At 47.4% G+C, this 114,584-nt stretch overlaps 1 protein-coding gene and 1 long non-coding RNA gene across 10 annotated transcripts; both read left to right on the top strand.

The window, feature by feature from the left end:
- The first annotated feature begins 26,432 nt into the window (after positions 1-26,432).
- ACTN1 (actinin alpha 1) lies at positions 26,433-113,828 on the top strand. Of its 9 annotated transcripts, XM_050711365.1 has the most exons (22): positions 26,433-26,720; positions 65,992-66,106; positions 70,668-70,787; positions 78,530-78,616; positions 79,205-79,292; positions 80,449-80,527; positions 86,644-86,725; positions 88,353-88,438; positions 95,350-95,442; positions 96,600-96,830; positions 97,354-97,501; positions 98,039-98,189; positions 100,608-100,716; positions 101,172-101,312; positions 103,421-103,603; positions 104,541-104,675; positions 105,513-105,692; positions 106,647-106,793; positions 108,796-108,876; positions 109,408-109,473; positions 110,951-111,109; positions 112,934-113,828. In XM_050711365.1, exons 1-22 carry the CDS (start codon positions 26,616-26,618, stop codon positions 113,090-113,092), a joined length of 2,745 nt encoding a protein of 914 aa, XP_050567322.1. In that variant the 5' UTR covers positions 26,433-26,615; the 3' UTR covers positions 113,093-113,828. The 9 variants fall into 9 exon arrangements, 8 of the variants coding, with proteins under 8 accessions (XP_050567322.1, XP_035395307.1, XP_035395306.1 ...); XM_035539414.2 differs by lacking the exon at positions 108,796-108,876; XM_035539413.2 differs by lacking the exon at positions 109,408-109,473 and having other exon boundaries at positions 26,486-26,720.
- LOC126913337 (uncharacterized) lies at positions 30,696-44,321 on the top strand. Its single transcript, XR_007708437.1, has 3 exons — positions 30,696-31,007; positions 31,935-34,468; positions 34,765-44,321. It is a non-coding gene; the product is annotated as an uncharacterized LOC126913337 (long non-coding RNA).
- Positions 113,829-114,584: the final 756 nt, after the last annotated feature.

The following is a 114,584-nucleotide window of genomic DNA, read 5'->3' as shown; positions in this document are numbered from 1 at the left end:
GTGAGAACGAGCTGATGTATTGCTCCCTTATTGAAAAAATCGTTCTGTACTGGTTATGTTTTAGACCACTCCGATCAGGATCACTGTAGGAGTGTTCTACTTGGTTATATAAACACCTTGTTGTAAATGCTGGTTTTTAGCTAAAATCTTAATTTTGCTGTGTCAAATCTTTCAAAAAAAAAAAAAATCTTTATACTGGAAACATTTTCTCAGCTGTTACACTCACTTCTTCTGCCCGACTCTGAAGAAAGCCCAGATTGCTGGTGAAAGCATCTCCACTCTCCTATGATACGGTCATCTTTTCTCACCATTTCTCAAATGTTGCATGGTCTCACTCTCTGGTTCTTCTGTGTGTTTTCATAAGCAGAACAAAAGCTCCCCAGTTTGGTGTTAATGCTCCTCCCCAAGCTTGGGACATAAAGATTTGCTGTGTTTTCCCAAAGGTAGCCTCCCATGTTGTCTGCGTGCTTGTTATTTCAAGTTTCTGTGGAGCAGGAGCAGGAAGGTAGGTTGCAATCTTAACCTTTTGTTCACAGGAAGCTTCACTGCACACAAGACCTGTAGTTTCCAACTCAGTGGGTTCACCTCACACAAATAAATAATGTCATCAGCACTGGGCAGCTACCTTACTTGTAAAAAACAAAGGGGAAAGAAAAAAAAAAAGTCATGTCTGCTACAGGTAGACAACAGTGAAAAGAGCTGCTCTTCCAGAGGGTGGTTTGCTCCGTCGTTGATCCATATGCAAACCTCCGCTCCCTCCCTCCCTACACCAGGCTGTGAGCTGCTACGTGCTGGTAGTTTCCTGGCTTGCTAGGTCGGAGTGTTGCTCTGTGTGTGGCATCGTCACTCCCCATTTGTGGGGAAAGAGTGGGCTTTTTGATGGAAAACCTTACATGTTGGTATCTGAAGAGACTTTAACTTTTCTAATAATGTGTGCCGTGTACTTAGAAAGGTTGTGTAAATATTGGTTTACCTTGCTAGTTAGCTACTGTTGACTTTTCATGCAGCTTGTTATGACAGGAAAATTGCTAGGTCGGACTGTACAGTTCATCTCCGAAAAAACTTATCAGTGGGAAAGAATAACTCTCCTTTATGTCTCTTCATAGCATGTTGGAGGGAGAAAGATTGATCTTTAAATGCCTTTTGATATTCCTATAAGCTCACAAGCTACACGTTTGCCTTTTTCTGTTTTCTCTGTTTAAAGCATTAATGTCAAACCAACCTGTTTGGCATCTGAACTAAAGCGACCAAGACAAAGTTGGCTTTTCCTCTGAAGCAGGCAAGAATGAGGCTTTTTTGGAGACATGAGAGGATATGAGATTAATCATCCCAAAGTCCTAGCATGTTGGTTTTTTTTCCAGCTCTCTTGTGATTGTCTTACCAGCGCTGGTGAATCTTCTGCAAGGTGAGTGGCTCGATGGAGGCCACGCTTAGCTGCCAGGGGATGGCTGTGTCTCATGAGCAAGGTTCATGCAAAAAGGTGCAGGTGCTTTGAGAAAGGAAGAGCACAGGGTTTTAACCGTGGGTGTACCAGGTGATTGCATTGAAGTCCAGCCTGTCTCAGCTGGCATAGTAACTGGGGAGGAAAACTTATTTCAGAATCTAATTTTCTCTAAAGATTGAAGTGGATTTTTTTTTCTAGGTTTCATAATAGAACCAATCTCAAGTAATTGAAACCTGATCCTAATCCCTCCTTAAATGTTCTGTCACTTGGAAGCTGGAAAATCACTTTTCATGTAGTATGTCAAGGAAGTTAGGTCTGCTTCTGTGGCGTTGTGCTTCTCTGCGTTGTCACATCCTAATGAACAGATAGATGTCTCTTGTGGCCATCAGAAGCTGATGTGGCTTGATATTGCTATGGTCTAGGGATGCTTTCATTTGTACTTCTAATTTATTTTGCTGTTTGTGAACAAGAGCAAGACAGAATTGTTGTTGCTTCTTCATTGAGTTAGAATGTTCCATGTTAGTGAGTTGTGATCTCTTACAGGCAGTGTACTTCTGATGCTTTCTCTGTTTTACCCGCTGATCTCAGAATGTTTCTGCCCTTGGGAGCTGTGTGCGCTGCTGCAGAGTCTGCAGAGTCCCAGAGTGATGCAGATAGCTGTAACAGCCAAATTACTGTATAACAACCTCATTATTATATGGGGTTCTTGAGGAATTCTTTAATAAGCCAATTCTAGCGCATACATAATTTATAAAACACATCAGTGTACTCGTGCTTCAGGGGGTGCTAATAATCCCAGTTAACGCTACATTAATACAAACAAGAACAGTTTCAAACACCTGTTAAGAAATTGGCAGTTCGTTAGAGAACAAAACAAAATGAAACTCCCACTGGTTCTGGCAGGTGCTAGGTGTTGCAAGGTTTTCTTCAGTGGTTGTGCAGGTCAAAAGCAGTGAAAGTCTCAGAAGAGCTCCCGGTGTCCATGTAGTCAGTGCTCTCACACCTACACGTTGCAGCAAATAAGCAGTCAAACTGGTGTTGGTATTCTGCATCGTTCATGTCAGGGACTTGAACTTGGGTCTCCTGTCTTGCAGTTGAGCATCCTAACCATCAGCCTACTGCATCGTGCAGAAGTGGGCTTTTTCCTTCTTTTGTCTGAAACGCACACGGAGAAGTGCCACAGGTTTCCCCAGGCTTTGACCAGCTGATGGGGTCTTCTTCCTACAGCCATCTGGTTCAGCTTCGTATCACCTGGGACTTGCTGCAGAAAGATCTGTAGAGAAAAACACTTCATTTTTAGTTCGTGATTCCCTTGGAGCTTAAAAGGAAGTTTATGGGCTTCATTTCAGAGTGATCTTTATGCAGCCTGTTAAAACGAAGAAAGAAAAATAAAGCAACCTTGCAGGAGGAACAGAGAACTTGAAAGCAAGAGCCACATCTCACTCGCTCTTCCCCTTCCTGAGGGTTTCCACACCTCATTGAGGAACCTGGTGCCTTCTTCCCCCTTCTAGGTGAGAATCTAGAGGGACTTACAGTGCTGGGGTGACTAGAAAGCAAAAACGAAACTGTCCCCGGTTGCAATACTCTCTGCTTCAGTGACGTTTCCTGTATATTATGGCCAGATGTGGAATTTCTCGCTTGGATCATATCCTTGAATATAATTTTCTCCAAAGCTTGAGGAACATCTGTTTCCCACCTATCTAACCTTTGGGGAGGGAGAAATGAAAGGTGATCCAGCCTGAAATGAAAGGACGTGTGTGCTCCAAGTTGTACATGAGCCCTCTTGAAGCTCTCAACGTTATCAAGGTTTGCTTTTCATACAAGCCGACTCTGCTGTGCTATTTACTTCCATGCCCGCAGTGACAGAGAACAGTAGCAGTCCTGTATTTCCTTTTAATTCAGTGAGAGGACTGAGAATTGATTTAGTATGTCCTACGGGGCATATCCCTAGGCTTTCCATAAAGAAGCTTTTTAATTTTTTTTTAAAGCTTTTAAATGTTTCTGATGATGTGGAAGACTTATTTTTAAGCTGGGAAAGTCTGTAGCAATGTTTTGAATTCCTAAATCACAGTCTGGCTAGGATAATCTATCTGAGGAACAGTGGAAGCAGTTAAAGCCTTAGATGGAGATTTTTGTTTACTTACACATACTTTTAAAGTCAAAACCATTGCAGTTTGTCACCCAGCGCAAGGGCACTTCGGCTTTTGTCTACCATATGTTTTGCCAGGAAGGGCATGGTTTTTCCTTCATCTCCCTAATGATATGGATGCAAAAGATACAGACTTTCTGTGGCCCAACTTCCCAGCAGCTAATGAGCAGGTTAGGACGGTAGATCACCTTTCTGGAGACGCACAAATTGCAGTAGACAGCAGGAGTAATGGCTCATTAATCACTCAGCTGTAATCTTAAATTGAAAATCTGCACAAACATGGGAGGATTTCAGTCTGAGTGACACATCTTGAGGTCTCATGCTGCTGGTCCTGAAATACGGTCCTGAAATACCTTTGATGTTTCTACAGTTTTATGCTGTTGTTTCTGAAGTCAGTGGTTGTTTCCAGCCCAAGGGCAATTCTACTTTAGTCTTACTTTTGCCAGATGAAAAATTTACAGAACTCAAAGTTAGTGTATTGCTTAGATGATTACATTTGTCAAGTTTAAACCAAATGAAATCCTCAACTGTTCATACTAAATGACAATTATACTGCCAGGAAAGGGAGGATTTCATCTGTGTACAGCTGGGAAAATAAAAAAGCATTTTAAAGAGCAAACTGGATGAGAATGAGGCTGATGGCTTCAGGAGCAGCTGTTAGCATGAAACTGGTGCCCAGGGGAAACCCTCCTCTCCTGCACTGAGGCAGGCCAGCCCGTGCAGGACATCCCATGGGCACCAGTTCAGCTGGTGGGAAGCTGATAGGTTTCTCCTGGTGCTCCTTCACCCTCACATAAAACTCCCTAGGGAGTAGCAGGAGTGGTTGGTGTGAGCTGGGCTGGCCGGAGGTTGCTCTGCCCCTCATCAGCAGGAGGTGGGAGAAGGCTTTTCCTTGGAAGTGTTACCCTGTTCTGGAGTGACTTACCAGGCAGGGAGGAGACGGGAGTCCCTGGGACCGATGCCACTTTGTGTGACACCCTTTCTCTTGGTTTCAGGATGTGAAAACCCAATTTCGCTGCTGGTAGCAGGATATAACAGCTGCCAGGGTAGCTGTGGCTTCTTTCCCTCCAGCCATGACTTAAAATGGTTTTAGGACATTTTCCTAGAAAGTCTAAAAGCCATGCTGAGAGGGATGGGTGCCGTTAGTTTGCAAATGAGCTTGGGTTCGGGGCAGTAAATGCGGTAATAAAATACATATTTATGTTAGCACACAGTGGAAAGGGGAAGTTCACTGCAATAAATATAAACCAGAAATGAGGAAATGTGAGAAACTAATGAGGGGAAGAAAAATGGAATAAAGGGCAGGAAGGAGAGTGCAGTTAAATACAGGTCAGGAGGAACCTGTTGCTTGCCCAGCATTAGCTGAAAATGCCATTTTGCTGCAGTAACACGGGATGGGCAGTAGTACACAGCGGGTGTGCAGGATCCCTGTGTTAGAAGCCACCAGTGGGATGCCCGTTCTGCTGGTGGGACACGACCTCCACCCAGCCCCTCCTTGGTACCTTCATGCTGCCAGAGCATGTGCAGGAGGTTTCAGCACGCCACCAGGGAGGTCTCTGGCCCATCCCTATGGGGTAATTAATAAGGCTGGGAGCTCCGTGGGGCTGGAAGCCACCAGAGAAGTGGGATGACCTAGTTCCAGGCCCATCAGCTGGCTCGCAGCATGATGGAAGGCTTCATATGGGACGGAGCTAAAATAGAAGGAAGAAAATATCATCGTAGCTAATTAATAGTGCAAGCTGACGGCATAGAAAATAGGCTGTGTTGAGCTAAGCGTGTTTTATGGGACTTCAGCTTTGACTGGTAGATGCAGAAGCACTGGCGCAGTTACCCTAGCGCCTAACCTGAGGGAAATCAATGCAGCGCAGGCTTCAGCTGTCCGTAGGGAAGGCACAAGTGGAAAAAAATGGTTTGTGTGTACAACTGGCTCGAATTGTTTTCATTTTACTGTGCATCCTTGCACAAAATGGTGGCGTAAGCAGAGTCGTGCTGGCACCAGGCCCCGGCTCACAGAGGGGCTTTGCCACAGCATTTGCAGGCTGCCCTGCAGAGCCCCTGGCTCTTACATCCCCCAGAGGGTAAAGGGGTGTAGTGTCTGGAGGGCTTGGCCTGTACAAAGCGAAATGGCTGCTTTATAAAAACATGGCAGTGACCTGAGGTGGCTCCAGCCGGACAGACAGAGGGAAAAGCTCTGAGGCTGCCGAAATAAAGCATCGCTGATGTTCAAGAACCAGGATGTTGCTTGCCACCAGGGAACAAAGGCCAAGGCCTGGCCTATTTCTTGAGGAAAAAGAACGACTTTCAGATAAAAGGTAAATCACAAGGCTGCTTCTCTTGGTGCTCACCTACTGCTTGTACTGGATTCTCAGCAGGTACCTGCGAGAGGACATGTGAGGCCTGAGGCTGGGCCTGGCTTTGCTCCCTCAGAGGGTTTTGGGGGAAGGCTCTGCCCACTGGGCTGTGCTGACAGGCTGCAGGTGCCTCCTGCCCTCGGTGCTGGGCCAGGGGGAGCTCGCAGGGGAGGATATGTACAGCATAGATCTCATATCCCAGCTGGAATAACATGGGAGGGGGAAACACAGACGTTGGGGACTCGAGTGAAGGATGTGGTCAGAAAAACAGAATTGTATGGTTGAGGGGCAGAAAGGAGACAGCTCTGGCATTTACTGCCTTTCAGCACATTACTTGCTTTTCCCCAGAGTTTTGCACTTCTTTGCTCAAATTTTACCTGTTTCTCAGCAGCCTGCAGTGCAGGCTGTGCCTAGTCTGTGCAGGAGGAGCTGCTGGTGGCTCTGGCCAAACCCTTCAGGAGAAGCCCCTCAGCAGCAGACGACCTAGCTGGTATCAGTGCTGGGCTCAAATGAAGCTGATTTGAAGGCCACTTCTCTAGGGAATCTCACCTTTTCCTAACATCTTTTAGGAAAATGAAAATAGTCTCCAAGTGGTTTTAACGATTCATGCATTTAATTGCCGTGCTGTTGATTGCTTCATCTACTGCAGCACGACAGGCCTGGGAGGTCCCTCACAAACAGAAATGCGTGTGTGTGCCATGCTCTGGATGGGTGGCCATGTGGTGCTGACTTCTGCAGGATGCAGAAGATGCCAGCAGTGCAGACAACCCATCCCTCTAAATTGTGTACTAAACAGCCCAGTTTCCTACTGGGACGATAATGGTGCCATGAAAAACACTGCAAGGTGCGCCAGCCTGATATACTGGAGTGCAGGCAGAGGAAATCCTTTAAAAAAAATCCTTTAAAATATCATTTCAGGTAATGAGGCTCTGTGCATCTACTGGAAGCTACGTTAAGCCCCTGTGCGCTGGTCCTAAGGTATTGCAGCTGGCCAGCCCAGGTGCTTGCTCTTAGATGGATTGTTTGCCTTATGTACAAATGCAAAAGCTCCTCTCAGCCCATTTTCTAACCAAGACAGGCTCTGACTCTTCTATTCTTGCAGATTTTTCCACTTCCCCCTACCCAACATGGCTCAGCCCATGTTCTGCAGTGCTCTTCCCTGTGGAAGCACCCTGCCAGACCCTGCAGGATTCCTGCTGGTGCTAAACCACGAGTAGATGAGGAGATGGGAAAGACTGATAATAGCATAAATTTGGTTGTAATGTCATTGAATTCTGTCTCCAAGGGCCCCTCGGAGCACTGCACTGATACTGTTCCTTTTCATGTTATTCCAATTGTTAACTGGTGTCTTCAAATCTATTAATTTAGACATTTCACTGAAGAGTAACCCATGGGGTGTCTGATTCACTGCAGTGACAGACTAAGGAAGGGTGGAATGTACAAGTATTTTGTCTACATGATCTGTTCTACCTCCACGGTAATATCCCTAATCTTCGAGACATAGTAAACTAATTTATTAAACAGTCATGGTGATGTTTGCTAATTATATTACAGTGTTTGTTGTTTACCTCAGAACAGTAGCAGCTCAAAGATTTTTCTGCAGAAAGTTGGATGTTAAGGTGGTGCCTGACCACCTTCAGCAAACCAAGCTGGACAGAGTTCCCTTCTCATGATGGGGGAGTTGGTTTAATCTGTCAGGGAATTCATTGTTGCACAAACAGAGGAAGAGGCTGAATTAGCGTTAGTGAGAGATCCATAAATGTTCATGGAGAAATTTTATTACTTTAACACAAAGAGCTGACTGGGGCTTGGCTTTTTCTCCTTAGCTCAGTAATATTTCCCAGTGGAGTGCTCCATGATGAATAATGCCTCAGTTGTTCTTCTTCTCTTAAATAAATCTAATTATTTTTTTCATGCAGGAAATGAAATAAAATTATAGGTATCACTCATCCATCCTTTTATAACTTGCATCATGTTAACAATACCATATCCTGCTGGTGAAGGAAGCAGCGTGCTTGGCCCTGGGCATTAGGTGGAAGAAAATGGAAGTATCTGATCAAATTACTCGGGTTCCCAGAGAAATCATTTTTAGAAGAAGATGATCCTAATTACCTTGCTGCCTTCTGTCCAGGTTGTTCCTAGCCATGGAAGACCACAGCAATGGTAGAGCGATGCTGACCTGAGGGCTAGGGCTGGTACAAACTGTGAGGATGCCACAGGGGCAGCAGGCTGGGATACCCGTCAAAGTACTCAGTAACCTCATATGTACCTTGGATTCTTATACAGGACTTAAAGCATGTCACCACACACGTTCTGCATTATATATGAGCACCTGATGGGGCACAGTGTAGCTGTGTGCCCATGGTGTTATCCACCCGCCCAAGAGCTGTCGGCTGTGCCAGATGGGGAACGCCGGCTCCCGTGCAGGCCACCTGTGCTCTGAGAGCATCCTCCTCCCATGTCAGAGCCCGGTAGCCACCAGGCCGGGCGGCCTCTGCCCAGCGGAGCAGCTGGGCCTTCACAGGAGAGGACAAGCTCAAGTCATAGGAGACAAAGGGCTCCTGGTTCTGCCTTGGCCAGCCCCTCCTGCTGCTCAGCACCCATGTGAGCAGCAGGGAGCTGCGACACGATGGCCTTGCGGCCCTGTGGTCACAGGTAGCTGGGGCAGGTGGCTCCCCTGTCTGTGCAGGATGACCCCAGCACCACGCAGGCTCAGGCAGAGCGCGTTGCTGGTTCATCACCCCTCCCCGAGCAGGGGGCTCCTCTTTCATAGCCACCAGCACCAGGGAGCTGACCCAGCCTGACCCCGGCGCTCTGTTTATTTCAGGTTTTATAGCTTTATAAAGCTTCCTAGCCAGTGATCTAGATGTACTCACACCCCGCTGCGGTGTAGTTAAATTCCACCAGCATGAAGCAATGTTTCAAACAGAGACCGAACCCGCTGTTGTGGGCAGAAGCTCTTCACCCTTATGAGACCAGATCTTCTCAAAGCCTCTCTCAAATATGCATCATGTCCAAAAAATAAATCTGGTAATTAAAAATCCAGTTATCTGGACTTTTTTGACCTAGAGTAAAGTGAAAACTGGGGCCCTTGTCCCTGTTACAGGAGTCCTTGCCCACTGTGCAGCCAGAAACTCTGAAACTGCAGCTGTGGCGGGACGAGCAGCGCTGACCTCTCAGCTAGGCCAGTGACACATTTTTTTGCTAGGACACCAATGAAATTACCTCAATCCTCCAGTTGTGTGGCATGGTCTGTGCTGGGGTCTGCTCACTGTGCACCCATGTCAGCGTTGGCCCAGCGTTACAGCCCTGAGTGTGGCACAACCCTGCAGCACATGGGCGGTCACACTACTTTGGATATGACACATGGTGTCGTATCTAGTGCTTCCACTGTGCTTGGTTAAAGGGTGGCAAAAATCCTCTAGCCCAGGTGACCACATGGAAAGTAGCATTGTTATTACCTCACCCTGAGATACAATATTAAGGCTGCTCCTGGATGTCCCACCACAGCTTCTTGCCTGCTGGTTAGCTCGTGCTGCCTGCAGACAATGTGTCCCAGCGTGGGGCCCTCTGTGTGTGAGAGGCAGCTGATCAGTAAAACCAGAGCAATTGTCAAGTCAGTTATCTTCACAAAGTATTTTTATATGTCAGGGTAATGAGCTCCAGGTCTTCAGCTTCTTCACTGTCCCTGTGAAATGCTGCCCAGGCCAGGCTGCTGGGCTCCCCATTTCCCTGGCTGTCATCTCCTCACGGGCCCAGGCCCTGCACCCATGGCCTCTGGCGGCTCTGGAAAGGCTGAGCGATGGTGGTGATGGCAAAGCGTTGAGGGTTTGTGAGTGAGGACAGGTAGGGAAACCAGGTGAAGGTAGGTCCGTAGATCTGCTAACAAAAGGGAGGAAACGGGACCATGGAGCTTTTGGGAGCCAGCTCCTATGGTTGCTCCCATCTCTGACTAGTTATGTAGGTGTGTTGTGTCCTGTCTCAGTCTCTGCTGGACAAATGAGGGGGTTAAGAGGGATCTTCCTTTCTATATTGGGGGCAGAAGAGGAGGAAGAATGAAAGACTGGGGGCTGGAAACCTTGGCAAGAAGACTGAGCACAACTTCAGTCGTAGCAGCATGAGCTTCAGCCTTCCCCAGCTTCTGGTCCTCCCACAGCTCTGCCACCACGGCTCCTCAGTGAGCTGACATGAACGAAGCCTGAGCTCAGGCTGCTTCCGAGCAAAAGGGAAGATGTCATTCACCCCAGGCAGCTCTGACATCTCCTGTCAGCAGCGCTTCCAGGTTCACTAGATAACGACAATAAACCAACCCACGCCTGAACTGCAGCCCTGTTTAATACGGTCTGCAGGGTGCATGGTCAATTCCGCGGGATGAGCTGATGCTGGACAACAACAGCATCTGCCCCAGCATGGTGGGGGCCGGGCTGCTGCTCCTGCAGCCACCCGAGAAACGTCCCCCTGTGGTGCCCATGCCCTGCCGCAAGCGCACCACCCTCTTCCCGAGCCTCCCCCTGCGGAAGGAGAGTGAGGACACTGCAGCAGCTCTCTCTAACCTGCGCCTGAAATCTTTTTCCCTATCTGACGTTGCCTCCTAATAGGATTTGGCTGGTCAGTGCTGGCTGGTGTGCACGGGGTGGGAGCATTTTTAAATGGGTGTTGAAAACTCTTTTGTGGAGAGTTTCCAGCCTGCTTGTTGCTCCAGGTGGAAGAAGCCTGGAAGAAAGCCACATGCATGTAACAGTCTAGACATGTTTGATTTCTTTTTGGAATTAAAGAACAGAAGTCCCATAATACCCCTTTTTTTTCAGCATTTGTACAAGTAGCCAATATAAACAATTCTCTCACTGCCCTGAAATTTGGAGTTGCTCACAGGATGAAGCGGTGACCTACTGAACCTCTGGGAAGAGTAATATTAGCCTCCGTCTGGTCTGCTGCCTTCTTGGCTGGGGCCTGACGCCTGCAGCCCAGCTGCCCCCGAGGGCCGGTGCAGGCGCTGACGTGTCTCCAGGGTGCTGGTGGGGCTGTGCTCCCGTAAAAGGAGAGGAGACACGCGGTGAGATCCCTGAATTCGGGCATTCCCCCCTGCATGTATCCCAGCTGTTTCTCAGGTGCAAGTTTCCCAGCCCCACTTCAATCCACATGGTCACAGCAGCCCTTGTCATCCACCGGGGACTAATCCTGGCGTCTGCGGCCACCGTTATATCCCAGGAAAGTGCTGACCACAGAGTACATTTTCCATCGTGCCCAAGAACTGCTGCTCAGGATGGATGTCGAGGCGTCTGCAGACACACAGTAATGACAGCAGAGCCCCAGGCTGACCTGCAGGCAGTGACTGCTACTTAGCAGAGATCACCTCTGAGCTCCCCAGCACTGACTGGCTTTCATGCAGGAGTGATGGAGTTTCCTGTCCATCTTGTCTTGCTTCTTTCACACAATGAAATATTGGGATAAGTGTCCAGGAGGCCAGATAAGTAATGCATTTACTCTCAAGTGAGGACAGGGGCTGCTGGCTCCTCTCTCATGGGTGGTGCTGCTCCTTTAGTCTTCCCTAACATTTCTTGCCACCTTATCATTGCCTGGACTACTGCTGCTGCCACTCCTCCAGCTCGCTTTATGCAATAACATTTTTCTTTTCTGGGTTTTCTATCCCTTCAGCTTTGGTTCTGCCTGCACGGTCAGCCATGGTTGGAATTGCACCAAGGAGCACCCAACAAAGAACAACAGGAAGCAGCTGCCCATACATCCCACCTGGCTTCAAATGCAGTGGAGCTGACAGCTGCTCAGGTTGGACTCCTGAGTATGGAAATGACTCACAAAAGGCTGAAAACATATCAAGTGAACAGATCTGCTCAGGAGTCATCCTCCCTGACTGCTCAGGGAGGAAAGCTAGGTGCTGATAAGTTTGTGTTAGCTGTATAAGCCACCCTATGAAATTAGGAGACTTATTTTTGTTGAGTGATTGCAACAGTCAAGAATGGGGTGCCCATAATTTCCTACAGTGGTAGGATGAATGCAGGGAACACAGGGAATGCCTAAGTGGGGTGAAGAAGAGATTGTTGCCTTTCAGCTAAGCTTTTGTCCTTGCCTCTAGGACTTTGAGATAAAGAACAGGCCTTTGGACCTAATCAGGACGTAAAGAAGCAGGCTGATAACACATTTGAAGTCTTTCAAGCCCCCGGAGTTCATTTTGCTGTAACCCCTATGTAGTTAATTTTACTTCCCAAATCCCATTTGTAGCATCTATCGCAGACTCTGTTCTTCCTCTGGTCCCTCATCAGGCGTGTGCAGCACTGGTGAGTCACTGTGCAGACATGCTACACCTACCACAAGTGCAGACAACCAGCTCCCTCAGGCTCAGTGGGCTCAGGAATGCAGTTTGGGGGTCCCCTGGCCCGAAGGTGCAACCCTAATAGGAGCAGCTACTGCTACTAGCATGGCTGAAAATTCCTTGGGTATCTCTTGCTGAACTTCATTTCCTGCTGCTCTCTGGCAAAGCTCCCCGTTTCCATGGCGATGATTTATTCCCTTAAATAGTTCTCATTCAGGAACAATATCATGAGTCCTTCTCTGTTGTTGGTTTAATTAAAAATAACCTATGTGGCTTCTGGCGTCGGTCCTGGCTGATGCTGTGGAAGCCGGACACGCCATGAAACCCCGATCACATCAGCTTTGCTGGGCTGGAGGGGACGGTGTGACAGGTCCCCTGCCCGCAGGTGGCCACTCCTGCACCCCCAGGGCTGGGATGAGGGCACTGCACGGGGCATGGTTCTCTCTTTGTGGCCAAGACACGAAGCTTTCCTCATTGCTCTCCATCTTTCACTCCTCCATGCTCATGGGGACCTCTCTGCACCGGGAAGGTCTGATAGGAACAACACTGCAGAGCCAGTCCTTGTGGGATGTGGATTCCTTGGCTTGGTCTTCTCAGCTGTACAACCCAAAAAAGTGCCTCGGTCTTATTTCAGGGCATGAGAAGATGACCAAGGAAGCTGGGGATCATGGAGAAGCCCTGGCACCGTTACTCTGCCCCATCTTGAAAGCAGCAGCCCCATTGCAGGGGGTCTGGGAGGAGAACGCAGGGAGGAGGATTGAGCTCCTGCAGGACAGCCCAGCCCAGCCCAGCCCAGCCCAGCCCAGCCCAGCCTGATGCTGGTGCTGCAGTGGAAGAGGAGCCTGGCACCGCTGTGGCTCTGCCCTTGGGCTTTCCGTGCCATGAGCAGGGAGGCTTGTGAGAAATAGGAAGCTTTGTAAAACAGCATGGCCTGCGATGAAATGGTCCATGGAGCATCACTCATCATTGCAGTCTGGGTGTTCAACTAGGCTGCCAAAAAGGGAGCCTTTCCCATCCTCACCAGTTCTTTGTTTTCAAAACTTTTTTTTCAAAGTCAAATGACTGCACAGCTAAGCTACATATTCGATATATTTTAAAGTGTCCATTGTGTTGCAAAGAAGTCTGAACAGGCAGCCTGGGCTGGATACAACATGGGCCACTCAGTGTTTCCTGGGACACTTACTTCTTGCTTTGCATGAAGAGGAGGGTAGAGCATCTGGTTTCTTTGCTTCATTTCAAATGCCAGTGCTTATTTTGTTAATATGTTTACATTCTAGCTTTCCTCACATGCAGTAAAAAAAGGAACATTTGAGGGAATTTTCTAAATAGAAGCACATTAGCTTGGCTGGTTTTTAGGCAGCAGTAACAAACGTGCACCCAGAGCCTGGAGTTCAAAGATCGGAGAGGAGAACAGACCGGGGACAGTGAATTCCCATCTACGAATGCAAATTTCTGATTTGCTGCAGAAACTTTCTGATGCTGCCTTGACAGCAGGGCAGCACTGGCTTAGGCTGGGAGAGGGGCAACAAATTATCTGCAAAAATAAAAAGTTTCTAACATAGCCTCCCAAATGCTTTTTGCTCAAGCACACAGAATAGCATCCCAGGAATGCCAGCTAGTTCAGGATGGCAGGTACCAAGTACGTTTCTTTCTACAGTACTTAGGCTGAGAAAACTTTGAAAGGAATTGCGGCACCTTTTGAACGTCCTTATAAGGTGGAAAAGCTCCATGCTCTGCTGCTCGAAGGCTGGAATGCGAGGACAGCAAGGATTGCTTCACATGAGCCTCTTATCTGAGAGATTTGTGATAAAACTGAAGAAGTTCATGTGATACAAGAAGAATTTCCCTCTTATCTAAAGGAAGCCAGAGATGGGCAAGTAAGAGGTATAGCACGCAGGGTGAATTATGAGGAGGAAATGATGTAAATAGGCCAGACTGTTTGGAAATCTGCCTGCTTGCTCAAGTGTGTCCTATTTTGTGCTTTGGAGGATTTTATTGACATCACCACAACATCAATTTTAGAAACACTTGACTGGAGACTTGAATCTGCTGACTGTAGGGCAAAGTGACAAAATCCAAGGTCTTTAGAGACCCTCAGATTTTGTCATCCCTATTTTTGACCTTTCACTGGCATTGAGTTGGGTGAGAGCGAAGGAGGATTTTGACATAAGCCTTTCAATCTATCAGTTGTTTGCAATTTCCCTCGGGCAATTTTTCCTGAAAGTAGCAGCCTCTATGCCTCTTAAAATACAGTGGGGAGACATTTTGATATCAAAACAACTCGTTTGCCTCTTACCAGACACCCACAAAGTTTGCCCAGCAGTGATTTTTCAATCATTTAAATCTTTGCTCTGACAACTTGTTTCCTCTACAAGCAAGGAGGAAAATGCTACTTCTCCGTATAAAATACAGGCACACCAAGTGTTAAAACCCAGCTGTTCCCTCTGCACCCGTTTCAATGCCTGGCTGGGAACGCCTCGTAGGGTTGTGAGAAGCCTGTGTGGTCCCCAGCTTCTCCCGACACGTCACTTCAGACAGTGTCTCTGCAGGCTCCATGGTTAATCTTCCATCAGACCCCTCCTGCTTCCATCCCTCACACCACTCTCCCTGCATGTTCCTAGTGCTTTCCAGCACTGGAAACTGGTCCCATTTACCCCTTTCCTGTGTTACAGGACCACCAGCAGGATGGGTGGCCACCATGTCTGACGCCAGTGGGAGACATTCACCTCTTGGGCACAGAGGTCCTACTTAACACACTGAGGGCAAGGAACTTTCTTCTGAAGAGAGCAGAGGCTTTTCCCATAGTCATAAGTTTCCATAGAGGACTTGATCCATGAAAACAGGGTGCCAAACACTACTAAGTTTCCCATTGGGAATACATCACCTGATGGCGCTGATGTGTTCTTCTTTTCTCCAGTTCTTTACAACTTCTCCTTCCCACATTTCATTTTGCCTGGCCTCAGTACTCAGCCCAAAGGCTTCTCACCCTGCCCAGCACTGCCTGAGGGAAAGCCAGATACCTCAGCTTCCCTTGCTAGCCCATGGGCTCCAGTGAAAGCTGTTACAAGGCACAGGACCCTCGGCAAGACCAGAGGGCTGTGAAGGAAGGAGCACAAGCTCTCCTGGTCTCAGGGCAGTGCAGACCCAGGCACACTCTCGGTTTGGCCAGGAGATCTCCAAGGGAAAACCCAGGTACCACAAGAAGAGGTTATCAGTGCTATTCTAGTTGGGCTGTTATGAGGTTGTGCTATAGCAGATAGTGTTTTTCAGGATTTTTTTTTTTTTAATTGAAAGACCTTGTCCTTTGTGAGAAGCTCAGAACATGTTTGGTTTTTTTCCCTCCCCCCCCCCCTTTTTTTTTTTTAATAATAGCCCTGGATTATGTTATCAGAGACAATGGGGCCACTAGAAGTAGCATAATGGGGTTCAGAGTGACTTGCTTACTCCCAGAACAATACCCATTGTTTTGGTGTCGCTGAGGACAGTTTGGGCCCTTACCAATTCCCGTTTTTATATAAACCAGGAGGAGGAAAAACAGAACCTGACTCCTCAGCTGGGCAGAGCTGCAGTGGTTTTTGCATTGCTAGCGTGACTAAAACTTGGTAAAAACACAGTCCAGTCTCTCAAGCCAGCAGATAGGATGAATAAGAAGTTGTTAGTGGAATCATGCTTTTTTGGACTGAGAAACCTGATCAAATTGGCCCTGCCCTGAGCAGGCCGTTAGACCAGATGTCCTCCAGGGGTCCCTTCCAACCTAAATTGCCCTGCGATACTGAAGGACGGCAGGCTCCTGTTGGTCTGCAGAAAAACCAGTCCTGAAATTTCATAAACATTAAAGCAGAATAAGACTCGAGTTCCTAACGCCTTCTTACATTACAACCCCAGGAGGTGATGTGGCTGTTTTTCAGCAAACCAGGGGGCAGCCAGCACCCAGGGCTCCCAACCCTCCAGGCCAACCCTCCCAGCCAGCCCCCCCGACCCAGCAGCCTGCATGCGTGCTCATCCTCTGCGAGGGCAGCACCCTGCAGTGGTAGCTCTTCCCAAGCCTCCCTGCTGGTGCTGGAAGGAGCAAGATGTGTCTGTAAAAAGTGAGACCTGAATTTTTCTCACCAGGGCTGAGGGTGGAGTGACTGCTGCTTCTGTTCTCACAGGGGAAGTGAAAGGCAGAAACTGGCCCTGTTCCTTCTCTGGGGCATCCTTCCCAGGCCCATCTGAAAACAGAGACTCACGCTGGGACCAGGTTGGTGCAAACGTCATCTTCTGCCTAATAAAAGGGATGGTGCAAACCTAAGAGAGTGAAACAACTACACCAGTGGTAGCCATGGGGGGCTGGGGGTTTCTGGGCTGCTTGTGGAAGTGGTGCCCTTGATGGAAACAGCCCATCTGTCAGAGGGGACCAGTTTGCTGCCCAGAGATCCATACTTATGCTGAACCAGGCTGGAGAAAGGCAGCAGGAATTTTCCAGCCGCTTGCACCCATCTCTAATTTTCTCCCACCACCGCTCTGGCAGAGCTGAGGTCTGTTGATGTTTAAGAAGCTCTTGGAGCCATTTTTTTTTCCTCCCAGGGTGTTCTGGATGCACGCAATACGCTGTGCATATGCTCCCCGAAACCTGCTGGATGGGCTGTACTTTGTATATATAAATGCTAAATTGCAGATAAGCAGGTAGATTGAGAATGCTACTGTAAGCCCAGGTGTGCCTCGTCTGCTGCTTTATTTGGGAATGGGAAGAAGCCAACCTCAGGCCCGTTCAAGGGAATGGTAATTTTGCTGCTGGCTACACACAATTTGGACTGTGCCCAGGTCCTCTTTCTCCCTCTCTCTTTTCTTAATTGCTCTTTCCATAATTACCACTATTGTTGTGTGGTGGTTTGGTGTTTTTTTTTTCTTTTTGGTTTTGTTTTGTTTTGTTTTGTTTCCCTTGTGAAAGTTTTCATTACTGGAGTGTAAAAGCTATGACGCAAATGAGAGTCACTCCCAGAGAGTGCCCAAGGGCTGGGGTGCAACTGCGCCGAGATGGGATGTGCTGCAAAATAAGACGGGTCTGGGGGCTTGTTCCAGACCAGCTGGCATCAGAAGAGATGTTGTGCCATCGCTGTGATGCCAAAGAAGTGCAAGTACCGGCAGGGTGACGGCTGGCCTTGGCCGTGCCGCAGAAGAACCTGCATGGCTGGGCTGGGACGTGCCTCTCCTGGTGGTCACACAGCAGGGGCTGGGCTTTCTCTCCCCAGAGCTGCTTGAAAGACCTGGGCAAACAAGGAACCTGGCCCTGGGGAGGAAACGCAGCAATTGCACAGTGCTGACAAATGTCCAGAGAAAACAAACCACAAAAGCATGGAGAAAGCAGGGAGTCCTGTGCCCTCCGCTGCTTTTTCCCTTGAAGGGATCTCAGGTGTCACGCACAGAGACCAGACGTCTGCAGACAACCCCCTGTTATTTACATTTTATTTTTAGCTAAAGCAACGTACCTTGTGGCTAATTTGCTGCTTTAATAAAACAGCACTGGAGAGGGGTGAGGTTATTTATGTGTTCAGTGAGACCCACGCAGCCTGCTCCAGCAGCCCTATGGCCCCAGCCTCGGGCTGAGGGGACGTGCACGTGGATGGCACCACATCAGGGGCTGCGATAGGCTCTGCCAACTATTAGCAGATGCTCTTTGAGTATGTTACAGAGCAATATTCCCTAAACTTAAATTCATATATTCTCCCCTTTCTTCTCACTCAGGTCAAGCAGTGGCATTAAACTGAACTCAGTACAAGGAGTACCTTTCAAAATCCAAAATGGAGCCTTCATTCAAGGGATGGAGAAATACTTACATTTCTTTTCTACTACATTAACTGTGTATTCTTTGCATTGCTTGTCATTCAAAGAACAGCGGCTTAGAAATCCAGGGGAGTGAATGGGGGTACTTGGTTATTTCTTTGGTTTAGCAGAAAATCCTCCTTAAATAAAGACATGAGCCTGGAAAGCTGAATGGTTCAGAAGTTATGAGCATGTGGAACAGAGCATATGCACACAGCTATAATGAAAATCGTTTCACAGCTCTGACTGCTAAGAAAGCAAGAAGCATAGGGTGCCCCGAAGGGGTGCTGTTAGGTCAGAACTGAACCAGAACTCCCCAGCAAAAACCCTTCACCATCCAAGTTTGTATTCATGCAGTACTGGGGCTGAATTTGGCGCTGGCTTGGCAGCAGTTTGCAAATGAATAATTTGCATCAAAGTTCCCTTAGGTACTTAGTCAAATATTCACACTTTATTGCTTTCTATTTCCATTATTCTTTAGAGCACCAGTACCTAAGTACTTTAGGTGCTTTGGATCTGAAAGAAACAGAGAGAGGAATTAAAGTATGCTTCAGCAGCTGTAGGTGGACATCTATCAGTGGAGAACTGGAATTGTTTATCTGAGAGCAGCATTCTGGTTCTGCACCTGAGACTGTCATGAGCATTAGGACACATCATAGTTGTAATGATTTGCTTTCTCTGGTTCTGCAGAAGAAAGGAATATATTTCACAGTATTTTACAACCAATACTGTCAATTCACTTTACATGGATTTTTTAAAATTATTTTTCACAGACTTGTCCTTTCGGAACTGACTTACCTTTCAAAAACGATCTAACTGCCTTTATAAACAGACAGGCAGGCTATGCCACAAGGGTTTTCCTTTTATGTGGGTGTTGCTATAGAGAAAGAGAGGTTATAATCTGGGGCTGTCACCCATGGGGCATCTCGGGAACCATCTGTGTTCACCTATGACAGCGAAGCACCTGGAACAGGACCTCATAAGAAGTAATCAGGGTAATTCACAAAACCACAGTATCTTGGCGTTTCCAGTTCCTCTCTGCCAGCCTGCAGCACTGGTGCAAGGTGTGTGCCAGAGACGTCGGGTGTCAGAGGGACAGCCAGAACAATGGGATAGTGCCACAAGCCCACCTCAGCCCCAGATCTGCTCAGCCCTGCAATAAGATCAGGACACTTTATTTGTCTTCCCAGACTTTTAGTGTCCTCTCTGCTTTTCAAAATCCTGGCTGATACAGTATCTGCAAGATGCTTGTTGAGCTCAGCCTTATGAGTGAGGGCTGAGAGTGCCTGTGGCTCTTTACCACAATCATGCAACAAACCTTCCTGAGCCTCGTACTTTGTTAGCTCAAATCCTCGATGCCTTCAGCCCCAGGGCTTGTGCACTGCCATCAGCTGTGGGAAGCTTTCTGCTGGCCCCATCTGTAACTCTGCTTCCAAATACCTGCAAGCTCAGTTATCACAGGAATTACTGTAGTAAAAATACCTTATGAGATGAGGTCATTTAAAAAAAAAAAAAAAAAGCTAGAGATGAGTAATTAGGAGACAGAGGCCAGCACACTGACCTTGCGGCACGTTCTTGTCATCTCTCTTTAGCCCGGATGAGGATGCCCTCCCTCCTTGTCCAACAACTTTGCAGCAGTGATACCTGCATGGGGTCAGCTTCCTGGAGCTGTCGGTCAAAAGGAAGACATGCCAGGCTGCACATCGCCAAAATGCTGACACGGAGGAAGGGTCAGAGCCTTTCTGTCTGCGAGGGGGCTCCCACCGCACCCCTGGAGCTGCCCTGCTGTCACTAAGTGATCTGCTGCCCTGGACCTTGGGTGCAGGGACAGCAGAAACCTGAGGTGCAGCAGTTCCTATGCTTAAACCCCCCAGTTTCATAACTGTAACAGCATGACTGGCTCTAAGATGAGTTTGCTATCAGCCATGGCAGGTTATTGCCTCTCTAAAATGCCCGTGTGCACTGTGCTTCCCAGAGCTGGTCCCCCGTGTCCCCACCAGGCAGCCTGCAGCCAGGCTGCTCCCGGTCAGCTGAAAGCAGAAGCCACCAAGCCCTTTTTCACTGCTGCTCTGTGAAAGGACGGGGTTGGGATGTTGAGGTTTACAATAGGTTGGTTAGGTTCATGATAGGCGTGGAGGGAAGGCACAAAAAGGTAAGCACTGCTCCGTAAAAAAGAGCAGATGCAAAACACTGCAGGGAGCCCTGGGCTCCCACTGCTGGCCTGGAGCCTCCTGTCACAAGCAGGATCACAGGTGTGCATCATGTGAGAAGATGGCAAGGAGGGGGAAATCCTACTAGAGAAGAGATTAAAGGAAGCTGGGGAGATTGGCTTAGCTAGTTTGCTTGCTGTCCCTGCTGTGTGCTGTTGGTGCTGCCCGCCAGCACTTCCTCACTTGCTGTTTGTCTTCTCCAAACTCCATTTTACACCACTGGACATATTGCTCCACAAGTCTCCCCCTCCTGATGGTAGAGCTACTGCGAGTATGAGGATGTGAGGTTTGCTGCTGCTTCCTGAATAAGAAGCTCTCTGATGTAGGAGGTAACTTTGCACTGTGTGGTTTTATTTGGGGTAGCTCTGCACTGTTGTACCAAGGAAAAAATAACAGGGAGAGTGAGCCAGTTAGGAGAAAAGCATAACGAACGCAGGATGACTTTCTGTGTGAAAGCATGCATAACCCACAGCAGCTGCTACGCAGCAGCTTTTGCTTGTGGAGCACAGGAGCTTAATCTGCCCTATGGAAGCAGGCAGGCTGCTGGCTGCCCAGCTGCTCCCCGCACCGGCTGGAGGAGCTGGAGGAGGGGGATGAAACGGTTCCTTCAAGCAAAGCCCTTAGCTGTCCCTCCTCGTGTGATGGAGAGCTTTAGGCTCTACCAAGTGTCCTTTGGGAAGCCAAGTTAATGACACAGTGGCTTTCAGCACAGCTGGTGGGTCCTGCTCCACCTCTGATGCACATCTGAACGCGGAGCCCAGCCTCACTGATTCAGCATCGGGTTCCCCACTCACTGCTGGGCCACCCTGAGAAAAAGCTGGTGTGCCTGAAAGGCTTTTGGTGTGTTTTCCAGCTGCACCAACTATTTTTTGAAGAGGAATGAGCTCTTCCTCCACAACACACTGTGCTAAGCTATGCCACTCCTGCTGCTGGTGACTGTGGGTGGCTTGGCACAGTACAGAAGACACCAAAAATCTGCAGCTTAGCTGTTTTTCCCTGATCTCCCAGGGCAGCCTTCGAGCACTCGATGTTGCTACAGGAGCCCTGACTGGTATCCTGAAGACCACAGGTAACATTTAATACCCTCAGTTTTAAGAGCACTCATATCCTATGGGTGCATTGACGATGAGGGTAGGGTCCCTTCGATCATACAGATCTGTATTTTCTCAGTTCTTTGTGAATTATCTGTTGTCGTGGCTTCATACCCAAGCATTGATTATATGTGTGGATTGCTGCCAGGAGTCCAATGTCACTGTGACCTGTCTCACTACTGAAATAGACAATTTATGCTAAAAACATGATGAGGTGGAGAGGCCATGAGAGTCACGTTTGAAAGTCAAACTAGGAGTGAAGCACCTCGTCTCAGCGTTTGGAATACCGATGGTGATTTTTGCTGTTGGCCATAATGTGAGAGAACTGAATCTTTCTTTGTTAGGAAGTGGATTTGAAGCTGTTTATGTCAACATAAACATGTGGTTGTATTCCCCCCCCCCCCCCCCCCCCCCCAGCCCCTTTTACCTTAGTCACCTCTCTCAGCAGACTTGAGTTCCAGCTGCTGTTATGCTGCAATATGTTTTGCACATGGGTGTGTTGATGGGACCATCTAGGTCATGTTCCATGTGTCTGCTTTTACATTTCACATCCCTGCCTTTTCCCGGCAGCTGTATTTGCTTTTCTTCCGTCATTAGTCTCTTTACAACCTTGTCATGTTTCTTCATGGTGTTGTCTTACCCTCTGAAGCAGACTGTGCTGCAGGGCTATGAAACAGAGCTGAAGGTGATCCTGGAAGAAGGTGACATAACATTCATCCTCTGGGCCCACAGCAGGATCTGTGGGCCTATCCTAGAAGTTCAACCTCTTATAGGCTTACCTGTTCTTTTAAGCCTCCAGCAGTGGAGATTCAGCAGCTTTCTGTGGTGGTGTGCTTGAGTGCTTCACTACCCTGACCATTAGCAGGTTCTGTAGCAGCCACGGCAAATTGTTTACTGACTTCCACTTTTCTGTAAACTTTCACATATTTGAGGTCTGCTACTGTGTCTCACTTCATTTTTTTTTTTTTTTTTTCTGCCCTAGACTAAACAAGCTGAGTTCTCCCAGTCTCCTCACAAAGGTCAGGTTTCCTAGACCTCTGAGCCTTCTTGTTACTTCTCCTTTGGACTCTCTCCAACTGGTGTGCATCTTTTTTACAAGCTGGCACCCAAAGCCAGGCAGCACTCCAGCCACAGCGTTACAAATGCCAAGGGGAACAGAAGATGGAGTCCTCATGTCCTGCAAGTGACACTGCTGTATGTGTGCACTACTGTCCATTGTCCTCTGTGGTTTTCTCTACAGGTCTGCATCATGTAGGGACCAAACACAGTGAGTAAATGAGCCACGTGCACACAATCAGGTCTTACACCAGCTCCCAGGGGCCGCACCACTTGAGCGAGCTGTGAGCTTTCTGGCAGTCCCCTTGGCAGGCCCAGCATTCACTGGAGGTCTCCCCAAGCGATGCCCATCTTCTGCAAAGCTGGGGGCTCCAGCCCAGTGCAGACCAGTAAAACAGCACTGGGAACCTCAGGCAGGCATTCCCAAAGCACCTCTCTTGAAACACACCTGAGAGTGGTGGTGGTTTTGATCAGACAGGGATTGCTGACATGCTGTTGCAACAACCATAACCTACTGTTGCGTGCCCTAAATGCAGTAACTGTAACGGACCCAGTGTGTCCCAGACCAGCGGCAGATGGCATGATGGTGCTGTTTTGCTGCTCTGGCCAAGGCTAGGTTCACAGGCAGAGCCAGGAGGGACTGCCACTGGTGCAGCGCACTGCAGCTAAAGCATGGTGGGGGAGCTGCTCTCCTCAGAAGAAGTGAGAGGGTTGTTGACCATCTGCCTGGAAAGTCCTCTCTGGCTCTAAATGGAGAGGGGTTCTGCTGGAAAACAGCCTGAGGGTACCACTGCATCGGTGGTAGCCACAGATGAGGGAGCGCTACTTTTTTCAAGCTTTGTGCTAGAGAATTGCAGGCCTGCAATTACAGAGAACATCAAAGAGAAGGGAAAGGATTTTAAGTGAAGTTTTTAAGCTGGGGCTAAATAATGATAGGTCTGAGAGCTCAATGATTCTCTCATGAGAAAAGATTTTCTGTGAGGGCAAGGGAGGAGCTGGAAAGAGGCTAATCCTTGTGCTTGCCTGTCTGCTGCCATCTTGCTGCTGCTCCCTTTCAGAGGACTTCACTCCAAAGTCTGTCATGATTGCTCCGTGGCTGGTTTTGGCACAATGGAAACAAGAGCAGCAGCAAATTCCTGATCTCACATCTGCAGGCCATGGGCAAGTCCTCTGGCAAGCTCTGCAGAGACAGAGTGAGAACGGACTCAAAGCTGAGAGTTCTGCCAGGTGGCACCAGGGGTGAGCCAGCCTGGATTTCACCCTCAGTGTCCAGAAATAAGCAGGCTCTCATGTTTTCCCTCTGCCTTGGCCTTAGGGGAGGCACAGGCTTGATCTGCCTAAAGACAGATGCTCTTGTCTTTAGCATCTCTGGCCCCTGATTCCCCTTATCATTTGGGCCAGGCGGAAGAATTCTGCCAGGACCATGAAATGGGACATCCTTTCAGACTGACACAGAAAAACAAAAGGTCTGAGCAAACAAGTCCCCCACCCCTCAGTACAGGACAATGAACAGGTAAAACATGAAAACAAGAAGCCCTAACCACAAGCAACTGAAGGTCACTGTGCCCATGCCTTAAAACAAGGATGCTGACCCCACTGAGGTGGTCATTTTGCTGCACAGTGCAAAATGGGCACCTAACCTGACTGTAGGTTAGGTACCAGTTGTGTGATTTTTACCCTCTACATCCCTCTGCAGAACCAGCTTGGCAGCTGCCTGAGTCGAGCCTGCTTTGCTGGCATGTGATGCTGCCGTGCATGTCTGAGCAGCAAGCTCCTTCCTCTTCAGGGCTAAATGGGAGGAAGCAGAGGCAAGTAAGTATACAAGCAACGTTGGTAATGTATTCGATTCATCTTTCAGGATACAAGTAGATACAGTGGGTACATAATAACAAGGGCATGGGACCAGATGTATAATTCCTGATCCTATCGTTCAAGTGACACTATGAAAGCAAAGAGAGCAATCAAGGGACTCTTCTGTTGGAAAAGTAAAATCAGTGTCCTTACAGGAAGAGCTAACACATTGACACTTCAAACAATATTAGAAAATTACACCCACTTGCAGTATGAAGACAGCTCTGTAAATCGTTTTAACCTTAAATCTTGTGCTCTGAACAAGCAAGGCTGACCCCCAGTCAGCAGGAGGAGATGGCACAAGTACCTGAAGAAGTTGTCCCAGCAGCTACATTGGCTCTGGGGTGCGGGGCCAGGGAGTCAGTTTTGGAAGTTCAGCTAAATGGGAAGGGAAGTAAAGGGAAAGAAGACTTAGGAAGGTAAGGACAGGGCAGGATAGAAGAGGAACACAACCCAGGTGGAGAGGCCCTGATAGGGAGATAACAGGTTTTGTACCTTACCGGGCCCCTTTTTTCCTCTTCTCCAAAACACAGTATCCCTGCCAGTGTTGTGGGTTTTGTTGTTTGTTTTGTTTTATTTTGTCTCATTTACATCAAATGAGCCCTGGATAACCAGGGTTGGCACTGTTATTCTATGACACTTCTTAAAAGCATATATTTTACCCAATCTCTGGGCATGAGACATTCTCCTCCCTGATATCCACCACAGCATGCTATATCCCACTAAATTCCACCAAATAAATGTCTGCATTTCAGAGGTGCTGAGTTTTTACTGGTAACATGTCCTGGGCTGGGAGAGTAAAAACGATGCAAGTGTTAATTTGTTGAATTCTTAACTGTGAGAGTCCAACACGCAGTTCAAATTTAAGTGCTAAATCACAGAGCTACAATGGTTTTGAATACCTGCAGAATATAAAAGCTGGAACTTGGCTGTGAGTCTCCCCAGAAACGGAAGACCACTTCCACACGGCTTTGTGCGCTGCTGTACAGCTCACCTGCTGGGCCTCCTTACAGGAGCTTATGGATGTTCCTGGCAAGAGAACAGGTATCTCCCCAGGGAAGCTCGTGACCTGTAGCTGATGTGCTAAGCACAAAGCAAAAGAGCAGCAAGCAGAGCTACCCGAATGTCTTTGGGCTCCTTCCTCCCTTCGTCTGCTGCCGGCTGAAGGGGTAGGAGGTAGGTCTGACTGTTCCCACTGCTCTAGGGAACACCCGCTCTCCTTTTGTCGGATCAGAGGGACCTCAGCGGAGACCTGCTTGGTTCAGCGAGGTTTGAAGGATGCCCAAGGAAGTCGGCATTAACATCATCCAGAGAAGAGAGCTCTAGGAGGCTAAAGGAGGAAAAGCGGGGTGCTGCTGTGGTTACGGGCATCCCCCCAGGAGCATCGCGTTCCGCGGTGCTTCCCTCTCCCGTGGCGAGCTCCTCCGCTCCCCTGTGTCGCTGGTGTGATTCCTCACAAGGGCGTCGGGTCAAGTGGGTCCGGGAAGCAGCCCAAGTTTAGAAGCGGCATTTATTTTCTTTTCCGCCCCCCACACTACTGCCCGTAAGTTCACAAACTGCGGCCAAGAGTTTTGTTAAGGAGTCCTTGAGGATCTAAGAGCTGGGATGAGGGGCGAAAAACTGCGGTATTTCCCAGAAATGCAGGGAGGTATTTGGAGAAGCGAGGACCGGGAGGCTGGAAGCGTGAACATGAGGAGCAGTTAGGAGAGGCTCGAACAGACAGAAATATCGCAGTTCTTTATTTCTTTACGTTTTATTGCAGTGATGCGGTTGTGTATTATATATTGCACTTTGCAACTAGAGACCGATACAGGCATGGGGCTGCCGACACCGGCAGTTAAGGCACGTTTGTGCGGATGGCAACGAAACTCCCGCCGCCCGGCCGCCCCCGGCTGCCATCTTGGCCTCCCTGTCCCACCGCCCGTCCCTCAGGCTCGGGGGGCGTGGCGGGGCTGCGGGAGCCGCCGCGCCCCACCTATGGCGGCGGCCGCGGGCCGTGACGGACGGGCGGGGGGCGCAATGAGCGGCGCGCTGCCTGCGGGGGACGGCCAATGAGGAGCGGTCGGGGGCGGGGCGTCGCGGCTCGTCCCGCCCCCGCGGTGCGGCGCGCGGCCGGAGGCGGAGGGGAGGAGGGAGGCGGAGGGGGGGGGAGGGAGCGGGCGCCGCCGCCGCCTGCTCGGGCTGAGCGGCCGCGGGCCGGGCACAGCGGCAGCGCCGGGACGGGGCGGGGCGGGAGGGGGAGGACGCACGGGCCGGCGGACGGACAGACGGGTTAGACAGACGGAGGGACGGACGGACGGACGGAGGGACAGAGGGCCGGGCTGCCTGCCGCCATGGATCACTACGACCCGCAGCAGACCAACGACTACATGCAGCCGGAGGAGGACTGGGACCGCGACCTGCTCCTCGACCCGGCCTGGGAGAAGCAGCAGCGGAAGGTGGGCACCGGCACCCGGCCACCGGGGGTGCACCGGGCAGCCGGGATCCCCCCCCCCCCCCACACCACCACTCCGGTCCGCCCCGACCCCGCCGGGTGCCCCCGGGGGGTACCGGGGGGAGGCCGGCCCCGGCGGCGGGAGGGCAGCGGGGCGCCGGGGTGAGCGGTGGGGGCTAGGGCAGGGCTTGCGCGGAGCCATGTCCAAAAATGGTAACATTCGGCCCTTTTCTGTCCCTTTTTTTTTTTTTTAAAAAAAAACTCGCGGGGAGGGGAGTTGGGGAGTTGCAGCCTCGCCGCTTCGGTCCTTCTCCTGGTTATTCTCAGCCCCCTCTCCTCCTTCAGCCCGGAGCATCCCGTGTCGGACCGCTCCCAACCCCGATCCCCCCAAACGTTTCCGTCGCGGTCCGTGCGCGGGGCGGCAGCGGGGCAGGGCTGCACGCAGCACCCCGCTGACAGGGCAGGGGCACCCCGGGCGGCCGCCGCCTCGGCTCGTCCCGGGGAGTCATCACTCGTTCGCCCCAGGCTGGTGCTTCCAGCCGTGCCTCGCCCTGCCCGCAGGCAGGAGAGTCCCCAGACCTCCCCTCCTAGCGGGTACGGCGCCCGTAGGCACGTCTGAGATGCGAATATCGCTAATCGCGTTTGCTTGGGTAAGGAGACTCTTCTTCTCCAGCCCCTTCCCTTCCCACCTCCGCTGCTTTCGCATCGAGGGCTTTCGGGCTCCCCTGCCTGTCGCCATCTGAAGCAGCGCGGCTGGGAAGCCTTTCCCCTGGAGCCCGACGAGTTAATCGGGGGTGAGAGCTGTGGAGCTTCTGTCAGCGGTTTCCCCGCTCGGGGAGACTCGCGTGGTGTGGGGAGACAGCATGAGAATTAAAGCACGCAAACGAGGGCATGTAATTGAGAGCGAGCCGGCGGTGCGCGAGCTTACGTCTCAACAAAGGAGAAAGAGGAATGCAATCTCGGTCTGGGGTGTGAGCGCTGGATGGCTTATCTGCGACCAGGCTCCGCTCCCGTGCGGAGGGAGAGAAGTTTCCTCCTGCTCCAGAGGGCTGCCTGGCCGCGGTCGGTGCCTCCAGCCCTGCGCCTCGGCTGGCTGATGGGTCTGGGAGCAGCCCGTGGGGCCCAGGGCGACATGGGCAGCGTTGCTCATCGCCCGCGAGGGGAAATGGCTGTCACGCCGTGTGCGCGGCTTTTTGCCTTTCATGGGGCGGTGAGGGGAGCGAGAGCGGTTTACGTGCGGCGGGACGCTGACGTGGGCGTTGGAAGCAGGAGCTGAACCTTTGGATTAACGAGGAGTCCCAAAACAGGAGTTGTGGCACGTGCCCCAAAGGCCACGGCTTTTTTAATTACCTCCTTCCAGGAGGTTTTTAGTCCTCGTGGTCCTATCACAAGAGGGGGACAGAGAGCCGCTCTGTTAACTTGGGTTGCTTGTGCGCAGGAGGGGAGAAGCCAGGAGAGAGCTGGAAGGTATTCATGTGTCTGCTTTGAAATTATCCGAGCCGATTTCTTTACATGGCCAACTGCTGCCAGTGAATGTGGCAGCCCTGCTGGGGCCTTGGGGCTTGCTTCAGCGGGTGGGGAGGTAACAGCACCCAGCGGGCACAGACCCGGGGCGTACGGTGCACTGAGGCCGTAACCCCTTCTTACCTGCGAAATGAAGTCACTGCAGTAATTACAGCTAGACCTTTGTCTCTCTGCACAGGACTGATAGCTTACCAAGGTGAATCGGAGAGATTCACGCTTCCCAAATGAGATGTAGGCTCTCTTCCGGCTTGGTGTTGGGGCTTTCTAGTTGGCTCACGTGTTTTAGGTTTTTCTTCATGCAAGGAATAGCTAGAGAATTTCTAAAAAGCCTGTCTGTCTAGAAATAAAAGGGCACTGAGATTTGAGAAGCAGAAAATCGCTTTGGAAGAGCGCTGGGATGTTGCTATGTGCACTTAATTCTGCTGTTTATGAATCCTGACTGTACATGCGATTTTTCTGCCTACATAAATGGCTGTTTGGACGATCAGCTCTTAGAAATCGCTGTGCCTGTTGCAGCATTGCCATTCAGTCAGGGGCCTCTATCAGTGGGAGATCGCTGACGTCTCGCTGCCTGCAGGCAGAGGAGCCAGGCCTCTCCCATGGGTGAGACTCGCTTTCAGGTGCTGGCAGCAGTAGACCCCAAAGCTTCCGTGCCAGTGTGGGGAAAGAGAGATGAGGAAAGGTCTGTGCAGGGATTTAAGTACCACCGAATTATTGTAGCGTTACTGCTGCACTGATGCCGACCAGTGAGGCAGATCTGAAACTCTGGTGCTTAGGTTTCCCCTGGGAGCAGGGGCAGCATCTCTAAAGAGCTGGCACCTCTGGTCATCCAGGCAGCAAGTGTCTGTGTGGGAAGCAGCCGTGCTTTGCTGGCCATTTCCATCCACCCCATCACGTCCCTGCTCAGCCAGGCCCCGTGTGCTGGGGCAGCTCCCAGGCACTGTCCTGCCTGGCTTATGCAGCTGGGACCAACTGGGGCCTGGGACACAGTCAGGGGATGTTGCTCAGGGATGGATTGAACCCAGCTCCCCATCCCTTAGCCGCATGGGTTCAGCAGAGCTAATGGCAGGTGTCAGAAGCAGGGAGATCTGCTGATTTTTCTTTTATTTTTAGTAATGGGCTCAACAGGTGTGCTGTGCTCTAAGGAGGACAAGTTTCAGGGAGCTGGTGAGCAGGTTTCCTACTGCACAGAGAGGGGCACGGCTGGCTGGGGCGGTGCTCGAGGTATGGTCTCGTGAGCTGCTTTCACACAGGTAGACAGAGGGACAGCAGGGTGATTTTCATATTTCATAACGGGACAGTGAAGTTAGGCCTCTAACGTGATATAGCTGAGAGACGCTGGTCTCACACCTTCCTACCTGCCCCTTCCTGGGAAGCTGCTGATTTAAAATTTGGGGATAAAGCGGCAGCGCTTCGGAGGGAAACAGCTTTCCAGTCACACAGCTTTCCACAGGAGGCATTTTTGTGCCTATCAGAAGAGACTCTGAGAGGTTTTAAAGAGCTCGTTGCAGCGTTGCTATTCATAAGTGGCAAAAAATGTAATGTGCAGAACAAACTGCTACTTCTCGCTTGATTTGAGCCTCTGCACAGCCTTTTGTACGGGAGCAGGGTCTCTGCTGGGGATTAAAATACTTTCCTCTCTGCGCTATTGGACTCATCTCAGTAGTTTCTTCTAACAGCCTTGTCTTCCCTCTCCCTTTTTTCTTCTTTCCTGTCTGGAGTCAGGCCTCAGAGTAGCACTAGCCAAGGCATAATGAGATTGATCTCGCTGTTTTCCAGCATTACGAAGCAGAACTTGCTGAGAGCCACTGCCAAGGTCCCACCTGAAAAGCAGCTGTCGGTCGGGGCAGACCAGCTTGCCTTGTAAAAAACGCGTACCTGGGCGCTCGTTCCCTGGCCAACAGGCTGCCTCTTGTGCCTGCAGACACTTTTCCATCCCAATTGCAGCTGGCCAGCAGCGGTGTTCAGACTTCTTCTGGGCCCCGTGGGGCTCTTGGTGCAGGAGCTGCGTTCAGCCCCGAGTGCCTGGACGAGCTGCTGGGTGTTCAGCACCCGTGGTGCATCTCCTGCCTCCTCCCACCAGCCCCCAGCGTCCTGGAGGGGTCCGAGGTGGCACTGAGGTGATGCTGGTGCTGCTGGGACCTGGTGCTGGGGGCTTTGAGGGGCTGCGGGTGGTTCTGGCTCTCCCTCTGGTCGCCCGTTTTGTGGGCTGGTTGTTCAGAGTTTGTTTTAAAATCTGGCCTGAAGTGACTCGTCCAAGCCGGGGGCGAAACAAACCCTTTAAATGCTGAATTGCTTGCTGACTTGACAGCTGCTGACTTGACAACGTGAGTAGGAAGCAGTATTCGTTGCAACATACAGAAGACAGCCATATACAACTTCAGGGCTGTAAGGAGACGTGGTAATGCTTTTCCTTAAGGTATCAATGAAATAAATGTGCCTTGTCTTTGTCCAGCGCTGCTCTGCCTCTCCAGGTTGGCACCCCTGTGGCAGTAAATGATACCACCAGCTGAGAGAGCTGAAGTGTTCTGGTATACGGTGCTACTGACGCAGTGATAGCACGAACTTTGGGAACACGTTTTCTGCCCTGAAGAAATGCTACGTGCAGTTGTTATTCGTGGAACTGCTGAAATTCTTAGTCGGGAATGGCAATCTCCCAAACCCTCCGCCGTGAGCTGCATCTGAAGATACACGTATGAACACAAGGGTGGTCCCATACCCCCGAAAGCTATGGATCTGGTAGCACTGCTGTGTCTGCACCTGACAGGTCTTACTGCTCGCATTATGATTTGAATTTTGCTGTGCTAATCGCCTCTGTGTCTGAGGTGGGGTTGTTAAGGGCAGAAAATATTCATTAAATTAGCTCACGTCCCTCGTAGAAACACCCCACCTCCCAGGCTGCTGGTAACATGCTTGTACCAAGGGTGACTAATATCTCTGACAAGACGTAGAAGTGGCAGTCACCGCTTCCTTTCCCCTTGGTTCGAGTGCCCTCCCTTCCAGGCAGGGCCTGGTTTGAGAAGGGTGGCTACGTTTCCAGAAAGCTGCACTTCTGGTGGCAGCTGGGGACCCATCTGGAGGCGTGATGCCACACGCAGTCCCTGTAGCTTGCTAAAGTCGCTTTCAATACCTCCCGCTGTAGTTTCAGCAGCGGCATAAATGCTCGTCGTTGGTGAATACGCAGCGCTGGCCCCTTTGCTCCCTCTGTAAGTGACACCGATGACAATCAGCGGGTGATCACGAGGAACGGCCTTCGTGGTCTTGGCCTTCGTGGTCTTTGCAGCGTGGGCGTGCTGCAGGCAGGGTGGCCCCGGTGCACGTAGGATTCTCTGTGTTGCACTCACTGATACCAGTATAGAAGCAGGATGGGGAAATTGGTAAGGCTGCTCACTCAGCTGCTGTTTTACAGTCATGTAGGCAGGCGATACAGGTCACCGGGTATTTGTTATCTTTCAGATCAAGCTTTTGCTGGTTAACATAGGTAGCTTGTCGCCAGATACTTGTTCTTCAAAACGGTAAGGTGAGAAGTTGCTGTAGGGGGTCTCGAGAAGTATCTGGCTTTGTAGATCAGCTACTTGTCCTTGAGTGCGGGAGCTGCCTCCTGCTTTCTGTGATCAGGTTTCGTGTGTTTTGTGATCAGGAAGTGTGCTTGTGGGTTTTTGACAAGAACATTATTTTTCATTGTAACCTTCAGATACGTGATGAATGAGGCGTGCATGCTTTGCAGCGACTTACCGCCTATTCAGCAGCCAGTTCGAGAGAGGAACTTAGGAGAAAGCATGGGTTAAAAAGAAGACTGTGCCTCCTTTGGAAGGCTTTGCTACAGACCCCAAGGAGCCACTGTGAGGAGAGACACTCGCCAAACTGGATTGAATTGTTCATCCTTCCTTATCCCCTAGGGAAGGATGAAATACCTCAAAGGCATCCAGTTACCAGCCCACTGATGTAAAATGTGCCTGTCTGGGGAACGTCTCACGGGCTGCTTCAGGCAACCAGCTTACCAAAGCACACGCACAAGAATTTAATGATGCTTTTGGTGCGTGGCTGCAGAGGCCTGACGTGATGACGTTGCTTCTCCCCTGCCCGCTTGCAGTGCAGCATGGGGTAGCTGGGGGCATGTGGTCTGCTGCCCTGCCACGTAGTGTCTTTAAGCAGAAACTTCGGTTTTCTTGGCTGTCTGGTGAGAACTTGGGCCCTTAGATGGAAATGGGTGCTTTTGTGTGGGGTGGTGTTGCCTCGCCATGAAAATCAAGTGTAGCTGTGAGAATGTGGGCCGGTAAACCTGTTCAGTAAAAACCTTTGTGAACGCTAAGGCCACATTTTTAGAAGTCCTGTGTGTTACAGTGGATGCTGCCTGCACTTCACAATGCCCAAGTGGCCACCATGAATTGTAATAACGAGCCCCAGCTGCTCCTGCTGTAGGCACTTTGCTCTTCTCATGTGAGATGCACCTTCACAGCCCGCCCGTGTGTTTCCAGCTGGAGGAGGAGCAGCACTTGGTGAGCCCCCCTGGCCTGTGCGCTCTCCTCTGCAGCCTCGTTGGGACAAGCCTCTTTCTGGCCTGGAGTTCTTAGGGCTGGCACAAGCAGAGGTGACAGAGATGGTGAAAACTAGCACGGGGCTGCTGGAGAAGGGCTGAGGGCTCTTTCCAGCTGCCTGCGGATTATCGCTGTTGTGCCTGACACTTCGGCCCTTCTCTGGGGCATCATTAGGCTAGCGGGGATGGCCGCGCTCCTCCTGATGGTGAAGTGCAGAAAGCAGTCGCTGTAGAAAAGAGGCTGGAGCTCTGTCTCGGGGAAACACTGGGAAGCTGCTAATATACAGCAAATAAGGTGGATTGGTTTCACTTCAGTATGTAGTGTCTGCCCCAGGGGCTTGCTGGATGTATTGCTGTGATTTCTGGTGGTGTTTTGTACAACTTGAGTAGTGGTGTTTAAGAGGGAGGACGGGGAGCAGAGCGGAACAGAACTTATCACGTTTATATATATATAAAGAATTTCTTGCCCTGTGTGACTATTAGAAACATGATGATTACCATAAGGAACATGCTTAGCGTGACTTCTACGAGTCTTGTGCTGCAGTGTAAAACACTCCCGTCTCTCAGAGAGATGAACTTTGTGAAGGGGGAGCATGAAGCATGCACGTAGTGTGCCTGGCAGCTGCCAGGTGGGAAAAATGTCACTCGAGCAAGAAAGGCCCAGAGTCATTTTCTTCCTAGGGACATAGGATTTGCTCTACCTCTGGGATACCGGGGCTGAAGCATGTTACGCAGAGCTTGGATCCGCGAGGATGAGTTGGTGCGGAGTGGTGAGATAGGCTTGTCAGCAGCGGGACCTTCGGTCTGGCACTAGCCACACTGCAAAAGCCTGTCTTATCTAAGCCTGTGGAGCCACCCACTGCTGCATTTTGACCTCCTGTACATCAGCCTCGCTTGGTTCCGAATAATCACCCACATCCCTGAGACACGACTGGGGAATTCTTGGGCCAACCCCAAAAATGCTTAAGTGAGCAAACCCAGCAGCATTGATGTGATTAGCAAACAGGCGGGCTTCCTGTTCCCCTGCCGTATCTTCCCTGCTCTCATTCCCTCGCTGCCCTTGAGCAGAACTTGGCCATAGGATGTCTGTGGTGTGGCCTGGTGCCAGCTTAACCTCTGAGCACCCTATCGGGCAGTAAAGCAGAACTTTTTTGTTCCTATTTTGGCTTCCTGTCGTTGTGTCCTTCCTGCTCAGCTGGCAACGTGTGCATCCTACTGGTAAGGACTGGGTCAGGCCTTTGCAAGCCAGCCCTTGTACCAGTATTGCAGCCAGCTGTCCTCAGGCCTCCACCTGCACTTGTCCTCTCTTCTCCTTTTTCTAAATGTGTTGCTGCTTTGAAGCAGTAGGGCATGGTCTCTGCGGAGGCTTTCTCTGCCCTCGGTGCACTGAAACAGCTCCTATTGATGGGGCTGGGGTACACGTGATGAAACAGAGGCTTTTGGTCTCTCATCCAGGTGACTCTGATTTCTGTCTACATAGACTGAAAGCCTCTCGGAAATGTGTTCATCCCTGTGGTGTGGGATATGACAGCAGGACTGGCCTTTCCACTGGGTTGGGGCTAAAGTACAGCTCTGGATGGGACGTGCTGGCAGGTGAAAATGCCTTGTGTTGGCTCTTTACGCTCACTACACTGTGCACCACCGATGTGAGGCTCCCTTTATCACCTGTCACGTAATGGGAGTAGTTTGAGGTAAGCCTCTGAATGCCAGCGATTCATCGCTTCTGGACAGTCTTACAGAAACACACCGGGGTGGATGGTTCATGGGCAGGTGAGGCTGCAGGGGCGACCAACAGCTTGTTCTACGTCCTCCTAGATGGCTTACGTGGTCAGTGGGAAGGCAGGGGGGACTCGTACCAGCCAGCTGCTTCTTTGGTCATCGGTCTGACTTTGTGGTCACCGTGCATAACTGCAGTGATGGTTGCTTGAGCAAAACTTCTCATAGAAAGCTGGGGCAGAGTTTACACCTCTTCTGTATCGCTATACAGCCGTCCCCTAGCTGAGTGATGCTGCTGGATGAGGAGGGGCTGCTGTGCTGGATAAGTTTTGCCCAGAAAATTGATGCTTCCTTTTACAACGCCGAGGACAACTCTCCCGTCCTACAGAGGTGCTGAGCCAAGGCCAGCTGGCAGCCGAGGAAGAGCTCCTGCTTTCCATGGCCTTCAGAGCAGGCAGCCAGGGCACTTGCTGCTGCTCGCTGCAGCATATGATGCCCAGCAGTCGGACTTCACCGCTGCTGTAAATGGAAGTCGTGCTGTTACATCTTCGCTCCAGGAGCTAGCCTGTAAAGGCCTCCGAGAAACGAGGCACGGAGAGAGATCCATGTATGGTCTCCACACCCCGGCAGAGCGCTCTTTTCTTCATCATGGAAAGTGATGTGCACGTCCCGGGGCCGTGCTTCCTGGCCGGATTCCTTGGCTCTGCAGGGGCAGAGTTTCTTCTGCTGCCCCCTGTGCTTACCTGTGATCCCCTCCGTTTATTTAAATGTACCCTTCAGTAAATGGCGAGCTAGTTCAGCTACCCAAGTGTATTATCCACAAGAAAACTGTAAAAATTTGGGTCTACAGAAGAAAAAAAAGCAAGTAAATGAATTTCTTAATTGCTAAACAATGCCAAAGAAAAGACAGTTTGTTTAAAGCTGTTGAGGCCATGCCTATGCCAGGTTTTATCACAACGGAAAATACTTAATTTCCTGAGGAAAATTTTGATTGCAGCCAAGAGCAGTTGCAGCTCTTTAAATGTGTTTATGCTTCCAGGTGAGTTTCCTACATGTTTTATCTGGCCTGGGAGATGAAGAGAGGAGCGCAGTAACCTGGCTGCAGGAGCGCGCTGGGAAGGAGGGTGCGGGAGCACACTTGTTGGAGCCCTCCTCTTCCCTCCGGTGCTGCTCTGTAGGAAAAGGAGCAGTCGAAGGAGCAGTCGTGTTGGCCTCGGCCGTGCTGGGCTCCTCACATGACACAGGAGACTGCCCTCGCTTGCCAAGCACCCTTTGGCAGCGGCACGGAGGAGGCTGGGTGGGGGCAGCGGGGGAGCGCGTTCATTAACGCGCACCAGTCTGCCTCAAAATGGCCAACGCGTGGAAACTTGCCGTTTCCCAAGGGTTTTGTTGGGCCGTTGGGGAACTCTGGCTGCGGATGAGACTATTTCCAGCTGTGGGGAGCCAAGTGTGAACTCACCCTGGGCAAGATGCCCAGCTCCGCTGGTTTTCCTTGCCAGAAATCCTCGCCCTCCAGCCAGCGAGACCAAACTCCGTTTCTGCCAGCCCTGAGCCAAAGATTTCTGCAGGGAGGAGGAGGAGGAGAGGACCGAGCAGAGCTGGGACAGTGCTGAGGGGAGACCCTGAGCACATGCACAGGGGGAGGTAGCAGTGGGTGGGCACCTACGGGGTGGCTGTGGGTGGTGCAGGGCCCTGCCTGGGCTGGGTGGAGAGGGCAGGGTGGGTGGTGGGGATGCAAGGGCTTGGCTTTCCTCGTTTAGGGCCTGCGTGTGCCTTGTATGGGTTTTTAGCAACCAGAGGGACTAAGGGATTCATGCCTGATAACCGCGGTCCTTCCAGCGCTGGCAGAAATTGCTAGGGAAAGGAAATTTCTAGGTGCTGTTTCTGATGAGTGCCTTTGGCTCCTGATACCGTGGGTGTTCGTATCCGGCTGCTTGGTTGGAGCTAGCAGGCCCCTGCTAAAGAGTTTCTGAAACGCCTGTAGTCACAGCGCAGTGCATGCCGAAACAAAGCATCATAAGCACGGTGCTGTCTGTGTAGCTTTGCGTGCACGCACCTGTCTTCTGGGCCTGGTCACGTAGAGGCGTTGGAGCCGATGGGGCCAGCGTATGAACAGGAGACCTTCTGTTCCTGCGAGCACACCTCCTCCAACACTGATAATTTTCAGGTGCCAGCCTATCATTTAGTGACACGTTACACTGCTCCTCGCTGTTGCAGCCTGTTGCAAATGGCCTGACCCAGCCAGCTCCTAACAGCTTCCTGCGGGGTAGACTGCCGAAATCGGAAAGAGGTTTCCAGCCTAGACCCTGAGGAATATTTCCCTCCCCCTCCTATGATGGCTTGTTTCTTTAAAGCTGTTAACTGGCCATAATCCAATCATTACTACTGTAATTAGTGAACTGCTTACAGTAAGTAAAACTGCGAGTGTAATACCCTCTGCGCTTGCAGGCCTTGGAACAACTTCTGCCTGTGGCGCTGCGAGAGGCGATGCGAGCGCTGCCCGTGGTGCAGGGGGCTCGGGGCGAGCCTGGCGTGGACCCACGCTGGCGCCGCTAGGGCTTCCCGCATCGGGGGAGCTACGGGGCCCCGAGCTGGTGTGCCCAGGTCCCAGACCTCGAGGTTGCTTTGGGAGAAGCTGGGGATGCTTCGAGGCCATTGAGCACTAGCTGCTCTGCTCCTTGCTCTGCCCGAAGCAGCACAGTAATGTGGGGGCTTGCTTCCGTCACATCGGAGCCCAGGCTTTGCGCGGTGCTGCTGAAGGGTGTGGAGGGCACTGCGAGACAGCTGTAACATGGCAGTACTTAATGTTTGTTTTATTTTTATTATCTGGTAGGAAATGCCTACCTTGCAGCAGGCTCCTTCAGGGTAAAGTAAAATACCTAGTTGCCCGGGTGCCAGCCGGCTCTCTGGACTCAGCAGTTGAGCAGGGTATTCATTTGTGGGGTATTCGTTTGGCCTCTGGTGGGGGTCAGAAAGGTGAAAAGTCTGTTCGGCCTAAGGACAGGGTTTAAAAAACAACAACAACCACCAAAAACACTCTCATCACAGCTTTCATTTTGCTCTCGAGCAATCACCTTGCTGCTTTTCCAGGCCTGGTGCTGGGCAGTAGAGGTGCAATGAGACGCCTGGCTTGCACCATGGCTCCCAGCAGGTGAAAGGAACAGAGGGAAAAAAAACTCTGAGCATGAGTTCAACTTCACGTGCTCTGGATTTAGCTTGTGAGGGGAGAGACGTCACCCCTCAGGACCTTGTGCAGGCTGTCGACTTCTGGCACTGCTGTCTGCGTACCTGCCTCACCACACAGGTGTCCACTGTTGTTCGATCTTCCACACAACATGCCGTGTGCTCAGTGCCCTGTGGGTCGGGGCGAACAGCTAGGCACTGAGTCCAGAGACCTTCGGGATGGGCCCTGGATGACTCCTCGCCTCTGCCCACATCTTCCTGCCTCTCACCGTGCTCACAGCCAGGAGATGCCTGGGGAAAGGGTGTTGTTTCTTTTTTGCCCTGCAGCACCTTGTACCACAGATCTGATCACCAAGCATGGTTCCCAGACACTGGATGGCCAGCAGCACTGAAGAGATGCTAACAGATTTTAAATGGACCCTTAGCACATACTTATCGATGTTTTCTTAAGGCTACTTATGCCAATTACAGCAAATAAAAGTTGTTTCCCTGTTTGTGGTACTTGCTTTACAATCCACTTGACTCAAATGAAAAAAATATTGTCAATTCAGTATTCTCCTGTGCTAGTACCAAGCATTTGGTTTTCTGCTTTAGGTGCTGTCTTGGCCGCTATTGGCACACCCTGCTTGAGTGCTTCCCTGTCCCTCTTGACCATGAGGCCTAGTAACAGGCCACTTCAGAGTTATGCCTCTGTATTTCTGTTGTCTTTAGCTCCAAACGTCTGCTTTCGTCATGTCAATCTAAAATTGCAAGAGATGTCCTTTCCCTACGCTCTCCCAACTCAGCAGTATGCTGTAGCAAGTTTCTGATGTGGTTATAGCCAGAGAGAATATACCGAATATACAGAAGCATACTGCTTTTATTAAATTTTGCTTGGAGTTTGAAGCCTCAGGTGGTACTCCTTTATCTCTCTTTTTCTGCCTATATTTCCCAGTCCCAAATTCTTCCTCTTCCTGTTCTCCTTTCCTTGCCCCACCTTCATTAACAGGAGCTAAGGAGGGAGGTCCGTGTTCTTGGCATCTTACGCTGCCATTGTGCTGATACCTCTGCCTTGGGTTGCTGGTTGTTGTCCTGCTTAGGTGGGTTGCTGGCTTTCATCTCCGATACATTAACAAAATGGTATGGTACTCGAAGGAGCTTTTGCAGCTGTTTCTGCTGAAGATAATTATTAAAAACTTAGTCTATTCATGAAGGAGATAAAATTTCAGTGGTGTCGCTTCAGAGCTTAATTGGAAGTCTCTGGCTGGCAGCGAGCTCTGGCAGCCCTGCCCTGGGTAAGCCTTGCTCTGGTTCTCAGCAGGGCAGCAGCGGGCAGGCTTGAAACAGGGAAGTGTGTGCCCTGGGCACATCTAGGATGCGAGGTGTGGATTCAGTCTGCTCATCCCATCCAGGGAAACGCTCCAGGGATGAGCAGAGCTCTCGATCAGTCGCTGGGTACAGTGCACACAGAGCTGTCCTCTGGATAAGTGTGCTTCAGGAGGTTGCGAGGGCTGTCCTCACGCTAGGGCAAAGACCGAGGTGTTGACAAAACGCAGTTCTGCTCCCGTTCCCCTCTGACCTTCCTGTATGATGGATTGGGAAGTCATAAGTCACATTCTCCTATGACTACTTCTCATGTGAACTGTTGACAAGGTTTTGTAAGGGTGCTTATTTGTCATGAAATTGGAGTGCACCGAACAACTACTCCCCTTCCAATAGGAGTAGAAATACTAGCTCAACGTGCCTGTGTCTGTCAAACTGACAGGAGTTTAATTTATCCCCCCATTCGCACGTTTGCCTTCCCAAGAAGTTATGAGTGGGCAAAATGTTTTACATATATATATTAGGAATAGCATGCTCCAGAGCTCTTAATGTAATTTATGTAGTGCTTATCTGTTTTTTGGCTGGTGAAATTTGGTACTTCTGCAGCCCTAGTGTACAAATGTATTGTATAACTGTAGCCTGCAAAGTATATTCTAGATAGTTTGCCAGAAGGTGATGTAAGGTATCTTCAAATTGGCAGTCACTGATTCCAAAGACCTGCCAAATCTTAACATTGTGCACCTAATTTATTTAACTGCTGTGTATGCAAATGGTGAGTGCTTTCTTCATCCATTTAGTCGGTGCAGGACTCACTCCAGGTGCAGTTTCACAGTCTTCAGACCAGTCGGCGTGCGCTTACCTGTCACCCATTCTCAGCTGGATGCAGACTGTCAGTAAAGTGGCCAAAGCTGACCCTGAAACCAGTCTCTCAGCGATATGGTATTTGGGGCTGGAGCAAAAGCAGAGGCTTCTGAACACCTCATGCTGGTTGGAAAGCAAAGCAATGTGTTCTCACTCTCTCAAAACCCTGCCCAAATTCCTTGAATTTTTGCAGCTTGGACCAGGTGATAGCTCTAGTCTGCATGTGAAAAGAATAAGCTGTCCGCCAGCTCTCCCTAGGTAGGAATGCTGCTTAAAGCCACCTCGAGCCATGCGAAATAGCGGAGATGCATGGGGGAAGGGTTTTGGAGTGGGGGAATGGAAATGTGCCTGACACCAGTAAGTAATGTTGGAAGCAGTGGGGCTGTGCTGGAGGCTTGCTGCACTAAGGGGCTGTGCTAGCAAGAGCTGCCTGCAGAGTACCTGTCCCCGGCTGCTCCTTCCCACCCCTGCAAGGCACAGCGTCTGCGTTGCTCCAGCGTAACTGCTTGCGGACCTGAGCCGTGAGCCATGTGAACGGACTTCATCAGGGTTAAAATGAATTTACCGAACAGATAAAAGGGAGAAGTTAAACCTACATAGCTCCCCACGGTGAGAGAGCAGCAGGAGAATGGGAGAGAGCGTAAGAAAATGAGGCTTTTAACTGGTTTTCCTGTGGAAATAAGTAGCAGTGGATTTGTGTTCTGACCATCGCATTGCCTGGTTCCCCGAGCGCTGGCCCTGGACTGGGGTTTGGCATCTGTCTCACTGTCAAGTCCGATGCAGTCTCCTGCCTTCTGGAAAAGAGTGCTTAATAGCGGGTCAAAGAAATCCTGTGCAGCAGCTGCTGAGCTGGGAAAGAAGCTTCTTCTGTTGCCTGTGCAGGAACGTTAGCCTCCTCCTTTTAGGCCCTGCAGAGACTGAGCTCAGAGTAGTTCACACGGATCCAGTCGCTGAAGCTTTCAGGAAACAAAGGTGCTCAGCAAGTGCAGTCTTTAGTCCCGAGAGTCTGAGAGCCTAAAGCCTGGAGACTTTGCCATGCTGCTTTGCAGAATACCAGACTTCTTCCACGAGCAGGTACCAGTAGTCTGATCCCCATCTTTAAAGAGTCGCAAGGCTGCTTTAGAGATTCTGGGGAGGAAAGGGCAGTGCTGTGGGTTGGCTCCTTCTGCCTGGGAGCCAGCACTTCCCTCGTGTAGTAGGGCTGGCTGCTCCCACAGTGAGCCGAGGGGGAGTCCCCTGTCAGCAGGGAGATGCTCTGCTGCAGCTGCTCCGTTCACGGGTGCCGGGCTCTTTATTCCCCAGCAAATGCATGCTGCTCTGCTCTGCTCTGTTTTGTTGCCTGGTTGCTGCCCATACAGACCTATATATCCCTGGCTTCTCCTGAGTGTAGTTCAAAGTCTGCAGCATGAACGTGTCAGGGCTCCGTGCTGAAACTTCCTGTTTGGGACTCATCATACGGCAGTCCTAAACAGAGAGAAACCACAGAGAGCCGGAGGCAGGCTCCACGTTGTCAGGGCTGGGTTCTTAAGCATCAGGGAAAAAAAGTGCTAGAGAGTAACCCACCAAGCAAAGCAAGAGGCTTAACAGTTTTGGCGGCTGAGAAGGGAAGAAATGAGTTCTAAATGGCTTAACAATCCCTTACCTGCGTGCAGAAATGGGCTGGCTGCTCGTGGCATGGGAGACAGCCTAATGTGGAAATGACTAACTTCCTTTAGCAGTTGCCAGTGCAATGCTTAGGACGTAGGAGGTAGGATGTGAGGAGGTCCTGGGCCACTAGTAAGGGTGGTTAGGCTTGCTAAGTACCAAGTTGAATGTAGTGCTGCGAAAGCTCAGTTTTCTGAGTTGATCTGCCCAATTTGTGCTGAAAGAAAATGTTTCCTTGCCATGCACGATGCTCTGTGGCCATCCGTGTAACCCGTAGGAAGAGGCCTGCAAAGACTAGGTCCTGCGTGCCTTGACGATAAGGATACCTGATCCCCTGGGAGGGAGCAGGGGATGAAATTCATCCCTTCCCTGGCTCCCAGCCTGCTGGTTCAGGCCTTTCTCCCCTCCCCAGGTGCAGTGGGTGCTGGAATAGGGCCACACGTGGCCTTGGCCTGCAGCAGCCGTGACACTGCACCACGCGGCCGTGGTGCCCCGGGGCAGCAGCCAGTGCCCGCTGTAGTGCCCAGCGATTGCTCGATGAGGAAAGGGCCAGGACAACCGCGCCCCAGCTCTTCAAGCCCACCCGCTGGTTATTCAGTGTGCTGTGAGCAGGATTATTCCTTCCTGGCCCACAGAGGAGATGAGGTAGAGCCCCCCAGCTGTGGGATGTGAATTGCCCGTGCCCTTTTCCCTGTGAAGCTGCGCACAGACGGGCGTTGTTCTCTGGCGTGGCTGTGGCTGCTGCCCAGCCCTGTGCTTGGGTCCGAATGGGGCAGACCGCCGCGTAAAGCGGCCTTCCAGGGGGCTGCTCGTGGTGGAAATGGCATTCATCCTTCCGCTGTGAACGCGGCTTTCCAAACACGATGGCGGCAAGCAGCAAGCTGAGGACAAAAGGCCAGCCAGCCTGTGGAAACGGGGTTTTGCTGTTCCCACTGCAGCTTCGTGCTGACATGCGGCTGCCAGCAGGAAGAGGGTTAAGCGCTCGTATCACATGGCGAGGCTCTGTTTACTGCATACTTCTCATAATCAGGGCTGGCATCCAAATCCGGAAGAAGATTAGCACTTAACCAGAGACCCTGAAACAATGTGTTTCAAACTGGTATTCCTGTGAAGCTACGCAGTCTGCCATCAGCCCTCTTGCAGAGACCTGCTCCTCCCTGCAGCCCTCGCAGGGAGCTACGGGGAGAGCAGAAAATGAATGCTTTTAGGAACCAGAGATAGGACCGGACTGGACTGCATTCATCTTGGTATAAGCTTGAAGCCGAGAGAGTTTTGCCAGGAGTTAACTTATTCCATAATAACCTGATCTCTTCCAAAAGAGGTTCTGGGAGTTTCTGGCTGGGACGCCAGTCCCAGATGAATGCCTGAAGCTGTCTAGGCTTGACAGTGAGCAGTCTGGGAAATGGGAGCGTGCCTTGTGGCCAGAAGTTTTGTACGTGTGTCACTCAGCCGTTTGGCCAGTACTGAATACAAGCAGCTGTGGCAGCAGAGAACCTGCTATAAAATTCAAATTAGTTTTTGAGGTGTGGTTTTGTTCAAGAAAGAAAGCGTAATTTTGTCACAAGGTCTGTAGTTTGCCCTTGCTATGAGGATGGGCATAACTGTAATAAGCCTCCATGGGGCCGAGGGCAGGATGCAATTTATCTTCCTACTCCTCCTCCTGCACAAGGCAGATCCTCCATTTCTTCCTTTCTCCTACCAACCTGTAAGACCTGCTCTGTTCTCCTCAGGGCTTCAAGTTGTGGCAGCAACCTGCATTGCTGGTGATTTCCAAAGCCAGTTCTGAAGACTCCTGTCATGTCTTAGGAATTGCAGAAGTCTTTCTTTTTCCTCCGTGCTTCCAAAGCTTTTTCCACCGTCGTCTCTGTTTTATATAAGAAGTGTCTGATCATCATCCTTGGATGAAATTTATGCATTTGACATGGAAGAAGGAGGATGGAGAAGTGCATTTTTTTTTCTCTCCGCAATGAAGCCAAAACTAATGGAAAGGGAACTTGCCTCTTGACCATCCTGTTTGTTACGGGGGTCTACCTGCTTCGGGGCTGAAGGGGAATGGGAGAGTCTAAGTACAAGCTTGAAATACACCTGTGTTTGTTAGCAACGTCAGAAGGAGCCTTCTTTTTTTTCTGAACAAAATTGGCTTTTATTTACTACTTTGTGTTTCAGCAGGAAAGGAGGTGATTTCCGGGTTCTTACTGCATTGGGTACTAGGTGTGACTGCTGACCTGTGGTACAGGGTCTTAGCTGCCAATATTAAAACTATAACTGTTTGAGTCTGTCTTGAATTAACTTTTCTATATTGGTCTTGGTCTGAACTGGATTACTGCAGGAGAAATAGAAAACCACTTGGACTTCTAGAAATAATTTCAATTTCCTCTAACTCATGGTGGGTATCTTATGGTACCAGTAAGACATCAACTTACAGTCACTGGAATGAGTTTGTAGTTTTTCTGAAACAAGCTTCAGAAATAATAAGGTGGTGGTTTTTTTGGCTTTTTGTATCAGGGTGTCATTTGGCTTCCACGTGGTTACTAACACTTATCTGTCATCTGAATGTCACCTTCTTGCATGCACTTTGCCTCGTTCAGATGGTTCCTTAGTGAAGAAAGCAGATGACAAACTTCATGGCAGTGATGACTTACAGATTACACAGAAGCTGCACGTACTGCCATTTGGGTTATCTATTTCTCGTCAGAGTTGTTTTTTTTAATGTAACATGACGCAGGATCCAGGATCTGCTGGTTTTATTATTCTTACCATACCCATGCCTGCGTATATTGCAGTGCTAATAATTTAGGCGTTACGTAGGTAAAGAATAAAATCTCCTGGGTGTCACAGGTCTGGAAAAAAAAAAAAAAAAGAAAGCTAGGGCAGGTCAAAAGAGGAGCAGGACTGAACAGCCATGAATTTTACTGTGTATCCATTAGGAACAATCACCATGCATGAGTTGTGATAGTAAGCTGAATTGCAAATGTTTTGCTTAGCAACTGTTGCAAAGGAAAATTGTCAGGCAACAGCAAAATCAGGAATGGTGAGTATGGAAGGCACTCCTTTTAAGAGATGAGCTGTACTCTGACGTGCTACCCGTGACTAAACGATTTGGCATTTTCTTATGAACGTGTAAGAATATGCGCATTTATGAATATGCATCAAAGCAAGTTGAGGCTAATCCCCTAGCTACATGAATGCTCTTGCTGGCTTTCTGCGTGTTGTAGATCTCTCTCGGCAGCTTCCCAACGCGAGGCCGCACGGTCGGAGAGCTCGACGTGGTTTTAACTTCTGTGGCCCCTCACTGGGCAACACTGAAGAATTTGGGTGGCATATGCAGCCACCCAAATGTCTGCTTCCACACATCTCCTGCCCTCGCTACTGTAATCTTAACAAGGGACTGTCGTAGGAGAGGCATGTGAGTAGCAGTTAGGTATCGGACTACAAACACTGCCTAGGTAAGAGCACTTTCATTAGGTGTTACTTATTCATGGGAGAAATGATTAAAGGCAAAAGGAACCTGCCTCGAGCTGGCACGTGGGACCTTTCTGCTGGCTTATCTGTGAGAGAGTGTCTGACGTATGTTTTATAGACTCTTTTCAGCTGGTTGTGAAATTCTATGCAAAAATAAATCGAAGGGTAACCTTGACTTTTCCTTATATAGCTTTGTAGTAGCCTGCCCAGACTGCTTGCCCTTGCTTGGAGGGAAGGCTTCATTTTTGCCAGAATCCCGGTGTTACAGGGAGGTGGTGTAGTGCTTTTGTTGCTCGTTGCCTTTCCAGGCCTGGGATCAGCTGGGACCGGGGCACTGTCTCTGACTACCTGCCCTTTGTTCCTTGCCTGCCCCAAATGTGGCACGTGGGGATCAGCATTTTGCGAAGGTGACGACACAGCTCAAGTGGAAGTTCTCTAAACAGAGAGCTTCCACGTTTGAACCAGAGGGACCTGGCAGGAAAAAAAGGTTTTCAGCAAGACATTATCTGGGTCAGATAATTCATCATGTGGGACCCAGGCAGCACCTGCCTCCTGGGCTCGGCCGGTGATGGCACTGCCACCCTGCAGCCTTCCCGGTCAGTGAGGGCCTTCTGCGCCCTGTGACCGTGTGGGCTCCTTCAGTGTGGCTTTGTCTTTGTTCCCCAGAAGGTGGTGGGGCCGTGGCAAGCTCCAGCGACCTGGCTGCTAAGGCAAGAAATCAGCTGGCTTGTGTCAGGAAGCATGGGTAAGGGATTAGAGACCAGTGCTGGTAACTGAGGCCCCCGAGCAGGCATCCATCCGAGCAGTTGCCGCTGAAAGCCTGCTCAGAAACAGAGGTGGTGGCCAAGAGAACAGCCGTGGAAATACATGGCCCTGTGGTGCTTGTGCAGCTTACCACACCAACAGTTCCACTGTTGATCCTCAAAGTGATTTTCCAGGGATTTGGGAAAAAAATATTTGCATATAGGCTAAATTAAGCCACTGATGAAGGACTTTTAAAAGAAGAGTGTGGGGTGATAAAAACCTGTGAAGGCACCCTGGTCTTATGGGATCTCCTTTCCTAGCACTGATCATGGGGAGCATTTTACTGAATGATTTCAGCTTCAGCCTAGTGCGAGCACATTGCTTAGATCCACAGACTCTTCCAAAATCACCAGAGAAGAAAGCTCAAACTTTGCCTGGAATTTTATTGTGCCTCTGGATTGAATAAAGCCCATGCTACTTACTGAAGAAACTGAGATGCTTGAAGAAATGCCATTTGGGAATTAAAATGGCCCACCTCAGTCACTACATGGGATTAGAGCTTTCTCTTGTCCCCGGGGAAAAAGATCCCATCCTGCAGTGCCAGCGCCCCAGGATGACAGAGTGCTGTGGCAGTTTGGGACCTCTGCTGTAGAGCACCACTGCATTTCTTAATGGGGGTCCCCTATTTTGAAAACGATTTAGTGCCCATGTTTACTGAGAGTTAATTTGTGCAGCAGAGTTGAGCCACCTGCAAGTGTTTCGTGCATCACAGAAAACAAGATGAGGCTGTGTCCCGCAGGGTTTCTTAGGTAAATTAGTGGTTCCAGCTACCCATATGCAAGCAGAAGGCAGCGGGCATCCTTGTACCTTGTTCCTCCTGATGGACTAGACCACAGGTTGTTTCCTGTGGTCAGGAGCCACATCTGAGAGTTTCGAGAGCAACGTATGCAGGCTGGGGACTTTGTAGCTAAATAACATGCATTTCAGATGAGATCAGTGCTTTCTAGAAAGAAAAAAGCTAAGGAAGGATATGGGTTAGAGATATGATTACACGTTTACTCAGTTAGGCAAATAACATGTAGTGATGGTTCAGTGTTTTATGGAAGGTGCTGATGTACTTACTGCTTTTTGAAGCAGTACACTTCTGTTATCCACCCAAAATAACTGTATCTTTGTGAGAATATTTCAAAACATGGTACACAAGTCTTGGTAAAATCACCTTATCTTTGCAATGGTTTCATTTCTGCGTATGGGAGAAGGGCACCTCTGCATGCTGCCCTTAAAGCTGCTCTTTGGTGGCAGTTCTCACTGGTAGTTAATGTACAACCACAATGTCCACAGAAAGTCTAGATTTCAACAATTATTTCTGTACCTTGACAATGTCTTTTCCAAGAGTGGCAAGGGAGGGGCAGGAAAGGGGTGATTTACTTTGTGTTCCCTTAAAAAGGCAAACAAACCAACTCTAAGCATCATACTATAGATCTGACCTTCACTGAATCAAGCTCCACACTAAAAATTGCCATAGATGGATGGAACAATTGTTGCATAATTTAATTCTGCTCTTTCCTACTGAACTGTAAAGCAGAAGTAAATCGAACATCTCGGATGATTTAAGGAGTTTGCTTACAAAAATGTTTTGTTCTTGCTCCCTCGTCATGAAAGCTCAGGACCCTGCTGTGCTCCGCATGCAGGCACAGCATGGAGTGGAGTGCTGGTACTCTCATGTCCATAATTATTCTTCGTGCTATTCCTTCTGCACTTGTGGCCTCACATTTAGGGTATTGCTGTGCCTTAAGCAGGTGAATTGATGAGCTGTTCGGGGCTCTTCCCTGTTTTGAATTAATTCAGGATCCAGAAAGATGTTTGAGTATTTCCAATGCAAGTGTATCTTTGAAGATTTATCACCAGTGAATTTTGTTTGTCGTTGTTATGTACCTGTCTTTAATTAAATCTAGTTCTTCACAGCTAGGCTTTGTAAGCAGAAATGTGTCTTCACCTTGCTGATCATTTTATTTTTCTAAAAATTAAATGGTATTTGTGCTTGCATGAAGTGTGGGTAATGCCCTTCTCCCTGTGATGGAGACTGCCCTTTTTATGCTTTCATTTTCTCTTATTTAGCTAGTTTAATAATCCAGGAGAGAACATCCCCCTTACCCTATGACTATTTACCTTTGAAGCATCAGTGATGATACGATACAACAAAGTTAGGGAAAACAAGTCAAGCAACGCAGAAAGCTGCTAGCTGTGTGCTGCCTTCTGGATTTGGGGTGGGATGGGGAGAGGCAAAGAGCTTTGCTCCTTGTGAGGCACCGGAGAGCAATGGGAGCAGTGTAGGAAGCCAGGCTTCCTTGGTTCCGCTGCTTGCTGAAGGGCTTGTTATCAAAAAATAAATAGGTTACTATTTGACTTTGGAAGTGAGGTATTCTCAAAAGTAGAAAGGTAATGCGGGAGTACATAGAAAAGTGTGTGCCAGCCCCATTGCATCTTTCCAGAATGGCACGCTCTGTTACATTACCAGTGATTTGCTTATGAATTACCAAGGGCAGGCAGTGCTTAACGGAGCTAGGAGGCTAAGGCAACTTCCTGAAATAAAACCCACCCTGCTGATTACCGGAGCAGCTGTGCACTTTGACAGTACCAGCGAAGGGGAGGGGAAGGGCCTGGACGATGTGTAAATGCAATGCCGTTGTAATGGTTTGCCGCAGGTCAGTGACAGATAAGCGCTTAAACCATTTGCAAGGAAGACGGTGTTGATTTAAGGCCCGGGGCAGGTGCAGTCACTCTGGGGGCCGTACCCAGCTGAGCGTGAAGCTGGTGATGCAGCTGGGTCCTCCTCCGCTACGAGACCTGCGTTGGAAGGAACCCACAAGGATCATCGAGTTCGAGGACCTGCAGGTCCGTAGGTGTCTCCCTGGCATCTGGGTCTCCATTGCTCTTCCGTGGAGGCACGGCCAGTGGTGGGATGGGTATGGCTTTCTGTCTCTTCTGGCCCCTTGCTCTGGGGGGCTTCCAGGTTGCTCTTGGCACCGCAGCTGGCTTCTTGGTGGGACTTTGTGTTGATCAGGCCTGGTGCAGTTTTTACGAGCTAAATGCAATTCTCTGGCATACACGAGGTGGGAATTGCTGCTCCTGTGTTGACTCTATCGCATTCCTTGTCAGAAGATAACGAGATGGAGTAGGATATACCTCAAGGATGGGGAAACTTCATAGGGCTCACACCTGGTTTGAACAAAGACTTTGGACTTAGAGGTGGAGCAGCTGAGGCTCAGGCACGTGCTTCTCCTTGCTGCACCTCTAAGGGGAGTAGCAATGCTCAACCAAAGGGCGGGGTAGTGTTGTCTTAAACAACAGCCAAGTTTTTTGGAGCCTACCCTCTAGTTAAAGCTGGAAAAAACTTGGAAAGCACGGTTACGTATGTGCAATTACGGTGCTGCTTGTGTGTTTCAGCTGGACCATGCACAGTTAGCCCTGCACACTGCAGCGTTCAACACGTCAGGCTGCATTTAGCTCTTTTCCTCATAATTAAAGCGACTGCGGAAGTCCCGAGCCCAGGAGTCCTCGCTCGGATTTAGAAGCAGCCACGGCACAACGCTGAAACGTGGTGGTGTGCCCTGCTCATGTAGCGGGTGGTTTGTGCTGCAGCCCCACAGCCAGCTCCCAAGCACGCCTCGTGTGATTGCACCCGCAGGATTTCCCCTGCGCCCAGGTGGAGGGGCAGAGGGGCCGTGAGGGCTCCGGGTGCTGTAGCTGCAAAGCCAGCCCTTGGCCTCCGAGGCCTCGTGGAGGACACGTGCTTCCCGTGGCTGCAGCGGGTGGAGGGCTGCCGAGGGCTCGGCTGGCTTCAGACAAGTGGGACGGAGATGAAGAGCGGCGTACAGGCCCTTTAAGAAGGAATTGGCAAAGGAAGAGCTCAGTATTTAAATTTAGTGCAGACGAAGAGGGAAAAAATTCCCTGCAGCATCTGGTTTATATTACCGCTCTCTGCTTTGGTGGAGGGCGTGTTTACAGTGAAGCTCTCGGGTGCGTAGCGAGGGGGGTGCTCGAGCTGGTTATTTCGGGGGGACCATGAGCCCTTGGTACCCCCATGCCTTCCCTCTGAGCTCCCTAACTAAAACCCTAACCTCTCGGCTGTTGAGCAGAGAAGTGCCTGGGTGGGTGCAAGGTGTCTGAGCGCAGTGCCGTGTCTTCCAGGGCTCTCCAGCAGCGCTCACTGTCCTGGCTGCTTCCCATCTTGCTCAGCCTACAACTGGAGACAAGCAGTCCCTTGGTTAGGAGTTTATGCAGCCGTGTGAGCAGTGGCTACCTACAGAGGCTATAAAACTGCTGATGCGTCCGTGTTCTGGCTGCTGCAGTGGTTTGAGGAGGGCCGGTTACTTCTGACTTGGGCTGAAGGCAAGGTTCGTGCTCAGCGTGGGAGGTGGAAGGAGCAGGAGGCTGACTGGGTTTTAGCTGTGGTGGAATTTCTTGTCTGTGTGTGTGTGTGTATTTTCTTTACTGAAGTGTGGTTTGTGGTCTCGGAGGAGTTTCAGCAGAGCCAAGCTCCGAAAGGAAGCCTGAACGTAGCAGCGTTAGCTGGGCGAGCTGCTTGTCAGAAGGGAGGAGAGGTCTGCGCAGGTCTGTGGTAACCCATGCGGATGCTGCCTTCCACCAGGAGCTTGCACATCGTGCAGCGCATCTCCTGAGGGCTGCCTGCCCCTCCGGTCCTGTCTTCTGGAGAAGTACAGTTGTCGGACTCAGTACATAGCTCCTCTGCTCCGTTTGGCAGGGAGGTGAAAAATTCTCCCAAATTCTTACTGAAATGCTGCGTTCAGTAATCGTATAAATGTATCGTGAAAGTTCATCGTGTTCAAGGACAAAATAAATATGTATTTTTAGACCTAGAGCTGTGAAGAAATAATTTCTAGCCCACAGGGCTAGTGGTAGTTTCAGTGTCTGCTGTTTGAAACTTTAGGGAACAGATGCCATATGCTTCCAGGCAGAAGGAAGAGGAATGGAAAATTTTGGATTTATGTTCATGTGTAATACAGATTTGTCGTATGGTCATTCTCTGCAGCTGCTGCTGGACCAAAGCCTGTTGCCACCACCGCCAGACTGAGATTAAAGCTCATAATACAAATAAACTCTTCCCCCAGCTATTTTTGCAATTTCCCTCATCCAAGAAAAAACAGAATTGGTCCCCACTTCCCACTTTTCCCTCCGCCTATCCCAGGACCAGTTCCCCTTTTGCAATTTTCATCATCCCTTCTCTTGAAACAGCAGCAAAAGCAAGTAATAATTAATCTTTGCATAACTCTGTACTAATCAATGCCCCTCAACTACCGGTCAACCTTTATAACTGAGAGCATCTCGCTACAGATGAGTCGCAAGTCAGACCCTGCCCCTGCCTCTCTGCCACCCTCTCCCAATCTGCCCTGCTCGTTTCCTCCTCGGGGCAGCCTGCTGGAAGGCAGGAGAAAAAAAATGACCTGCGTCTCTGAATAATGTGGTTGGTGGCACAGCTGGCAGCACTGTGCGCGTACCCGGTTCTCGTGATGGTGGTTTGGGAAACTCCGGTAGCTAGGGGTGTTTGCAGCCTGTCTGATTTGAGGCACTGGTCATTTACATCCCCATGTGGCTACTGCAAAGGGCCAGTCCTTCTTGAAATGGTAGGAACGGTCTTTGACCAAAAATGTAGGCACGTTCAACTGTGGGATTACAGCTTTTCTTTTCTTTCCTTTTTTTTTTTTTTATGAAAAATGTTTCCATGGGGGATAAGTCATACTCGGTTTCTGTTTATTTTCAACAAGAGATTCTGGAAATCGCAAATATTTAGGCCAATTTCGTTGCCCTTCTAGAGTATTCATTGGAGCGTGCAGCTAATAGTTCAGATGTACTGGTGGAGTGGTTTCCATGTGGAGTTACAGCTCCCAGGATTTGCACTTGTCAGGCATGGGAATGCGCCATCCTGTTTGGTGGTTCGTTGTGGAAGAAGCCTTTAAACAAGAACTCCTGTGGAAGAAAATGGGAGCACGAGGCACCTGAACCCCAGCTCCCAAAAGGCATCGCCACACTACCGCTGAAGCAAAATCCTACAGCTTGTGACAAAGTAGTCCTCTTATATGCACCCTTGCTAAAAACAGGCCGCCTTCTGTACAGCAGGAAGAACACGTCTGATTCACCCTAGCCAATATCACAAATTGTCAGAGCTGTGCAGAAACTCACTCGTGTTTTTGAAAGGGCAAAATTGCAGCTGTCGAACGGGAGCACTCGCTGTTTAGTCAGAGCGTAGCTGGGAGTACACTTAGAGCTGGGATGGGGCTACGGAAAGGAAGGGAAAATCCTGACACTTCCAGTTCTGAAGTGCTACAGAAATGCATAGCAAAGTTCATTTTCACTTGTGGTTCTGAGAGGGATTTTACTGGGTGTTGCTTGGGTTTCTTCTCTTTCCCAAGATATTTGCATTAATGCACAGCATCTTGGGAGATTTGGCATGGCAAATAGGAGTCGTCCCACTCCTCTTTCTTCCTGCCTGAAGACAATCAAAAAAATTGCTATCTAGTTCTTTTGATTGAAAATAGCTGAAACATCATTACCTCTGGGGCTCTTTCATTTTTCTTGCCAAAAATGCCTGATTTTTCTCAGACAGTCTCTCTCCATTTCCCATCCTCTGCCCTCCTGAAAGTTTCTCCTTAGAGAGAGAAAACATTGTGTGTTCTTTTTTCTTTTTTTTTTTTTTCTCATCCCTTAACTGGGATTGCAGAGCTTTGGAAACCGTGCTAGCATTTTCATACCCAGTGTGATGCCTCCTCCTCCGGCCCGCTGAAGAATGCACCTTTTATACCGATGGCCTTTCCTATAAATGGAAAGGCTCTGGGTATGTGCAGAGCACGGGGAAGAAAAATTAGCGCTGGCATTCAGCATCCAGTTTACATCATCTGTCCTCTCTTGTGGTGAGCTCTTTGACCTCATCTCCTAGAAATGAGCAAATGCAGGAATGTGAACGTGTCTGTGGCCAGGGCGTAAATCACGCCCCGTCCCCTGCAACTGTGGTTGCTGCAGCTCCGGCTCCTGCCTTCCCACTGCTCTCACGCTTTCCTGACGGCCCTGCTTGCGAAGTTAATTTCCCCGGCTGAATACGGTAGTGCAGCGTTGCTAATCGAGGTGTGGTTTGGGCTTGTCGCATCTTCCCGGAGGGCAAGTGAGGAGCCCAGTGTGATTTTTACAGAAGAACTGGGCCGAGGACACCCCAAGTCCTCGCGAGCTAATGGTTACTTCAGTTCGCCCAGGGCTGCGGCGCTGGGACTGCTCTCCCTGCCCTCGCCCCCCTGTGCTGTTGCTCAGGAGCCTCGTTTGAAGCCTCCAGCTCTTTGGGGTGGAAAAGTAAAAGCAGCAAATGTTTCCTGATGGGCTGAACGTCAGCGTTTTGCTTCCAGTTCTTTCTGCAGCGTGTTTTCCCCTGCGTTCCCATAGGTCTTCCTGTCATCGGGACGGTGAAAATCATGTTGCCGGGTTTAAAAAGAGAGCTCAAATTCTTCCCATTAGTATCTGGCACAGCGTTGTGCATATCTGCTTTTAAACAACGCAGCAGCAGCTCCTCACGGCTCCTTTGGACTGGGTTGGCGTCACCAGACTCTGTCGTTCTGCCATCACCCCCTGCGGAGCAGGGCCTGATCCCAAACCCCCTGAAGTCAGTGGAAACATTCTTCTTGGTAGCCCTTGGACGGAGGCCAGAAGGTTTATGGACTGCGTTTCCCAGGCTTCACCTAAGACAGCCACTCACACAGGCTTGACGTCCACCCAGAGTACTGCAGATTCCTAGTGCGTGTCTTTAAGCCTCGCTTCCTTCTTCCCTTTTTCGTAAAAGTTTTGAAAAAAATAAACTGTAAAACCATAGCTCAAGGTTTTTGAAGAATAATAGCATCTGGTTTTCCACTAGGTCAGAGCTTACTGTGCTACCAAGAACTGAAAATGCGTTTGCTAATGGCTCAGGTTTAATAAAACATCAAAGAAAAAAAATCCTTGAATGTTTCTCCTTCCCTTTTAATCCTTCATATCAGTTCAACATCTGACTTCTTTTAAAGAGAGTTTCTTGCTTTGATAAAGTTCATAAACAGCTTCAAGACCAACAAATTTGATTAAAAAAAAAAAAAGAGGTTTGGTTGTCAGTTCAAGAAAATGTTTAAAGAGTGCATCCCCTGAAAGTTGGGCCACGTTCTGCTTACATCACCGGTCTGGCATACTCGTGGCCATGGGGAAGGCAAAGGAGCATGAGGCTGGAGCAAAGAAAGCAAACTGGGGGAAGCAGAAGATAAATGCCGTGCCGTCCTCAGCCAGGTCTTACACAGGGTGAGCCGGCGCTGCCTCCATCGCTCGGTGCAGTCGCTACGGTCTCGGGATGTCTGAAACATCGAACCGCAGCAGCCTGGAACAAAGCTCCTGCTGTAATTATCCCCTATCATCGTTTTTAATCTTCCGCTGCCTTTTTTCTTGTTCTGCTCTAAGATCTCCATCCTGCTCTGAACACACATGCTGGGAAGACCTGGCCTGACCTCCCCTGCTTCTTTCCCCCACTGCAGCTCTGAGCCTGGCCCCTGTACCTGCTGCATGCTAACCTCTGCTGGGGGCTGTGCCCCGTGCCCTGCTACGGCTCCTGCATCCCACAGCCCTCTCCAGCTTTGTTTTCCCACCACTGCTGTTTCTGGTACCCTGTCTCGGATGCCCTGACACCTCTCCACCGGTTTTCACGACACTGTCTGTGTGTGCCCACAGACACCCGATGCAGATCCTCACAGTGCACCGTGGCACCGCTCGGGGTTGCGTATGCTGCGTGAAGATACAAGATCCCATCTCTAGCAGTGCGTGTGGTGGAAAGGTGGTGTTAGGAACTTGCGCTGGCATGCAGCAGCCCTAGGGCCCATGAAGCTGCTAACTAATTAGGCCACTCCTTGCCCTGTGATGCACACCGAGGAATAGCTTGCTACTCCGTGCTAGTGTAGAGTTTAAATCCTGTTTTATCCTCGCTCTTAGATGACACATTCATGCCTCAACAGGGAACGTGTCTTAAGATCCCAGAAAAGACCATCTTCATAATCTCACCACCCACAGTAGCTCTAGCACTTTTGGCATCCAATTAAAAATAAGTCACGATGCAATTCAGCTTTAAATCTGACCATTAACCTTAATAAATACTTCTCCCCGTGACCGTAGGGGACACAGGCACTCATATATTTGGATTTGTCTTGTTCTTAGCTGTTTCGTGTGCTGGACATTTAAACCATGAGTACAAACGCTCTAAAACCTACAGCTGTGCAAATGTGTGTGCCCACCTGAGAGTTACAGCCTGCGAGGAGAGATGCCTGTGGTCAGCTGCTGGTAAATCACTGAGGCTCTGATCATCCTCACAGTGCTCCTCTGTGTGCTGCCAGAGGCCCACGGGCTGAACGAACCACAGTTAGGACTCACTCTTCATGCATGAGGAAGCACAGAGCTCGGCGCCATCCTGATTATCTGTGCTGGCTTCACAGAAGTAACAGCAGCAAAAAGTGACGACTGTGTTTGTGAATGGAAGAGCGCATGCACCCAGGGATGCAGAGGAGCAGTTCCACCTTTTCACAGTCTTTGTTCGTGTTAAAATTGCCCCTTGTTCTGTTCCTCAGGAGTGGGAGATGGGGGTCCCAGCTGAGGATCTCCAATGCTCAGTTCTGTATTTTGTTGTGTTTTTTTTTTTTAAAGACATTTAAAGCTCACAGGAGTTAGAGGTAGGAATTTTTTTTTAAGCGTCTTTATGTAAATATTCAAAGTCTGGTCTACACCCAGATCAGTTAAAAGCTTTCATCCAATACTAGATGTGACATTCTTCTCCGACCTGACATTTCGTTTCCCTCCAGAATGGCCGATGGATCTCCAATAAAACTCCCACGTGGGCGTTCAGTTATCTTATGTCTGAGGAGCTGCTGCATCGTTTTTTCCTGACTCCAATTAAGCAATCCAATCACACTCACACTGGTCCAAACAGCTGCAGCAGAAAAATTCTCATAACCCGTCACTTGCAATCATGGCCTTCAGTTCACATCTCTCCAGTAGCTCTTCCTCCTTCATCTCAATAAGCAGGAGGTACCTGTCTTTGTTTTCAAGGCCCTGAGTTGCCTCTCCCATTCTTATGTCTTTGCAGTGAGATGTCAGCTCTCACGTCTATCAGCCCGATACCAACTGTTGTAGCCTGCTCGTTGTGTTTTCAAACAAATGTTTTCTTGCTCTTGTTTGCTCTGCCTCTCTCACCTAGGAGGAACCTGTTAAGAGACAGCCACAGTTTCGTCGTCCCCCTTCCAATTTGGCTGCCAGCACCAGCTGCACGGGCCAAACTCAAGCAAATTGCAGCATGGCAGGAGGTGATCTTGGTACAGAGCGTGATGAGAGGCAGGCTGTGGGTGCGCTGAGACCACACGTCACAGTCATCTTGACCCAGGAGCTGTTTTCTAAATTTTGGATAAACCCATAATCAGGTGAATGATCCTAACAATCACAGACGTCGTGCACTCTGGAGCTGGGGGTGGTGTGTTTCACAGCCGTGAGCGAGCAGGAGAGCTGAGCGTTCACAGCACGTTTTGTCAGGGACAGAGGTGAGAGCCACAGGGACAGCTTGAAGCAAAGGCAGTGGCATGCTCACAGAGATAGTGGTGTTGAGAGGTGTGGAAGGGGAAGACTTAGCTGGGCACTGGTGAATCCATAAGTCTATTTTCTTGCTGTACGTTTTAGCCAAGTGTTTGGGTCCCCAGTGATGGGAGTGAAGCCCAGATACGTAGTACATCCATGTAGCTTTCTGAAACTCTGTTGGACATGGGTATCATTTCTGATTCCTCACTCCTTGTCAGGGAGCTCAGGCTTCACATCAAACGCTGCTTTGGAGTCCCTTTCTCACAGGCGTAGATTCTTGTAGCTAGGACACTTGTCACCTCCCCTTAGAAAACCAGATTATTTCAGGTTTCTTCTCTCCAGAGCTGCAGTCACCAAGGTTCGGTGGTCTGAGAAGCAAGTGTTTGGGCTAATTTTGCAGCATCCGTACAGAGCAGCGGGCAAATACATTGAGTTCTTGCAATTATTCAACCTGTTTACTTAGCTCTGTATTTAGAAAGCCTGAGTAGATGAAGCGGTAACTTCCTCTTCCTGCCTTCCCCCTCACCAGAAAGTAAACAGCCAGAGAAGAGCCCCAGAAAAGGTGACACCCGTGAACCCTCAGCGTGCTGGGTGGCAGGGAGGGCTTGGGGCCGCCCCAAAGGCCCTTGAACCTGGGCCACACAAGGGCTTTCTAGAGCTGCAGCTCAGAAATTGCCTTACACCAGTCTGTACGTGGGCTGCCCCAGAGAGGGACGCCCCTCACTGCTGACAGCGCGCTTCCCTGCACCGCTGTCGTCCAGGTATGAAGTGAGCCATGTCAGCCCTTTTTGTTTCTCTTTCTTTTTTGGTTGGCAGCTTAGTTTCCAGCCAGATCAGCTCCCTGCACTGCTGGCTTTATGGAATTAAGATAAACTTGGAGAACCCCCTTGCCCCATGGGAGCAGAAGCACAGGACAGTTGCGTTTATGTCTGCTGTGTGACGGTGCCAGGCATTCGCTGTCTTCTCCCCCAGCCTTGCCCCTGGCACAGCGTGAGTGATGCCCCGAACCAAAATCAGCGCTGGGCCAGAGTAAACCACCTGAGAAACTTTGCGTGCTGAGGTTTAAAGTGCAGGCCTGCCATCACCTTGATGGCGTAAAACGGCCCGTGGAGGTTTTCATGCTGGTGTCCAGCCTCCCTGAAGCGAACAGTCTTGTTTTCGGTGGTTTGTTGCCACTTTTCAGTCCATAAATAGCTGCATCCCAGTGCTCAGCAAAATGATTTCTTTCAGTATATGCCCAAATGCTATAAAGTATTTGGGAAGCTCAGCGTATAAAGTGCAGAGGCCAGCTCTGTTTAATTTTTGTTATGAGAGAGCTTGAAGCAAGTTGACATTTATGAGCTGATTTCGTAGGAGAGAGAAGAGCATAATGAAGAGACTTGCTAGTCTGAGCTTCATAATAAACTATAAAGGACCATACTTCTGGCCAGTCAATCTCACCGTGTAGTTTTTTTTGCATGTCTGAAGACTTCTTGTAACTTCCTAGCTGTTCATGCTCCCTGGTAACTGTGAGATGAGGGCTGCTTGTACTTTACTGATCCGAAATGCCAGCCAAGTCATTGATTTAATGGCCAGGAGCTTTCAAAGGCCAGCAGATTCTTCCTGAAATGGTGCAGGTCTGTAGCAGGAGAGTTAAAGGCTCCAGAGGCACAAATGTAGAGAAGAACAAATATTTACCCTGTGCTGGAAGGGAAGTGCACTGGATTGAGATTTCTGCCCTCATCACTTTGGCTTGTTGTTAGCTAATAAAAGGATTGCTCTGACTCCAGAGCAGTTAATACCATGCGAGAGGAAAGCCAGCATGGAAGGGACTCTGGCTTTTTTTTTTTTCTCCCCTTCTCCAGGAAAGGAGAATTTAAAATTGTGCAAAGCACTGAGCAGAAATGAAAAACTCTTACACTGAATTTACTTGAGCTTCTTGCAAGTGGTATGCTGATTCGTTGCCATTGTCCAGAAGGGTGGATTGATTGTCAGGAAGGGTTTGTTTTCCCTGTGCACCAATCCCTAGCTCTTCTGGACAAGGAGAGGCTTTGCTAGTGAGCGTTACATCCCCGGTGGGATCCAGCCTGGCTCATGCAGATGCAGTCAGGATCGGGGCTCTTACTCCTTTAGTGCTGTTCTCATCCTGAGCTGCAGAGCCGGAGTTGGGAACTCGCTGGAGCTGGGTGTGCAGAAGCAGTGACCAAACTCTGTCTTTCCAAGTTCAGCAGCTCTTCCCTGGAGTTGGAAGATGCAAGTAAACTTACAATTTTCCTTTTCACCCCCGGTAATTCCTTAGGCAGCCACCAAATGGCTCGTTATCTGGATGCTGGTAACATGCTGTATAATACAGGGACACCTCCCTCCTTTCAGTATGTAGTACTTCAGAAGCAGTGTGGGCTATATTTTGTCTTTCAGCCGCACTTGGAACTCAGCAGCTGCAATTAGACCAGAACAGGACATTATCCCTGATGCCAGTGGTACTAAACTCCTTTTGTGGAGGTGGCGAAATAGTGCTGAGAGTTTCTGTAATGATTCTTTCTGAATATCCATTCAATTCCTTCAGCCTTTTTCTGAGAGAATGGGCTAACCCCATGGGAAAGCAAAGTTCTTTGTTGTGCGGCATTGGTCTCGCTGACCATCATACCTGTAATTCTTCAGAGGTCAACTGCTGATAGCATACCTCTTCAGCACAAACCAAGCTCTTTCAACCTCCCTTGTGCCCCGGAGAATGGGCTGAAATGAGTAAATGCTGAAATGGTTTATCAAGTGCCTTTCTTCCTTTGGGAATTGTTAGGCGGCATTAAATACAGAGCAACAGGCAGTGAAGCCAGGGCTGTATTTTCAGGTTGGAAGACGAAATTGAAGGGTATCGCGAACAGTGGCCGATCAAGTTCGAACAAAAGATTCAGATTCAAACAAAAAGCACTTTTGGGGAGTTGCAGTGAGGTTCGTGTAGAGGATCTCCAATCTGCGGCAGAGGACAGTCATCTGCCAGTCATCTGCCAGTGGCTTTAGTGTACTTAAAGCTCTGCTAGGGTGCCTGAAGAGTAAACCACAGAGTATAGAATTCAGAGATGAGGGCTGTAGGGCTGGACTTCCTCACTCAGTTGAAAATTAAAAATATAGACATGTAAAATTTCTGTCACTTGCAGCCCACAGACAAGGAAACTGTTCAAGTGGGCCTGGAGACCCTATTTTGGCACATCTGGTCGCAGGAGTAGTTCTCGAAGGCCCCTTTCAACACCCAAATTTCTTCACTGGGGTTGTTTTATGTGGTCTGCCTTGTCCAGCCATGGCCTTCCATGTGCCAAGGCATTGACAGGATCTGGGATAGCTTTGTAACTTCCCTGCGTAACTGAACACCTCCGTGTCAGCTCGTACCACAGCCGCAGGCAGGAAGCAAAGCTGCTGCCAAGCCCCTCTTCTGGGCCCGTGCTGAGTTTGGGTAGCGGTGACAAGCAGCGACGAGGAGACCACCAGCAGTTCTTCCTAATGCTTTTGGATGCGTGGTGGGAGAAAGGAGCACCAGGGAGACTCTGAGAGCAATAGCACCAGCAGGGGGGAAACCGTGTGGGGCTCTGGGGTAAATGGTACTAGTGCGCTGGTGCTGGGGGCCTGGGAGCTGGGTCCTGGCCTGCCCGGCCTCTCCATCCAAACGCTTCCGAGTAATGAGCAAATGGTGGCCTCGTCTGTCTGCTCAAGTAGAAAGAGGGAGGTTTGTGGTGACTGTGGGTTAGGATCCTCCTTGCTTGATATGGTATATTCAGCTCCCAGACTACCAGGGTGGAAAGGAGCCCATTTTGGAGCAGCTGGAACTGCTTTAGGACTAATTCCACGGCTTAAAGAAACCTCGTGTGCAGCAGTTTCCTGACTGCTCTTAAAAAACTATTAGTCGTTATTGGGTGAGTGCCTCAATCCTTGTTCCAGATAATTTCATTCAAATGAAATTCCTTGCAGCCTGGAGTTGTCTGTAGGAGTTGTTGCAAGAGCGAGCGTGGATCTGCCTGAGCGACTGGTACCCTTAGCTCCCAGCCTGGTCAGGACCTCACTTTGCAGGGCACGCGTGCAGATAGTGTAAAACTGTGCTCCTCGGCTGCAATTTGTGTGCTAGCGACTCCATCCCCTCCTTCGGAGGAGCCAGGGCTTTGTGGACACATGGCAGAAGCAGAACTGTGTTGAAATACTTGATTAAAATCCATCCCCCAGTGTAAATACGAGGAAGGGAGGAGGGTATCTTGGAGGCCTTTGAGCATGGTGGTGGTGTGCCGGCGAAGCAAATTCTTTCTTTGGTTGCTTTAGCCAGACTTCTTTCTGGTGTCAGAGAGGAGGCGAGCAGCACTGCTCAGGCTCAATTACAGCTTCTCCGGGGCCGTTCTACAAATACGGCAGTCTCTTGGCTGTGTCAGGAAGTTTACACTCACCCATGGAAAGCAGGGCTGCATGGAAGAGTGATTTAGCAAGGAGAGAAGTAAAGAGCGTCTGGAAAGGTCAGATAAAGCTGGAATGTCACTGTCACAGCCGCAAAGAGATAAAACTGCCCATATATTATTTTTCTAATGTCATTTGTGTGGTTGTGGTAGCTTCGACATTTACATTGCTAAAATTGCTCAGAGGCTGAAGTGCTTTATGACTGTTTTCTTGCAGCAAAGAGCTCTCTCGATCTGCTCTCAGCAGCAGCACAGTGCAAGCAGAAGCTTTCTCTGAACTTAAAAATGTTGGCTTGCTTCCCCAAGTTGTAGGAACATTGCATGAACCACTCTGCTACCACAAAGAGAGTTGGGAAAAGGCAATGCAAAGAAGAAAGGTTACTGACTTTCAGGAACAGAAGAAAAGGTTGTGGGGTGCAAAGAGTACCAGAGAGTGTGTAACAACGCCCGGGCAAAGACTAAAACAGCAAACCCTGAAGAAGCAGGGACTTCTCATGTTGTGTCAGAAAAAGGACACCCGTGCCTGTTAAAATAGGTATGCAAGTAGGCTTGTAGAGACCCCAGCAATAAATTTCTCTTATATGCTGAGGCAGCGGCAGAATAGTTGATCATGTTTTGTTGCTTTTAGTGATTTTTTTTATTCTTTTTATCATCTGGCAGGTTATATTGTGGTAGAATTTGAAGGTCCTATTGTTTGTACAGCACCTCGCACACAAATAGCAAAAGGGGATGAGGGGATGTCAGTCTCAGGGACCTTGCTGATGAGACTGGGGTGTTTTAAAAAAATAAATCAAAATAAGGAAGGTACAAGTCATAACTGTAGATTGGAGCAGGGGGAGGCAGAGAGCAGGGATGACAAATGCACACGTGCACGCACACACGCTCCTTCCTCGGGCATCCCTTCATTGTGAGCACTGAACAAGAAACAGACCTTTGGGGAGATCTGTTGTGTCCAAAAATGAAATTAAGAGTACAATCTATGGAAAGTTCTGAGGGCCAAGAAACACAGCTCCGTTTGCACCTCTGGTGAAGTTACCATAGAAAATTTATGGTGTGAGATTCATATGAAGAAAATCCAGTTGACAGTGTGTTTTTGGGCCGTTATTTGGTAAGAGTAAGTAGTTTTCCACTTCTGTGAAATTTTCTTAGGCCTCAAGATTAACAGAGTATTTGTTTTCTCTTCTTTGGGACAGGGAGCTAGAGGTAAGCGAGAGGATAATCTTCAGGCTTCTGCACTTGCAGACGGCGAGGAAGAATGTCTGCTACTTTAGAGAAGAGGGTTGAGTTCATGGCTCTGTGCTTGTACCCGACACGGGGTTTTTCAGCCCTCCCTCCCAAGCTGCGGTCTGCCTCGCCTCTCCCCAGGAAACACAGGTGCTTTTTGGGCCGAGCCTGCACCCAAAATAGGGCTGGCTGCTCGCGACAGCCCTTTCCGCTCCCTGGAGGCTGGAGGCTGTCAGCCGGCGGCAGGCAGCCCCGCAGGGCTCGGCAGCTGCCCCCGCTGCTTGCTGCCATGGCTCAGGGCACGGGGAGGAGCGGGTTCGTTGCACAGAAGGTGGATGGGGCGAGAGAGTTTCAGTAGGTTTCCCAGAAAAACAAAAAGGATCCTGTGCAGTTGCATGAAGCCAAGTCAGTAAAAATGACTCCAAACAAGACTGCCAGGATTGCAAGACCCAGGAGGCAGCAAAAATTTCATCTCTCCCTTCTTCTGCTCTCCCTGACTTTTCTAACACATTTCTTCAGCCTTCTCTCAGCTGTCTGTCAAATCTCCTTCCAATTGACTACTTTGAAGTAAGAAGATATTTTATTTCCAAGCCGTGTGTGCAGCAGATGCAACATAAAGTTGTTTTCTGCTTGCTGTGTTTTGACAGATGTTGCTCAGGGTTGGTCTGTGAAGAATACTCTTTGTGAATCCCATGGCTATAAATGCCCAGTCTTATTAAAAGCATTATAATCCTGCTTGTAAAATGGCCTAATGCATCCACGTAGGGCTGCTGGTTGTTGCTGTTTCCACATGTTGTGCTGTTTATGGTGTTTTGGAGTTCATGTAGGACCTGAAGGGTACCTCAAGAAAGCGTCTGCACATCTGGGAGCTGTCGTGGGGGAACCATCTGTTAGCTCTTTCTGGTCCGTGGCCTTGAGGAGCTGAGGCTTCAGCTGTCCCACTGATGCCTAATGGCAACAGTTCACAGGGGCATTTTGCTTCAGCACGTCCATGTCCGTGACGTGGTGGAGAAGGCCCCAGCAGAGAAGTTGGAGGGCTGGCTCTGGGCTGTACTTTTCCACCGAGGCTTAGGTGACCCTTGCACCAATAAATGTCATCTCAGTTTTGTGGTTATCATGCCAGGCTTTGCAATAATGCAAAGTTTGGAAGGTCTGTCGTTTGCTTTTAATTTCATCTGTGTTTCTTGGCGATGTAGACCCTGTAGCCCCCTTAGTTCCTCAAAAAATGGGCAAAAAGAGGCCCAGCTGAGCTGCGCTGGGCTTATCCGTGATTTAGAGCAGAGCCTTCTGATCTGCTTTAGTTTGATGAATAACAAAACTGATCTGTCTTCAGAGAAGTCGTACAAGAAATGAAAGTGCAGCCTGGTGGCCTGTGAGTTAAATCTTGGGCTTCCTCCTCACTTCAACACAGCTCTGTAATGTGACCTCGGGCCAGTCACTAGCTGTCTTGTTCTTTCTGCTTTCCACAAATGAGAGGGAGGTTCATGGGCATCTACAACTTTCCTGACATAACTTGCTCTCGTACTTTGATATGTGATGAGGATATAGCATTTGAAACCATCTCTGTTCTCATCTGCCCCTCTGGAGGAGCGAAGGAGCCTGGCCGCAAAAGGGAGCCGAATAAAGGAACCTCTTTCCACATAGCACGGGCAGTGGAATGAAGAAAGTAGTGCCAAAAGGATGTACTTCAGGATACAGGGCATGTTTTCAAATACAGCTACTATTATCCTAAAAACAAAACAACAACCAAAAAAAGAAAAAAAAAACACTTATTTCTCAGGGGAATAACAATAAAAAGCAATAAAAGGTGCTTAATGGCTTAATCTTTTTTTAAAACTTCCAAGTCTGGAAGGAAACCAGGCCATTTTGAAAATAGAGATCTCAGACTTTCACAATACGTGTACCCGTCCAAAGAGCTATTGCCATGGAAGTATTTACAGCTGTGCTGTTATCCTGCTCCGTCCCGCAGCCCCAGCAGAGAGCGCGGCTCGAGCACAACACTGCAAAGCTCGGCAGCTGCTAAGCAAAGCTTTTTCCTAGGAGAGATTCTGCTACACTATTTGCAGTCGTGCAAGCAGGAATGCAAGCAGGTTAATAGAGGAAACTCAGCCTTCAGAAAAAAATAAGAAAAGTCTTGGTGCTGTTTGGGGCAATCTTCCTCTTGCAATCCAGTGCGTGGTGTGAGCAGTGGTGAAGCATTTCTAAATTCTTGGCGTGCCTTGCTTCAGTATCAGCAGAGTCCTTCCCGCAGCAGTTCCCCAGCAGCCTGCGATGGCATGAGTGTTTTGGTCCCCCCCACCCTCCTGCCTGTCCAGGTGAGCCCAATGTTCTCCTGCAGAGGCTTGTTGGACGCTGCTGGACTGTCTCCAGGCACTGCCTCAGCAGGAGCCGTGCCTCACCAGAGCAAGTAAACAGCTCTGTGCTGGGTCGGTGAGTTGAGTTGGCTCTGGGAGCAAGTCTGGGAGAGGGAGGGAAGAAAGACCTCCTTTCTGCGGTAGCGCCGAGCTTTGGGAGCTGCCCAGTCTTTGAGTAACCTCACCCTTCTATTTAAAGAGTGATTGAGGGGTTATCAATCTGTACAAAGGAAAGGGTTTGCTTGGTGCCCTGTTCAAACACTGTGAAACTCATTCGTTAGCACTTGGACAAACTTGTCCGCCCATAAAGAGCTAGTTGCTACCTTTTACTCTTCAAACAGCTCTTTTGTTTCAAATGGCTTCTGCATCTCCAGGTTGGGCTCTGTGGTTCATCCGGCCGAGAGCATGTCACACCGAGGTGTCTCGGGGTTTTGTGTGTCACTGTCCAGTGACAACACTTACTTTTCTCTTTCAGACCCGTTCACATGGTGCTCTTTTGAAATAATCTCTATTATCATGTCTTGTGGCAGCTCAGACCCTGGCGTGGATCCCCTAACTGGCGAGATGGTCTCCTCCCCGTCAGTGCCCCACGTGCCCATTGTTCAGAGCACGGGCTGGCGGAGCGCAACCACAGAAAATGTGTGCTGTCATCAGTTGTGGCGAAATTCATTTCTCTCAGATGAGAGATCCTCTTATCCTGGCCGTTGAGGTCAGAAGGCATTTCCAGAAAGAGTTTTGTTTAGCCTTAATGCCACTGGCTGTGTTGTAATTTGGACTTCAGTTCCTCCTCCACTTCAAACTCCTATTATTACCCCACTGGCCCTGCAGAGTATCACTAATTGCAGAGTGTCTGTGATTTTTGTCATTGAGGTGGCTGCAGCGATCCCTCTGCCAGAGGCCCTCAAGCGGTGCGAGTTTGGGACTCCGCTAGGCAGCAGCATGGGTAATGCTCACTCTTGTCCTTTGGAGGACCGGCACTTGTGTTGCGATGGGTGATGGTGTTGTAGTTCAGAAAGCATTTACTTCTTCACGTGAGCAGCTGCTGCAGCTGCAGGGCGAATGGGAAACAGGCAGGCAGGAGAGGGGGGCTGCTCAGCAGCGAGTTGGGAGAACAGGGGCAGCCGGACCCACGCTTCTTGGATGTGGTTTACATAGCTGAGTTGTCTGCCCCTCGGTGCTGCCCACGGGCTGCAGCCTTTGCTGGTGATGGAATAGTCTGGAGGCAATTTGCAGTTAAAAAAAGCACTAAAAAATCTTTTTTTCTCAAGCACCTATCTAGGGACAGGGGGATCTGGAATACTGTTTTCCTTTCTCCTCCATATTATGTTTAACATGTGTCCCCCAACACCATTGGAGTCCCCAGTAATGTGAGCACTTAGCATGCCTTAAAATAAGTTTCAAGATACTCTAAGCAGAAACTTTAGGGGCCTCTCCAGAAGATCAGGCACCCTGGAGCCGTGAAGTGACCATCTCTATCAGACTCTCTCATGGGAGCACCCTGCAACTCCCTCGGATATTTAGGTACTAATACTTGTGCTCTGCAAGATGGGAAGGTGATAATCTAAGTGGTGTTTCAATCTGTATCACAGTGCCCTTCCAGCACTGCTTTGGTTCTGAACTGTTGTTTGGCTTCTGGGAAGATTACTGACTGCTCTCTTATTTTTTTTCTTTTCTGTGTTTTAGACATTTACAGCATGGTGTAATTCTCACCTCCGCAAGGCTGGGACACAGATTGAGAACATAGAGGAAGATTTCAGGGATGGTCTTAAACTCATGTTACTTCTGGAAGTCATTTCAGGTGAGAGAGGTTCTGTGTGGTGCTCTCAAGCGTCCTTAGCATCTCTGTTCTGAAATCTGTCCTCCCCCTTCCTTGCAGAATAGGGACAGCAAGGGCTGTAACGCTGCTGATTTTGCTGGAATATAAGAACAGCTGTTTTCTGATTCAGAACAAATTTCTCCCTAACGAATATCTCGTCTCCAGCAGTGACCATGAATGTGCTTTTAGAATGTGCTCCAAGCCTCATGGCTTGTGCAGGCTGCCCATTGCATTCCTGCTCCTGCCTCTCGGCTTTCCTCCACCCGTCAGGAATGCACAGCCTCCTGTGAAGGCTCAGGCAATGTCTCTTACTGCTTGGCAGGGCTGATGAAGCAGCTCTGGAAAGAGTGTGGGAATGCTGCACTGGCAAATCATCCTAAAGCCACATGACAGTGGGAATAGGATAGAAGTTTTTGGAAGAGGGGAGTCAGACCAGTAAATCTTCTGTGTCATTCAGTTTCAGCTGTGACTGAAGTTTTTCCATTCTAGTTTCAATCTGAGCTCAGTGCTCAGGCCTTCGGGAAAAAAAAATCCCAATGCAAAACAAAATCCCAGAAAACAATCTGAAATAAAAACAGTGACCAAGTTAGGTCAGATATGTTTTAACTCCCTATCACAAATGTCCGACTATTTGGCAGATATCTCCCTCAGCAGGGATTATTTCATATAAGCAATAATCCCTATTGATGAAATAAGTACCTTTAAGTATTGTGGGAGGCATGATGGGGGATAAGACTACATGTGTGAAACTGGGGTTGTGTGCTCACAGACTTTCTTCTGATGGCTTTTGAGCCAGTAACAGCAACCCTGGGATTTGCACTCCTGACCTTCTTGGTATGTTTTCCAATAAAATTGCCATGATAGAGGCACTCAGACTACCTTCTCTCTGCCTCTCCTTTCCTAACCCTCTCCAGCTCCTGCAAAGATGCTGTCAGTGTGTGTTCTTGAGAATTTATGGATGTAGGATAAAACCTCATTTTTATGCCCACGCTGGTGGTTTGTAGGAATCAAAGTTCAAAATGTTATCAGAGCCCTGCAGCACGTGTTGCTCCTGCAGTGCCTGTGAGAAGCTAGCTGGCAGAGTCCGATTTTTCTTTTCTGTATTTATCTTTTTGCTGAGCTGTTCCCTTCCAGAGAAGGGGCTTCCAGGTGGACCCTGATGGCTTAGTTTCTGATTGCTGGGCTGGAAGGCAGGGGAGGGAATCATGAACAGGGGAGGGCAGTGAGTATGGCAGGCTGGCTGCTAAAGCAGCAGGTCTCGTGCCTCACACCGCTTAATTTCCGCTCCTCACCTCTCACCTTTCCTCACCTGTTGTCCTGCTGGGAGCCCACCATCAGGCATGGGCATCCCCATCCTGCTGTGAGGGCCGAGGCTCCCCGCAGCTGCTGGCCCCACCAGTAGCCCTCCGGCCCGTAGCTTGGGAAGCAGCAGCCCAGCGGTTCCCAGCACTGCCACGTGAGGGGAACGAGTCTCCTGCTCATGCCTTCCCTGCTGGAGAGGGCTAGCCTCTGTGTTCCTGCCACGGCTCCTGCTGGTCGCCTGCCAAAAGGGAGAGTCTCCGGATGGCTCGTAGCTCTCCAGTTCAGCTTCTGGCCTTTCCTCTCAGCTTTTGGCTCTCTCCAGACCTTCCTCTTCCCGCGTTTTGGGGGACTGCAGAGCTGCTGACAGGAATTTGGTGTGGGCATGGCTGCTCTGCGGTGGGCTGATCTTTTCCTCTAACCCAGCTATGCCATGGGTAGTTTGATGGCCAGGGGAGCCTTCAGCCATGGAAGCACAGGGTCGGGCCGGCCAAGAGCTGTGCAGAGCCAAGTGCCACCTCCACCTGGTCCTCTGGCCTGAGATGTGCAAGGGAGTGATATCAACACAAGTCCTCTCCTGTTGTTCTCTGTGGTGGGCCCCATAGAAATTGCTCTATGAGAGACACTTTCATTTTTCACTGCATGGATTTCCTTCCCCTGACAAAGCTGTTTTAAAAATAACACCATGAGACTGAAAAAGTCCAAGCCCACGTTTAGTACTTTTCAAATGAAGTTATACGGCTTTTTTTTTTCTCTACCAAACAGAAGGGATGACTAATTGAAATTTTTCCTAAACAAATTTGCTGTAAACAACTTCTATGCCAACACTTCCTTGCATTGTTTGGCTTTTGAAGTACAGCCTTGGGCTAGTACAGGAGAATTGGAGACTGGAAACGAGTCGACCATTTTATTTTCATTGTCTCAGCTGGGAGAAGTACTGAGAAATAAAGCAACAATGCAAATAGCTGAAAGTAGAACATATTTCTAGCAGGCTTCCGTTTTAACAGTCTACATTATTAATATTGCATGCCATGGAACCATGTGAGGCTTTGCTCTGGAAATGTAAATTTGGAATAAAGTTCGGGACTGAAGGAAATAGCCATTGGGCTTGGGGACTCTTTAAGTTCACTAAAAAATTATTCTAAAACAAATATCCTACTGTGGTATTTGAGAAAGGGAGGCTGCAGTTTTGCAAACACCCTTGGCTGCTCTTGGATCATGCTGCTGGCAGAGGGAGCGATCCTGCCCTCCCCAGCCCCAGGGAGAGCAGTTCGGATGCTCTCCCTCCTGTTGGCAGCACGCATTATGCAGCCACAAGGTGAATTGGATCGGCCTGCCGCTGCTCCAGCTGAAACCTGAGCTTCTTTCTTTATTTTTCTTTTTGCAAGGCTAGTTTACAGTCACATCAGTGAAGAAAATGGTTATTTTTCAGCTGGCTCAACCTGTTTGTTGATGTTTGGCAGCATTAATCTGCTTAAGTCTATTCTGAAATGACATTTGTAAAAATGTCATTGTGAAACTGTCACAAAAGGTGCTTCCACTTCTATTTTCAATGACTAGCATTATTCAGATGGAAAAAGAAAGCAAAACACCATGATGTGTACTTGAGGGTCCATTAAAGTGAGAGAGATATTTTTAATCCTAGGAAGGCGGTAGTACCATAAATACACCTTTTCTACTTTAATTGTGTCATTTTGAAAGTGAATCTGGTTTTATCCTTAAGCCTGACACCAGCCTACAGTAATAATTGAAACACTTTTAAAGGATTTTCGTTTCCAGACCTTTTTTCCTTTGGAGGGCATGACTATGGTGATAATCTATTTTTCTCCCTTGTAACATTTCCTCACTCTTTTCTTAGGAAAACAAGCCATCCAGTTTTAATATGAAAAAGAGTTCTTTAAAAAAGTACTTTTCTTTCTCGCCCTTAAGTCTCAAGTAAAGGTTTTGAGTCGGCTCACATTGACTCAAATATTCAGGCTTGGGATAAAGCAGGAGGGTCTTGGAACTGAACAGATCTGAGTAATTACTTGCCTGGACTTGCCCATTTGATCTCTTTTTAATTATTCCATAACTTCTTTTTCCAAATGGAAAACCTTCTTGCATTTTGTTTGTATATTTATATATATAATATATGGTATTCTGGAGCCTGTGATCTGAAACCCAGGCTGCTCTATTTGGTTTTTGGTCACGTCGGTCACACACAGGTGATTCCTGATGTCCTGTCCGCTTATGTTTCTGTTACCGATTCCTTTGAAAAGCCCACTTGTCTGCCCAAGCTTTAATTTGCTTACCCTGAGTGTTGGGTTAGTGCTAGGAAAAGCAGGCCATGGAAGTAGTACCTGCAGCCAGTCAAGAAGGACACCACTTCATGCAGCTCTTTCAAACAAATAAGGCCCACAAAGTGCTTTTCCAAATTTCCCAGCTTAGCTGTAGTCAGGATCCAGTGTGTATCCTAAGACTCACTCCCACCAGAGATTTACCTGCCTTAGCTCAGAGCTGTGCTGCTTCCCTTTCTCTGCCTCATTATAAACATTTAAACTGCATGCCATTGTGTACAAGACCATTGCGTAGAGTTAGAAATACATTGAACATTTAATGGAGAGGAATTGAGATGATGGTTCTTACAGTTATAAAGCTGCTCACGGAAGAAGTGATTTTATTTCTTGGTAGATGCAGTTGTGACCATTTGGTGCAAAGGCTAGAGAGATACAAGGTCTGTAGCTTGTCTGGGGACAAGAAAGGCAAGATAAAAGCTCATCCTACCATTTGACAGTAAGGAGTTCCAAGAAAGAGAGATTTCCTTTGTCAATTGCACATTGTAAATGCTGGAGATGAGTTCCTCACCTGTCTTCATGGGGAGCGGAAGTTACTGTCATTTCCAGGCACCATTAATTGTGGTTAATGGCACAGAGAGGTTAATTCCACCGCTGAGCTCACTATGATTTTGAACAATTTCTATAAGGATCTTTGTACCTCTGGTGCAAACCTGCTGTGGAAAGGCCTCAGTGCCTACAGATACTCGGTAATGAAATTACCTGGGGTGCAACAAAACTACTTTTTTATCTATTTCTTTCTGAGAGTACTTAACAGTGAACGTAGCTGTTCTGCATTCACCATCAAGAAAAGACTTGGGGAAGTCTACCCTCTGCCTGGCTGAGCAGTGGGAGCCACCAGCATGGGAAAACACACACTGGCGAGGAAAGGCTTCAGAGTTCTAACAATTCTTTTTCTCTTTTCTAACTAGGTGAACGTTTGGCTAAGCCTGAGAGAGGCAAAATGCGAGTACACAAAATTTCCAACGTGAACAAGGCCTTGGATTTCATTGCCAGCAAAGGAGTCAAACTAGTATCTATTGGAGCAGAAGGTAAAGCAACCAGCTGATTGTCTGATTTGTCTGGGTCCAAGCTATGCTTACCATAGCCTTTCTCTCACATCTGCATCTCAGTTCCCTTTGCGCCTCCCTAGCCCTACCATGTTTATTTCTCAATTGAAACAGAGCGGCTGTTTGTATTTAGCTTGTTGCAGAGTTTATGGGAAAGAACCCCTATTGTTGTAGGATGTGCCATAGGTCAAAGCCAAGGGCAGTCACCAGCACAGGTCAAGGATCCCAGAGACTTCAGTCCTCAGGGCTTCCAGGCTTCTTGCACACCCTAGAAATGTGGGTACTCTGCCTGGAAGCCCGTGTACTGTTGTGCAGACCATTGTGGGCAGCACCAGGGTTGCCGGTAAGATGAACTTGCAGATTGCACAGCAGAGAGTTGTGCAGGAGTTTTGTCTTCCTAGCGAAGATGGCAGGTGTTTTGCAGATACATAGCTCGAAACCTGGAAGGGCTTGCAGGTTGGTAAGATAGTTTGCTCTGACTTTTATAGACCTTAGTAACTTGTCATCTTGTCTGGACAGTGTTTTTGTGACATTCATTTTCCTCTGCTCTGGACCTGTGCCTATGGACTCCTGTTGTCACTGTTGCTGTGGAGACACTCCGCTTCTGTGGTATTTCTAGGTTTGCCTTTACAGTGACCACGGAAAATAAGGGAGGTTTGTTATCGCCATCTTACAGATGGAATACGTGGTTTCTCCACGGAAACTCGTGACAGCCAGGATATGAGCCCGTGATACAGTTCTGGATGAGTATTCATCCTCAGGGAGGGGAGTGGGGCTGCAGGGCTGCGCTCTGCTTGTTCTTAGCCCAGGAGGTCAGAGCAGTATTGGCATGCTGTCCCTAGGTTTGGCCTCTTGGGCGTGCTCTTGGGAGCATCTCCAAAACACGTGCCTATCCTTTGGTCTTCTAGTTCTGTGTCAGGTCAGGCAGAACACCTCAACCACTGCAGGTGTTTGTGTTTGCCTTACCCCATTTACCCCAGCTTAAAGTTGTAACGTTAGGAAGACTTTGGAACAATTTGCAGCTTGCATTCAGGGGCATCGCAGAAACGATTCTTTACAGTGTTTGCTATTTAAGAGCTAAATGTAAAGGATGAATGGCTTGATATAGCTTCCATGCAAAACTTTCCTTCGTTTTACTCAGCTTTTCCCACAGGAGCAACCTTAGGGTGTTGCTGTCCCTGAGTACTGTTTGTTTAGCGCAAGAGCAGATGTAAAGTTATTTTGTGCCCTTATTAAAATGACTAATATATCCAGCGTCTGATTCAGTAGTCCATATCTGTACAGGACTTTTTTATAACTAGAGGCTGGACCTGAAGCCAGAAGTCTCCTGCCAGCTCCTGCTGTCATCTGAATCTTGGACAGACATTTGGATTCTTCTGGGAGTCTAGAGCATGCGTCAAACCCAGCTTCACTGCTCTAGTCCCTTTTTCTTTTTCTTTTCTGGTTCTGGTCTTCTTGGCACTAGTTGGCCTTTTCCTCTCCTTCCACTGGATTTCTCTTTTTGATCTCTGCTCCTGCATCAGCTATGACTGTACCCTCACAGCACTTAGCGATCATTTGCAAGTAAAAGGCTCTGTGACCAATGATCTCCAGGGCCTCATTATTCAGTATTGACTCATAGCAGTAATCCTGCTCGGGAGTAGGCTGCGAGGTGCGTTTTTGTGGCAAGCCATGATTTAGTTCTGTCTAAACTGTGATTCTGACCTCCCCTGCCAAACCTTCCTGCCTCTCCTTTGTCCTGGTGCCCATGCAACTACCTGGTGAACCTATGTGGGTTTCTTTACATCACCCAAAAGATCTGGCTTTTAACAGACCATCTCAGTGACTTTGCTTTTGACAGCCAAGAGGAGTCTTTCTCAGGATGCTCTGGTGGCATTTGTTGTAGATGAAAACAAGCTGGCTGCTGAAGGTACACGTGGTACATGGCTGTGAAAGGGGGTAAGAGGAGAAGAGTCTGCTTTGAGACTGGCAGTGAGATGGGCACTCGGGCCTGTGCTTTGATGCAAGTTCGGGCCATGCAAGCGTGATCATGAATGCTCCCCCCGCAGCCCAGCACCTGCCTGTACCCCCAGACTGAGCCGAGGCCACTCTGGTGTCATCAGGAGATGTGGGCCTGCAGCAGGGCTTCTGCCCAGGCTGTCTAAGCCGGGTACACAGTAAATTGCACATCAGCTGTAAAAATGGACCTTTGCTTTGAACAGGATGGCAGTAGCTCTGTCCATTGAAGGGATTGTATGCCTTCCTGAGCGTGAATTTTAAGGTCGTACATTGAGACTTTCAGGAAACACCATGCCACAGCAAAGTAGGAAATCAAAGCCAATGAGGCAGTCATAACACTGCGCCAAGAAGATGAGCTGTAAATGCCTCAGGCAGGCGGGACTGATCTAGGAAGTTTTCCAAGTGGCTTTTCTACCATAAGGGAAAAATACAGTCCAGCGGCAGCTTGGGGGTACTCGGTAGGGCAGCACCTCCTCACCTCGAGGGAGCTTGCTCCCTCTCTGGGTATCCACCAGGCAGGAGAGTCTTGTGTGAAAGGTCTGTAGCCCAGCTGCAGCTCCCTATATACATTAGACAGAAGGCATTGGGTACTAATGTCCTGTAGTGGTTGACTTTTTTATATTATTATTTTTTTATGGTGTGTGTTTAAAAAATAAGTTCCAGAAAGAATCTAAGAATCTCAGTGGGAGACTCTCAGGTCAACTAGCTTAAGCCTTGTGAAACAGAATCACAGAATCGTCTAGGTTGGAAGAGACCTCCAAGATCACCTAGTCCATCCTCTGACCTAACACTAACAAGACCTCCACTAAACCATATCACTAAGCTCAACATCTAAACGTCTCTTAAAGACCTCCAACCACTTCCCTGGGCAGCCCATTCCAATGCCTAACAACCCTTTCAGTAAAGAAGTTCTTCCTAATATCCAACTTAAACCTCCCCTGGCGCAGCTTTAGCCCATTCCCCCTCGTCCTGTCACCGGGCACGTGGGAGAACAGACCAACCCCCACCTCGCTACAGCCTCCTTTAAGGAGGCTTGCGCTCAACCAGAGTTAAAGCCAGCAAAAATGTTTCCATGGCATTTCTCTAGCATTCGTCAAATGAAGGTCCTTCTGTGCTGCTTACAAGCCAAGTTTTGCAGCTTTGTCCCAGTGGATGAGAACCAGAGTGGAAGAGGGCTTCCTATGCAGAGTATGTGTGTGGGCACGTTCTGTGTCCACATTAAATGGAGGGTGAGCTAAGCAAAAGGAATAAGCTATGAGGATTAAGAGCAGCTTTTTTCAGCCATATCTGACATTAACAATCCAAGATGATTCTAAACATCTTTGTTTAGCTAGTCTATTGGATTGAAGCAGTTGTGGTAATACAACGGATCTGTGTAAACCTAGATCAAGGAAGGGTCTAGCCAGCTGCAGCTTCTGAATAGTTCTTCACCTGCTTCTACATCTCTCTCTCTTCTGACATTGCAGGAGCTTTCTTTTGCTGTAATAGATTCCATACTAGGGTCAAATGCTCCAGGGATTTAACAGATTGAATAGGTCAAGTATTTGTCCCCAAGACTTTTATATTTGCACCTCTAATCTGCATAGAAAATAACTGCTTTCCTAGACCGGTGTAGCTCAGTTCAAGATAATGATAACTTTGGATGAACTGATCCCTCTTCTCACCTGTGTAAGTGAAAGGAGAAATAATGCATAAAGATTTCAGTGATTGTAGAAGTCACAGCTGAGCAAAACACTGAACCACCAAGCAGAGCAAGCATGCATCTGACGGCAGAAAGAGGTGAAAAATAAGGTCTCTCCATGTCAGTGAGTGACACGTAGCATTATATTTGCCCCCTGCCTGCTCACAATTAGGAAGCTGAGATGTATGCATGCCCCCGTCATCAATGCCAGCAATCTGTCTTAAATCTGGCTGGACCATCCCTAGCAACATGCTTTGTGCAGACACAGTCATGGAAGCTTGTCCTGCTGCACCTGACATTTTGTTAGGATAAATAAAATACACAGCAGCCTTTATTTTATGTCACCTTGTCTTTAATTCCCAAACCTAACACCATCCTGCCGGTTGTTCCTCCTCCGCAACTGCTTTGCTCCATGGGGTAGCCAGGTGCAGTGTTACGGACAACTCAGAAATAGCTGGGGTGCACAACGGTTTCTGCTTCTAACTACCCAGGTCAGAGGTAGAAAAGTAAGCTTGGTCCTTTTGGTATTTTTCAAAATGAATTTGTGAATTCAAAATTGCCATTTTAAAAGCCACATCGATGTAGCAAGCCAGTCTTACTCCTAAGAACTGAATATTTGTCAAGCCCTTAATTGGCTGTCGAACGAGTGGATGAGAGTACTGTAATTTTTACATATTTTGTTTGTGGTGTTTGGTACAATTATAGGAGCTGGGTGGAAGCATACTCACTGGTGCAAGAAATTTCCTTCCAGTGGCTGCAGACGCCTTGTCAGCTTTAGCCAGCAATGATCCACCCCCGAGTTGAATGTAAATCACATTAATAGCATGTACTTGCTGCTGCTGCTCAGACCACAGCTGCTGCTGGTGGAGAAAATGCAGAGAATGTTTGCAGAGGTCCTGCCTAGGAAGAGCACTGAGAAAGCACAGTTAGGCAGAAGATACAGCTTGGCTGTTAGCCTTTTATACCATACCACTCTCACATTATTGAGTATCGCTTGTATCAGAGGGAACAAACATAGCATCTTTAATTAAACAAGCATTAGGCTGTTCCAGCTTTGCAGTGCTACGTTCAACTTTTTAACAATTTCTGTGGAGTCTCTTTCTTGTCGTCACCAGGAAGCAGAAGGCTTCATGCAAACGTGATTTTTGCTTTTGCTTCTTGGCCATATTCCACTGTACTAGAAAGAGACTGGCACCAGCTGAAGGGCACCAAAGGAATCCTAAGGGATAAGGAGGTTGTGATTGGGGAATGCAGAGATGGAGAAGTGCATGAGTTAGGGCCAAAGAGCATATTGCTCTTTCTGAACAAGCTGGTGGCTTTTGTAACCAGGTTGCCAGGAGAAGTTTTTTTGCTCTAGAAATTAAAAATGCTTGCCTGCTTCTAACAAAAGATAACAGTTTTGTCAACTCTATTTAAAAGAAGAAAAAAAAAAAAAAGGAAGGCAAGGACTGGGGATGGTATGGTAGATTAAATCTGCATCCCAGGATGGATCACTCACTAATCTCACTGACATCAGTATCTGCTTGGTAGGTGGTGAGTTTTCTCTTTGTCAAGAAAAAATAAAGTGATTTGTAGAGATGAAGTGGTGGAAATATTTTGGGCTTCTTCCAGAGCAGCTTTGATTTGGTGCAGTGCCAAGGAAGAATCTGACATGGGAGCAGGGAGCAGACATCTTCCTTTTAAATTGAATACGGCAAAGAAGAGGACTGGGGGAGAAAGGATACTTTCCACCTTAACTCCACCAGCTAACTTTATAAAAAGGGGAATTTGAGAATGTGACTAGAGCATAGTACTGAGTTCTAATGCCACATTAGCAACTTAACACCATCTGGTTTTATGTAGTATCTTGACCTTTATTTCCAATTAAAATCCATGGAACAGTAATATTAATTACCTGTTTCAGCTCACTGATTGATTTATTAGAGTTCATAAACCATTTCCAACATTAAAGTATTGCCATCAGATTTTAATCTAGTCCATTAAAATAAAGAGCTAAATTTATTTTCAGATCTTAAGTATACCCTAGGGTCCTTCTGCCAACTGCTGTGGTTTTTACAGGCATTGCTTTTTTGTGGTTGTTTTTTTTTCTATTTTTTTTTCTTTTTAAATCCCCATGAAGATCTATGACATGAACAAAGCATGCTGAAAACGTGGATGCTTTCTTTAATGTTTCAGCTATGGTATCTCAGGTATCTTTAATAATAGTAAGTATTTTCCTTTACATTGATTGCAGTGCTTCACAGGAGGATGGAGAATGCAATTTGATAAAACCGTCAGCAGGCAAACAGTTCTTTTCATGCCAGAAAAAGTAACCATAGTTCTTTTGTACTACAATGAAAAGTTTGTTGGCTATTTAATTCTGAGCAAACTGATGTCCCCCTCAAGCTGTAAGTGCAGAAGGGAGTGGACACAGGTGTTCTGGAGCAGAACAAGCTGGCATGTCTAGTTTTATATCTTTTCAACTTGTAAATTCCTAATGCAGATGTATGACAAAGCACAGAACAGGTTATCCTCCCAGCTTACAGTGGAAGTTGCACCACGAGTACCACTGAATCACAAGCCAGGCAGCTGGGTTGGATGGACAGCGTTTTTGAAGCAGCATGTTTGGGCTACATGTTACTTGTCTGTTGGTTTTGAAGGCAGGGAGGTTCACATTTTGATAATATCTCATAGGTGGAAAAACTTTTTTTAACAGCTTAACCAGAAAAATTCCAGTATTGTTAGTTTTGCAACAGAATCCAGATGGGTGGCTGTTGCCTGTACTGTAGATTTGTCCTTGCCCCAGAGCGCAATGTGTTTCTGCAGGGCAGCTTTGTGGAAGCAGTGGCACATAGGTGTCTACGGTTGCAGAAAAATGGTTTCTGGCAATATGGTTAGGACTTGAGTTGTTCTAGCCCAAACAGTAGGTTAATTCTAGCCCTTTTCTTACTGAAAATACCTCTGTAACTTGTCAGTTATTTGTGAAACATCCTTCTGCCGTTCAGGAAACCACCAGAGAATGACTAGAAAAAACAGATAGGTTATTTTCACCATCCAAAAAAAAAATGAAGGCTGTAAATTTTATAACCTGAATATGTAGTCCATGCAGAATTTTTGCAGATGCTGAGGATCAGTGTTTGAGACCCATCTGCTTGCAATTTGGACTGTTTGGTGCTCTTCTGCAAGCAGTGGAAACCCCTTTCTGGTCTAGCATCTTCCCAGCGCCTCCCCCCAGAATCTACATCCCTTGTCCCAAACAGACCATACGTCACATGTGCAAATGGTTGCTTTCTAAAACCTCCCAGTTGTTGACCCTTGCTGATTTATATTGCAGAGTCCAGTGAGCAATAAAGCACAATCTGTTTGACATCTTAGTTTATGTTATGCTCTGCTCAAGCTGATCAGCATGAGTCTTAGCATTCCTCTTCAAGCATGATGCATGTACTTTGAGGAATGCTCTTTTGTGTCTTTTGGCAATTACATGACTGAAGGAATTGCTACACAGGCAGTCTGGGGCATTTAGGCTTGTTTGAAATTAAAATGCCGATGTTTCTTGGTTTTCTTGGTTTTATTTTGTTCACACTACACAACCAGCTGCCAGAACTCATGTGCATTGGGAAGTCTCCCTGGTTGTTCTGGTATAATTTCCCTGGGGCAGTTATATAGGTGTGACTCGTAGTAGATATACCAGAGTAAGGCAGGAAGGCTTTACTTTTTCCCCGTTTGGGTTATATGGCTTATGAGTGATAGAAATTAAACTTGAACAATGTGGTTTTAGGTCCCTGCGGTGAATTACACTGATCTATATTGGTCCTTGTTCCTGTGTCACTATCTGTTCTTCTCTCAGTGGTATAATGCAAGAGAACCACTATAATTAGTGGGAACTACTGTGCAAGACTGTGCTGCACCAGCAGAGCATCTGGGGAGGCAGAGAACTGCTTTTAGCTGGAATTACAGTTTCCCCCATCTGCAAAACGGAGGGCTTCCTAATGTACCTGTTTTACTGGGATTTGCACTTGCAACTTAATGCCTTCTATTCCATTTCTTTCTCCATTTTTTTCCCTAGAAATTGTGGATGGCAACGTTAAAATGACTCTTGGAATGATCTGGACCATCATCCTTCGTTTTGCCATTCAGGATATCTCAGTTGAAGGTAAATCTCAGTTCTTTCAAGCCACAGTTGAGCAGCAAACAAATGGGGTGGCCACATGGCTTTGCCACTCAAAAGGCCCAGAATGTGCTTGTAGATGAGTCACTGGAAGATCCCAGGGAGCTACCATTCCCAAGCTGCCCTATGGTCTTATTGACTTTTCTGTCAAGATTCAGATATGCTGAGAAGACTTTTCACCTCATCTTCTTGTAAGAGAATGTAAGAACAGCTCAAAAAGATGGCTAAGCAGGAAAGTCAACTTTGATGTTGGAATCTATTGTATTTCTTGCAGGCTGATTCAAGGACTAGCACTGAAAATGAACGTTTCTTCTGCAAGTCCTACCAAAATCTCCTCTCTAATCCCAAAATGCCATCTCTTTATTACAGAACCTCTTTAAGAAAATAACAATATCAAAATCATTCCAGTACACTCTTCAAAGAAAGAATTTTATGACAAAGGAAGTTAAATAAAGTGCAATTCAGTGCTGCCTCTACTAAAGAGGAGCTGGTCATGTTTTTCTAGCATGTGCTCCAGAGACTCTTGCTTTCTGCGAAAGTGGGTTAATTGGTGTGCATTCTTTCTTTCTTTAGAGACATCTGCTAAAGAAGGACTTTTGTTATGGTGTCAGAGGAAGACAGCCCCCTACAAAAATGTTAACATCCAAAACTTCCATATCAGGTGAGTCACAGGCAAGAACTTAGCTTTACAATCCGTGTTATTTTCAGATGTCTTTATGCTATATTTAAAAATTTTCCTGACACATCCACATTTCCATAGGAAACTATGTTACATGGTAGCATAGTCCAGAGAGACACGTAGGAAATTAAAGGCAGAGGTTATAAGAGGATACAAGCACCTACATCCCAATTCTTCATTCTGGTTACAATTGCTGCTTTTGAGAAGTTGGAGAACTTTTCATGGAGCATGAGGTCCTCTGAGAGAAGCGTATATGACAAAGGATAAGCAAGATCCTTCCACTCTGTGAAAACTCAGAATACCTTAGAAGAAATGAAGTAAGGGCTTTTTAAACCCTTATTTCACCAGAAACTTTGTTGTACAGCAGAGTTAGGATGGGATGAAAGGTTTTGTTGCTCTGCTTTTAATATTTGTAAACTGACGGACGTTCTACTGAAGATTATGTGTAATAGTGCTTTTGCAGCACATCTCAGAGAACTGTATGAACCTTATAAATGTAAAGCTTTTTTTTTTTTTTTTGAGAGCTGAAGTTCTGTCCATGTTAACCAGTACTGTAGTGGACCCAGCTATGGGCTTTGCTTAAGACTGAGTGCAGAAGTGCCTTTGAGAACACCAAGTGCATCAGTGCTTCACATCCCAGATTAGTTGATGAAGTCTTTAGATTTGATAAATTGTAGGAAACGATTATGCTAATTGGAATGAAGAATTATGGTTCCACTTCTGCTCGTACGTCCAGAGCAGTCTGGGAAGTGAAGCATTAGCTTATTTAATGCTGGTTATAGCCACCAACATTTGTTCCCTTCCTCCTCAATCTGTCTCTTCCCTAAGGCATGCACTTGTATATACACCTTTTTTCAACCCTGAGCTCTGCACCTGTTCTTGCATGCTCTCCAGGACAGGAAAAATTCAGCACAGAAAACTGGTGTAAAGGAGGTGGCAATACAAAGGGCAAGTCCTAATTGCAGTGTATTTTTTTAGGGCTTGAAAGGAATCTTTCCCAGCACTTACAGAGGTGCTGCTGGTTAGAAACTAAATCCTCATTAATCATCCTCCTGTTTTGGTGCCTTCTCTCATGCTCATACCGTGTCTCTCCCTGGCTGAGCGCTGTTCATTGTGCTCTCTTCTGTCTCTCTTACAGTTGGAAGGATGGCCTTGGTTTCTGCGCTTTAATTCACAGACACCGTCCAGAGCTCATCGACTATGGAAAGCTACGAAAGGTACAACTCAATTTGTTTGTCATACCAAATGTTTGGGTCCATGGAGGTAAAGAGGGAGAAGAATTAGCTTGATAAACAGATAACTGGACAACTTCAACACAAGCTGGCAGTTGCAGGGCTAGGGGGAAGGAAGGAGGGGATGAATCAGTACATTCAGGCTTCTTAGTGAAGCGTGAACTTAATGAGCTGCCTGCTTGACTTTCCTTGCTTTCAGACTGCCTTATACGAGCCACACGTGCCCCAGTCCCAGCTAATGAGCAAAAACTGGCAAATTCACTAACACCAAATGTAAGGCTAATTCTGTACTAATGTCACAGACTAGTGAGTCAGATCAGACTTCTGGGAAGAGCTGGATGGAAACCGGTTACCTGGTAATCAAGTGTAAAAGCTCAAGTGAGGTGGGTGTTGTGCCCTTACTGGATGCTTGCCATGTGCTTCCAGCTCAGCACTGAGCCATCCGCATACTGGACGTCTCCTAGCATGTAGATGTCAAATACCAGAAAAGCATTTGCCATAACACTTAAGTTTTATTTTAAAAATTGCCACTGGCAACATGGCATCTAGCTGCTCCAAAGTTTGCCTCCTGTGTGTCTTGGAAACAAGACTGCTACATGGACGATGAGAGAGAGTGATCAGCGCTTTGTGTTGCCAGCAGTGTTCTGACCCAGCCGGGTGTCAGAAGAGCAAGCTGGATTCGCATCCTACTTGCATTCCCACCACCTGCTTAGATCCTGTTTACCTATATCTATGTATACAACCAGAGTGAAATGTCACCAAGAGCATTATTTGTGTACTGTTACTCGGGCTAATATATTAGAAGTTTGACCATCTGATCTCATGGGCTGGCTGTTAGAAAGATGCTAGCTAGAAAAATAAGCATAGAATCCCATCACTAATAGATCTGGGCTCTTGAATTACTGTGCAAATGGACAATATGTAAATGAGTTAATCAAATTAGCTGCTTCCTTGAGGCAGTGACTTGTACAATGCCTGATCTGCTTTTCAGTAACCTTTTAGATCTTTACTGTCTTGCAGAGCAGTCAATTATATTATCTGATCAGTTTTGGTGTCTGGAGTCAGCATATGATGAATAAACAGTGGGGATAGACTCTACCTGTTTACATAAACAGCAGCAATAAAAAATGGAATTACTGGAGCTAAGTACATTTTCAGTGTCTAATCTTGGGAAAATAAAAGCAGCTAAACCCAACAGGGTAAATGCTACAATGCTCTCCATTACCAACAAAGTCCTAAGCCAAACCCAAACAAAACCAGAGTAAGGGAAAGAAAAGGAAAGTTATTTGGTCACTTTGCCTGCAGGCCTTATAAGGTGAAGGAGAGGGTGATTGTTCTAGCCAAAATCAATATTAATTGGAAGGAATTTGTCCTCCTTGGAGTATGGTTAAAGGCAACCAGTTCCTTTTGTGTTCCCCTTGACTTTGATCACATCCTTCATTGGGTTCCCTCTGCCTTCCTGCAGTCTTCTGACCCTTACTGTATCATTTTTATTTTTGTTCTGCCTTGATTGCTTTAAAGGCATGAGATTAAATGCATGTTTGATTACTCTACAGAACTCAAGTCTTGAGCAAATAGCTGGGAAGAACTTAGCTCAGAGCCTAGCCTTTAGCTCTGATTGCAGTTGATGTGTGCTGAAGTTGCCTTTTTTACACTAGATCTTTCAAACCCATCTGTATAATGTACAAGCATGGCACCTTCCTAAATACAGTATTTGCCTGCACAATTTCTGCACCCTTCTCCTCAAAACAAAGCAAACGAACAAACCCCAGCACTTTGAATCTGCCCTGGCTCTGGGGATTTATGGTGCAGAGAAAGACATGAGGAGGGCTGCTGAGATCAGCCATTGCAGCAGAGGGTTGGTTAAAGGTCCACCTCCAGGTATCTTCCATCCCTAGGGATTGATTAGCTCACACACCTCAGCTGCGTGTGCCTTTGGTGATGTTGTGTGTTTGTATACACACACACACACACACACAAATATATGAGAGAGAGAAGTGAACATCAGCAGTCCAAGATGATAAGAAGTCTGCATTATACCTCCTGTTTGAGCAGCATTCTCATGCAGTTTTAATATTTTCTGTTCCTTCGTAAAGGCTGTGTCTGTGCTACATACCGTGTGTTGGCAGTGTATGGTAGCAAAAGGTAGGCAGTGAAGCTGTGTGTCTGCTTCCCAAAAAGTTAGAAAGTTCTTTTATCAGCATGGTTGTTCTTGGTTCCTAGCTCTTTTTTCTTTAGCTATAGTAGTAGAGTGAGCACAATTATTTTCTGCTGACACGCAGTGCCTAGCTGAAGGTGCTTGTATTGACCAGGCCCTGAAATGAAAGGTTCAGGTCAACCTAGTTTGGTGTCAGTAATTCCCTGACACCACAACAACTTATTTGGTTAGATGGCTTTTATTCAGTGGAGGTCTGTCTGCTATTGTTCTGGTCAATGTAGGTAAGATCTTCAGCTCATGGTCTGCACATGAGGGATATGCAGAAGATGGGGCTTCCCGTCCTCCTTTTACCCCCATCCAGAGCTCAACTGTGAACCACATCTAAGATGTTTTCATCCAGTACAGTGGTTGATAGCTCAAACACCCCCTCATGTACTGCAGTCCATATAGAAGTGTCATCTGTGCGCTGCTGTTGGAGGCATTTCTTACAGATATTCCTGAAAACATGAATTGTACTAACTGGATTTTTTTTTCCCAGTGTCTTCAGCTCTGGCAGATATAGGAAGTGCTTGCTCTCTCTTGATTTTCCTCCATCCCCTTTCCTGATTGCTAGCTAATAGAAGATTTTTTCATGTCACACTGCAATAATTGCCATGGCAACCTTGTGTGCTGCAAGGGCTTGGGACTAGCTGGAGGAGGAGAGATGACTCCCTGTGTGAGTTAGGGTTGTGGTGGAAAAGGAGGAGCTGTGGTCGTCTTTAGACAGCAAAAACAGAGAATGTGCCGGGTAGGCATCTGTTTAGAGCAGGTGTGTACTGCCTGCCACTGTTAAAACAACATTATTGTTACGTGGAAAAAAACTATAGCTTTCCTGGTTGTTGGCCCTGCCAGAGCTCACAAGTTACTGCTTTTCTTAGGTGTCTCTATTTCTGTGCTCATGTAAGCAGGCTGGGAACTGAGGCACCTCTGGAGACCCTCATCTCTGTCAGTGGTGGTCTGGGATGTGTGTCTGAGCCATGGAGGGAAGGGACAAGTCACTTGGCTTTTGTTTGCTCTGCTGCCTTTGGGTCCCTAAAGCATGACTGCACCTGTGGTGCTGCAGTGCTGCTTTGCGTGGCCTGGAGTCGCCAGGACAGTCTTCACTTACTTTTCCCTCTTCACGAGGAGTCAACTGAAATGAGGAATATGAAGTAATGATTAGCTGGTGTACTAGGGGCTGGAACTGAAAGCAGTGGTGTTTGGAGGAATTTATAGGGTCTTAAGGCCCTGTTGAGGCCGCTAGGGAACCCTCTGCCTTGCAACCAAGAAGCACCACCTTTGTGGTAAGCAGCTCCACTGTCTGTGAGGGGTGAAGCTTTTCCCACAGGGAACAAGGCCTTGCTCAGGTTTATCTCTCTGTTCATCTCCAGGCTAGTCATGGGCTTAGATAGCTTGCTTTCAGTAGCGTTATCTTTAGCTTCATTCCCCAAGAGACGATGTGATCACACATCTTTGTTACATACGAAAAAGAAGTCAGCTGGCTTCATCTAGGTAAGCCTTCGGTTTCCCACACGTTAAGACTTCCAGCCCTTCCTTTGGGAGTGCCCAAGACCAGTAAGTTTTCCCATCAGGAAACCTCTCCCAGCTTTCAGCTTACGAATTCTTTTTAACCTTGGGCAGCACTGCTCCTGGCGTTGTTACTCGCAGACTGATAGGAAAGCTATCTGCAGCAAGTTTGCACCTCCCTTTCCTCCAGGAGAGGCTGACCGCTCCTCCGGCAGCTCTGGCAGACAGGGCTGTGCTGAGGAAGGGTCTGGGTTAATAATACTAGGCTCTCTCTTGGGGCAGAAGGTGTTAGTGATGTCGTGGTATTCATGGTCAGCGTGGGTTGAAATTAAAAGGACATGGTGGTGATGTTTCTACAGAAGGAGAAAATGGCACGTGGGCTAGGGGAAAATTTCACTCGAGTGAAAGAAAGGCTGTTACGCTTCCTTCCTCTAAGGGTAAATGGAGGTGAGGTCCTGTCTACATGTAGCTAGTCTCAGCTCCTCAAATAAGGCTTTTGGTTACTCTTTGGGTTCATTGTGGTTTCTGCACAGCAGGTACCAGAGACAAGCAGGCTGAAGTTGAACTGGTGCCAGTGTCTGTAAGTCCATTGCACAGGGTGGCTGCTTGTGGCTGGAGGATATTTAAAATCTCCTGCACCTCTGCTAAGCTCTGAAGAGGTGGATTTAGATATATCTGTTGAAGTCACCCCTGAAAGTGTTCTAAATAGAACTAAGACCTAATTGGTGCTGAGAAATGATGGCCTGTTGCCATGTGTGACAGCCGTTCGTTTCATCACAGTGTGCCCATGCAACATTTCCTCACTTAATATTGACTTGTCCCAGTGGACTAAATATGGATTACTGGTTGGGTCTGTTTGGATGGCCGCTGTGTATGATTTATTTTGGTAGGTGAAACTTTGCTGCCTGCTGGAGACGTTCATCCAAAGGAACATGATATTGTTATGGGATGCCAACCCAAAGCATGCATTAATTCTTGGAGAACTGCTGCAGCAAACCTCTTCCAGAATGGCTCGGTTTCCTAGCTTCATGAACACAGTAGCTACTGTGCCCCAAACACAGGGGCTACTTTGTGCCCAGTGCTGTAAAGAAACCTTTCTGCATGCCTTCACCAGTCCGCCCAAGCCTGCCTGGCTTCATCTTTCATGCTTGGTGGGTTCAAAGGAGGTTGCCTATTGATTAAAGGTTAGGTACAGCTCAGTCTTCCAAGTCATTGCAATAAGTGAAGGCACATGCTCTCAGAAAGGAAAGAGATAGAGCATGGATGCTAGTCCAGGAAGAAGGTGAAAAGATAAAACTTCTTTTTCCTAATATTTAAGGCGGGACATGGTGTGTATGGCACAAATGATAGTATGGAGAGACACCCTATCCTTCCTCTCTCCTGAAAGCCTCTTAGCAAACAGTGACTAAACACTAGCATTTTGTGCACAGCCCCTCCTCCAGCAGAAGCCACCTGTCTCAACAGTAGAAACAGTCATCCATGAAATTGATTGATCCTTCAGAATAAATGTCATGGATATGCAGGAATATAGGAATCAGGCTTGTATGATGGGCTGATACTGCTTGGTAGGTGTTTTGTTGCTGATCATTACATTTGAAAGCTGGGAGCAATTTGCAGAGGTCTTTCATTTCCAGTGACATCTGTGTTTCACATTCTCTTGTTTGGTTCTCTAAAATCTAGTTAGCTACCTTTGTGATATGACTCATGTCACACGAAACTTTGTTTAGAATTTGATTACTGTGTATTGATGTCTGTATCTGAAGTGCATCCTGCTACAGCAGAAGGTTTATACCTAGAGGAATAGAAATATACCAAGGAAATGGCAAGTCCTGTGCAGCGCTTAGGAAGAAAACCAATGCTCAGACAAAATGGGTACTTTTATATATATTTATTTTGTAGAGATTTGTTCAAACATTTCTCTTCCTCCCACTCAACTGGTGTTCAACAAACTGTACACTAGCTAAGGACAGCACCCGTTGCAGATGTTGTTACTATTTTAGTATTGCTTAGATGTTCTAACAGATACACTGCTCTGCAGTTCTTTAAAATGGAAGATGCAAACCTAATGTAAGCATGATATGTAAATGTGTGATATGGCCATTTACTATCAATATGATGTGAAGCTAATGTTACTTTAAACTAAATGCAAAACAAAATGTATTACTCCTTTTTGTTGCAAGTGCATAGATTATATGTTATTATCATATCATGAGTCTCCAGGCTCTGCTTTCAAAAGGAGGCTAATTATTTCATCCTGCTACATGAGGAGTTGCACGTAATTTTGTCTGGACAGCTGAGTTACCTGAACCAAATAAAGCACAATTGCTTTGTTTTGAGAGAAATGCTGTGAACCTTGTTACGAGTTGATGCTAATGCTCTGGCTTTCTTTCTTTCCCAGGATGATCCTCTCACTAACCTAAACACAGCCTTTGATGTGGCTGAGAAATACCTGGATATCCCCAAGATGCTGGATGCCGAAGGTAAAGTAGAATGCAGGGAGTGTTAACTTGCTTTATCTCGACATTTCCCACTTCTTCTAGGTGGATTTGTATTGCGCAAGAATTCAGTAACATCTGAGTGCTCCCTCCATCATCACATACTAAGTGTGCAAGAAAAAAGTTACAATGGAATAATTAATCACGTTTTGCTTCCCTCTTCCTCCTGTGCCCCTCAGTTTTCTCAGTCTGATATGGAGATCTTAACCTGGGGTTGACTCACTAGGCAGAGTTGAGTAACACCTGGCTATGTCTACAGCTGACCAAAGTGTTCCCTTTCAAGACCCAGACTTAATGCTGAGATAACGTATGGTGTAGGACTGTGCTCCTTTTGCTCCAAATTTTTTTTCTGTGCTCTTTCTGACACTGCTGTTGACCTTCCTTTTGGGGATGCGATACCAGTATTATAAACTGCTTCTTCTTGACTACTTGGAAGTCTCGGGCATGAAGATCCCTCAGTGACGGGATCTTGAGACCAAAGCAGAAATCCATGTTTTTCAGAGATGCTTTTGCCACTGACGGTGACTGCTTCCCAGAGGCCACTGGGACAGCAAGGATTACTTCTCCAAGCCTTGTCAGAACCAGTTTGGCTATAGACCAGAGACTGTAACTCTGGAGTATAAACAACAGCCTAAAATAGTTCACTGGTTCAGGGGCTGAAGCCAGCTGGTTTCAATGGTGGAAGCTGTATTTCAGGCTTGGTTTTGACAGGAGAAGCAATTAAGGGCATTTTTTAAATAAAGGAGAGAGAGGAACCAAGGGGGAAAGTTGGAAATAGGACAATTGAACCCAGTTAACCTGTATTTGGGTAACTAGGAAGTTCATGTTCATATTCTTAGGCAGTGTTTCCCATTCCCAGGGATGAGTCTCAGTTTCCCTGCACTCACTATGTTGAGGTCACAAAAAATCATGAGGTTTCTGGAGTAGATGTGAATGCTTCCTGCCATTCTGTAGAAATAAAGCCACCCCCAAAGTAAGTGGATCTAGCTTCAGATCTCAGCATAGCTAACAATGATGAAGAGGGTCACTTAAAGAGCTTCTATTGCTTTTTCTTGATCAGTCTCCTCCCTTACAGACTGGGACTAATGTGCATTCCTCTACACCATTAATTCTGATCTCTGGAGGTGTTGAGTTTCTCTTGAAACTAATGAAAGGGTCTTTTGAAATTCAAATCATCATTGTGTTGAAATGGAGGACAGGGGCACAGAAAGGAAGGAAGAAAGGATCTTTTCTGAAGAACTGCATAGAAGAATTGCAGTATGGTACATCTATAAAAGCCATATCAACCTGTTGCTAGTTTGGATTGATTCTACCCATCACTCACATTAATGCTCTCAGGATGGGGAAGCGCTCTGATGTGAGACATGTTGACATATGGCTGCATTAGCCTGGCCAGACACTGGAAGCAATTTTATCATGAGGGAGGGGAACCAGAAAGGGTAATCTTGGCTTCTGAGAGAGATACATTTTCTAGACAAAGCTGGGAAGCTCTTCAGAGTTGCTATGACAAGTGTATACCCTACCAGGCCTCCTGGACAGTTGTGGTTCTCCCCTTCCTTTACTTTCCTCCCATCAGTTGGTTATGCTCTTAACGTGAGGTTTTTTTTGACAGACATTGTTGGAACTGCCCGTCCTGACGAGAAAGCCATCATGACCTATGTTTCTAGCTTCTACCACGCCTTCTCAGGAGCCCAGAAGGTATCACAGGATCCCAAGCTCCCTCCACAGAGCACACCTGGTGCCGTTGCTAATGTCCAAACCTTTTTTTCTTTCTCTCTCTCCTCTCTAGCTACGGGCATCTTTATTATGTTTTTGGTAGAGTTGGCTGTTGGTTCAAAGTGGTGCCCCAGACACAATACATGGGGCAAGGGAGCCAGGAGTCCTACTTCCCTATAGTTAGCGTTGCTGTTCCAGTGGCACTTATATATGCCGGTGCCTTGGCATGCTCATAAAGGCCAAGAAAGAGGGGAGCCTTCTCCATTTGCCTTCCAAACTGCTGCCCTGATGGCTGGGGACCTGCACTCCCTGTGTCTGGGAAATCTGAGCTACGATGCTTGGTTTCACAAAGATGGAGACCACAGATTGCTCTGCTCAGCTGCTCACTGCAGGCTGACCCCACTGGAAACAATGCAAAACAATGCTGATACTTATTCACTTTTTTTGTTTTCTTTAGAAAGATGGGGTAACAGAGCTGACTTAGTGGTTTTATGTTGGGTTCAATGAATACCCAAAGCCTTATCTTTTACCTTATATATGCTGCAGGTTGCCACACCTGTGCTTCAAGGTCCAAACCTGCTGCTTTCTTGAGTCATGCCACAAATTCAGTCCCAGTTCACCTGGGTCTTACAAAGCATGTCTAATGAGTACTTCTATGGTGATATATGAACAGAGCACTGTATCATGACTGAGATGCCTGGCTTTGTTCATTTGTTTCCTTTTAACCTTTCGTCACCCACCATGCTGAAAATCAGGCAGTCGAGTCCTCGCCGTGTTTGGCTTTGCCATTATCCTGTTGGTAACGGAGTCACTTAAGGAAAACGTTTTGTGGGTGAGACCTTGTAAACATCTCTGGCCAAAACCCAGCAGCATACTGGAGTGCCGTAGGAGCGTGCAGTGCTTGGTGAAGCAGAGCAGACAGCGCGTAGGAAGCGCGCTGCTTTGGAAGGCTCTGATCTCTGCAGCTCCTCAGTGTGCAGCAAGGCCTCGGGCACAGCCCTGAACACCTTCCGACAGTCCGTTTGTACCCTCCGACCACAGCTGGGAAGGTGCAGAGCCCGGATCCTCAGCTCAGGACCCTCCTGGATGCAGGGGGAGGGCGCAGGGGTGCCGCTTCGAGCCACAAGCCAACGCTGCTAGCCACCTTCTGATCCGACCTCCCAGCTCCGCATGGAAATCTGTTTGGCCTGTCCTGCTCTGCATGATGGGAAGTTTTCTCCCCCTCTCTCACGCCACCCATGACTGTTTTGTTTTATTCTATGTGCTGCTTCTTACTTTATCCTTTCAACCTCTTTTCCTTCTCTGCACAGATATTATAGGCACGCTAAGGCCGGATGAGAAGGCCATAATGACCTATGTTTCATGTTACTACCACGCCTTCTCAGGGGCGCAGAAGGTGAGACTTTACCGCTAACAACCCCCTCCCCACTCCCTGCCCTGCCCACTTGTCCTCTCCACCGAGGAAGGCTCCAGCCCCTCCGCCCGGCGCAGCGCCGAGGCTGAGCAGTCTCTGCTGCACCCCATCCACCCCATCCCTGCTGGAGAAGTGATTTAGATGTCCTTCCAAACAGCTGCTCCTTCTCTCCAGTTTTCATGTCCCAGCGGTGGAGAAAGCATTGATTAAGCTGGCATAGAAAGAGGAATGAGTGTCTGCTCTGACAGAGTCAACACCCTGTCAGTGACTTAGCGGTCATCATCCTGGCCAGGCGATGCATCTCCAGAAGTGCCGTAATCAGATCAGTCTGGCCCAGGACTTTGCATCCTGTCTCCCTTGAGCTGCCTGCCTTCTGTTCTCACTCAGCTTCTGCTAGGTCAGTCATCGCTTCCTAGATTGTATCATGTCAGCTGACTACACGGTGGTAGCCTCTTTTGGAGTACTTTTGTGCTCCAGCCATGAAGTTCATCCCTACCGGGCCTTGAGCTTTCCCACACACACTCACTTCTCCATTCCTTGCTTCTCTATAGTCATTCTCCTCCCAAACCACCTGTATGTTTTATTTCTCTTTCCTCTGCTTTGCCCATTTCTGTAGCTTCAGTCCTACTTCCTCTTTACCCCAGAGTCTCTTTGCCTGGCCCTGGGACATTTCTCCTCAGAGGAACCAGTCACTCACAGGCACGTTCTTTGGGCGAACTTCCTGCAAAATGGAAATTGCCCTGCAATCCTTTCAACAGAAGAAAAAGTTCCAGCCTTTCCCCCCATACCATAGCCTGTCTGGGCTGCAGCCTTTCCACGAAATCGTTGCAGATTTCAGACTATGAGCTTTGGAACAATAAAATCCAAAACTCAAGACTGGATTCTTCTCGTTATATACGGGAATTAAAATCTCCCTGTTTCCATAACTTCTTTCTCTCACCAGGCCTTTTCTGTTTGAGACCAAGTCCATGCGTTGCCCAGCTTGAGGGGTGACTTGACTCCAGAAAGGCTCCATCTCTTTTGTGCAAAACAGTGCTGATGGTTGCAGCATTGATATAGATACCGTGCTGATGCTGGCTCTCAGAGGGCAAAAACAGGCAATAGGTTCCAGGGAGCAGCTTTTTGGGTGAAGCTTTTTGTTCCCTGCTGTGTTTCGTATGAATGAGATGGTGCTATCTGCTTTCCAAGGAACTGGAAATATGTTCCACAGCAGTGCAGTAGATTTGCCCGCTTGGCATGATTTATGTAGTCAGGACTTGTCCACTGGGATCCTGCTTTATGAATAGTTCAAAACCCCTAACACCAGGCTGCAAGCTCCATCCAGCTGATACTTGCCTCTGACGACTGTAGTCTCAGAACTCACGCCAGCCCAGCGATAAGGCCTGTTGTTTGCCAGGTGCCCCTTAGGAATTGCTCCATGCTTAACCCGAAGAAAGGGCAAACCACGAATACAAGGAGGGTAGTAGCCTGCTGCAGAAGTGGCTGTGTCCTTCTCCAGTCCCCTCCTCTTCTCTCTGCGCCCATTCCACCCTTTGGAAACCTGCTCAGCAGGTCCCATGTTCTCATCAGCAATTGAGGTGGATGCTAGATCTGCTGGGATAACTGAAAACAACCTTCTGCTGCCTCAGGACCTGAACCAAGTAGCTGGGGCAAGAACTAGTGATGGAGCTTCTTTGTTAATAAAGCTTCAAACCGATGTGGTCTAACTGGCTTGTAGGGAAGATAAAAGATTTAATCATTAATTAAATTTTTAGTAGGCCTGATGGGCCAGCACCTCAGCGGAGAGCTGGCAGGAGGGGCCCAGTTCCTTTTTGGAGCTGCCCCAGCCATACATTAGGCAGCTGCTGAGTGACACAGATTCAAATCCCAGGGCAAGTGCAGAGTGATTGCTGAGTGCAAGCCCCAGCCCAAAGTGTCTTGTAACATATTGCTGCCTTGTGCATGGTTAGGTGACTTACTGTGATATCACTCCATTTTTCATTCAGATTTTTCATTACTGCCACCAGTCCTGAAGGGGAAGTCCCATGAGCCGCTTTCTGCTTCTTTCACTCTCTTATACTGAGCCTTTGAAGGTACAGGGTCCCCAGCCTGACGTGTGTGTAGATGGCTGCTTTTTCTTTATGCCATTTTGTTATATATATTTAAGTATATATGTAGGTATACTTGCTTTGGTTGGTTTGCTTGTTTTCTAACTGCTTCTGACTTTCACACTAAATGCATGATTGTTTACTACTGGTTGGCTTAATATTTTGTAAACCTTATTTCTGGGGTGAAAATTTCTAACTAACATTTTGCTATTTTATTAAAATATTGTGTTTGGCATACAGTATTCTAGGGTGGTCCTCTGAGGCCAGAGGGCAGCAACAGGCAGGCACCCTCCCTACGTAGCACGCTGGGGGAATGCCTTCCTTTGTCATCGCCCTCACCGAAGAGACCTGGATCCAAGAGCTAGAGACACAACTCCACTTCCATCCTAAGCAGTCCAAGTCAGGGTTGAGAATTAGAGAAAAGACAGTAGGCAGAGAAATTACTGCTACTTCTGCTATTCTTTGGCTAATCAGGTTTCCATTTTGAGCCCACCAAACAGGACATAGATATCTAACAGCACTGCAGTATCAAGCAGAATACCCTAGTCTCACCCTCCCTCCATGATCTTTGATGAGAGTAAGTAGTATAATGTGTTAGTGCCGTGCTGTACCAAAGCTGATCAGCTCACACAAGTCCTCAGAGAATCCAGCTATGTAGATTTCAGACCCCAGGATGGTGCATCTGGCTTATCAGGGCTGCTCCATGCCTTGTGGGCATCCTGGCTTGTTTGGACCCAGCCTGAGCATCCCAAGTGCATCATTGCCTTAAGCAGTATGGGGAAGACAAAATGGCTTTTTCCACTCCATTAATGAAGATGTAGGGGGAGCTGCCTTGGTCTCGTGTAAACACTTTCATGTGCAACTCTTCTTTTACCTGAAAGCGTTTCACTGAGGTGGTCATCTCTGCAGAACTGCTCACAAGTAGCAGTGCGGGGTGTATTTGTGGAGGTCACCTGAAAATGCTGGGATCCTTTTGTCCTACCGCGCTCAGAGGAAGTCAGTGTAACACGTTGCTCATGACATGAGTGGTCACAGTGGCCACAGAGCCTTTCCTGCTGCTGCTTACTTACACAGAGCAGGCACTTGCATAGAGCACCCTTACACGGAGCAGTCTGGAGTAGGCAAGAACCACGGAGCAGCAAGTACTGGTACAGGGGAGGAAGAAGATTGGCCTCTGCATGTCAACCGTTAAGATAACACAAATAATGCCGTAATTGCTGACATTCAGAGGGCTTTTGTGTTTGGACAGATGTTCAACACATATATACACACGCAGACCTGGGCAGCTGGAGGAAATCTATCGTCAGATAGATGTAAATATGCCTGTGCAAAATGGGGTCCTTCCTGCACAGCTGGCTGCTGCTGCAGTGAGCTCCAGGGGTAAAAAAGCAAAGAAGGAGAGTTAAGAGTGTGCAGGGAGCTCCTCTCCTGGGAAGACTGATACAAACATTTGGCACCGCCAGTTCCTGCAGCCAGTAGGCACATCATGGTAGGGCTCTGGCACTGGCTTTTCAACAGACCATTTGGTCTCGTGCCTATGAAGTTTTCTCTGGATATCAAAAAGCACTCCATTAAAGTAAAAACTTCTGTTAAAAACAGATCAAAGTACAAGTTTTCTTAAATGCAATCATCATTTACATTTTTTACTTTTTTTTTTTTTAAGTGAAATGACTTTTTCCTGTATGGTTCCATCTGATGTGTTTCTAATTAGTTAATATCTGTGCATCTGCTAGCTGGCCCACTTTAATGAAGGGACAGATCACTGAATATACATTTTTAGAGGTTCTTACAAATAACTAAGATCATCATGTCCCCCGAGACCTTCGCAATCCATATGTCACTGTACAGCCTGTGACTTTATTGCTGTTCTTGCTGCCTCACGTCAGCTGCAAAATTCAGAGGATTTTTCTCAAATGGCCTTGAATAAACAGATAATGAAAGGCCTTTTAAAAATAGAAAGAGGTTGAAACTTGCCAGCTATAAGCTTGGCAAAACTTCTTTTGTCATCAGTCCCACACAGAGTCTTAAGGCAGGGCACAGTGCTGATGACTGCTCTGTTGTAGCGCTGGCATGTGCCCTCCTCTTCATCTCCAGTTGGCCTCTGCGAGTGAGGAAGCGAGTGAGGAGAACTCCTCCACAGGGGTCCTACGGGGAGCTCCAGCACCTACCCCAGGCACCAGGGTGATAACTGTGCTGTGGTAAGAGGATGCTGAGCAATCTCTAGGCACCTATCACAGGGCCACGTCCTCCCAGGCTTTATGGCCTTGCACCTACCACCGTAATAATAAAGGGAGCTGTGCAGATCCATGGATACATGCTGTACAAGGACCAGCCTGCTGTATGTTTGCTGTGCCAAACACTTTCATGGCACTTCAGGGCAGACTGTTTGCTCTTGAGCTCATAGCTGGGATTTTTCTGAGCATTGTTCTGTTCCAACTTCATGTTTTAACATGTCCAGCTCCCTGCAGAGAGCCAGGTTTTGGTCCCATAATGGGAAAAAAAAAAAAAGGAAACTAAATAGTAACAACAGGCTCTTTTTTGTGAGATTTGCTTTGGGAGAGTAAGCAGAATGATTATCCAGAAAGGGGGAAAAATCCTCTTCTCAACTGGATCATGCAAACCTGAATACATGGTAGGTGTCATGCAGCAAGATGCTGGGAGATGTGGCCCTGTGATGGATGCCAGAAATACAGGGAGTGCTGGAAGACATCTGCTGGGCTGAAATTAAGCTCAAGGGTGTCTACTACTTTATCTTCAAAACAAGACTAGAAAATTTCCAAAGTCCAACATATGCATTCACCTGATCTAGTGAAAGGTATCCGTGCCCATGGCAATGGGGTTGGACTAGATAAGCTTTAAAGGTGCCTTCCAACCCAAGCCATTCTGTGATTCTGTGCAGATTAACTGTGTTTAGGTGGTGTGTTCCTTAGGTAAAAGCATGTAGAGAGGCTCATTGGTTTGACACCACTCAGTTCCTGGTGTTGGAGCTCTGAATGATGGCAAGGAGAGTGAAGCTGGTGACAGAAGCTCCCTGCCTTTGTAAAGTGGCATCAGGGGTCCTTCTGTAGGAAGCAAACAACAGGGCCCTCTTGTAGGAGCAGCTTCAGAAATGGCAGAGAAATGTGTTCATCCCACAACACACAGGACTGGGGTCAGCTGAACTCAGAATCCCTGAAAGAACATAGTCACCTGAGAAGGGAAAGAAAAATGTTACAGAAGGTCAGATGGAAAGCAAAGAGGTCAGGACAGATATTTTTGAAGCACAGTCAGGCTGCAAGAGCCAAGGTTAGGAGACTTTACCCACAGGTATGTAGCAAGAAGCTAAGCTGCAAGCTTTGGCTTATATTTTTTTCACACTTTTCCCCCTCTCCTGTTTTTCTTCTCTTTGGCAGGCGGAGACAGCAGCAAATCGTATCTGCAAGGTGCTGGCAGTCAACCAAGAGAATGAACAGCTCATGGAAGACTACGAAAAACTGGCCAGTGATGTAGGTGTCCATGGTGCTGTTGGTTTCTGGGTGGTGTTGTGTAGAAAGGAATTGCATTTATCCCTGATAGTTAATCCTAGGGAGTGCTATTGGCCCGTGTTTTCCTAGAAATTTATTTTCTTTTCCCTTCTAGATTGAGGAAAATGAAAGGTTGAATTATATCTTAAAGAAGAGAAAAATCTGCTTTAAAAAGGAATTTTCCCATGGAGCAGTTTTGAGTTTCTCAGTTTATCAGGAGCAGCCACAGAAATACTAAAAAATTAAAGTAAAAATCAAACTGTCTTGATTTGCTCAGGACTGTACAATGTCATAATATCTTTCATACATATTGCATGCCAATATACTGCAGAAGTCAGGAATTGGATCAGAGAGAATGGAAGTTAGAGATAACTGAGGAAAGAAATATGCCTTTGCTGATAGTTGGGAAGAATCTGTGTACAACACAAGCTGGAGGCTGCGTTGGTTAACTGAGAAGCCTGACAGATGTGAAACTCCAGAAGTGACCAAATGTGGACTGGAGTATGTTTATGGAAGATAAGTAGGGAAGGGAAGATGGGGAGAACAAAAGGTCAAACATCGCCAATGAGCCTGGTTTCAGCCTGTTTAAAAAGCATATGACACTACTTCACTCACGCTACAGACTGCCCATTGCATTAGCACCTTGCCAGCTCCCTCACATTGGCTTGTGAAGGAGGTCAATTCAAAGAGCAATGCTGACTTTTAAGAAGCTAGAGAGAAAAAAGCATGGCTTTTCTCCTGGAACTGGAGGCAACAGCTTGTTTTCTCCTGTCAGATTCTTCTGGAGCTAATATGGCTGACAGCATCCATTAGTTGTGCAGCAGTCCAGCAAAATTCTAGGGTTCATTTAGTGCAGTCTGAGGATGTAGTTTGCTCCTTATTATGTGAAATATATGACTTAAGCATGCTGTACTAGCAGTGCTGCAACAAGCAGTACTACACAGTGTGGTAGGGAATGGGCTGCTCATAAGAAAAAAAATCATACTCCCAAAAAGCTAGCAAGGTTTTCCTTACCAGCCCTGCTGTTGGCAGAACCTTTCTGACAGCAAGCGTAAAAGTAAGTGGTCCCTAATGAGATCAGACCAACAGCTGTAGTTTTAACACAATTTCAATTCAAGGCTTCTTGTTGTTCTTTTCAGCTGCTGGAGTGGATCCGTCGCACCATCCCCTGGCTGGAGAACCGGGCACCAGAGAACACCATGCAAGCCATGCAGCAGAAACTGGAGGACTTCCGGGACTACCGCCGCTTGCACAAGCCCCCCAAAGTCCAAGAGAAGTGCCAACTTGAGATCAATTTCAACACCTTGCAGACCAAGCTACGGCTCAGCAACAGGCCAGCCTTCATGCCTTCAGAAGGGAAAATGGTCTCGGTGAGTGGGGGCAATTGAGCATATATATTCTCCAGCTGTGTCCAAAAAAATGGAACTGGGCCGAGCAATGCCATCCTCTGGAGTGAGCTGTTCTGTGGCAGAAACCCTACAGAATGTAGTTCAGTGAGTCCTTAATAAGAGAGGAACAAGGAATCACTGCTCCTCTGTACCTAAACCAGACTCTGAGGCTTTTCACAAGTTGCATGTCTTTATGAGGAGATGTCTGGGTGTCTCTCATTCTTTCTAATTCAGAAATAATTGGATCTTGTTATATTTTCATGTGGGGAAGTGTACAGAGAGGGTTTCGTGTGCAGACTGATATATCTTGACACTGCTAGGCCTGCTTATCTTAAGTCTGGCACTTTGTCTTCCTGACCTGTCTGCACAACCTTCTGAGATTAAAAGCACACACACCCACTCTCTCCAACCAATTTGAGCCATGTAGCCCTCTGGGATTAATGCTGAAGTACATCTTCTCCCCCATCTTCTGACCTCCCTTTTCTTCCCGTGCTCCTGTCTCTAGGATATAAACAATGCCTGGGGTGGCCTAGAGCAGGCTGAGAAGGGCTATGAGGAGTGGTTGTTGAATGAGATCCGGAGGCTAGAGAGGCTGGATCACCTGGCAGAGAAGTTCCGGCAGAAGGCATCTATTCACGAGTCCTGGACAGATGGTAAATGCCAACCTATGTGCTTCCTATTGCTGTCAGTTATGTAGAGGGGAAAAGATGGGTATTACGTGGGTTCTCTATGAGATTTTCTTCTCCAGAGTGCTAGGCTCATTTCTTACTTTATTAGAAAAAAAAATCACAAAAATCACCTCTGTTCTGCACTGGCATTCCCTAACCGTGCCAAAGGGAGATTTTTGGACTGAACAGAGCTACAGAGCAGAGCAAAGGTTACTGTAAAGTAAATACCACAGTTGGCATTTACAGGAACAGCATAGTGAGATGAGTCCAGTATAAACTGTGACTGCAACAGCTTGAGCTGCACTGCCTGCCCATGTCTGTTGCTAATGGCAAACTCACTCGTTTGAAAGTGAGAATCATGCATCTCTAGGCAAGCATGCATGAGGGCAGGCCTCGGGCAGGGTGTCTGGAGTGGCGCAGGTGCCCCAGCAAAGGCCCCAGGGTTGTCTGGGTGCCCGGGAGCTGGCTTCGGGGGCATTGGGTCCTGTCCTTCATTCTCTTGTCCTTTGGCTCCCTCGTCAGGTAAGGAAGCAATGCTGCAGCAGAAGGATTATGAAACCGCTACCCTCTCGGAGATCAAGGCCCTGCTGAAGAAACACGAGGCCTTTGAGAGCGACCTGGCTGCGCACCAGGACCGCGTGGAACAGATTGCTGCTATTGCACAAGAGCTCAAGTACGGCACCGCAACGCACATCCGATCCCTGGGGCCAGGGAGACTTGATCGGCTTTGCCCTCTGCCCTCTGGAGAGCCATGAATCCATCCCCATACAAAAATGCTGGGAAGTCCTAGTGTTTCCAAACAGTATCTAGGATACTGTTCTCCAGTATCTAGACATACCAGAAAAGCAGGCCAGAAAATGGTTGAGTCGTCGGTGCCGATGAGGGGGAGGCAGAATTACATTCTCAAGCCAAGTTTCCATCCTCTTCCAGCTTGTTATACTGCCATGAACCCTTTCCTAAAGAGCCTGACCTGCCTCTGGCCCCTGTTAGGTTGCAGCGTTGTAACACTGTCCTACTTTTCCAGGAACAGAAGGAAACAGCGAGGATAGCAGGCACTCCAGAGACTCCCAGTTTGCTCTGTTTTATCAAAAAAAGGCCTTACTGCTGAGGAAAAAAGTCTGCTGATTGTTTCAGCCCATGGTGGTCTCTATTGCCACTGCAAGCACTTTGCCCCAGGAATAATGCACTGCATGCACTCCAGTTGGGACTTGCACCAGGGACTCTTTACAGCAGCTCATTTTCCTCTGGGCTTCCCCCGGCTTAGAAACCTTCACCCCCACTCCTTTTCCTGGATTGAGGCGTGACACAGGTTACTAGGTGAAACAGGGTCCCATCAGAGTGTGAGGTTGATTGCCAGGGAGAGCTTGCTTCTGTAGCACGGAGAGAGATTTTGAAGCCCTGCATGTTCCTTGGCAAAAACAGTCTGAACAATTTGGCTTTGACTTTGTTTCCCATTGTTAAAAATATTTATATATCACACTAGCCTATTTCAAGTTAGACAGTATCTGGGCTAGATCATCTCTCTTGGGCTGAATGACTGTTTTTCCCTAAAAAATCAGGATTATTGGATCAAGATCGTTACCTCCTTTACCAGCAAAGATTTACAGAAGTGCTCACTTGACCACTGGAGGATTGACCTTGGAACAGGAGGAGGGTTCAAGGCAATCCTCCATGTCAGTAAGATTAAAACTGAGGCTGGTTAGTCAGCAAGCATTAGCTGACCTGCCACTTCCAAAGCAAATGCTACATGCCAGACGAAACGGCTGCGGCTCTAATAGCGACAGGGAAAACTGGGCCCTAAGCTGGGGGACAGCTGATTTCTTCCAAAGTGTGAGAACAGAAGGCTCTGCCATCCTTCCAAAAGCCATCTGCCATCTTGGCAAAGGTGCTGTGCCCAGAAAAAAAGATGGCTGAGTTCTTCCCTCATCCAGAGATACACTGCCAGGGAGATTGAGAGGATGTGAAGGAAGCCCCTGTGGCTGCCCATGCACAGGCACACTTCACTCCCCAGCACCAGTGGTCCAGCCTGGGTGCGTTACAAGCAAGGCTTTCAGAAGCAGTTCTTTCAGCTGCAGTGCTGGCTGTGCAGCAAAGTAGATCAAGGAACTGATCTGGATTAAAAACCCAGCAAAGAAAAAGTTATTTTTAGCCGAAGGCAGTTTCATGACTAGTTTTCCACAAGACTCCACCAACAGTTGAGCCCACACACCTCAGGAGGGGCAATACAATGGTGGGAAGAAATGAAGTAGGAGGAAACTGTTTAAACCTGCATTACTGCATAAGAGAAATGCTCATCAGATTGCCCAGGGTCATTCAGTAGCTCAGCAAGTTATTCCACCTTCTCTTTTATGGGTGACACTTCCCAGTTTGGCTGGTCTCTCTCTGCCTGCAAGCTTCTCCCTCTTTGATCATGTGCAGAACCAAGAGCACAAATAATACAAGACCACAGCCCTCAGCCTACCCCCATGTTCTCCTTTCCCCAGCCATACTCTTACCAGCCCTTCTTCCAGGAGTGCCAAGCTACAGACACCCCAGCAAAGCACTCTGCTATGAGGCATACCAGAGAGAAACCTACACTGTAATTCTGGGATTGTCCTAAATAAATGAATGGGTTGTGTATTTCAACTGTTGCTGAAGGTTGCCACCTCTCCTACGCAACTGTTAGAACATCGTACGTAGGTTCTTGGCAATCATAATCTTTGCTGCCCATTCTACTGATGTACAAGATGCAGGTAGTTAGCCTGCTCGATTTTCTCGAGCAGAATACAGGGGTATACTGCTGCTTTTAATCTGCTTAATCCCAGCCTGAGTAAAAGTCTCTACTCCCTACCCCTACTGCCAGGTTATCCCCATCAAGCAGCCAGAACCGATGTTTGTTACCGCCTTGGGTGGGGGTTGTTTTTCTTCCTGTTGCATGATGTTTGATGTGCCAGTGTGTCCAAAGCTAGATACTGCTGTCTTCCTGGCATGCTTTACTTGCAGAGGCCATGAGCCCTTTGTTTGCATCTGTCCTTAAGGCTGATAAAGTTTTCTCTTTCTTCTCCAAAAGGTCTTAATTTGCTATTTTGTCCTTTTTCCCCACCCCTCACAGTGAGCTGGACTATTACGATTCTCCAAGTGTCAATGCCAGGTGCCAGAAGATCTGCGATCAGTGGGATAATCTGGGTGCCTTAACCCAGAAACGTAGAGAAGCTTTGGAGGTGAGACATGTTGCCAATTGGGATTACACGGGTAGGTCATTTGTGGGAAGCAAGCTGCAGTGGGTGTGAACAGCCAGTTTCTCCTGAAACATGCCAGACTGTAAACCAGGGCTACATTTCCGTATACTTAGGCAGCTTCTCTACTTCCAGCACAGTTACGGTGCCATTTGTTTGCTCAGGCTATTGATTAGTTTCTACTTTCCTGTGTTCTGTAATTTTATTCTGCTTGAAAAGACTGTCCTTGTTTGTTTAATTTCAATGGACCTCATATTTTTCCCTCAGAGAGAGGAAGAAATCCGTCTTGTGTATAATCTTAACAGCAGAGAGACCTTTACTGTAGCACTCTCCTGGGAGCACCAAGGAGGTCTGAAAGCTCAGAGAATCCACGTATCTGTGTGATTATTCTTCTCTAACCATCTTTCCTCATTTTTTCTTTTTTTGTTGTGCACGCTCAGAGGACAGAGAAGCTACTGGAAACAATTGACCAGTTGTACCTGGAATATGCCAAACGAGCTGCCCCTTTCAATAACTGGATGGAAGGGGCCATGGAGGACCTGCAGGACACGTTCATCGTTCACACCATTGAGGAGATCCAGGTACAGAGCAGTCATTTCCACCAGCCAGGCTGGGACAGAGGGAAATCAGGAATCTCCTGGATTCCTAATGGTGCTGAATTTGTAGGTCATGTTTTGGAGATGCTGCTCTAGTGAGTCAGCCTTAGCAAGAGAAACAAAAGGGACTATGTTTTCCCTTGATTTCTTAATTAAAAAAAAAAAAACCTATCTGAATAGATATGAGACAAGTTCACACCGTCCTAGCTGAGTACAAAGAACCGAAAGTGAGTTTTTCATTGTGACTCCAGTCTTAGTAACGAGAGCTTGAAAGCTGAGAGGATCTTTTAGGGTCCTGTGTTTGTGTTTGTATGTTTGTTTATTGGTTTGTTTGTTTGTTTGTTTTTTAATCCAAATGAAGAAAGCTTAGTGCTGCTCTCAGATTCTGTGGGTCAGTTGTCTCATGTTCAGGCCATTTGGTCCTATGTGATGTGGCATGAAGGCAACTGTTGAGCTGCCAGCAGGGTTTCAGTGCTAAGCAAAGGAAAAATCAGGATTCTCTACTTTGTTAGTGGATTGCCATTTGAAGCCAAAGACTTTTTACCTCCTGAAGACAACAGGGACAGTATCTCAGTTTTCCCCCTTTTGAAAGGCTGTAATGAAATGAACTTGAGGAGCTTGAGGTATCTATAGGTAATTTTCAGACCTTTGGGAGCAGGAATTACCTTTCTCTGGATTCCAGAGGGGACTATTTCTTCTGCTTGATGGGTTCATGAAAAGAATCCAGGAACTCATTTGGATTCAGCTGGCTGAGATGAGGAGCCAGGATATTCTTGCTCCTACCAGCAGCTGCACTACTGCCACAATTTCCTCCTGACATTGTTCTCTCTCAGGACCTGTTCAGTTTGTCAAAACTGACGAGTTTGTTGCAAGAATGGTTGACAGCAGCATGGCCATCAGTGAGGCAGTGAATTGGAGGCCAACAGGGAACACAAGGCAGCCAGGGTGTCAGAGAGGCAGTGAAATAGCCCAAACCAGGCTTGAGCTCTGTTACTGAACTGCAACTTGCTACTTCCACCCTTCCCTTCTGAACAAAGGGGTTCATTAAGTCTTTCATAATGCAGAACAAATCTGAACAGCATTTAAACATTTCCATCATCTCTTTGTGACTGCAGAATGTTTCCCAGCTCCCCCAGACTTGCATTACATTTCTGTGGCCACTGCAGCAGCTGCAAAGTAATGAGTCACCATATAAGAAAGCAATCTACAAAACTAGTTACAGTGTGTGTGTTGTAAGAAAGTGGTCAGTCATGAGGTTTACTTTCATTCCCTCTTCTGTCCACGCTGTTCCTTCCATTATCCCTGCACACGCCTCTCTGTCTCCCATTTGTTTTGCTGCTTCTTCCCCTGTGTGTGCTTCCCTAGTCTCGATCTTCCAGGCTTCTGGGATGAAGTATTTTAAAGGCCTGTAGAAGCAGTGGGAAATGAGCCAGGACCAACTGGCTTGTCAGCTGTCCACAAGCTACCAGCAAGTGTGCCCCTACCATCGGTCCTCGGATCACAGTCCGGGTACCACAGCAAGATGGGCAACAGAAAGGGCCTGTTGTGTTCAGGGAGAGGGAGCTGTTTTCAGCAACAGAAGCTTATGTTGCCTGTGCACGTTTGCTGTGGGCTGGAAGACCTTCACCTGTTTCTAACTTACACTGATCAGACTGGATCTGACTTTATTATTCATCTGAAATCATCTTTGATGTAGAACTAGTACATACCTAGTGGGCGAAGAAAAATATGGTGCATTTAGACAAGTACTCCAGTGTTCTTCCCAAAGGGGGCTGAGAGCCACTCACAGAGCAATAATGGAGAAACAGTTCCATTAAATTACGAGGCAGAATTATTCCATCATGTTTTGGGATGTGATTTCTGTCCCTGGCAACATGGGACAGAAACAAAGAGAGGGAAAATGAGAGTTCATTTCATTTAACTACTTAAAACAGCCTGTTTAGTTATGCTGGGAGGTGCTGAAAGTGTGTTAGAGTAGCCTATTTTATATCCTGGGAAAATGTAAGCTTTTACAGTCACTTCTGGGGGGATATATTTGCTGAAGAGGCTACTCAGTGACTAACGCTCTTCTTTGCTGCGCCTTCCTTCCACAGGGATTGACCACAGCCCACGAACAGTTCAAAGCCACTTTGCCAGATGCCGACAAAGAGCGACAGGCCATCCTGGGAATCCACAATGAAGTCTCAAAGATTGTCCAGACATACCACGTCAACATGGCAGGAACGAATCCGTACACTACAATCACCCCACAGGAGATCAATGGCAAATGGGAACATGTGAGTTCTTTACAACCTTGCAGTCAGTGTGGGGGAGGCTGCTGCTCAGTCACTGGGACCCCAGGAAGGGGATTATTTAATCTGAGTTATCCTCTATGTTTACTGCTGAGCTCCTGCACATTTGCCATTTGCTTTCGGCTCAAATGCCATATGCTTGGAATCGGAAGACATCTTAAAAATATATGCCTAAGAGTGTCATTGCTTTTCATTCCTTTTTTTTTTTTTAACAAGAGATGCTAAATTAAGAACTTTGAGATTTTAAGTCCTCATTTGACCTGAAAAGCAAGTAAGTATGTCATGGGAGTCAATATCCTTCTCCACCATTCAACCTTTCAGATGTTCAGTCTCCACAGACAAGGAGCCATCCAACGCTGTAATGCTAAAAGAGCAGATAATCTTAATACCAGTTTACACTGGTGGTTCTTACCACCAAATCAATGATATCTGCAGCTACTACGATTCAGCCTGCATCAGGCACCAAAACCCCAGATAGTGGATGAAAGCTTCTTTTTATGGCCTGAGATGAATTTCCAGTCCTGCAGTGAATAGGATTCACATTCCATGAGCCTCCCTGCCAAGGCCTAAAATTTATGACTACTTTTTTTGAGTACAAACACACCTCATCCTGGCGTTACAAGCCTTTTTGCAACGCCACTCACAGTGGGTCTCTGTACTTTCTCTGTCTCCAAATCCTAACCCTAGAGAGAGCCCAGGTCCAACAAGCACCCCACCTGGGGCTCCCCCCAAAAATGTCCTGGATTAAATGCTTCTGGCAGCCCTCACCATCTTTTGGAAGCCCCTTCACAACCCCACTCACACTGGGGTTCTGTCATTTCTCTCTCTCCAAACCTTACCCGTTCCTTGCATCAATTCCTACAGTTATTATTCACTTAGCTTTGCATGTATTAAATGCACGCTTTTTCACTCTTTGCTCTAGGTGAGGCAGCTGGTTCCTAGAAGGGATCAAGCGCTGATGGAAGAACACGCTCGCCAGCAGCAAAATGAACGGCTTCGTAAGCAGTTTGGTGCACAGGCCAATGTCATTGGACCCTGGATCCAGACCAAGATGGAGGTATTGCTTTTCTCATTTTCAGTCTGTTTTTGTCTGTGATTTTCTCTGGTTCTTTTTTTTTTTTTTTTGAGTACTGTTTTGGTCATTCTTCCTTGAGATTACAGCAAGAGAAACTTTCAGAGAAAATATGGAGAATACAAAGATCGATACTGATTACTGAAGTGCTTTTACTTTCCTTCCCCTAACTCTTCAGTAACGTGATAAAAATACATTACTTAAAATGGGGAACAGTGGTATTTGAATAGAGTCAAATATATGTGAAGCAAGGGAAAGACCCTACATCAAAAACATATTTTCCATAACTGCTTTCACTGCAGTTGCACACATCTTGGTACACATGAGAAAATATATACAACTAGCATGTCAAACATCAGCAGAAGAGAAACATTTTTAATGGAAATCTTCTCTCTTTAGGTAAGATTTGAATTAAAATTGGAGTTGATGAGATGAAAAACAGGAAGCTGTTACTGATGGTAGGAGATGTAAAGAAGAGAGCAATTACGGACATTTCTTTATGAAGGGACTAATAGTGGAGGACAGCACATCAAGAAAAGATCTTTCTTGCTACATTACTAGCTTATGGAATGCAGTTTCCTTTTTTTGCATCTTTATATTAGACACATTTAATGTGACACACCCCACTTGGAAAATGTTCAAGGCTCTGCTGAAATTTTTGCTGACACTGTCTCAGCTCATCTAAAGTAACTGCTCTCTGAGATTTTTTTCTCTGAATCATCATCCTATGCAAGTATGAAATAGCTGCATTAAATGTCAGCCATGTTAAGGCTTTTCCTTCTAATGGGATGTAACTCCTTTCCCTTTGTTAATTTAATGCAGGAGATTGGCCGCATTTCAATAGAGATGCATGGGACCCTGGAGGACCAGCTCAACCACTTGCGGCAGTATGAGAAGAGCATTGTGAATTACAAACCAAAGATTGACCAGTTGGAAGGAGACCACCAACAGATCCAGGAGGCGCTTATCTTTGACAACAAGCACACCAACTACACCATGGAGGTAAATGTTTTGCAAAGCCTTTTCCCTGCTGGAGTGTAGTGCCAGCAGATCAGACAGCCTGATCTGTTGTGGCCAGTTAGCACCAGCCACGTCCTGCTCAGGCAATATTGTGGTTCTCAGCAAAGTGGAGAGCTTGACAGTATGGCCAAGCACGCAACAACATGTTAATAAATTTCTTTTCAGCCTTGCTGTACTTCATACCAACCTGGTCTACTGTTCTTCCAAATGCAGACAATAGAAATAACCTAAATGAGATATCAACAGTATTGCTTGAAAAATTGGCTGGTCTTGTTTCTCCTGCCACCTGACTGTGGCAGCCTGTTAGGTGGGATTAGAAAGACCAGCCAAGCGTTGGTGAGTTTGAGTTGCTACAGCCTTGCAGAAGAAAGAAGTCCAACAAAACCTTTTTAAAATCAGAGTCTGGCTTTCTGTTGACAACGTGAGGTTTCTTGGAAGCAATCTGAATTCAGCATGAGTCCAGCAGAACACAGACAGGCTTTGAAACTTGCTTTTTGGTTTCTGGCCAGCTCTTCATTGAACAACAGCAGATGCAGTGGAGCACCAATGTATTTCAAGGACTGTGGTTTATTTATTTTCTTGGTTCATGTAAGGAGAGTTTTCTGCCCAACTGAGTCCTAGAAGCATTGGGTTTGATTCTCATTTGTGTTAAAGGCCCCCACTGTGTTGCTGTACAAGGAAAAGAAGTTTGCAATAGGACCAAGACTTTATTACAAGAAGGAATTGGCCTCTTCAATGTTTTTTACAGTCAAAATTCAGATTTTAAATATCCAGTTGGCTTACAATGTGGATGAGAAGGAAGCGTTTCTGAGCAAGTGGACTTCTACCTTGGCCACCAGGATCATTTGATTTGTAACAAGTAGCATATTTGATCCAATGGCCTTGGAGGCAGAAGAACTTTTTAATTTACAAATTGTCTTGTCCTCCTTTTTCCAGCATATCCGAGTGGGCTGGGAGCAGCTATTAACAACAATTGCTAGAACCATCAATGAAGTGGAAAACCAGATTCTGACCCGTGATGCCAAAGGAATCAGCCAGGAACAGATGAACGAGTTCCGGGCTTCTTTCAACCATTTCGACAGGGTAAGTAAGTGCTGACTGCAGCTTGGTAAGTTACAAGCTCCCATGTAGACTGCACAGTACAATAACAAACAGTCACTGTAGTAAAATTAGATTAATAGAAGAGGCTTAATTCTTAAAAATGCCACTACTGTGGAGCAGGGAGATTGCCGAGAGATCATTAGCCTGGGAGGAGAAGTATATCTGAAACAGAAAGTTTCTTGATAAAGCTAAAGTGTGAAAAAGTTTGAAGGCTTATTTAGAAAATTACATTTTTACCCCAGCTTCACTGTCTTAGTTTATAATCCGTAGTTTATAAATCCTTTGGAGCAGCCGTCCTGTGCTCTGATATACCATCACATAAACCAGTACTGAAGAAACCAGCATTGCTCTTGTATGGAGCAAACAAGAGGATCTATGCGCAGAATGACATTACATAATGCAGGTAAATCCTGATGCAAAGCCTGTCTTGCCTTACTGTGGAGATACATGTCAAGGCACTAACAGGTACAATAAGAAAAGAATTCCTCAAAGGAAATCCTCCTCCCCTCGATTTGCCACCCTCCCTGCAGCTCTTCCTTCTCCATGGAGAAGCCATCAGCTGGCATCCCTCTACCAAACAAATCAGAAAGCTGTCAACGCAGGGAGGCAGAGACAGCAGCCCAAGCCTGACACCATCTCATGACTGGTTCTGTAGGCTCAGTTATCAGCCCCCTCACTGTTGTCTGGAAATCCATGCGCCTGCAGAGATACTAAGTCAGTGATGCAAATGTAGGTGCTCTCCACCATTTGCTGCACCAGTCAGACTGTTTGAGAGGTCTCCAGAGAACAGGGCTGCAGCCTGCCCTCTCAGAGGCTGGCAACATTTTCAGATTGCTGAGCACTAGCCATTTCAGCCCCTCTCTAGCTGCCAAAGGAAAACCAAAGCCATAGCTTCTTTCCTTAGCAGAAGGACCCAGAAAGCACTGTAAGTTTTATATTTTGACTTTCATATCATTTGCCCCTTCCTCCCCAACAGTCTGATAATGCAGAGAAAAAATGTCTTTCCCAATCTTCAGCTGTGTATTTGAGTTACGAAGGCTTCAGGCTAGCTTTAAGAAGCTGATTGTTTGAGGAAAGTCACATGGAATTTGCCCCACACTCCTGTCTGTAGCTTTCTTTCTCTGGCCAGAGATGGTGGCTGCAGGCAGGGGTTCTTCAGTGCCTGGGGCTGTCCTGAGCTAAAATTCTGTGGGGCGAATGGGGATTCTCAGTTCCTGTCATAGTTTGTGATCATGGGTACATCCAAACACTGGGGGAGTGGGGAATGAGAAAAGGGAAGAGCAGCTGCCAAGCCACGTTGTGCCATGCTGTACAGCAGTGCTGTTTTCAGAGCTGAGCACTTCAAACAGCCTTGCCAGTCAAAGCTCCACCTTATGTGCAGGTCTCATAAATACAGCAATAACACTGCTCCCTTGAGCTTCAGCTGTTTTTCTTTGTCTGTTCCTGGGATGCCCTGACAGCTCAGCTTCCTTGGGTGTGTTGCCAAACATACCTGCCCTCACCTACTCCTTTGGTGGGACTTTTGACTAGAAAAATAAGGCAATGCTTCCCACTGCCTCTGCCTGCTTACCTGCACTCCAGGTTACTAGCGAAACACAGGGCTTCTGGCACTATGGATAACAAGCAGTGATGCGAGTAATTCACTTGGGAGATGGAGATCTTGAGGCTTCTGAGCATTGACTGTTTTTGTCATTGAAATGCTCTCAAGATGTGACGAGCTTTCTCAGAAGGAACTGTTCCAAGAGCATTTTTAGCACATCCTGAAATGTCATTGTGATATCTAATGTTGTGCACTTTTTATTTTTCTTCCCTGTCTTTCTATCTGCATGTCATTCTTCCTCTCCCTCCTTTCACCCACTGCATGGTGCACCTATTTGTTGTCTTTCTGCCTCCCTTTGATCTCCTCTGTGTCTCCCTTCCTTCTGCCCACACCGTCACCCCACTGGCACTGCATGTCCTGCTGCCTGGCACACCGCATAACCAGGACCACTCCGGCACACTTGGCCCTGAGGAATTCAAAGCCTGTCTCATCAGCTTGGGTTACGATATTGGAAACGATGCACAGGTACTGAATGCTAGTGGTGAACACAGCCAGATATTAAACTATGAAAAAATAACAGTTTTTTTCCTTTCTTTTCTTGTTTGTCTTAATCCATCTGTCATTCTTGTGTTTGACTATATATGCATCATTTTTCTATACTACTTCCTCCCTAAATGTACCTTGGTATCTATTCCTTCTTAATTCCCTAATTGTTTGTCTTTGGAAAATTCCCTTTATATCTTCAAACTATTCCATTTACTTCTGTGTCACTTAACAATCCTTCTCTTGTCCGTCTCTCAATCGGTCTTGCTTGGTATCTTAATTCCTCTTTTTCATCATCAATGTGTCCCTTGTGTGTAAACTGTTCCATGTCCAAAACTACCGTTATTTCTTTATGGTTTCACAAACTACCTGTGTTGTATTGTTTTTCGTTGTCCTGTAAATACTTTCTTCCTAAAACTCATTCTTTGTAATGTCTCCTGTGGGTTCATTTCTCCCTGGCCTGGCCTCCCTTTTCTTTCTTGGCTTTTTCCATCTTTGCATCACTCTCTGTAGAAGAAGACTGGTATGATGGATTGTGAAGATTTCCGAGCCTGCCTTATCTCCATGGGTTACAATATGGTAATGTAGAGCCCTCTGTCACTCCTGTTCAAAGTGATACTTATAGCCACCTTCAAAAAGAAAGGGAGAATGTGTAGCGAATCAAGGTAAACGCAGTCTTGTTTTCCAGCAGTGGAAGTTAAATCTAGCACATGTAAAATTCTTGTCTCGCAGCAGTAGCTGAAGGTTAAAAAAATTGAAATCATTGTCTAATTCTTGTGTATGTCAAATAAGAAATATATTTATCAAACTGTGCAGCTACGAGTGGAAGAAACAATAAACTTTTTCATATCGCTGTGTGCAGTATGCACAGTGGCATATAAGCTCCCCAGCCCTGAGCATCAGTTAAACTCATCTGGACATATTCACAGCGTCATTTCTGAATACACTCAAATGCCACTCCTCCCATTCACTTATTTCACATTGATCTTCCTGTTCACGTAAGTAGGTTCAAGTTCCAGTCATCTTCCCTGTAGCTTTTTCACCAGAGTACCTGCATATTCACAACAGGAACAGGGGACCTTGAGAGGCGTGATAACTAATGGGGAGAGCTTCCCCAAAGACTGGTGTTCATTAAAGGGCAGGAGAAGAGCGTAGTGCAAAAATGTTGAACTGTATGCTCAGTATCTTCGCTCCTGATGCCAGGCAAAGCAGTGTTTATTTGTCTTACTTATCAGCCCAGTGTAAATACAGACTCTTTAAAGTAGTGGGCCAAGCTGTAGTAACATTCGATTAGACACCTCAATTAATCTTGCAGGTGTACTGATCTAGAGGTGTTAGAAGAGCCTGTTCCCAGGAGAAGACTCAGCTGTGCTTTCCCCTTCCCCCTTACCTGGGGAGGAAGGAGTCCCAGAGATGAGAACAGATAATTGTTTATATGAAAAAATAAAAAAGGAACAGAAAACTTACTACAAGGTTTTGGCCTCTCTAGCAAAGTTACCTGTAGCACCTTTCCTGTAAAGGCTAATACTTCCCTGGGCCTCACCAGATCTGCAAGTCCTTTCCAAAGTCTTTCTAATCAGGATGAACTAGATACTATTAAAGGCCCCAAAGAGGTTTCTTCTGGTGCATTCTGTTCTGGCAGCTGAGGAGAACCATAGAAGTTCTCTTTTAGTAAATGAAAGTAAAAGGATTTGAGGAATGCAGATCTCCCAATATTGCTACAGGCATCTAGCACAACATGTATTTTAGAGAAAGCTGCATCTTCCCCTGAAGTCTGTATGACATTGTTCCCTGATAGGAACGTTGTCCTAGAGCTAGATGGAGCTGGATGTTATCTTAGGTCATAGCTGAAAGTATTTTATTCCAAAGGACAAATGAGTGGGAAGCATTTGTAGACAACAGACAGGTTTAAAAAAAGTATTCTGACAAAAGGTTGAAGTTGTTTCTGTCTGGCTTTGTTTTCCTAGCTGTAAGATGTGCTGCTGAACAGTTTCTCCCCACTTTCATAGCACTGCTGCCCAAGTGTCCTGGCTTACATGACTGTCTTGTTCCCCAGGGAGAGGCAGAGTTTGCCCGCATCATGAGCATCGTCGACCCTAATCGCCTGGGTGTAGTGACGTTCCAGGCCTTCATCGACTTCATGTCCCGGGAAACAGCAGATACAGATACTGCTGACCAGGTCATGGCTTCCTTCAAGATCCTGGCTGGAGATAAGGTGAGGCTCTACATCCTCCTTTCCAATCTTCATTGCTCCTGCTTTCCTTTCTCCCTCCTGGCTCCAAGAGTGTCGAGGGGAGTGCTCTCTAGCGAGGAGAGTGTTTTCACAGGACCACTGCGCAGTGCTGGAGGAGTGCAGGGTTAAAGTGTGGGTTAACGGGCAGCCTGCCAAGGCAATTGGAAGTCCTGTTGCGCTGTCAGTCATTACTATGCTGCCCACTCTAGCATTAAAAATTGAATTAAGAGCTTAGCTGCAATTTGTTATTTTAAAATGTATGAACAGATTCAACAGATGGTTCTTGATTATTCTTGAAAAACTATTAATTACTTACTGACAGCTGTAAACTTGAGGTGATCTTTGTAGATATCACTACTGTTGTTATACAATCAATACTAGATTTTCGTTGAAGATGTGCTCCGTCTGCAAGTTCTATGATTTAAAAAGGGCATCTTTTGATCATAGAAATTGGCCAAAAATAGGAAAACTCACAGAATGAATGTAAAGTACTAATTTTCTAAATTTGCATCAATGGAGCCAGCTGATATGAAATATATATATTCTTATTTTTCTTACATAAAAATCCCCACTAATCTGTGCTACAATTGCATAAATAAGTAATATATCAAATATTAATGATTCTCTGAATTTGCTAATGATTTTGTTCATCTCACAATAAATTTCTTAGGTTGTAATAAGTTATCCTTTCATCCACTACTGTTTTCTGTGTTTTACTAATAATCTTTTCATAACCTGTAATGTAGAAACCCATGACGCCCGTATGTGTCTAAGGCATTCTACCTGACTAAAGCCAGTTCTATTGACTTTCAAGGCCTGAAAATTCCAGCTTATTGTGACAAGATAAAACACTGAATAAATAAGTTTTTTGGCATGGAGTATTATTTACTAACTCATCTACTCTGTACAGTACTTCAAATAAAATTTTCAGTGTTTAATATGCTCCAGTGACTACAACATGAATCAGACAGGATTTCATTATGAAGAAAAATCTTTTATTCATTCCAGTCATTAAACCAAAAGACATGAAAAAGAGTAGAGAAAGTCAAAGAAGAGAGAGAGATTCTCTGAAACCTGAGCCATTTTTCAGAAGACTGCCAGTCAGTTAGCTAAATACAACATGTTGGTTAGCAAACAGGCAGTTACTGTTACCATCTGCATGAAGAGAAGCCAAGCTAGCCTCACCCCAGCTGAATGAGCTTCCAGAAGTCAGTTTTATGTAAGACAGGGTTTACTTGCCTATTAAAAATGTATGTTGTGAAAGGCAAAGATTGTCAGCAGAGCTGTGAAAGCAATAGGAAGTGTTGGCTTGTCTACTGCCTGCATCGGTGCCACCAACCAGTGCTAGTGAGGATGGCTTCTTTCCGTGGTCTGAAGAGAGGGAACAGCAGTTCACAGGCATCATGAACTGCTGCCAGTGAGAGCAGGATCCAAATTAAACTTCTGCTTCCTTCCATTTGCCTTCAGTAGGACCTCCACTTTCAACGAAAAGGGGCAATTTCACACTAACAATTTACCTGACCTACCACCAGGTCTTTTCTTTAGGTGTGCCGGCATCTCTCCTGCAAAAACAATCCTCCTATCCATTGTAAAATGATTTTCTCGGCCAAACTGTAGGGAGGGCAACTGCATTACCTCCAAAGGCGTGTGCCCAGAGAGCGCTGTGTATGGATGTACAGTCCTAGTCTAGCTGTGATCTGTCCCTGACTGTCATCTGCTGCCCTTGGGGGACAGGGAGCGATTGTCCCGCGAGGAAGGTCAGTCTTTTGAAAATAACGCTTGCCTTATCTTGTGTCCTCGTTGCAGAACTACATCACTGTGGACGAATTACGGCGGGAACTGCCTCCTGATCAGGCTGAATACTGCATTGCTAGAATGGCACCCTACAATGGCCGTGATGCTGTACCCGGTGCCCTGGACTACATGTCCTTCTCCACAGCGCTCTATGGCGAAAGTGACCTTTAACTTTTTTCTGTCCCACCACACGCTCCCTCCCCTCTCCCCCGTCCAACACACCCTTCTTTCTCTTTGCAAAGCAGCCTCTGCTCCGCTCTTTTTTGTGTTTCCCTGTTTTGCTTCAGATAACAGATCACATTTTTAAGTGGGGGGGAGGACATTGACATGACACCGCCTACCTTGCCCTTGAAATGACAGTTTACAAAATTATTTTGTGCAAAAAAAGTTACGTTTTAAAAAGAACAGACATATTTTATTATAGAAAAAAGGTATTTTTCTCCACCAGATTGAAACTTAAAATGAAAATGTTAAAATATTACACCAAATATTTTTTGTTGTGACATAGAAAGTCGAGCACAATGTTACATTCCATCCTTTCCAAAAAGAACCAAACAACAACAAAATGCCACTTGTTCTGTTAACTTTTACATTTGCGTATGTCTCTTTATCACGTTTATCTTTGGAGGGGGGAAGGCACACAAGTGCATGTGTTTGCTGGTTCACTCATTTCATGAAAATATTTTATGATAAACTTTTGAAATTGCTGTGTTTTCTAGGGAAAAAATAATGTACACAGCTCATGTTTTCATATTTAATTAAAAAATACAATATGCCTCCTATGTTTATCAGTGCACAACTTTTTTTGTTGCTGAGAGTTGTCTGGTTTCAGAACATGAAGCTTGAGAGTTGATAACTTTGATATTGCTTGTCACAAACCATATTAAAAATTTCTTGTGATAACAAATCTAGACTTTATTCATTTGTACAGTAAATGGTTAATCCTCTTTAATTGAAACCACAAGCATGAAGAAGAGAATCCAAAATGTTTTTTCATCAAAATTACAGTCCTTTGAATGTCAACTTCCCTCTCCCTTAACCTTTTCATTTTTGTTGAATTAAGTTGGAAATTTCACAGATTTCTGACCACTTTAAATTAGATTTATACCATTTTTAACCATCCCTTACACACACACACCTCTAGGAACAATATCCTCATTATTCCTTCAAAAAACAGTACAGAATTTGTTACTAGAACTATACAAGCACCATATTTTGAACCAGTTCCTCCACTGTTCCATGCTTAGCATTTAATATCTCACTGCTTTTAATATCGCATCTTTTGACATTGTAAATTCTTCCAGAGCACTCAAGAACATCTTCGTATCGGACATTCAAAAGAAAGCAGCCTTTGAAACATCTCTTTAAGGACCTTTAATGAATCATAAAGTAGAAGCAAATGCATGCACCTGAAAATTAGCAAAGGGAAGCAGCTAATCCCTTCCCAGACATCTCATGTTACAAATACATTTCTTGCCCTCCCACAACTTTTTAGGAAACATGGACTTCAGGACAAAAATCTTCGTTAGTGCTTCATGATGTGTTTCAAGTGGGCATTTTAGGTATAACCACATCCAGCTGCCTCCAGTCCTGAGGTCATTTTTTATTTTGAAGTGACTAGCCTGCGGGAGCTGAGAATTCATTCACAGATTCACAATGAACT

This window comes from Cygnus atratus, chromosome 5 (genome assembly GCF_013377495.2).
Source record: "Cygnus atratus isolate AKBS03 ecotype Queensland, Australia chromosome 5, CAtr_DNAZoo_HiC_assembly, whole genome shotgun sequence".
Lineage (NCBI taxonomy): Eukaryota > Metazoa > Chordata > Aves > Anseriformes > Anatidae > Cygnus > Cygnus atratus.
The sequence above is the reverse complement of the archived record's forward strand: the minus strand, read 5'-3'. Positions and strand labels throughout refer to the sequence as shown.

Excerpts from the sequence above, each read along its gene's own strand:
- ACTN1 (XM_050711365.1), top strand. The coding sequence starts at position 26,616 with ATGGATCACTACGACCCGCAGCAGACCAACGACTACATGCAGCCGGAG. Across the intron at positions 88,439-95,349 it reads CCTTCTCAGGAGCCCAGAAG|GCGGAGACAGCAGCAAATCG; the intron begins GTATCACAGGAT and ends TCTCTTTGGCAG. Across the intron at positions 103,604-104,540 it reads TCAATGGCAAATGGGAACAT|GTGAGGCAGCTGGTTCCTAG; the intron begins GTGAGTTCTTTA and ends TCTTTGCTCTAG.